This window comes from Bufo gargarizans, chromosome 4 (assembly GCF_014858855.1).
Source record: "Bufo gargarizans isolate SCDJY-AF-19 chromosome 4, ASM1485885v1, whole genome shotgun sequence".
Lineage (NCBI taxonomy): Eukaryota > Metazoa > Chordata > Amphibia > Anura > Bufonidae > Bufo > Bufo gargarizans.
The window spans coordinates 159,058,463-159,201,042 of record NC_058083.1 but is presented as its reverse complement, the minus strand read 5'-3'; the positions used below and the strand labels follow the sequence as shown (position 1 = coordinate 159,201,042).

General features: G+C 42.8%; 1 protein-coding gene across 1 annotated transcript; it reads right to left on the bottom strand.

The window, feature by feature from the left end:
* Positions 1–23,125: 23,125 nt before the first annotated feature.
* Positions 23,126–137,771, bottom strand: LOC122935287 (inner ear-specific collagen-like). The gene is made up of 3 exons (XM_044291051.1): positions 137,201–137,771; positions 26,424–26,984; positions 23,126–24,015 (listed from the first exon to the last, which is right to left on the bottom strand). The coding sequence occupies exons 1-3, from the start codon at positions 137,769–137,771 to the stop codon at positions 23,126–23,128; spliced, it is 2,022 nt and encodes a 673-aa protein (XP_044146986.1).
* Positions 137,772–142,580: the final 4,809 nt, after the last annotated feature.

The window sequence follows — 142,580 nt, the reverse complement described above, 5'->3', positions numbered from 1 at the left end:
GGTTCCAGTCCGTCAAAAATATATAACCTGTCCTATTTTTTTCACGGAAAACGGTTCGCGGACCCAGTCAAGTCAATGGGTCCGTGAAAAAACACGGAGGCACACAAGATTGTCATCCGCGTCCGTGTCTGTTTTTTTCCTATCATTAGCACGGCAAACTTGACTTAGACTTTTTTTTACTTTCCTTCATGTCTGGTGATCCTCCAAAAATAAAGGAAGACACACGGAAACAAAAACGGAAATGGATCACGGAACAACGGAACCCCGTTTTGCGGAACGGAACACAACAACGGTTGTGTGCATGAGGCCTAAGTTAGAAACAAACATTATTAGAAGTATTTTTAATGGTCCTTAATCATGGGACCATAAATGATATCATATAATGTCAGTAGGTGCCACATTCAAGGATTAATGCCCCAGTCCCCCCTGTATGCCATGCTGACATTGACAAATGGTAATTGGTGTAGGCCCAGATGTGACTTTAGCATCACCCCTGGCAGTTCCACTCTTCATTTATGAAGCATAGTACCAGTTGCCTCCTTCCACTAGACGCCATTCCTTCAGCTGACCTACCATACTTAGAACTGACCGTATTTCTTCACTTCACTCAGATGTAGACAAAGGCTGGGACAAGGATTATAATTCCTTATGACTGTGCCTTCCATTAAAGCATGTTAATGTATCTATTGAACCTAACTTCTATATTAGATCACTTAACAGCTCAGAAGGGCCATGCATCATGATTTATAAAACCTGTAATCCTCAAAATCAATAAATGACTGAGTCATAAAGCCAGAGTTCCATCTTTATTCAAAATTCAGAAAATATACAAAGGATTAGCAGTGCCAGAGTAAAAGTTCAAATAGAGTAAAATGTATCTAAAGTACACTGGATATTGTATGGCATTTTCCAAAAACAACAATATCACAAGAGTGCCAGTTCAGTTATCACCCGAGCTTCACCAGGGGACCTTCATGTTTTATTGCTATTGACTGGCGACTCTGTGGTAACCTAAATACCACTCCCTTCTCTATGAGAACAGATAGTTATCATTCCATAAAACAGTACCTTGGTTAAATCCTTTTTGATATTCACCATTCATATAATATTACATGGTTTTTCAATGATATCATTTAATCATAATTTAAAGCAGATAACATTTTAGTTTGCCTGTTCAAAAATAATGCTAACCACCATTTCCTTGGTTGGCAGGGGACGCAACAACTTTATGTGGTTTAATCTGCTAGCTGTACATCTCCAGTCTAATCCATCTTGTCAGTGCAGATACAAGCGTATTGTCAGCACCAGGGGCGTAACTACCATAGCGGCAGACTATGCGAGTCCTTTGGGACCCAGGACAAGGGGGGGGGGGGGCACAGTTGGAATCATCTCCTCTTCTACTGGGGGTGAAAACTTGGTCAGGACTCTACCCTCTAAAGAAACAACTTTTAGCAACTGAGGCAGTGGAAAAAATTACCCAAGAGTCGCTGGAAGAGGTTTAGGAGGAAACCCTTCTGTCCTGTGTGAGGGGCCTGGTTTGATCCTTGCTATGGGGCCTTTACTTCTCTATGTACGCCACTGGTCAGCACTAGTGATGGACGAACATCGGCCGGGACAATTCGTGAACGTGCGTTCGCGATCAAATATTCGTGAATCGCGCGTTCGCAGCAGACCCCATTGACTTTAATGGCAGACGAACCTGAAAAACATTCAGGTCATATTTGCAGCCACCAAATACTTACTAGAAGTGCACAAATAGTCCCACAACATGCAGGCCTCAATCAATATTTGGTGGAAGCAGGTATATCAATCCACTTAATCAGTATTTTGTGGAAGCAGGTGTATAGAACCCAATAATCATTATTTGGTGGAAGAAGGTATATCGCAATCCTCAATCTGTATTTTGTGGAAGCAGACATATCAAACCCCTTATTCAGTATTTTGTGGAAGCAGGTATATCGCACCCCTCAAACAGTATTTTGTGGAAGCAGGTATTTTAAACCCCTTAATCAATATTTGGTGGAAGCAGTTATATCGCACCCCTCAATCTGTATTTTGCAGAAGCAGGTACATAGAACCCCTTAATCAATATTTGGTGGAAGCAGGTATATCGCACCACTCAATCAGTATTTTGTAGAAGCAGGTATATCGCAGGTCTCAATCAATATTTGGTGGAAGCAGGTATATCGCACCCCTTAATCAGTATTTTGTGGAAGCAGGTATATCAAACCCCTTAATCTGTATTTTGTGGAAGCAGGTATATTGCACCCCTTAATCAGTTTTATTTCAGGCAACAGGTATATCACACCCGTTGCAAATAGTTGTTCCAATAGCGTTTGTAACTCTATATAGCTGCGGTAATGCAGCAGAACCGCACACAACTGTTGCACAATACAAATTGACTATATACGTTCTATGTTAGAAAGTATATTCTAGGTATATCACACACCTCAATAAATTTTTTGGGGGGGCAACAGGTATATCACACCCATTGCAATTAGTTGTTCCAATAGCGTTTGTCCCTCTATGTAGCTGCGGTATCGCAGCAGAACTTCACACAACTGCTGCACAACAAATGCACTATAATATACTTTCTATGTTAGAAAGTATATTATAAGTATATCACACCCCTTGGTATATCACACCTATCGATAGCACACCTATAACAGTCCTTAAAAGGACTTTTTTGGCCCTATTAGCTAGCGTTTGGTGTCCCTAACAGCCTATGCCTGCTCCACAAAGCAACCTCTCCCTACACTGGCAAAACACAGATTGTAAAATGGCTGCCATATCAGGTGGGGGTGTGTCCATGTGCTGAAACGTCTCAATTGGCTGTCCTGTCCCACCTGATGGTTTGTCGCAATGCAAAAGAATATGGCGCCGGCGGACATCACCATATGTTTGCATGTTTAGCGAATTGCGAACGCGCAAAGTTCGCCGCAAAACAACCGCCGGGCCAACCACAAGGCCATCTTTAGTCAGCATATGTCCAGGATGAGAAATTAACGATATGCTCCCAATGGTAGGTAAGTACTAGTTCTCCCTTCAGGACCCCTACACCTCTCATTTTAATACTTAATACTTAACTTGCATATACCATTACCAGAAGCCTGACTTGAATTACAGCCTGCTTTATAATACAGAGCTGCATTCGTAGTTCTGCTGGTTGCTATTAAAACCAGTTGATCAGCTTGTCAGTAGACACATTGGTAACATTACTTTAGATTCTATAATACAGTGGGTCAGTTAAATTTCTGAAGGTCAGAATATTGTGCCATGCCAGTGTAGAGTCTACATGGATTGTTGGGTGATTTCAGCTCTGAAGACTGCAGAACTCTCAATGCAGCTTTGCATTATAATAAAGGCTGTAAAGAAAATAATTGAATAATATGGTAAATGGATTGTCCCATCTTAACATTTATGCCATATCGATGTGATATGCCACATATTTCTGATAGGTGCAGATCCCACCTCAAAAGCCTGCTCCTATCTCAGGAATGCCTGGCACCCCTTTGCTAGAGCTTAGCAATTTTTGGAAGTCCCATAGTAGTGAATGGAGAAATATGCTCGTGCCCCCATTCTTGAATAGCAGATCTCAGAGGTAGTAGCCTCACCTATTGAAGATGGGACCACCCCTTTAATCAATATGTAATCTTTAAAATAATGTTTTCAATTATTATTCATTTACTGACATAAATACATTCTCCAAACATAAAGTTATAATGTATTCCTGCTCATTTCTTACCGATGTTTTAAATTCTTCATTAAGCATCATATAGTTTTAAAAGTGATTCACTTCCACATGCAGTAATACATTCTAAGCTTTCCAAAAGACAAATTCCTAAGGATGATATCCCACTTATTTATAGTTCTACTTCTAGCATCTATCCACGGCCGCTCATTTCATTTTTATGGCATATATTCCTCTGTGTTCATATAAAATTAGCACTTGCTGTATCATCTGCCTTCCTTGAAGGTTCTTATGCGAAATGCCATATGCAATAGCATTTTTTTTTCCCACAAACTCGGGTCATACATCATACATGATTCATTTTGTTTTATTAAGAATTTTTAATATAGTTCAAATAACGTAAGATGCATAATCCAAATATGGCAAATGGAAACCAGATGGAACGATGCTCACAGTAAGAAAATGCAGAGGCGAATGCGGCGACCCTTCCTCAAGCAGTTTTGAGATGCACTATTCATTCCAGTGGGAGCAGAAATAATCATTCTATTTCACATATCAAAATTGAAATACATTAGTCTCATATCAGAACCATGGATGAAACACTGCATGTTTCAGTATCAGTGCATTATGTTCCAGTAATTCCTGCCTTCAGCATATGTCTCCTCTCATTTTGTAGAGCATTGTCAATCATTTTTTTCCCTTTTCTTTCTAATAGATTTCTTTTCCTGTCCTATCAGAGTCTGAAAAAGTAATCAGCCTCCAAAAATGCAAGATACAATGTATTGTTTGCATTAAATAAAGAATATCGATTAAAGGAGCCCTGTGTACATTTGTTTTATATTAGATACAGAATTTCTGCATGATGTATTGCATGGTGGATCATTGGTAAGCACTGGGGTCTTAGTTAGAGTTACCTAGGTTAAAAAGACACAGGTCCATCAAGTTCAACTTTTTCAGATCAATTATATATTAGTTATGCAAATCTATTTACAACCTTCAACAACTATATTTATTTAAATAAGCCCCTTTTGAATGCCTCTTGGTGTTGGGCATTCTACATTTTGATTATCCGAACTGTAAAGAACCCTTTCCCGTATTTATGTCTAAAGCGACATCTGCATGGAGTATATACACTCACCTAAAGAATTATTAGGAACACCTGTTCTATTTCTCATTAATGCGATTATCTAGTCAACCAATCACATGGCAGTTGCTTCAATGCATGTAGGGTTGTGGTCCTGGTCAAGACAATCTCCTGAACTCCAAACTGAATGTCAGAATGGGAAACAAAGGTGATTTAAGCAATTTTGAGCGTGGCATGGTTGTTGGTGCCAGACAGGCCGGTCTGAGTATTTCGCAATCTGCTCAGTTACTGGGATTTTCACGCACAATCATTTCTAGGGTTTACAAAAAATGGTGTGAAAAGGGAAAAACATGCAGTATGCGGCAGTCCTGTGGGCGAAAATGCCTTGTTGATGCTAGAGGTCAGAGGAGAATGGGCCGACTGATTCAAGCTGATAGAAGAGCAATGTTGACTGAAATAACCACTCGCTACAACCGAGGTATGCAGCAAAGCATTTGTGAAGCCACAACACGCACAACCTTGAGGCGGATGGGCTACAATAGCAGAAGACCCCACCGGGTACCACTCATCTCCACTATAAATAGGAAAAAGAGGCTACAATTTGCATGAGCTCACCAAAATTGGTCTGTTGAAGACTGGAAAAATGTTGCCTGGTCTGATGAGTCTCGATTTCTGTTGAGACATTCAAATGGTAGAGTCCGAATTTGGCGTAAACAGAATGAGAACATGTATCCATCATGCCTTGTTACCACTGTGCAGGCTGGTGGTGGTGGTGTAATGGTGTGGGGGATGTTTTCTGGGCACACTTTAGGCCCCTTAGTGCCAATTGGCCATCGTTTAAATGCCATGGGCTACCTGAGCAGTTCTGAAGGCAAAAGGGCGTCCAACACCGTATTAGTATGGTGTTCCTAATAATTCTTTAGGTGAGTGTATGTTCTCCGTATGTTTGTGGGGGCTTCCACTCAGACTCCAGCCCGAAGCGTAGACTCGTAGGTCAGTCAGCTTCCTATGAAATTAGTCCTAGTGGGGTTGTATGCACTTAAAAGTGGGAAAGTTAAAGAGAACCTGTCACCCCAAAATGCAATGCAATACTTCCTCCCCATACTAATAGCTTTTCACAGGAAGCTGTCAAAGCAAAGTATATTTCCACAAAAATATATATCTGCTCTGCTTCTCCTGCTCCATAACTTTCAGATTGCATTGCATTTTGTGGTGACCAGTCTTTTTTAAGTTGTAAGCCCAATTAAGGACAGAAATTGATATGAGAGATTATGATTTCTGTACAGCTTTGTCGGATATATTATAAGCAGCATATAAAAGCAGATATAAAAGCAGCATTCAATTTAAAAAAAAATGCTAAACATCTGAATGCATGTTCTAAAGCAAACTAAGTACAAAGACGTCTCTTTTATGGTACTAGCTTTGTTAGGAATCCTTTCTTTTCAAATATATAGTTATTAGCAGTCACAATAAAAGCAGTGATGGTAAGAAAAAAGGGTTTGTATAAGCAGTAGTTAACAATCTACAATCAGCCTGTTACTGCAGGCTGTAGATGGCCTTTGAAATGCTGGTTTCAGATAGTGATTGTTAAAAGTAATAATCATTTTTCAATATTTTATATTCATTTTTCATAATGACATGAAATAGGTCAAAATGAATGAACTATTTGCTGCCTAAATGTATTTTAGACTATAGTTAGCGACTTCTTATTTCCATCAATATTCCGTATCTCATTTTAATATAGAAAATGATGGGGCTCTTATATTTGATTGGTTTATTTATTATTATTTAATAGTTGTTTATAAAAAAAATCTTTACAAATGGGCATTACTGTGCATAATAAGAGACTGGTTCTATATTGAATATTCCTTACAACAGCATAATGACTCACTGTAGCCTATATTCTTCTCAACAATAGAATATCACATTATCTTCAGTGATGGAAAGATCTAAAACCATACAACTGTATTAGCCTCACAATATATTCATTGGGTATGACAAACCCTTGAACTTCAGTCCTTTCTAAGATACAAAATGTTCTTTCATTTACATGAACAAATGAGCGTGGTGTTCAAGATCAATATTACAGTGGTGAGCATGCCGTGATAAGCCTTTGCCAGTATGTTCTCCAGAGATCAGGGTAACTCAGAAGTCAGGCTGAATCTAAGAACAGTTCAGTAGACTATCAATCTCCTACAGATGAAGACCTAGATGGATCACAAAATGAAACCTGTCCCATTGACTTTTCTCTTTTAGAAGTTACTTTTTTTTTTTCAAAACTCCCTGAATGCTTGAGAACAATCCCTGTCATTGTAAATGATGGACTTCTCATGTAATTACCAAGGTTATGGACTCAGAGACTTAATAGAAACGAGTATCAGTTTAAAAGCTAGCTGGAGTGGGTCCATGCCAGCTGAGAATTGAAAAGGAGCTTTTGTTTGAAACTAAAGATGTACCGCAGATGTGCTTTAACAGTATATAGGTTGTATATATGGATTTGTTAACATAACACTTTATAATATACAACTTACTTTAGTATTAGAATATTCAAAAAGGCTGAGAATTCTTTGGATCAAACATCTATGAAACATTCAAAATATGTGAGCCTATAATAATAAAAGAAAAATATCACAACATGAAGATACGTATAACAAAGTGGTTATATAGTTAACTTTACTAAATTTACTTGTTTTATGTGAATATTTGAGTTTATCAACATTCAGTTATCTGGCCATGAACACATATTAATGTATATGAAGTCCTTGCCCATAATGTATAGTACTGTGTGACTCCAATCCACTAATGAGTTTGACAAAATGTACCATAGTGCAGGATTGGAAGTATTAGGAATTGTATGATCATATAGTCTATTAGGGACTTAAGAGCTATTTACATAGAGTGTCAATCTAAGATGGGCAAAATCCTTAAAATTGCCTTCTTTTTATTAAAATATGTTTTTGCGATTAGCAATCATATTTCATATAAAGGGAACACTTATACGTACAACCTATTATTATCATTCACATTGGATAAATGGAAGAGTAAGAATTTGTGATGACAGAAAAGATCATTTAAACAAAGCTTTAAGGGAGTGTAGAACAACAAATTAATAGCAAAGTATCTTATATTGAAGGATTATATTGTAACTAGAAAATAGCACCTAACACTTGGAATTGCTACTAAGGGTATAATTCACATGAATGAGTGTCCTGTCCAGGGCTGGAGAACCTGCGATGTGTTCACATCCCCCCCCCCCCCCCCAGTCCTGCAACTAAGGTCTGAGTGCTCTTATTGTATTGTGTGCTCAGACTTGCTGGTCACGGATTGTGTTGCCAGAAATGACAATATTTTAGTTGCAGAGAGAACATTGTCCATTGCAATGCAAAACTATTGCTCACAAAATGCAAATCAGTCAACTGCCCACAAACTAGAAAATTAAATGTAAAATAAGCATTGAGCAGCATCAGTATGTCTTACCTTATGCCTTTGCTTTTTACCATGAATACCGTTCTTGAAAGGGACATTGAAATATCCATCATGGACTTTACCAAGAGGGATTCTATTTAATTGCTTCCATCATACTTATTTGAACCAATGGCATGCAGAGTTGAAGGCATCTACGGCCAATGATTGGGCAAATCTTTTACAGGTAATACAAATTAATATGCAAATATGCTCCTCCCTAGTCTACTATTCACAACTATGTCTTCTTCTAAAAAAGATACAGTTTACTAGATTTCTATACTAGGTTTCTATAGAGTCATTGTACACAAATATGGGTCTGAATGGTAACAACATTGTTTCTGTGAATATACATTTAAAACTCTAGAATATTAATAGAAAACTGTAATGACAGTAAGGCTGAAAAGAGACATAGATCTATCACATTCCAACTATACTGCTAATGTTAATCCAGAGGAAGGGAAACAAAAAACCCATGAAATAGTGGCCGACTCACCTATATAGAACATTATTTTCCTGACTGACAAAAACAGTAGTAAGAATAAATGAATGCATCAATGTCCCCATCTTCAGTAATCTAGCACACAAAATTTGATATTTCTTGAAAGAAAAACATATTTTAAACTCTTGAACGCTGCAAACGGTTCCATGAGAAACAGCAATAAAATGGCAGTTATTCTTAAAGGGGTTTTCCATTCATAGAAAGTGGAGCCGTCAGATAGAATGGAGCCGTCCGATAGAATGGAGCGGTCAGATAGAAAGAGCTTAGTTAGGGGAATGATTTTGTTTTCTTTCTTTGAGTGTCATAAAAACATTTTTATATGTACTTGTTTTCTAGTTTTATACTATGTTGGAATTGGTTACTGATCTTAACAACTACAACCCCAATTCCCAAAAAGTTGAGATGCTGTGTAAAAATGTAAATAAAATAAGAATACAATTATTTGCAAATCTCATAAAGCCATATTAGAACATGAAACACTTATCAGATATTCAAAGTGAGACATTTTACAATTTCATGAAAAAAATGAACTCATTTTGAAATTGTTGGCAGCATCGCGTCTCAAAAAAGGTGTTACAGGATTATGTCTACCATTGTTTAGCATCCCCTCTTGTTTTAGCAACAGTCTGTAAATGTCTAGGAAGTGAGGAGCCCAATTGCTGGAGTTTGAAAAGAGGTATGTTGTCCCATTCATGTAGGATCCTAGCTGCTCAACAATCCTGGGTTCTGCGGATCTTAATGATTTACGTGCCCAAATGCATTCCGCGTCGCAGAACATTCCTTAGACAACCATTAATAACCTGATTGATAGAACACCAAGGTGTATAAGTGTGTGTAGCAAGTGGCGCTCATACTCGATGCTTAATAAATCGGGATCTTTTCAATATTTTGTTTCCATATTTATCATTTGTATATCACTAACATGTCTATCGATCTTGTTATTTCCATAGTTCTATGACTTTTCCTTCTGGTGTTGCAATTTCACATGATCTTTGCCGTCAGCCAGATATGAAGGCATGCAGAATTAATATCTTACTGGAAGGGATTTACCTGTCATAAAACACAGAAATCCCTCAGCCATGACTCAAACATGCAATCACTACTGCAAACAAGACAAGTAATAGGTCATTGCAAAAATGAAGTCTCAAAATTTGCTGACATTTATGGTGAATGTTAGGCTAAAAGTAGCAATTCAGTGTCCCACAACAAACATAATCTTGGCACAACTTTTGGTCTGTCCCAGCAGTCAATCTGAGAATTGGGTCAAAAGGGAAATAACTGTAATATATCTGTGCAATGGCCTGACCCTTCACTTTTTTTCAAGGATCAGACCCCTGAATCAGCCTTAAGAAAGGCAGATGTATCAGCTTTCGATTTTTGTTACTCAGATGAACAAGCCTGATGGAAAATTTACAGATTGAATTCACAAGTTATCTGTTACAGCCAGCGGCAGCTGACACACTCCTCTGCATTACTGCTGGCGTCCAGTTGTAGGTAGATTTAAAGTTAATGAGGTCACTCCAACAGACACCTGATGTCTGCCACTGGAGGAAAACATGTTCCATGTTCAGTTCTTTGAATAGCTCCTTTACCCCCACTACAACCCAAAATATGCATGCCAGTTGGGTGCGAGAGACATAGCTAGACTTAACTCAGAGTAAAGACTTGATAAGTTGTCCATACAAATCCATGTATGTTGGCTATATCCACTAATTTCGGTGGGACGAGTGGACCAATTTTATGGGGACCTCCAACAGCAGATGTCAGGAGAGTTCTAAGGGTTTTCTGAGATTTTTATAAATAATTTTTAAATTGGATTTCCACTTTAAAAATCAAGTACTGAAGTTATTCAACAAAGTCTTGTGAATAACTAACTTCACCTCATCGGAGGCCGTACTTTTTAATCTCCATACAGTAGTAAAACAAAGTTTTCAGCGAACCAACCTCAGATGTAGCATCTTACCAAGCACAGCGGTTTACATAGTATAGCAGCTACAGTATGCTTGGTATCGCAGCTTAGCCCCATTCACTTCTATGGGGCTGAGCAGGGCCGGACTGGCCATAGGGCAGACCGGGCATTTGCCCGGTGGGCCGGGCCGCCTCAGGGGGGCCGCCTCAGGGCTCGAGTGGGTGTGCCGCGTGACTGCCGGCCGGGTATGGCCTAATCACACCCCCTGTCACTGTGACTGCCAGTGCTCCGCCTCCTGCCAGCCCACAGACACATAGAGATACTGACTGTGACTGCTCCGCCTCCTGTGCTCCGCCTCCTGTGCTCCGCCTCCGTGCTCTGCCTCCCATCTTCCGGCGGCCGGCAGCGTAACGTTGCTCACTCCGACGTCACGCGCCTGCTCTGCCTTCATTAATAAAGTGGGAGGAGCATGCGCGTGCGGCGTTACGTAGTGAGTGACGTCACGTCACGTTACGCTGCCGCCGGCCGCCTAGTTTGAACTTGAAGAGCGGGACTGGACTGGAGCCACCCACCAGCTGCCACCTGCCCACTGACTGTCCAAGGGCCTTGGACCAAGGTAGTAAGTTAGTGATGATAGTGATTGATGAATTATTAGATAGTAACTTATGTAAGTGAGCTATTGAGCTTGTAAATAAACTTGTGCAAAGTATATGAGTAGTTACTAACTACTCATATACTTTGCACAAGTTTATTTACAAGCTCAATAGCTCACTTACATAAGGAACGGCGGGTCTGTCTTACAATAGGGAGGGACACTGTTATGGGGGGGGGGAGATATCTGTGGATCATGTGGATGATGACACATATATATAGCACAAGATGCTTGCGCTGCCATATATGTGTGTCATCCACAGATCCCCACGGCCACCCATAACAGTGTCATCCACAGATGCCGCCATAACAGTGCCATGCAATCCACAGATATCCCCTTAACAGTCTATTAAGGGGATATCTGTGGATGACACTGTTATGGGGTGGGGTCTGTGGATGACGCACTGTTAATAACAGTGCATCATCCACAGATGCCCCCATAACTGTGTGTCATCCACTGATGCCCGTAACACTTGAGTGTCCCCCACAGATGCCCATAACAGTGCGTCATCCACTGATGCCCCCATAATAGTGTCATCCACAGATGCCCCATTAATAGTGTAATTCACAGATCCCCCATAACCGTGTGTCATCCACAGATGCCCCCATAACCGTGTGTCATCCACAGGTCCCCCATAACAGTGTGTCATCCACAGATCCCCCATAACTGTGTGTCATCCACAGATCCCCCATAGCTGTGTGTCATCCACAGATCCCCCATAACAGTGTGTCATCCACAGATCCCCCATAACAGTGTGTCATCCACAGATCCCCCATAACAGTGTGTCATCCACAGATCCCCCATAACAGTGTGTCATACTGTCATCCACAGATCCCCCATAACAGTGTGTCATCCACAGATCCCCCATAACAGTGCGTCATCCACAGATCCCCCATAACAGTGTGTCATCCACAGGTCCCCCATAACAGTGTGTCATCCACAGATCCCCCATAACAGTGTGTCATCCACAGGTCCCCCATAACAGTGTGTCATCCACAGGTCCCCCATAACAGTGTGTCATACTGTTATCCACAGATCCCCCATAATAGTGCGCCTGCGCACTGAGGAGAGACAGAAAGGAGGGCACATAATCAGTGGAAGCAAGCAGAGGACGGTACAGCAGACGACTGAATAGCTTCTTTTGTAAGTAAATTGTTTTATTATAAATGTAGTTTAATGTTTTTGTCTTTTATTATATTCTGGCTTTTGCTTGGTTATGTATGATGCGTTTTGATAATAAGTAAATGTAGTGGTGCTATAATGTGGACCCCAGGCCTCTCTGATGTCCTGCAGGCCGGGCTGGCGCTGTGGCAGCATACAGTCGGTCAGGCAGCAGAAAGGCTCTGGGGCTGTCATTGTGCTCTGGAACTTTTCCCTTCACAGCCACTGCTATCTCTCTCTCGTACAGCGCAGACTCTGCAAGAGGCTTTCCGTTTGCTCTCCGTCCTCTTAAAGGGATTCTGTCACCTCCCCTCAGCCAAAAAACGATTTAAAAGCAGCCATGCAGCACAGCTTACCTGGATTAAGCTGTGCTGTTTAATCTTGAAATCCGTCCAGCAGTTACTTTAAAAAACGACTTTGATCAATAAGGAAATGCGTCCTGAAGGTGCCCAGAGGGGCGTTTTTTTCTTCCTAGTGAGCCCAGTACCGCCCCTCTTTCAGTGCCCAGCCCGCCTTCCTTGTATTTTCTAACTGCCGCCCCCAGCCTGCCACAGCCTCTCCTGCCTCTCCTCCCCCTCCCTCACGCCGAACGAAGTCTCGCACAGGCGCAGTACCCACTGAGGGCTGCGCCTGTGCGATCATCAGGAGACTGAGGGCGGCAGCTTCATCTTCGTCACTGGGCATGCGCCGAGCCCAGTGACGTCCGATGCTCGCTCTTCCCTCAGTCAGCAGGGAAGAGCAAGCATCGGACGTCACTGGGCTCGGCGCATGCCCAGTGACGAAGATGAAGCTGCCGCCCTCAGTCTCCTGATGATCGCACAGGCGCAGCCCTCAGTGGGTACTGCGCCTGTGCGAGACTTCGTTCGGCGTGAGGGAGGGGGAGGAGAGGCAGGAGAGGCTGTGGCAGGCTGGGGGCGGCAGTTAGAAAATACAAGGAAGGCGGGCTGGGCACTGAAAGAGGGGCGGTACTGGGCTCACTAGGAAGAAAAAAACGCCCCTCTGGGCACCTTCAGGACGCATTTCCTTATTGATCAAAGTCGTTTTTTAAAGTAACTGCTGGACGGATTTCAAGATTAAACAGCACAGCTTAATCCAGGTAAGCTGTGCTGCATGGCTGCTTTTAAATCGTTTTTTGGCTGAGGGGAGGTGACAGAATCCCTTTAAAAGTCTATGGGAATCAAAACGGATCCATCTGGTTCCTGTTATGCAAGATGGAAAACAAAGTCCGTCTTGCATAAGGGGACCCAGACTGATCCGTTATGCTTTCTCATAAACTTCTATTAGGACAGAGCAAAACGGAATGTCTCTTAGGGTCCATTCACACGTCCATTGTTTCTTTCCTGATCTGTTCCGTTTTTTGCGGAACAGATCTGGACCAGTTGCGTACCCATTCATTTTCAATGGGTCCTGAAAAAAATCGGACAGCTCAATGTCTGATTTTTTTTCAGGACCCATTGAAAATGAATGGGTACAGAACTGGTCCAGATCTGTTCCGCAAAAAACGGAACAGATCAGGAAAGAAACAACGGACGTGTGAATGGACCCTTAAAGGTTTCCGTTTTGCATTCCATCTGGCCATTCCGTTATATTCCGTTTGAAACTGAACCTATAACGGAATGGCTTAACGCAGATGTAAACCCACCCTGTACGGAATAGGTGGTATTTGCCAGAGTTGCTGGAGAACTGTGAGTGCAATTTCGGGGGCACTGACCTGTACAGGGTGTGGAGGATGGGGAGGTTGAGATCCACTGAGGATATTATAAGACTTTTCTGTAGCTTCCTATATTGTTGCAAAGCTTGTGTGTTGGCTGAAGCCTTCCTATCTTACTGGTGGCTGGCCCTGCCCCTCAATTGTGCTTCCGGGTTTGGCTCCGCCCCTAGACTGCACGGGGGTGGGACCTGTTGGGGGTCATGTGATTGGGCTGCTCAGTCAAAAATGCCCGGGCCTATTTTTTGTCCTAGTCCGGCCCTGGGGCTGAGCATTGCCCACGTAACCAATTAATGTATCGTCACTGGGCTGGGAAAAGTCGGAGAAGGCTGTGAGTGCCTCTGCCTTCTCAAACAGCTGATTGAAGGGGGTTCCAGGTGTTGGACCCCCACCGATCAGATACTGATGACCTATCCAGAGGATAGGTCATCAGTATTAAAATACCAGAAAACTCTTTAAGGATTGGACATGTTGAATTTATCTGCTCAATCTTTTTGTTCTCAGAACTTTCTCCTCTCTTCCTACTGACATATTTAGCTAAGCCAGGCAGGAATGCGTACAGGGGGATCATGAGAGATAGCTGTTGACTATCTTATGAGTATGGCCAGCCTTAGTTTTCTGCCCTAGCCCTGTATCTAAACATCCTTGTTAAGAAGAAGTATACAATATGGACAAATGTATTGGGACATACTTCTTAATCATTGAAATCAGGGTATCATTCAGTCCCATTGCAACAGGAGTATAAAACCAGCATCTAGCCATGCAGTCTGTCTTTACAAACATTTGTGAAAAAATGGGTTGTTCTAAAGAGGTCACTGAGTTCAAGTTTGGTACTGTATTAGGATGCTACCATTGTAGTGCTCCTAGATATTCCAGCTTCAACTGTTAGCTGTCTTAGTCATGTAACGTTACGGGGGGGGGGGGGGGTCGAAAGGCTCTGCTGACACAATAACTGTGGACCTCCTCTGGTATTAACATCAGCACAAAAACTGTGGCCCAGTAGCTTCATGACCTCGGTGTCCATGGCGGGCAGATGCATGTAAGCCTTACATCAACAAGCAGAATGCCAAGTGTGCGGAAGGCCTTTTTCTGTTCCAGCATGGCTGTGATCCAGTGTACAAAGCAAGGTCCATAAAGGCATGGTTGGATGAGTTTGGTGTGGAAGAACCCGACTGACCTGCATGGGAGCCCTGAGCTCAACCTAAATGAACATCCTTAGGGTGAAGTAGAATGTAGATTGCAAGCCAGGCCCTTTCATCGAATACCAGTGTCTGACCTTTTCTGGATAATTGGGCGAAAATTGCCACAAGCCCACTCCAAAACCATATAGGAAACCTTACCAGAAGCTGGAAGTGGAAGCTGTTTACCTGCAAAGGGAAACCAACTGAATATTAATGCCTAATGAGTTAGAATTAGAATAGGATTTCATAAAAGCTCCTGTAGATGTAACGTGTAGGTGTCCCAATACTTTTGTCCATGTAGTATAGCATGCTGGCGCGCACACTTCAGGCACCAAGCACATGCCTTACTAGCCACCCCATAGCTATGCCCCTTGGGGTCAGGAGAGGTAGCTGAAGACTATGAAGCTTGTGCAACTGAAAGCTATCTAATGTATATGACTCGTTTTAGTTCTGCTACCTATTGTTTGTGGAGCATAACTGATGCTAATTTATCACACTACTTTAGATTGGAAATTGCACTCTTATGCCTGAAAAGCTATAATGATGCTTACATTTTATTTCTTAAATTGTACAAAACAAAAGTTTAATACATAAAGCATATAAAACATTTTTTGCTACCAATTCCTCTTTGTAATACAGACATGTCAGCAGAATGCCAGTTTTCGCCTGGAGCAACAAAAAACCTATTACCTATACATTTCTATGAAAGTTCTTTGCATTGCTATTTTTTATATGACGTGATGAGTGACGCATTCTCTAGTGAGATGCAGGTTTAACCCATATTCACAGAAGTGAACAGCCAAAGATCATGTTTATTGTGCTGCATGAAATGTTATCACAGTAAAGACAATTTATATGTATGCATTCTGTTATCCTTTCAGACCGGAGATTCTTGGGGTAAGAAACTCTCCTGAATGTAGAATTTCTTATTTCTTTGTAATAAACTGCTAACATAATAAAATTGGCAATCTTAATGATGAAATTTGGCTTTGTACATGGACAAAAATATCAAGAAACTGAACTGTGTAACCAGTTGTCGCCATTTACCTATTGTAAAATAATAAGAAAAGGCATTTACAAAGCAGCATGCTTCATAGCGAATCAAGAGATTGTTGATTGTGATGAAGAAATGAGCTATAATTTCAGAGCCACCTAGTTTATTGTAGTGATTCATTCACAGTAGGGCAATTTTATAGTTATTTGGCATGAACTGAATTAACAACCAATATATTTCTGCCAAACGATTTCATAATTTTGGAGGTTTTTAGTCTTCACAATATGAGCAATTTGGTCATGTAACCTTTGCTATTCTGTTGCCTTTCAAGAGTCAAAATATCATCAATGTTCAAATTGGGAAAGATTTAGGGGGTCATTTATTCTCCAGTAATATGCCTATATTAGGCATATTTCTGCCGCAAATTGTTGCCCAAATGTAGCCTCTTCATCGGATCCACTGCCAGATATAGAAGTTATTAAGACGGGCGTATTAAACGCTGGTCTTGATAAATGACCCCCTAAATGTGTATAATAACCCCCGGCCTATATGACAGCTGGGTCCAAGCTAAAACCTTGGAAATAACTTGCACATACAAAATACATTTCTCTATACTCGGTGCTAGAAATACAGATTTTATATAGCAGCACATATCCAGTGCTCTCATACTTAAAGGGAACCTGTCATGTGGATATTTGATTATAATCTAACTAATTATATACAATCATTAACTACTAAAAAGTGCCTTAGATGTATTCACTTACTGGTGTGACAGATGGTTACCTCATAATATACACACAAAGATGCCATATGCTAATGAGCTGATTTGAGTCCAGCGTGATGTCATTGAGTCCATTGTATATTTAATTCAGCGCTATAGCCACTCCCCTGCCCACCTGCTGCTGATTCATATGGAAACTGTCATTCAGCAGCAGGTGGGCGGGGAGAGTCAGGAGCTCATGAATATTCAGGACTCATCATTATCAGCTGGAGCTTTTCAATACAAGATGTTGGCAGATTGACTGGGTCAATTTAAAAAAGTGACCCAACGTTTTGCTAAGAGAATCAGTCACTTATTTATGTTTCCCTTAGTTAGGACACCATAAAACTGGTGACAGGTTCCCTTTAAAAGGTGTGTTCTATAGTTCCATAGAGAAAAGTCATAAAACACAACAAATGTAGGACTATAGATTTAATCAATTTGTATGTGTGGGCTATATTTTGGAACTATAAAAAAAAAAAAACTAAGTATTCGCCAAAGCATGTAGTCTGTATGTGCTTCTATAGGGTTGTAAACATAAATCAATTCATAGGCAGAATTTATGATACTACTGTATGTACATCCCATTCCATTTCTGAGATATGCGGTCAAAAAAACATTTGACTACAGGGTGGGTCAAAAAGAACAGAACCCTGTTCCTCTTGTGTGGTTTGTATTGGATAATACTTATTGGGCCTGATTCATCAAAATTGTCTTATGGTAAAACTGTCTTTGATGGCCATAGCAACCAATCAGAACTCATTTTACAGTATCTCTTGTAGCAAGTAAGTACATCATTCTTCCATTACCCTGTACAAACCACATAAGGGAAACAGGGTTCTGTCCTTCATGGCCCACCCTGTACGTAATTGGTATTAGTATTTGCAATTGTAGTTTAAATGAACACTCCAGAAAAAGCTGATACAGCATGTTATGCCTAGTGCCGGGCCTGAGGGTGTGGACATATGGTGTCAAGGTCTGGAAGCTGGTGTCCAGTGACTAAAACATTCTAGAAGGATGAAGTTACTGAAGTAAGCCCAGTCAAGCAACAGTCCTGTTGAGCACACAGATAAGCGGCAACAGTTGTAGTGTAAGACAGCACAGGAGAAAAGAGCTAGAATAAGGCAGGAATCCAGAAATGAAGAAGTGATAAGATCAGGCTGATATAAGAAGTCCAATGGTGGGGATAATCAGACAAACATGGGAAATAATTGAAAAGGGGCAAAGAGCAACAGGAGGAGCAACCAGCATCGCCAGTAGCTCAGTGAGAAGAGCTATTGGCTGGGACACAGCAGGGGTATACACAGATCTCACAGGACCCCATAGTGAAACTTAGTATGGCCCCCCACTCCACCAAGTATCCCAGGACACCAAATATTACCAGGCATCATGGAAATCAAATTGCAACACCCCAGATTTATGCTGAATTGACATTTTTTAATTCAGTGGAAGACATTTTAAATTAACAACTTGTAATAAAAAGTCTATTTTCCCCTCACCCACTTTACCTGACTTCTGTGTCTAAAAAAAAAGTAGAACAGACGCTTCATATATAAGGCTTTCATTCTGAACACCACAGTGGTCAATGCATTTACATCAGACAACTAGGATAAATATATTGCTAAATCTCCCCTCCAACTTTATGTCTGTGTCTTCCCTCTGTGTATTATAAAACGATCTGTCTGAATCCCCCACTTGGGGGGACTCCAGTGCATAAGAATGTATATTGACCGCAATGGAAGCTGTAAAAATCACTTAGCACTGTGCTCCCCCTAGTGGCAGCTGCATGAAGATGCAGTGTTCCCATGTTGGGAACAGGAGGAGTTCAGAGCTGGCCCCATCCTACCCCCCAGTTTCATACAGTCGCAAGGTCTGTCTTCATGGAAGGTACGCCTCTGAGCACGAGGACTCTCTTGGGTCATGCTCTGCCCTTTCTGGGGCAATAGGTATAACACAATGTGAGTTTTATTTGCTGTGTTCCTTTAACTTATGAACCGTGCCACAGTGATTCATAATTCTGTCTAATTAACTGTAATGGCCAATTTCTGTTCTTCATCACATCCTACGCTCAACCATTTTGGATCTCAGCGCAGCTCAGGTCCATTTAACTCCTTTACTAAACAAAAACACCATTTTATTTACACCCCTCCTCACCATCTGCCATGTTTATCAGCTAAATCTGGATTTAATAATGCAAAATATTAAAAGCCAGGAGCAAAAGTTACCAAAAGAAACAGAAAATGTTTGTGGCCTGGTTCATTTATAGACATTAGCTCTTGGATTTTTCTAATATTGGAAATTAATTCAGGAAACCATTTGGACAGCATCATATTGTGTACATGAGGTTGAATTTATCAAAGAAAACCTGCGTATAGAGGTTCTGCCAGAATTAGAAATGTTTAGTTGTACATAGCAGATAAACAAAGTGTGAGATCAGCATCAAAAACAACATTACAAAAAGATCAGGTATTGAAGGCTATGTACGCTCTACTCTAGACGTTCAGCACCTCTGTGAACATACCGTACATAATGTTATCAATTACTGCAGACTTGTATTACTGCACTTAAATGTTGTGCCATGTATTAAAATGCTTAAAAATAATGGGGGTCATTTACGAACAGATATACGCCGCTTTGATTGTGTATATTTGGCGCAGATTTTGTCGAACACCAGGTTGCGGCAGAATCTGCAACTTCTTTCCCACTCGCACAAGTTCTGGTGCGGGCAGGGGAGGGGACAGGCCGGCAGGCCAGTCTCATTCATCATTTTCTATGCCTGGTTTAGTTGTAGAAAATGGTCTAAATGTAAGACAGCAAGGAAGCTAGTTAATTAGATGAAGTGGCTCACTGCTGTTAGTGGGTGGTACGGTGCTACAAGCTAGAAATTGAGGACGCCCCACCTCAATGTAGCAAGCATAAACAAGAGTAAGAGAGCGAGCACTCACTCTATGGCAAATACTCAGATTTATTAATTAAAATGTCAAAAATGTTGCAATACAATAAAATAATTGATAAAATACAATACAATAAAACTTAAAACTTAAGCAAGGAAGCTATCTTAGATTTAGAATCGGCACTGGATGAGACAAAGTTATGTAGAGGCTGGTGCCTCTATAAAGCTTTGGCGATCCAGCGCAGGGGCTTAAGACCAGCGTCCAAAACGTTGCTCCAATGTCCTTTATCCATTCACCTATATTATATTGTGTACAACAGGGATGCCCAACCTGCGGCCCTCCAGCTGTTGAAAAACTACAGCTCCCAGCATGCCCAGACATCCTACAGCTATCAGCCTACAGCAGGGCATGGTGGGAGTTGTAGCTTTACAACAGCTAGAGAGCCACAGGTTGAGCATCCCTGGTGTACAAAATCAATATGCTATACATTATAATGCAAATACTGAAACCTCTCCAAAAGACCCTCTCTTTGAGAAGACCACCCTTTATCTAGACCAGAGTTATACAACGTATGTCACTGTCTTTGGTATGCATTGAAATGCTGCAGCCTCCTCAAACAGCTGATCAGTGGGAGTCCTGGATGTTGGACTCCCACGATCAGATACGGATGATCTATCCTGAGGATAATTGATCAGTATAAAACCCCTTTAAGTGTATTACCAGTTTTAATAGCCTAGTAACAGATTCATATTGTAAATTTTAAAAGGGTGCTCAAACTTAGGCCCCTTTCACACGGGCGAGTTTTCCGTGCGGGTGCGATGCGTGCGGTGAACGCATTGCACCCGCACTGAATCCTGACCCATTCATTTCTATGAGACTGTGCACACGAGCGGTGATTTTCACGCATCACTTGTGCGTTGCGTGAAAATCGCAGCATGCTCCTCTTTGTGCGTTTTTCACGTAACGCAGGCCCTATAGAAATGAATGGGGTTGCGTGAAAATCGCATGCATCCGCAAGCACGTGCGGATGCGGTGCGATTTTCACGCATGGGTTCTAGGTGACAGTCTATTCACTGTATTATTTTCCCTTATAACATGGTTATAAGGGAAAATAATAGCATTCTGAATACAGAATGCTTTGTATAATAGTGCTGGAGGGGTTAAAAATAATAAAAAAGTTAACTCACCTTCTCCTCTTGTTCGCGCAGATGCCGGTCTGTTCTTTAGCTGTGGGCTAAAGGACCTTTGATGACGTCAGATCACATGCTCCATCACCATGGTGATGGACCATGTGATTGGAGCATGTGATCTGACGTCACCTCAGGTCATTCAGTCCACAGCTAAAGAACAGAGTGGCATCTGCGCGAACAAGAGGAGAAGGTGAGTTAACTTTTTTATTATTTTTAACCCTTCCAGCACTATTATACAAAGCATTCTGTAGTCAGAATGCTATTATTTTCCCTTATAACCATGTTATAAGGGAAAATAATACAATCTTCAGAACATCAATCCCAAGCCCGAACTTCTGTGAAGAAGTTCGGGTCTGGGTACCAAACATGCGCGATTTTTCTCACGCAAGTGCAAAACGCATGACAATGTTTTGCACTCGCGCAGAAAAATCGCGCATTTTCCCGCAACGCACCCGCCTCTTATCCGGGCAAAAAACATGACGCCCGTGTGAAAGAGGCCTTAGGCATCGTGCAGATCACTGCAATAATTTTCCTTTCTTCTGCTCCCTTATAGGAGCAGAGGAACAGAAATAATGGAAGTGCTAGATTTGGCATATAAGGCTGAGTTCACACGAGCGTGACAGATTTGGTCCGGATGCGTTCAGGGTGCGTTCAGTTAAACTCGCACCATTTTGCAAGCAAGTTCAGTCAGTTTTGGCTGCAATTGCGTTTAGTTATTCAGTTTTTTCCGCGCGGATGCAATGCGTTTTGATGCGTTTTTCACGCGCGTGATAAAAAACTGAAAGTTTACAAACAACATCTCCTAGCAACCATCAGTGAAAAACGCATTGCATCCGCACTTGCTTGCAGATGCAATGCGTTATTAACGCAGCCCCATTCACTTCTATGGAGCCAGGGCTGCGTGAAAAACGCAGAATATAGAACATGCTGCAATTTTAAAGCATTGCAGAAGTGATGCATGAAAAAAAATGCTCATGTGCACAGCCCCATTGAAATGAATGGGTCAGGATTCAGTGCAGGTGCAATGCGTTCACCTACTGCATTGCACCCGCGCGGAAATCTCGCCCGTGTGAACGCAGCCTAACTGATACGAACGGAACCTAGCAGGTTCCACTGACTATAATGGGATCCATTTGGTTTCCGGCCAAGAAAACATTTTTAGCAGAGAAAAAAGTCCTGCATACAGGATTTCTTCTCCACTATTTCTGACAATTATAGAGCCTTCAGTGCAGATTTGAACATACCCTTAATAAAAAATTTGGCCCATGCCACATAATGCTGTAGCATAAAAAAATATTATATACTCAGCTCTTTCTCCTGCACATTTCTTCGAACCGTCAATCCAGTCCTCCTCCTGCTATTTGTTTACAGGCTGGTATATGGTACGTGACTGCTGCAGCCAATCACTTTTCTCAGCTATCTCATGCTGTATACCACAGAGGACAGTGATTGGCTACAGCGGTTGTGTGCTGTATACCTACACATCACCTATGCAATCAGTAAACAGACAGCGGGAAGAGGATCAGACCAGCGGCATAGAGAAAGACGCAGGAGAGAGAGGTAAGTATATCATTATTTTACAGCAATAGGTGGCATGAGACACATTTAAAATGAACTTGGACAGACCCTTTAATCATATAATGGTTGTGGTTTAACATTTTGAATATCAACACTGAACATAAATGCACTAAAAATTGCATAAACAAATGGATGAATTGGGATAGTTTGGGGGCGATTTCAAGCTCAGTAACCATGACTTGTGTGATGATGATAGGGTCAAACTAGTACATATGCAACTAACTGAGAAGTTATAAAATGACAGACTTGATAATGTTTTTCATCTTTTTACTGTTCAGAAGTGGTGAAATGTATTCCATTATTTAATAATTCAAATGTAAAATGCTGAAGCACGGCATTCAATCTCTTAAATTATAGCTCTAGTCTTCAAGAGAATACAGTATAAATCCTGTGAAGAGTGAGTCGGATTCATCAGAAATCAATTCATTTTGGGCACTAGTTAAAACCTGAAGCCAAATCTCATCATCTTCTCTAAGATGAAGCAGAACCGATCCAGAGGCTTGACAAACATTACGCTCATACTGCTTGACTTGTGTCTGTATAACAATTTTACCATTGTGAGCCAGGCCAATCATAAGAGATGAATGTGTTAAACTTATATGATATGTGAAAAAGTAAACACCTTCAATGTTGGCTACAAATACACCTGACTTTACACTGTATGGTTTATTCTCATTAATGAAAACATTGTCAAATCTTATTGGCTGTCCTGGTAAAAACACATTCCTATGTCCTCGGACACCAACAGAAAATGCAACGTTCTCGTGGTCAGACTGAGCTCCTTTCTGTCCTTTATCACCCTTCCTTCCTGGTATTCCTGCAGGTCCACGGTAGCCTGGTGTTCCAGCAGGTCCCAGCATTCCTCGATCACCATTTAGTCCAGCAGGGCCTCTAGGTCCCATAGCTCCTTTGGGTCCAACTTCCCCAGGAATTCCAGGTACACCACCTATACCTTTTGATCCGTTTTCTCCAGGGTCTCCTTTAGGTCCCTCATCACCTTTTATGCCTTTATTACCTGGTTCACCTTTGGTACCTTGCACAACTACTGCACCATCTTTACCCGGGACTCCTTGTTCTCCTCTTTCTCCTTTTTCACAAACAGCACAATTGGTTCCTGAATCACCTTTTGGTCCAATATCTCCTTTATCACCTTTAGTTCCTGTTTCTCCTTTAGAACCTGGCAGGCCTTTTTTTCCCTTAGCACCTTCCAATCCTTGAGGTCCTCTTTTACCAACTTTACCAGGTTCACCTATAAGATTTAACATTTTGTGTTTAACAGGCTCAGAACACTGCAAAGCTGTAATTCAATATATTTGTGTGATAGCTTACAATAGAGTGTGGAACAGCAATCTATAGCCCCCTTCTCACCAGTTATTGCAAAACTAAGACACCTGGCATGCCATAACAGCCATAGGCTGTCCTGATATGTGGGTAATTGTGGTTTTGCAAAAGCTGGAGAGCTACAAGATGGAGACCACTGGTCTTTTATATTATCAAGAACTTAATGGAATATTCTAGTAGTAAAAAATGTCATGTCATGTCACTTCAGATGCTGGCCATGTTAAAATAAATGAATTAGTATTAGAGATGAGAGAATAGATATTAAATAAATTATATATGTCATGAATTTCTCAAAATTCTTCTTTCAAATGAACCCTAAGTTTTGATGATTCACTTTGGAGGAATTACACAAAATGGTACCTGGCATTTTACATTTAAAATTCAGTATACCAGTGAGGGAAACAGGGCATGTATGAAGAAGATGGAGAATCACTTGACCCTGGACAGATTCCTGGCCAGAAGGTTTGCCCACAATGCAAAGGATTTTGGCTTGTCTACCAGGCTCTATGCTAGCCCTGAAGCATAGACTCCATTGTGAGCTTAGCCAATGATGTGATAGGACATGTCTGTCATATCCTTGTCTCATCAATTAGACACACCAGTCAGCAATTTTAAGGTCTTACAGGGACACTGTAGGGATTGTGATGAAGATGTATATAGTTAGATTAATACTAGGTAGAAAGTCAGGCTTTATCATTAAGAATGGAATAGGGGCAGTTATTGTAGTCTGTGTCTGTAGCCAGGGCTGGAGCTGTTGATAACTTCATTTGTTTCACTGCACAAAACGCATGAGCTTTAAAAGAGACAATACTTTTTTTTCTCTGCACAAGTCATCCTTTTTGTCCAAAAACCGGTTGCAAAGCTTCTACCGTTTATAAGTGGGAAAAATGCATATTTCCCAGCATCACCAGCAGCATATATTTTGTTGCATACATTGTGCAACTGAGCCTTTTTCTTTCCAAAAATCAGTTACAACTTTTTTTGCCGCAACCTGTATAGTTTGGTAGCACTCATGGGACATCTAATTAGGCCTGTACTTAAAAAAAGCAGTTGCGACTTTTCTACCATTAACAAGTGTGCAAAGAAATGTATTTTAGTACGTCAATAGAAGTGTAGCTTGGTTGCAATCAGGGGACATAACATTTTGCTCTTTGCGGTTTCCCAAAAATTTGTTGCAATTTTTCTACAGTTAATAAGTGCACAAATAATCATATTTTAGTGAGCAAATAGCAGTGTATAGTTTGGTCACACTCAAGGGACATCCTATCGCATCAGCGTTTTTTCTTAAATCTCAAAAACCTGTGGCATAAATCCAACAGTGCAGTGTGTTTTTAAACAGACTGTTTCTTAAAATCATCATATGAGTCCTAGGAGTATTATATTGGGCAGACTAGATGGGCCAAATGGTTCTTATCTGCCGACACATTCTATGAGTAGTGTTGAGCGAATCGAAGTATCCAAAGTGGACTTCAATCTGAATGTTAGGGAAATTTCTATTTCCCATGAAGCCAAATTTTCTCGTGCTTCATGGTAACAAATCAATTTTTTACTGAAACGGCAGTGAAAAAAAATCATGCTCGCCTCATCATAGCGCCCGCTACTTACAAAGAAATCCACTTTGTGACAAAGTAATTTGTAAAAAAGCTAATTTATTTGTGAAATTCAACGAAGCAGCCAAATTGATTTTTTGGTAAACGCTCATCTTTACCTAGGAGACATCAGATTGTCATACACCAATCTTCAGACTAGTTGGAACACTTTCGATTTGAGTAGAATCAATTCGGCAGACCCAAATCAAATTTTCTAATTGATTTGTTAGAATTGGACCCTAAACGAATTTCAAAAAATTCACTCATCTCAAATTTGTATTGAAGTATGGTTTTGTGATTGACACTGTTGTATTAGCTCACTTAAATTCCTTACATGTCTACAAACTGCATTGGATATTCCATGGATATTCCATGTATTCCTCATTATTGATACAGATATCAAGATAATACTGAATACACTTTGTCTACATACTATTAGACAAATTCCAATTTCCTACATTTGTAAAACTCAATCCTGTTACATCTGCATTGTATACCTAATTCTTCATCTAAAAGAGAGCCATACAGCTCAGTTTAAGGTTTCCAATGTTAATGTCTGGAATCTAATACATAGTACACCCTTGTAACTGTTTTCTAGGTAAGGTGTCCCCTGACATTTAACCTATAGCAAATTCCCATGTGATCAAATGACTCTGACATACTTCTTGTCTTATCTCTCATAGACTAATGAGACATGATACATGAGGCCATTAACAGGTAAAATTACCTCCATTCCCTGTGTCACCTTTATCTCCCTTTTGTCCAGGAATATTACAGAAGCACTGTTTCCCTTCTGTACCATTTTCCATCGGTATTTCCAAGAAAGATTCTAACTGTTCATCAAATGGATAGGCTTTGTTAGGCTCTAGTAATGGGATTAAGGTGCTATTGTCCCCGTTCTCTTTAGAAGCACTCCCAATTGTAGGAACAGGACCATTAGTGTTGGCCAGATTGAATACATCCAAAGTAATTGGTTGCTTGGGATCAATATTCGTTGTAGATAGTTCCTGTAGTTTATTATTGCTCTCCCCTCCATCTGTCGCTTCACTTAAAACAGGGGTCACTGTTGATGGTAAAGCACTCTGGGAATTTTCTTGAGTTCCACCATCTGTGACTGGATCAGTTTCAGAGTTTTGAAGGACTAGATCAAGAGGAATAGTATATGCTTGTTCGGTTTCAGTACCATTCAGAGACTCCATTGTAAAAATTGGGTTAGCTGTAAGGCTCAGTATGGCAAAGGTTGGGGTAGTCCATATCAGTACTTGTATTGCTACAAACATCAGCATGCCTAAGGAAGAGTTAAAGAAGAATTATTGAGATAAACATGTTCCTCTTCATGATCAGTGTATGTTTAATAGATGCAAAATATTCAATACAGATTTTAGTAAAATACTATTATACTACATTTTGTGAAAATACTATATAGTATTAAAGAAAAGAGAAAATGAATGCCTTTCATATATACGTAGAGTTTACATGTTTGGTGTAGAAAACCCGTTATCAACTATATTATTATGAGCTCTTGCTATTATAACCAACCAATTGCATTGGACTGTCCGGCTTATGAGTGCATTATGATCAATGGGTGAAATGGTTGGAGTTTCAAATGCTTCTAATACCCTATCAAAGTGCTCTAGCTACTATATAATAATCATAGTAAGTCTAGTAAGCAGTACATTTCAAAATTACAAGAAATACAATAAAAATATTCTACAACTATAATATTCTATTTATTATAATATTTATATCCCCCTCCTTCTAGCCAACATGCAGAACGGCTACAAAGAAAATTTTAACTGTGGTACAAAATATCAGTTCACAGGATACTTTATGTCAATACACAGCCCATTGATTTCTAGGTAAAACATTTAATAGAATGTAGACTCGTACTTGTGCTATGAGGAAAACCCTTTTTGCTATGGTTTCTATGTAGGTAGATTGCTTGGACATAGTTATACCGCTATGTTGAGTTCCCACATCAGCTCTCAGTACATATTACCACATAAGGGATGGTGTTTCTCACCAATTAGGACTTTCCTTTAAAGGGAACCTGTCACCAGGATTTGGGGTATAGAGCTGAGGACATGGGCTGCTAGATGGCCGCTAGCACATCCGCAATACCCAGTCCTCATAGCTCTGTGTGCTTTTATTGAGTAAAATGAACAAAGAGCAGTTGATGGCACCAGAAACTATACAGTTGATTGAGTCAGAGGCACCAGGTTGTCTACTGCGTAGAGGCCACGATGGATACTGCAGCTGAGATCCTATTCAAGTTAATGGGAGCTGAACGGCAGTATATTGGCACCGCACACCACAGGGTAGACAGAGTCTTCCATCTACTGTATAGTTTATGGTGGCTGCTAGGTGTCAATCTGGTATCAATGACTTCTCATGAAGATTATTAGTGATGAGCGGCAGGGACTATATTCGAATTCGCGATATTTCACAAATATTTTGTAGAATATTTGTCATATATTCGTGAATTTAGAGAATTTGAGATTATTTTATTAAATACAAAAAATCAGCAATGTTAAAATAGCGCAATGCGAATTTGTAACACAAAATACAGGTGTGGGTCACTTTGGCTACATTTTTCAATCTGGTATAAGTTTCCTGAGACTGGAGAAAATGGTTGGCACGGCAGAACATTAGAATAGATTTATATGCCGATAGAGTGCTCCAATATATTCGCGATTGCGCTAATCGGCATGATAAGAATATTTTACGTACAACTTCACATTTTAGCAGGTCTGACTACAGATTACTGATTGGTGCACTAAGTATTGTTGTGAACTTGAAATTGCTTCCTTCTCATTGGCCCACAAGCAAGAAGCAGAGAGGAATCATGTGTTCAGATGGGAAAAAATGCTGAATATTCAATATAACGAATACATAGCACTTTCTTCTAAATATTCGCAAATTCTCAAAGTGCCGATATTCTCAATAAAAATTCGCTATTTGAATATTCATGCACAACACTGAAGATTATAAATATCTAAGTACCTGGAATTTTCTTTTTTAAAGTTATGTAAAAAAAAAAATATTATCCTAAATAAACACATAGTAAATGCAAAAGAAGAAACTATACAATAAACTGGTTCCACATAGCTTGACAATATTTGAGGATCTACTTATTTATCATAAAGCTTATGAGCATTTATTTTATCATGTTATATAATTTCGAGCAGCAGACATTGTGGCTCCTGCTGGTTAGCATAATTCTGGGCAGGAGACAGAAAATACTGACCACAGCAGAAACGGCTAAGCTAAGAGTCTGACGTGATCGCCAATGCCACTTAGACTCCCTCCTGTAATATAGAATATCTAAAGGGAAGATGATATTAGTATAAAATGTTTTCAATTCTCAGTTTAGTAATCAATTTAATACACAACATAGAAGAGTCAAAACAGGTAGAAGTTAGTTTATATTTTTTTTATATATCTATATATATATATCTATATATATATATACACGGTATATATATACATTTATTCGATTATTTTACCTATCGTTTTACATTAATGTTCTGCAGACATTTTGCAGCCAATATTTAGCTCCCTCATAAATATCATTTGCCTTACCTGTAAGAAAGAAAATGTTTGAGCTTCTGAAACAACTCTCTCCTTACTAGAATTGCACATTGGATTGAGTGGTATTAAATAAAGGATGATGAACAAAGGCCATTTGTAGTCAGCGGTGAAATTCTTGCTCCTTTACTTGCCTCATACCAATAAGTATAATCACAATACTTAACAGGACTTCTGATGTACAGATCTATCGGCCCTAATGTAACCCATCTACTGTTCCCTGATCTGTAATTACAATTGATATTAGAGAACTATTAATACTCCTCCATTAGTAGAGAAAATGCTCTCTGTTACACTGAAAGGAAAGCATATAATTTTCCAGGAACTAGTACAAGTGATCTGCAAGCTATCAATTATAGAACCATATTAAATGACTATATATTTTGCTGACATTTTACATACTGAACAGAGTATCATTATGTTTAATGGGCAAATTATTCTTTTTCTTTTGGCAACTAAAAAAAATCCACTATATATATTTTATAGATTGTAGGATTTACTGGACTATAAGATGCACCCAGGTTTTAGACAACAAAAAATTCACAACTATTTTTTCATACTAGTTTCCAAAGAATAACATGTTACCTTGATTCTATAAGTCAGTATGATTATGGTGATACCAAATATGTATAAGGTTTTATGTTCTACTACTTTTGACCAATAAAAACACTTAAAAAATTATGTGTTTCTGTATCACCTCATTCAGAGCGTTATAACTTTTTATTTTTCAGTCAACTGAGCACACTTTTAATTCCTTCCTGCTATATTAGATAAGCAATTACTTTAGCCTTGGGTTTATTTTTCCTGATGAGTCGATTGACAAGAGAAAGAAATGTGTCACATTGGGAGCAAGCCTTAGGGACCAAATAGGGAAATGTCCGAGTATATAGGGGCAGGTTCTAGACGGGGTCTCCAATTTTTGGGCGGTTGCTCTGTGTAGGTAGGCAGGGCTCTGACAGAAACCTTTCCTCTTGATATTTTTAGGGTCTATTAGGGACAGTTCCTCCCTAGTCAAGCCAGACTGTTAATAGACAGACACCCAAACTCTGATAAAGTTACTGGACCCCACAAAATGTTTATGGCAGGATCTGGTATAACCATTCAGTTTATTATTTCTGGATTACTACATGGTTATTTATGCATGGTTGTACAAGGATTTTCATATATTTTTGGGTTTTGTGGTGTTTCTCTCCCCCACCTGTTCTTTCGTTTTTGATAAAAATCTGTTTTATTTATATGCTAATTACCTTCCTAACGTGCCCAAGGGGCTGGCTCTCCGGCCGTTTGCACCCAGCCGTGCCCCTTATCTCGTAACCCAGCGCCGCCAAGAGATAAGGGGGCGCGGCTGGGCACAAACGGCCAGAGGGACAGCCCCTTGGGCACATTTGGAAGGTAATTAGCATATAAATCAAACCGATTTTTATCAAAAATGAAAGGACAGGTAAAACTAGTTTATTTTTAATTAGATAATGGAGACTGAGAGGATAATAAGAACAGCTCTATATAGAAAATATTGCTGAGCGAATCCCTTTAAATCTTCCTTTATTTATATTTGACCTGTCAAATATGAACAAAAGGGAGGTTTAACATTTTTATGTAGTGTCAAGGGGAACATTCATTAAAGCTAGTATAGCATTATTGTGTAGTAAAAATTATGCATGCCATATTTGTGACAATATTTATGACAAGAAAAGGGCCAGAGCTTAGCTGGAGGGGCAGAGTTACATAGTTAATACCGTTGAAAAAAGACAAACGTCCATCAAGTTCAACCAAGGGATAGGTGGGGACGCGAATCCCAGAAGGAAGTGAGACTCAGATTTCTACACGTTTTCATAAGCATTTTTTACTTTTAAGAATTCCTCTAAACCCTTTTTGAAACTGTCCACTGTTCCTGCTGTGACCACGTCCTGAGGAAGTCTATTCCACAGATTCACAGTTCTTTCAGTAAAGAAGCTTTGACGCTTCTAGAGGCTGAACTTTTTCTTCTTCAGTCGAAGGCAGTGCCCCCTTGTCTTTTTTGCACATTTTACATGGAACAGCTTTTCACCGTATTTTTTGTACTGCCCATTTATATACTTGTATAGGTTAATCATGTCCCCCCCTTAGACGTCTTTTCTCAAGACTAAATAAATTCAATTCTTTTCTTCTTTCTTCCTAACTAAGACCCTCCATGCCCCTTATCATTTTAGTCTCTCACCTCTGTACTTTTTCCAGCTGCAGTGCATCCTTTCTATGTACTGGTGCCCAGAACTGGACTGCGTATTCCAGATGAAGCTGCACCAGAGCTTTGTAAAGTTGTAGTATTACATCCCTGCCCCGCGAGTCCATGACTTGTTTAATGCATGACAATATCTTGGTGGCCTTAGAAGCAGCTGATTGATATTGTATGCTGTAATTTAATCTACCATCCACAAAGACACCCAAATCTTTCTCTATAATTGACTCTACCAGTGTTACATCACCTACGACATATGAAGCACAGAGATTACTACCAAGATGCATAACTTTACATTTGTCCAGATTGAACCTCATTTGCCAAGTTGATGCCCAATCACTCAGAGTGTTCAAGTCAGCTTGTAGTTTGTGGACATCTTCCATAGACCGTACAGTTCTACACAGCTTAGTGTCATCTTCAAAAATAGATATGGTGCTATTAATCCCATCCTCAATATCATTAATAAATAAATTAAATAATAAAGGGCCCAGCACTGAACCTTGGGGTACACCACTTATAACCTGGGACCATTCTGAATAGGAATCTTTGACCACAACTCTCTGGACACGGTCCTTCAACCAGTTTGTTTTCAATCCAATTACAAACTATACAAACTATACTTTCCAAGTCAATGGACCTTACTTTACTTATTAAGAGTCTATGAGGGACAGTACTCACCTCCTCATAAAAACAAATCAGGTTAGTCTAATTTACTATAACTTGTGCCTGAAACTGGTGTAAGTTATAGCTCAAGTCTGTGCCAGGTAGACTTCAGTTTCTGGTGCATGGAGTGCAAAGGATACAACTAATTTATTAAGACGTACTGTATTTGCCTTTTAATTAATTAGGCTCCTCTTACTCCAATTCAGTGGGATCAAGACCGGCGTATGGGAATGCCACTCTTGATAAATCTCCCCATTGAGTAATAAAAAAGCTAGAATCTGAAATTCTGATGATGTTTAACACTTCTTATGGACAACTACTTCAGCATAGTGAAATCTGCACCAAAAAGCTGCACAAGACTCTGTAACATGCTGGAATTTACATTTTTAATCATTGCTAAGCCTTGTGCATGTGGGCATATTACTCCTTGGCCTCCATTCCACTGCATGGTGCTCCTGTTGTACCTTGGTATGTTTCTGCTTTCATACTGCAGCACATAAACATGACTTGCTGTATTGTATCTAGAAGAAAGCAACTTAACACATAAAATCAAATGGAGCCTGTACAAAAGACTTTCTTTAGAGAAAGGATGTACACATTTCAAGTTCACCCCATGCACAAATTGTTGTTGTGCTCCTAATAATCTACAAAACTGTTTGTCTTGTCCATATTGGTTGCTTCCTTATATTAACACAGCCGTCAGATATGAATAGACTCTATGTAAAAGTCTGTTTATGTAATGTTCTGTTATATGAGAACTACTTTAAAAATAAAAAAAGAATTTACTTGCCGATGCCCTCATTTATTCTGGTATCCGTTCTTAATTATAGTTTACCAAAGTCTTTGACTCAGGCTGAAAAAAGTTGATACATTGTACTAGCAGTCCTTAGAGACGGTAAATGTAACTACAAAGTAACTCTCCTGAACAAACACAGACTGCTAAGCACCGGAGGAGTGGTGTCAAGGGATCCCCGAAAACAGAGCATGTTATTGATTATAATATGTCACTGAGAGGTCTTTAAAAAGTGTTTGAAAAGAGTGCTAACTTCAGTGTCATAAGCACTTCTAGAGCCTGTGAGTTATTCAGCAATTTTAAAAGAATATTTCTTTCTGGATTGGTTAATAATATACTGTATAGACAGAAGCATGACTTGAAATTTGTCAGTCCCAATGCAAGTTCTGTGACATAACCACACGACTGTCACTTGCCATTTACTATGCAGTACTGGTGTTCCTCAGATCACATGGGGACTGTTCAGCACAAAAGTGCACCTATGTGTTTTTTTATCCCAGGAAAGGATTAAAAAAAATACTACTATCCTGTAAACATACATAGTATTGATATACTACAAAAATACATACTGCAGCTATGTACATATATATTGAACTGCTGTAAGATGCAAGTGTTCATTACAGACACATACAATGCATTTAGAATGTATTCAGACCCTTTCACTTTGTTCTCATTTTGTTATGTTGCGGTCTTGTGTTTAAATGAAAAAAAATGATGTTTTCTCCATCAATCTATACGCAATACTCCATAATGAGAATATGAAAACAGAATTTTAGAAGGAAAAATAAACATTTTATATTGACATAAGTATTGAGACTCATTACCTTGCTAATACCATCCCTACAGTGAAGCGAGGTGGTGGCAGCATCATGCTGTGGGGGTGTTTTTCAGTGGCTGGGGCAGATAGATTGGGCAGGGTTGAGGGAAAGCTGTATGAAGTAAAGTACAGAGATATTCCTAAAGAGTCTCTGTCAACATAATCAACCCTATTAAACCAAGTATACTGCCTAGTAGGGTTTATCATGCTAATTAAAATGATACCTTTCTTTTGTCTATATGTTAAACAGCTGCAAAGATATCTGAGCTTTTAATAATATGCAAAGGAGCACATTGAAGCATCCGGGGGCAGGGATAAATCCTTGGAACACTGCTTTTATAAAACCCCTATACTCTGCACATTCCCCCTCCCCTGGATTGACAGGGCTAGACAGCATGTGAGGGCAGGGCTGGGTCCTAGAGCTGTTTCTAGCATTAACATGTCATATACACAACTTACTATCGCCTTATCATAATAAAAAGACTGGATTCCTATGCTTATAGCGCTAATACATATGACTGGTTTATTCACAGGCACAATATATTATTATAACAAAACCAGTAACAGGTATTGGCTATGTAAGCATGGAAAAATGCTTTACTCAATATGAAAAGGCTGTAGTCTGGAGGTAAGTCTGGGAGACAATTGTAGATTTTTTTATTCAGATATTTTTTTTTCTCCCTCATTTAACCCATAATGAATTGCTATCATATTATATGGAGAATAGTGTTTTTATGTTTAGAAAGCTAATGCATATTACTGTTGTCATTATAATCATATTATGCATGTGAATAAAAATATGTATTAGCTTTCTAAACATAAAAAATCTATATTCTCAATATAGTAAGGCTATAGCCTTTTATTAAGGGTTAAGTTAAGGAGAACAAAATCTGGAAGTCTCTCATAGGACTTGAACCTAGGATTTCTACATACAAGACTGACAGCTTATAGCCAGCTAATGTTTTTATATACTTACAAAGCTAATACATATTAGCAATGTTATTCATATATTGTGCCCATAAATAAACTAGTCATATGTATTAGCTTTCTAATTCTAGAAAACCACTCTTCTCAATATGGTAAGTAGTGTTAATGATATGTAAATGCTAGACACAGCTGTAGAACACAGATATGCCCTTAGCTTGCTGATGTCTAGCCATGTCAATCAAGGGGACGAGGAGTGTGCAGAGCACAGAGGTGTAACAAAAGCTCCAATCGAACATCTCTGGAGAAACTTGAAAATGGCTGTCCATGGAAAAACCCCATCCAACCTGACCCAGCTTGAGAGGATCTGTAAAAATTTTTTATAGAAAATCCCCATATTCAGCTGTGCAAGCCTTGTTGCATCATACTCAAGATGACTGGGGGCTATAATTGCTGCTAAAGGTGCTTCAACCAAGTACTGAGTAAAGGGTCTGAATACTTATGTCAATGCAATATTTGAGTTTATTCTTTTCAAAAGCATAACAAAGATTTCTAATATTCTGTTGTCAATGTGTCATTATGAGGTACTGAGTGCAGAATGATGGTATTGAGTGCATTTACAGTGCTGCCCATAATTATTCATACCCCCGGCAAATTTTGACTTAAAGTTACTTTTATTCAACCAGCAAGTAATTTTTTGACGGGAAATGACATACGTGTCTCCCAAAAGATAATACGACGATGTACAAAAGGCATTATTGTGGGGAAAAAAAGCCTCTTTTATTTACATCTCAGCAAAAAATGTCCAGTCCAAAATTATTCATACCAATGATCAATAGAAAAGCCTTTATTGACTATTGCAGCAATCAAACGCTTCCTATAATTGCAGACCAGCTTTTTGCATGTCTCCACAGGTATTTTTCCCCATTCAATTTTAGCAATGAGCTCCAAATCTTTAAGGTTGAAGAGTCTTCTTGCCATCACCCTGATCTTTAGCTCCCTACACAGATTCTCAATTGGATTCAAGTCTGGACTCTGGCTGGGCCACTCCAAAACGTTAATGTTGTCTGCTAACCATTTCTTCACCACTTTTGCTGTGTGTTTTGGGTCATTGTCATGCTGAAATGTCCACAAGGCCAAGTTTCTCTGCAGACTGCCTCATGTATTGCTCTTTTTTCATGGTGCCGTTTACTGTGATTAGGTTCCCTGGTCCATTAGCTGAAAAACACCCCTAAAGCATTAAGTTCCCACCACCATGTTTGACAGTGGGGATGGTGTTCTTTGGGTTGAAGGCGTCTCCTTTTTTACGCCAAATGAAGGAAACATCATTGTGACCAAACAATTCAATTTTTGTTTCATGTAACCATAACACAGAAGACCAGAAGTCTTCTTCTTTGTCCACATGAGCTTTTGCAAAGGCTTTTGTGTGCTTTATCTGGAGAAGTGGCGTCCTCCTTGGTCTGCATTGTGCAGTGTCCGTTGGATTGTCTGCCTTGAGACATTGCCACCATCAGAGCCCAGATTCACCAGGAAGGCCTTGGTGGTGATCCTTTGATTCTTTTTCACCTCTCTAATTATCCTCCTGGCCAGCACAGGTGTCACTTTTGGCTTCCGACCACGTCCTCTGAGATTTTCCACAGTGCGGAACATCTTGTATTTTTTGCTCAAATGTAAATAAAAGCTGAGAAATGTTATTTTTTTCCATAATACCTCTTGTACATCGTCATATTATCTTTTGGGAGACACCTATGTCATTTCACGTCAAAAAATTACTTGCTGGTTGAATAAAAGTAACTTTAAGTTATGAATAATTATGGGCAGCACTGTATATATTATTTTTTATTTTACCACATCACAAACATGCTTGGCAGTAAATAAATCTAAGGGAAGAATAGTTGAATATATACTGGAACACCTTCCCAATTAAAATATACCTTTTAATAATATTCTATTAAAATCTGGCCTACAGCCAAACTACACACACAAGGAAGGTCGACAAACAATGTCCTATAATGGCAAAAAAATTGCTACAGTTACACCTATATATAAAGGTAAGAATACACGACTGGTGAGCAATCCTGGGGATTTTGGTTACCCCCTCACAAGATACTCTAAGTGTAGGGCACAGCTGAGGACCAAGAAAAATCGTTAAGGAAACCAATATATTGTAGTTCACTGATGACCTTGTTGCATAGGTTCACATGATACACATTCTGTGATTGTTCACGGTTAGCTGAAATACTAAATATGTATATCGTGAATATTCACATATTGTTGAACCACAACCAAGGTTACTTGGTTACTCACGATTTGCTGAAATACCAGGACAGATGGAATCAGAAGGTTACTTGGTTACTCACGATTTGCTGAAATACCAGGACAGATGGAATCAGATGGTTAGCTCAGTCGTCAGTGGGTGTAGTGCTCCATAACTAGGTGGAGATCTAGTGCTGGTGGAAGACGCGTTAGGATGATTATTTGGCACTAGTGATGATTATGGTAGTCTGTAGGTCGCAATAGCATTAATACAGCTCACAACTGTGATATCCAATAGTAGGAGAGATAATCCTATCCTATGAACGTCCCTTCATGACCCTACATAGACTCAGCCCAGGGACACCCCTTAAGGGTAGAGGTTCCCTGTCCTCGTGCCTAAACTGGCTCTCCCTCTATCTCCCTATCCTAATTGACCAAAAACTAGGCATATTAGACACACTAGAAAAACAAATACAAAAATACAAATCCCAACGCTACGTTTCCCCAGTCCATATAGTTTCCGACTGGTTCCTCAGGGGAAGTGGAGACCAATACTCCATCTGCAATATCTCATGATAGAGATTTTCAAATTTGGCGTCTCTCAATCAAGACCCTCCAGGAATAGAACCCCAGATGTAGGCAATAAATGACCGGTGTCCCCAAGTCCTGTTCAAAAACAGCTCCTTATAAAGTGTCCACCCCCAAATAGTCCCTCCCCTCTTAGATAATTAGGTTCCCAAAATAGATGAACATTGATGTTCAAAGTACCCTCTCCTGGATTGTTTAACATCCCCCCTAGACATGGTGATAACACATTTCATGAAAAACATATTGTATAGTCTAAACTACCTCACAGTTGATAATCCATTACACTTTATAAGGCGCTGTTTTTAGTTATGGAGCACTACACTCACTGACGACTGAGCTAACCATCTGATTCCATCTGTCCTGGTATTTCAGCAAATCGTGAGTAGCCAAGTAACCTTGGTTGTGGTTCAACAATATGTGAATATTCACAATATACATATTTAGTATTTCAGCTAACCGTGAACAATCACAGAATGTGTATCATGTGAACCTATGCAACAAGGTCATCAGTGAACTACAATATATTGGTTTCCTTAACGATTTTTCTTGGTCCTCAGCTGTGCCCTACACTTAGAGTATCTTGTGTGGGGGTAACCAAAATCCCCAGGATTGCTCACCAGTCGTGTATTCTTACCTTTTATATATAGGTGTAACTGTAGTCCTTTTTTTGCCATTATAGGACATGGTTTGTCGACCTTCCTTGTGTGTGTAGTCCGGCTGTAGGCCAGATTTCAATAGAATATTATTAAAAGGTATATTTTAATTGGGAAGGTGTTCCAGTATATATTTTTTATTTTAGCACAAGGCTGCAAAAGAACAAAATGTAAAAAAAGTGAAAGGGTCTGAAGACTTTCAGAATGCACTGTATATACACAACACATACATACACAATGAACACACATACATACATTAAACACAAACATTTTACACACACATTACACATAAAACATAGTAGACTTTTTAGTGATTCAGAGGTGCTAACACTATAGAGTACTTAGTGTAAACTTAGACTAGACAGTTTCAAACTGCACCAACTTTAGGACAGTGGCTAAAGCTGGATGATATATTTGATGCACCTATAGACTGTCTAGTCTAAAATTACATCATCTATTTGTTGGCTTAGCATACACCAACAAATGCAGCAGGTTTTTCGCACATTTTAGGGACATGATGCATTTTAAAGCTTTGCCACTTGCCTGGAAACCACACCTCTTTTATTATGTTATACCGCCTTTCAGATGAGGTATAAAAAGTGTCTATTATGGCTGTTTATTTGCTGCAAATTGCACCAGAATTCACATTTTCAATAGTAAATTTCCTGTATGTCGCACTATTCTTATGTCGCACTATTCTTTCCTGATACAACTTTACCAAAATGCAGAGCTTTTGCATGTTCTTAACAGCAGCTGCAGCAGGAGTCACTAAGCCACTAGAGAATGGCAGCACTCTAAGGTCTTTTTTTTTTTTTTCATTACTACAGGGCCATTATTGTATATGGGCACACTCTGTACTGATAAGGCAAATGGTAACACCAATTTAGCAGAGCCTCTCTATAGAGGTTCTAGTAAATTGTATACTTAACCACTTGCCATCTGGGCCATTTGCCCCCTTCCTGACCAGGCCTAATTTTGCAAAACTGACATATCTCACTTTATGTGGTAATAACTTTGGAACGCCTTTACTTATCCAAGTCATTCAGAGACTGTTTTCTCGTGACACATTGTACTTCATGATAGTCATAAATTTGAGTCAATATATGTCACCTTTATTTATGAAAAAATCCCAAATTTACCCAAAATTTAGAAAAATTTGCAATTTTCTAAATTTCTATTTCTCTGCTTTTAAAACAGAAAGTGATACCTCATAAAATATTTATTACTTAGCATACCCCATATGTCTAATTTATGTTGGCATCATTTTGGAAATGTCATTTTATTTTTTTAGGACTTTAGAAGGCTTAGAAATTTAGAAGCAATTCTTCAAATTTTTAAGAAAATTGCCAAAACCCACTTTTTAAGGTCTGAAGTCACTTTGTGGGGCTTACATAGTAGTTACCCCCATAAATGACCCCATTGTAGAAACTACACCCCTCATGTTACTTAAAACCGATTTTACAAACTTTGTTAACCCTTTAGGCGTTCCATAAGAATTAAAGGAAAATGGAGATCAAATTTTTTAATTTCACTTTTTGGGCAGATTTTCCATTTTAATCCAATCTTTTCTTTAACACATCGATGGTTAACAGCCAAACAAAACTCAATATTTATTACCCAGATTCTGCGGTTTACAGAAACACCCCACATGTGGTCATAAACTGCTGTATGGGCACACGGCAGGGCGCAGAAGAAAAGGAACTCCACATGGTTTTTAGATGCCATGTCCCATTTGAAGCCCCCTGATGCACCCTTACAGTAGAAACTCCCAAGAAGTTATCCCATTTTGGAAACTAGGGGATAAGGTGCCAGTTTAATTGCTACTATTTTTGGGTACATATGATTTTTTGATCATTCATTATAACACTTTATGGGGCAAGGTGACCAAAAAAATGGGTTGTTTTAGCACAGTTTCTATTTATTTATTTTTACAGCATTCACCTGAGGGGTTCAGTCAAGTGACATTTTTATAGAGCAGATTGTTACGGACGTGGCGATACCTAATATGTATACTTTTTCTTATTTATTAAAGTTTTACACAATAATAGCATTTTTGAAACAAAAAAATTATGTTTTAATCTGTCCATGTTCCGAGAGCTATATTTTTTTTATTTTTTGAGAGATTTTCTTATGTAGGGGCTCATTTTTTGCGGGATGAGGTGACTGTTTTATTGGTACCATTTAGTGGGACATACGCTTTTTTGATCACTTGGTGTTGCACTTTTTGTGATGTAAAGTGACAAAAATTGCTTGTTTTGACACAGTTTTTTTATTTATTTTTACGGTGTTCACCCGAGGGGTTAGGTCATGTGATATTTTTATAGAGCTGGTTTTTACGGATGCAGCAATACCAAATATGTCTATTTTATTTTATTTGTTTCACTTTAACACAATAATAGCATTTTTAAAACCATAAAAATGATATTTTAGTGTCTCCATGTTCTAAGAGCTATAGTTTTTTTATTTTTTTGAGAGATTTTCTTATGTAGGGGCTCATTTTTTGCGGGATGAGGTGACGGTTTTATTGGTACCATTTAGTGGGACATACGCATTTTTGATCACTTGATTCTAGCACTGCCCCCACAGGCTTGTACAGTAGGCACTAGGCATGATGGGTGCATCACTTCATCTGCCTCTCTTCTTACTCTGATGCGCCCATCACGCTGGAACAAAGTAAATCTGGACTCATCAGACCACATGACCTTCTTCCATTGCTCCAGAGTCCAATCTTTATGCTCCCTAGCAAATTGAAGCCTTTTGTTCTGATTTGCCTCACTCATTAGTAGTTTTCTTACGACTACACAGCTGTTTAGTACCAATCCCTTGAGTTCCCTTTACATTGTGCGTGTGGAAATGCTCTTACTTTAACTATTACACATAGACCAGAGTTTTACTGCTGTTTTTCTTTGATTTGATTTCACCAAACGTTTAAGTTATTGCCGGTCACGATAATTTTTTTCCCGCCACATTACTTCCTCGAATACGATGGGTCCCCACTATCCTTCCAGTTTTTAATAATGCGTTGGACAGTTATTAACCCACTTTTAGTAGTTTCTGCAATCTCTTTAGATGTTTTCTCTGCTTGATGCATGCCAATGATTTGACCCTTCTCAAACAGACTAACATCTTTTCCACAACCACGAGATGTGTCTTTCGACATGGTTGTTTAAGAAATGAGAAGCAACTCATTGCCCAAGTTGGGGTTAAATTACTTATTGCCAGCAGAAAGATAATCGCCTATGCAGTAATTTTCCAATAGGAGGCTCATAACTATTTGCATAGTTAAATCCAGGTGGCGACTTTTTTTTGGGACAGGCAGTGTATGTTGATGGTCATACTAGTTGCACGAGCAAGAAAAACTATTTTTAATCTGCCTCTCGATGTCAAGTGCCCACCGGGTGTTCCTTGACTGTGCAGCATCCTGGGCTCTCTGGGTAGACACTGGAGCCATCACCCAAGGGCACAGGTTAGGGATTGGGGAGCATTGACTGCAGAGAGCCCAGGACACTGCACACTTAGGTAACAACTAGCAGACACTTGAGAGAGCAGTCCAAAATAGAATAACACTTCTTTTCTCGGCTGTGCAATCATAGTATGACCATCAAAACCGCTGAGAATCCCCTTGTAACAGACAGCTATCATTAACACACAATGCACAAGCATCATTTGTGCAACATTTTTAGCTGCATGTTGTACATATATATTCATATTCGCTTCAAATGACTACAGATTTTTATAAATGTGGTCCAGATTGATCTAAATTTATACAGTTACTTCACTATGGAGATAACATCAGGGAATCATATTTAATATAAAAAGCAATATCTATATCTTGTATGACCAAGTGAGATGTTCATGTCTGTCCCCAGGGAGATAAGGAAAGGCTTTATGCTATTAGATTCCTATCTGATTAAATTTACATTCACACGACCGTAAATTTCTCATCCGCAAAACACGGATACCGGCCATGTGTATATCGCATTTGGACGCAAGCAGGGACGTAACTATAATTCATAGGGTCCCATGGCAAAATAAGATCGGGCCCCCACCGCCTAGTATCAGAGAATTAAAACAGTAGCATAAGGTATGTATATTACAGAAAACCCACATTATAGCAAAAAGCCACCATATTGTTATTCCCCACAAAAAGGTATAATGTACCTGATTGCCGCCCCCCCCCCCCCCACCCCCTCAACTTATGGGCCCCATGGCAAGTTCTATGTCTGCTATGGCTATATTTACACCTAGGAACGTAAGTTGCCATTCAACATATAGGCTCAAGCATGATTTCTTCCAAAGAAGCTGAGACAGCAAGATAGATAGATAGATAAATAGATAGATGGAATCCATCACATTTCTATGTTTAAAAAAAATCATTATGATATACATTTATAAAGCTTTAGTGCAAATATCAGTGTTTGCTACCACAAGAGGGCACCATTGAGTCATGCAGTATTTTATCCCTGCCACCACATCATAAAACGTCAGCCTCCCTGCAAGCACTTTGTAACATTCAGGTTTATACAATGTGCATTAATAGACTGAGTGGAGCTTAAATTAACGAGCAATGACTTACAAATTAAGATGCAAAATTATGCTATTAAATTTAGAAAATAATTTGATGATTGCAGATAATTAAAACCATTAAAATTAGCACTGCTATAATAAAAATCATACCTGCAGAAAAGATCAGGAGATATAAAATTTAACCGATTTTCTAACAATATCCAATTGCTTAATGATGTATTCAGAATACAAATGATGAATGATCCTAATTACAAAGCCTTGCATCTGCCGTATGCTGCTGCTCAGGGTGTAATTATTGAGCCTATTTAGAATCACAAGGGTTATAGTTTTCTGGACAGGACTTCAAAGAATAGAGGCAACAAAGTGCTAACATTGCACCTCTTCTTCGATAATGGCTTGTCTCATAGGCTGGATTAACAAGATTGAATAGAATTTAAAAAAAACATACTTAATGACAGTGTGAAAATGGCACAGATATATCAAAAGACAGAGTAACCAAGATGACATTAGCTATGAGCAGCCAAGAGCATGCTACACTGAAACATTTCATTTGCACTACATTCTTATATATTTATTTCTTGTCATATTGGCGACAGACTTTTTGTAAATTTATAACTACAGGTGGTAATGCTGGAAAAGTAAATGTAACTATTGACTGGAAAGTTTATCCTGCAAAATATTATAATAGATTTATATAGAGAATTAGAGAAGTAGCTCCTTATCTGCTCTTAATCCTCTTACTTTTCCACCATTCTCCCCGGGAAGGGGATAGGGGGATGTATACACACACACACAGTGGATATAAAAAGTTTACACACCCCTGTTAAAATATCATGTTTCTGTTACGTAAAAAAATGAGACAAAGATAAATCATTTCTGAACTTTTTCCACCTTTAATGTGACCTATAAATTGTACCACTCAATTGAAAAACAAACTGAAATCTTTTAGGTAGAGGAAAGAAAAAATCTAAAAAGAAAATAATATGGTTGTATAAGTGTGCACACCCTTAACCTCTTCAGGAGACATTACGTACCGGTACGGCATGTTGTCGTGGTAGTTAGGGACACATGACGTACCGGTATGTCATGTATAGTTCCAATCACCGCCGCCCGGCGGGCAGTAATCGGAACCCGGTGCCTGCTCAAATCATTGAGCAGGCACCTTGGCTAATTGCGCGGGGGGGAGTTCCGTGACCCCCCCCATGTCAGCGATCGCCGCAAACCTGCGGTTGCGGTGGCTTGTGGTGGTGCCATCGGGTCCCCATGCGGCTGTAGGCGGGACCCGATGGCATGGTAGGCAGAGCGATGCCTAAGAAAGGCGATACCTTCCGGTGACAAACCTGTGAGATCCAGCCCCCTGGATCTCACAGGCCGGAAGCTGTCTGAGTAATACTCACTGTATTACTCATACAGCCATTGCATTATAATACAGAAGTATTGGAATGCATTGTAAAGGGATTAGACCCCAAAAAGTAGAAGTCCCAAAGTGGGACAAAAAATAAAGTGAAAAAAAGTTGAAAAAATAATGTTTCAAGTAAAGAAAACAAAAACGTAATTTTCCACAAATAAAGTTAAAAAAAATTGGTAAAAAATAGGGGGGGGGGGGGAGTATACATATTAGGTATCGCCACGTCCGTATCGACCTGCTCTATAAACATATCACATGACATAACCCCTCAGATGAACACCGTAAAAAAAAAAAAAAAACTGTGCTAAATATACAATTTTTTTATTATAATACATTTAAGTTTAGAACAGATACATATTTACCCCCCTCCCCATTTCCCTTATTTGCTGCAACGAAAGGGAAAAAAAATGTCTTCCCCTTTCTCTCATCTTATCCCGCAAAAATCATACCCTACCCAAGATAATCGCCAAAACACAGAAAAAATTATGGCTCTCAGACTATGGAAACACTAAAACATGATTTTTTTTTTGCTTCAAAAATGAAATCATTGTGTAAAACTTACATAAATAAAAAAAGTTACATATTAGGTATTGCAGCGTCCGTAATAACTTGCTCTATAAAAATATCACATGACCTAACCCCTCAGGTGAATACCGTAAAAAAATTAAAATAAAAACGGTGTAAAAAAAGCAATTTTTTGTCACCTTACATCACAAAAGTGTAATAGCAAGTGATCAAAAAGTCAAACGCACCCCAAAATAGTGCCAATAAAACCGTCATCTCATCCTGCAAAAATCAAACCCTACCCAAGGTAATTGCACAAAAACTGAAAAAATAATGGCTCTCAGACTATGGAAACACTAAAACATGATTTTTTTTCCTTCAAAAATGAAATCATTGTGTAAAACTTACATAAATAAAAAAAGTATACATATTAGGTATCGCAGTATCCATAATAACTTGCTCTATAAAAACATCACATGATCTAACCCCTCAGGTGAATACCGTAAAAAAATAAAAATAAAAATTGTGTAAAAAAAGCCATTTTTTGTCACCTTACATCACAAAAAGTGTAATAGCAAGCGATCAAAAAGTCACACACACACCAAAATAGTGCCAATAAAACCTCATCCCTCAAAAATTAAACCCCACCCAAGGTAATCGCCCAAAAACTAAAAAAATTATGGCTCTCAGACTATGGAAACACTAAAAAATGATTTTTTTTTGTTTCAAAAAATAAATCATTGTGTAAAATGTACATATAAAAAAAAAAGTATAGATATTGGGTATCGCCGTGTCCATGACAACCTGGTCTATAAGAATACCACATGATCTAACCTGTCAGATGAATGTTGTAAATAACAAAAAATTGTAAAAAAAAGTGTAATATAGAGCATCCAAAGATCATATGTACCCTAAACTAGTACCAACAAAACTTCCACCCTATCCTGTAGTTTCTAAAATGGGGTCACTTTTTGGGAGTTTCTACTCTAGGGGTGCATAAGGGGGCTTCAAATGGGACATGGTGTAAAAAAAAAACAGTCTAGCAAAACCTGTCTTCCAAAAACCGTATGGCATTCCTTTCCTTCTACCCCCTGCCGTTTGACCGTACAGCGGTTACGACCACATATGGGGTGTTTCTGTAAACTACAGAATCAGAGCCATAAATATTGAGTTTGGTTTGGCTGTTAACCCTTGCTTTGTAACTGGAGAAAAATTATTAAAATAGAAAATCTGCCAAAAAAAGTGAAATTTTGAAATTGTATCTCTATTTTCCATTAATTCTTGTGGAACACCTAAAGGGTTAACAAAGTTTGTAAAATCAGTTTTGAATACCTTGAAAGGTGTAGTTTCTAGAATGGGGTCATTTTTGCCTTGTAACATCCCCAAAAAAAAATATATAATTCCCAAAATGATCCAAACATGAAGTAGACATATGGGGAATGTAAATTAATAACTATTTTGGAGGTATTACTATGTATTATAGAAGTAGAGAAATTGAAACTTGGAAATTTGCTATTTTTAAAAAAAAAAAGGTAAATTTGGTATTTTTTTATTAAAAAAAATATTTTTTTTACTTCATTTTACCAGTGTCATGAAGTACAACATGTGACAAGAAAACAATCTCAGAATGGCCTGGATAAGTCAAAGCGTTTTAAAGTTATCACCACTTAAAATGACACTGGTCAGATTTGCAAAAAATGGCCTGGTCCTTAAGGTGAAATAAGGCTGTGTCCTAAATGGGTTAAACTAATACTTTGTTGAAGCACCTTTTGATTTTATTACAGCACTCAGTCTTTTGGGGTTTGAGTCTATCAGCATGGCAGATTTTGACTTGGCAAGATTTGCCCACTCTTCACTGGTGTTCCATGGTATATCTAATGCCTTGGAAATTGTTTTGTAGCCTTCTTCTGACTGATACCTTTTAACAATGAGATCCCTCTGATGCTTTGGAAGCTCTCTGTGGCCCATGGCTTTTGCTGTCGGATGCGACTAAGAAAATTTCAGGAAAGACCAACTAGAGCAGCTGAACTTTATTTGGGGTTAATCAGAGGCACTTTAAATGATGGCAGGTGTATGCTGACTCCTATTTAACATGATTTTGAATGTGATTGCTTAATTCTGAACACAGTTACATCCCCAGTTATAAAAGGATGCGCACACTTTTACAACCACATCATTTTAGTTTTAGTTTTCTTCCCTCCACCTAAAAGATTTCAGTTTGTTTTCCAATTCTGTGGTACAGTTTATAGGTCACATTAAAGGTGGAAGAAATTCTGAAATGATTTATCTTTGTCTCATTTTTTTATAGGAGGAAGGTTTTAAATCGAAACGCGCGTCGGGTTGTGCAGTCTTCCTGTGGACTTGTTACTCTTTACACACGGTATGTGACCTTGCCTTTTCAGACCGCATGTTTGATGTAATTTGTTGCGGCCCTTTGCCTTTCTGAACCAATATTGGTTATGTTTTCTTTACTAATCTTTACAGCTTGCACATGCACTTTACTGTTTGCTGTACTTGGCTGAAGGAATATACATATATTCAAAAGATCCACATTGGAGAGTTGCTGCTGTCTCTTTGTTTGCTTATATTATACAGCATGCACTTGCACTTTACATTTGATGCTATTACTTGCACTCCCATCAATAGTGGATACTCTTTTCAATATATGTTTTACATAGTAGGTTCTCTACCTATAGGCGCCTACATTTTTTGGTCACTTACCTTAGTAACTGTTGTATCTGATAGATTCTCCTAGGACTGTACTGCACTTTTTGAATTTGTCTGTTATCTCTTTGTATATGCTTTTAACTATATATTCAATAAAATTATATTTTTAGCTTGGTAGTTCTCAGTGTCCTTTTATAGGTTCTCTATTGGGTTGAGATCTGGTGACTGTAGGGGCCATTTTAGTACAGTGAACTCATTGTCATGTTCAAGAAACCAATTTGAAATGATTCAAGCTTTGTGACATGGTGCATTATCCTGCTGGAAGTAGCCATCAGAGGATGGGTACATGGTGGTCATGAAGGGATGGACATGGTCAGAAACAATGCTCAGGTAGCCCATGGCATTTAAATGATGGCCAATTGGCACCAAGGGGCCTAAAATGTGACCAGAAAACATCCCCCACACCATTACACCACCACCACCAGCCTGCACAGTGGTAACAAGGCATGATGGATACATGTTCTCATTCTGTCTATGCCAAATTTGGACTCTACCATTTGTATGTCTCAACAGAAATCTTGACTCATCAGACCAGGCAACATTTTTCCAGTCTTCAACAGTCGAATTTTGGTGAGCTTGTGCAAATTGTAGTCTCTGTTTCCTATTTGTAGTGGAGATGAGTGGTACCCGGTGGGGTCTTCTGCTGTTGTAGCCCACCTTTCTTTCCCATTCTGACATTCAGTTTGGAGTTCAGGAGATTGTATTGACCAGGACCACAACCCTACATGCATTGAAGCAACTGCCATGTGATTGGTTGACAAGATAGATAGATAATCGCATTAATGAGAAATACAAACCGGATTCCCCAAAAGTTGGGACACTAAACAAATTGTGAATAAAAACTAAATGCAATGATGTGGAGATGGCAAATGTCAATATTTTATTTGTAATAGAACGTAGATGACAGATCAAACATTTAATCCGAGTAAATGTATCATTTTAATGGAAAAATACGTTGATTTAAATTTTCACGGTGTCAACAAATCCCCAAAAAGTCGGGAAAAGTAGCAATAAGAGGTTGGAAAAAGTATTTTTGAGCATAACGAAGAGCTGGAAGACCAATTAACACTAATTAGGTCAATTGGCAACATGATTGGGTATAAAAAGAGCTTCTCAGAGTGGCAGTGTCTCTCAGAAGCCAAGATGGGTAGAGGATCACCAATTCCCACCATTACCCAGCGAAAAATTGCAAAGACTTTGCATCTATCATCATCAACTGTGCATAACATCATCCGAAGATTTAGAGAATCTGGAACAATCTCTGTGCGTAAGGGTCAAGGCCGTAAAACCATACTGGATGCCCGTGTTCTCCGGGCCCTTAAACGACACTGCACCACAAACAGGAATGCTACTGTAAAGGAAATCACAGAATGGGCTCACGAATACTTTCAGAAACCATTGTCAGTGAACACAATCCACCGTGCCAGCCGCCGTTGCCAGCTGAAACTCTACAGTGCAAAGAAGAAGCCATTTCTAAGCAAGATCCACAAGCTCAGGCGTTTTCACTGGGCCAGGGATCATTTAAAATGGAGTGTGGCAAAATGGAAGACTGTTCTGTGGTCAGACGAGTCACGATTCAAAGTTCTTTTTGGAAATCTGGGACGCCATGTCATCCGGACCAAAGAGGACAAGGACAACCCAAGTTGTTATCAACGCTCAGTTCAGAAGCCTGCATCTCTGATGGTATGGGGTTGCATGAGTGCGTGTGGCATGGGCAGCTTGCATGTCTGGAAAGGCACCATCAATGCAGAAAAATATATTCAGGTTCTAGAACAACATATGCTCCCATCCAGACGTCATCTCTTTCAGGGAAGACCCTGCATTTTTCAACAAGATAATGCCAGACCACATTCTGCATCAATCACAACATCATGGCTGCGTAGGAGAAGGATCCGGGTACTGAAATGGCCAGTCTGCAGTCCAGATCTTTCACCTATAGAGAACATTTGGCGCATCATAAAGAGGAAGGTGCAACAAAGAAGGCCCAAGACGATTGAACAGTTAGAGGCCTGTATTAGACAAGAATGGGAGAGCATTCCTATTTCTAAACTTGAGAAACTGGTCTCCTCGGTCCCCAGACGTCTGTTGAGTGTTATAAGAAGAAGGGGAGATGCCACACAGTGGTGAAAATGGCCTTGTCCCAACTTTTGTGGGATTTGTTGACACCATGAAATTCTGATTCAACATATTTTTCCCTCAAAATGGTACATTTTCTCAGTTTAAACTTTTGTTCTGTGATTTATGTTCTATTCTGAATAAAATATTAGAAGTTGGCACCTCCACATCATTGCATTCAGTTTTTATTCACGATTTGTATAGTGTCCCAACTTTTTGGGAATCCGGTTTGTAGAACAGGTGTTCCTAATAATTCTTTAGGTGAGTGTATATATATATATATAATATATATATATATATATATATATATATATATTATACTGCATTTTATATGTATCTTGTGATATATTTATATCCTGTTGATTTACACTGTGTTTACATGGCACTGTGACGGCTGAGGTCATGTGACAGGGCATGGGGTGTACAAACAGCAGTAGAGGTGGAAAAAGGGAGGTATAATAAGGCTAAGTACAGTGGAAAATAAAGATGCAGTAGTAATGTGGGCAAACTAGTGTGGCAGGGGGAGAAAGGAGAGACACTAGCGATAGCTCTGAACTGGTATGTAAAAGTAGTATTGTCGGGAATCCTGTTCTGGAATAAGGCTTACCTGAATAAAGGAAAAGTGTGTATCTGCACGGTGGCGTCCCACGTGGAGGAAGCTAAACTGGGGAAGAGATGGCTGCAGTCGGGAACCTCAGGGAGAAAAGGATGCTGAGAGCCCGTATATCCGGTCGGGGTGGGGGTGGCGCATGTGCAATGAGAATGCGGGGTGGCAGAGGCCATTTTGACAATGGGCACAAGAGGAATTGGGCAGGCGCAGGCGCAGTAGCTATGGATGGCAGAGGTGGCCATCAGAAAAGACTTTCTAAGGCTACTTTCACACTAGCGTTCGATTGGATGCGTTCTGAACGGATCCGCTCATATTAATGCAGACGGTGGCTCCGTTCAGAACGGATCCGTCTGCATTATAACTTAGAAAAATGTTCTAAGTGTGAAAGTAGCCTCAGCGGATCCGTTCAGACTTTACATTGAAAGTCAATGGGGGACGGATCCGCTTGAAGATTGAGCCATATGGTGTCATCTTCAAGCGGATCCGTCCCCATTGACTTCCATTATAAGTCAGAACGGATCCGCTCGCCTCCGCACGGCCAGGCGTAACGCAAACGGAGCTCACGAGCGGACACCTGAACGCAGGTGTGAAAGAAGCCTAACCAATTAAGCATATCTTATAAAATGTAGAAAATGGTGCAGAATTTCAGCAAAGGCTATATTAGTAAGTACCTTATTATAATCTCACAAACACATTGGTAAACAGTAACCACAAAGTGGCCAACCCCTTTAATATGAATTGTGCCTGGTACTAGTCTGTTGCTCTTGAGTTCCGCACACTAGCAGCAAACTAGTAACAGGCTGTACATAACTGTTCATATTGATATTGGGGTACCTGGTCATACAATTTGCCCCAATATCAATATGAATGTTTCAGTCTAGTACTAGCCTGTTGCCTCTCAGTGCCCCAATATCAATTTGAATGGTCCCTGGTACTAGTCTGCTGCTTCTGTGTGCTGCACATGAGCAGCAGACTAGTACCAGACTGTACATAAACATTCATATTGATATTGGGGAAAACAATGTAACCTAATATCAATAAGAATAGTTCAGCCTGGTGCTAGTCTGTTGGGTAAATATTGTGTTTAGCCAAACAATAAATGTCTTTGATTAGGGTTCTCAGACACAACTTTGCTTGAGACCCCAGAAATACCAAACATGACCCCTCCTCCAACATGATATAGAGGCACCAGAGAAAAAGTGATGCCAGAACGAATCCCAAACTTTCATATGGAAGCACCTGCATGATTTGTAAAACTGATTGTCTTCCTGGGCCAGACAGAAAAATGAAGGATGCAGATTTTTTTTGTGCAGCTATTTCTGGCTATTGATGTTGGTCCAAAAAAATGCCCCTACTTCTGTTCTGCTAAAACAACTGGCCAGACAAAATGTATATATGTGAACCTTATCTAATGTATAAAGAACTACTTGATTTACTATCTAATGACTCTAATAATTGATTTTGAGCTCCCAGTGAATAAGGACTCTCTGTGAAGGCTGACTAAGCTTGCAGGGGGAGACCAGAAGGATCTTCAAGGCTCAAGCTAAACAGTGAGGAATTTAGGGGCACATTTATTAAGACTGGCATTTTAGACGCTGGAATTAATAAGCCCTATACCGGGCGGTGGATCCTCTGACGTTATGAAGAGGCGCCAGCCCCTACATAACTTCCCCAGGATTCTCCACCATTTCCAAATGTAAGCCAGCTTCCTAGCTGACCTGTCCCCTTTCCCGCCCACGCCACAACAACTTTTTAAGACCTGGCGTGAGCAGGGAAAAGTCGGACCTTTGCAAAGCAATCTGCACCAGAAATACTTCTGTCACGAATATAGGGGAGAGGAGGGACACCAGAAAGACAACATAAGGGGAGAGGACAAGCAACTAGGCCTCAATGCTAGGGAGAAGGGAAAGGTCACCTCCAAGGAAACCCCTAGAACAGGCCCTGACTCCTGTCAGTATGTATGGACCCCGAAGGTGGGAAAGTACATATGCTGGAACCTAAACACTATAGGAGCCCTGATAAGCCCTAGAGGTAGTGAAAGGGAAAGAGACTATCGGTTCCTTCCCAGATGAATAACCCAGCGTCTCCCTGAGGCCTAGTAAAGACAAGCACAAAGGAACAACCAAATACAAACGCGACACTTAACTTAACAGTAGTGATGGATGAGCAGGAAAATCAGAGACGACCTCACACCAGCTCTGCCAAACCCAAAAGAAGCTATCTACCGCATAGTCAGTAGGGTGGGGTAAGACTATAAAGGGTGGAAGTGATGACTACTGAGCAACAGCTGAGACAAGGTAAGTGGTCATTAACCCTATCAATACTGAATCAAGAGAAATCAAGGAGGCTCAGCCAATCTCCTTGATCTCCAGACATTAGTCACCTGAGGGACCATGACAATTTCTGTTTGATAAATAACCCTAATAGACTTAACAAAGAATTTGGCCAATTTACTTGATGCTCTTTGTGCATGGAGATTTTATGAGAAACACGAGATACATTATAAATGTACAATCAATCGATGCAAAATAAAGGTTATTTGCTCCACATATTAAAATGGATGAAATTAGCTATTAAATAGTTTTCTACTACATCCTACGAAAAAACTGCACTATGGGGGTAATTTATTAAACAGAAATTAGCTTATATTAGGTGCATTTCTGGGCGTAATCTGCAACTTTTCCCTGCTCACGCAAGGCCTAAAAAGTGGCGGGGAAGGGGCCAGGCCGGCAGCCCATCTCATTCATCATTTTCTCTGCCTGTTTTAGGCATAGAAAATGCTCTAAATGAAAGACAGCAAGGAAGCTGTCTTGTGTTTAGAAGCGGCGGTGGATAAGCCTAAGTTATGTGCGAGGCCAGCTCTCTTCATAAATTCAGCGGATCCACCTCCAGGGCAGGGCCTTATTAAACTGACGTCTAAGACACCAGTCTTTATAAATGTGACCCCATGTATGGAACAAACAGAACGAGAACAGCAGGATACTTACTGATAATTAATGACGGTTACCCCAGTAAAGTATAAAGCTTCGAATTTGCCAAAATGTCAAAGTCTTCTTCTTTAGTAGAAAAAAAAGATCCAAGGTACAATGTCACCTCAGTATTTTATACAGAATATATTGTAGTGAATAAAGGTTAAGACATTTATCCATAGGATTATCTGATCGCTAGGACCTCCATAAATTACTAGAAAAGGTCCCTGATCCTTCTCACTGACCACCCACAGCGAGGAGAAGTTTGAGTGGCACGTGTATGGGACTGATGGAGTAGCTGAGTACAAATCTCGGCTATCTTCATCAGCTCCATACAGCCCACAGCAATCAGGCATTTAGCACCTATATCTTGTAACAGAAAGAGAGGGAAAATCAGGGATATTACCATAAAGCCTTTCACTACCCTAGACCAACAGGAGTGCTATTATTAAAGGAGTTGTGCACTCATAAAACTATATAGACATAATTATGTTATCACAAAATATTTCACCTACTAATAATAAATTGTTTTCAGTTTGGACTCCAGCTCACCTTTCTGACCCCTAGTTTCTTTTACCAATCATATGACTTCTTCAATTTGTAGCCCCACCCCCTTAGAGTGTTAGCGAAGTGCTTGTTAGTTTGAGGGTAGGTGCAGGGTACTGTCAGTGGAAGGGATGTCTTGCCACAGCATTGAGGTCCCACCCCTTAGGCGGTGTATGTCAGAGCTTGGAGAAAGTGCTTTATAATTTCAGCAACACAAATTCCCGGAGTTCACTGCTGCACTGCCATCAGCATGCCTTGAATGATTCTGTCTCAGTCACTTCAGACATGTTCTTAGCAGTCACAACTCTCAGTGAAATCTGTGTGCAGTCACATAACTGGGAGTCGGAAAGGGAAGTTGGACCCAAACAGGAACCACTCTATTATTAGTAAGTGAACTGGTTAATGGAAACATAATTATGTTTACATAGTTTTATATGATTGTATGAGTCACTCCTTTAACCACTTCTCTATCCTAGACCAACTGGTTTGTTGCACTTTACTACCAATGAGTAAAATGTATTATTTTGAATCTAAGATCTACAGTGACAAGAAAATGTGAACCCTTTAGAATTCTCTGGAATTCTGCATTTATTACTAATAAAATGTGTTCTGATTGCTACCTAAAAACAATTATAGGAAAACACAATGTAACTAATCTAATAACACAAAACAGTTTCACCAGTCATGTCTTTTATTGAGCAGGTTAATTAAATGTCCACCATGCAGTAAGAAAAAGAAAGATTTGAATTTAATAACGTGTAAATCCCCTTTTAGTGTAGCAATTTAGGGCTAACATATTCTGTGGCACTTTAAAGAAATTGTCATTATCCACTGTCCCCATTGGGACTCACAATCTAAATTCCCTATTAGGGTGTCTTTGGAGTGTGGGAGGAAACCAGAGTTCCCAGAGGAATCCCACACAAACATTGTTTTTTTTATTCAAACATAGGACCCCAGTGCATCATCCAATGTCTCTTCAGCTTGAGGTCAGAGACTGCTGCCCATACATTCTCTAGTAAAATATTTAGATATCCCTTAGAATTCAAACATGAGATAGGTTTCAATGTGTTTTTAGGGCAACAGCGGCTTATCAATATGAGATTAGTGGAGGTCCAACTGTGCACTAGTGTTGAGCGTGAATATTAGAATTACAAATATTTATTGCGAATATCGCAAATTTGAGAATTCAAGAATATTTTGAATATAGTCCTATTTTTTTATTTTTTCGAATATTTGTCTTTTTTTTACTAAAAAAATTATCAATGTAATGATCATGTAATATGCAAATATTACACGATCAATACAGGCGTGGGTCAAAAAGGAATATATAGCACTATAGAATATAGCGCTATATATTTGTTTTTTAGAATATTCGTCATTTTTTTCCATCTGAAGTTATGATACCTCCCTGCTTAAGTTTCTTGACAAGCAACTTAAGCAGGGAGGAATCATAACTTCAGATGGAAAAAAATGACGAATATTCTAAAAAACAAATATACAGCCAGGTCCATAAATATTAGGACATCGACACAATTCTAACATTTTTGGCTCTATACACCACCACAATGGATTTGAAATTAAACAAACAAGATGTGCTCTAACTGCAGACTGTCAGCTTTAATTTGAGGGTATTTACATACAAATCAGGTGAACGGTGTAGGAATTACAACAGTTTGCATATGTGCCTCCCACTTGTTAAGGGATCAAAAGTAATGGGAGAGAATAATAATCATAAATCAAATTTTACTTTTTAATACTTGGGTGCAAATCCTTTGCAGTCAATTACAGCCTGAAGTCTGGAATGAATAGACATCACCAGACGATGGGTTTCATCCCTGGTGGTGCTCTGCCAGGTCTCTACTGCCACTGCCTTTAGTTCCTACTTGTTCTATCTATGAGGCATTTTCCCTTCAGTTTGGTCTTCAGCAAGTGAAATGCATGCTCGATCGGATTGAGGTCAGGTGATTGACTTGGCCATTGCATAATATTCCACTTCTTTCCCTTAAAAAACTCTTTGGTTGCTTTTGCAGTATGCTTTGGGTCATTGTCCATCTGCACTGTGAAGCGCTGTCCAATGAGTTCTGAAGCATTTTGCTGAATATGAGCGGATAATATTGCCTGAAACACTTCAGAATTCATCCTGCTGCTTTTGTCAGCAGTCATATCATCAATAAATACAAGAGAACCAGTTCCATTGGCAGCCATACATGCCCACGCCATGACACTACCACCACCATGCTTCACTGATAAGGTGGTATGCTTAGGATCAAGAGCAGTTCCTTTCCTTCTCCATACTCTTCTCTTCCCATCACTCTGGTACAAGTTTATCTTGGTCTCATCTGTCCATAGGATGTTGTTCCAGAACTGTGAAGGCTTTTTTAGATGTTGTTTGGCAAACTCTAATCTGGCCTTCCTGTTTTTGAGGCTCACCAATGGTTTACATCTTGTGGTGATCCCTCTGTATTCACTCTGGTGATGTCTTCTCTTGATTGTTGACTTTGACACACATACACCTACCTCCTGGAGAGTGTTCTTGATCTGGCCAACTGTTGTGAAGGGTGTTTTCTTCAACAGGGAAAGAATTATTTCGTTCATCCACCGCAGTTGTTTTCCGTGCTCTTCCGATGTTGCTGAGCTCACCAGTGCGTTCCTTCTTTTTAAGAATGTTCCAAACAGTTGTTTTGGCCAATCCTAATGTTTTTACTATCTCTTTGATGTTTTTTTTTTTTTTCCAGCCTAATGATGGCTTGCTTCACTGATAGTGACAGCTCTTTGGATCTCATCTTGAGAGTTGACAGCAACAGATTCCAAATGCAAATAGCACACTTGAAATGAACTCTGGACCTTTTATCTGCTTATTGCATTTGGGATAATGAGAGAATAACACTCACCTGGCCATGGAACAGCTGAGAAGCCAATAGTCCCATTACTTTTGGCTCTTTAACAAGTGGGAGGCACATATGCAAACTGTTGTAATTCCTACACCGTTCACCTGATTTGAATGTAAATACCCTCAAATTAAAGCTGACAGATTGCAGTTAAAGCACATCTTGTTTGTTTCATTTCAAATTAATTGTGGTGGTGTATAGAGACAGAAATGTTAGAATTGTGTTGATGTCCCAATATTTATGGACCTGACTGTATAGCACTATATTCTATAGTGCTATATATTCCTTTTTGACCCACGCCTGTATTGATTGCGTAATATTCGCATATTACGCGATCATTACATTGCCGATTTTTATAGTAAAATAATGTAGAATATAACGAATATTCGAATTCGCGAATATTCGCTGAATATTCTACAAAATATTCGCAAAAAATCACGAATTCGAATATACCCCTACCGCTCATCACTGCTCTGCACCACCACCAATCAGCTGTTTGAAGGGGCTATGGTGTTTGTGCATTAACTGAAACCTCTTAAACATCTACCTGCATGCCGTCTTCTTAGTAGTAATACTGAATATTGCAGCTTTGTTCCATTCAAGTGAATGCAATAACCTGCACTGTTGCTAGTAAGTGGTTGGCATGCAGGTAGACAGACCCATATGAACACTAAAAAGGGCAACAGTGTGCGACTGCGCATGAGTCCCTAATTTCCCTCCAATAGCATTAAATCTCTGGCACTGCCAAAGGATGCACCTAATTTTTGATGAAGCACAGGCTATTTCCCTTTGATATAAGACACAAGTGGCACCATTTGTACTATTCCTGAATGTGTATGTACAGGATGATGCTACCATATACGTAGGATACCCCCAGGGATATCTTTGAAGACAGCAGAATCGTCCTTATCAGGTCCTTGTTCCGCTCCCTAGGTAGGGAAAGTGCAGGGACAGTTTAGGCTATGAATAGTTACACAACAATCTTTTATGTTTTTATTGTCATATCCCCATCTATCAGTGGTCATTGTTAGCCCTTGGTGCCAATCCACAGTAGTTGGATAGTATTTTTTTCTCTTCTCATAGCTCTACTCAGGGAGAGCTTTGAAGACAGCATGATCACACTTGTCAGAGTGGCTATTGTGCCCACTAGGTAGGGCTACTGTAGGGATATATTAGGGAGAGAGAGCTCTAAAGGTGTATTGCCATTTCAGTTTGGGTGCATATCCCTAGGATACGCCCCCAATGTCTGATAGGTGCAGGTCCCACCTCTGGGAACCACACCCATACTTACAATGGAGCATGAAAAGGGCCGGAAGGTGTACCGTGCATACGCGACCACCATCCATTCATTCCTATGGGAGTGCTAAAAATAGCGGAGCACTGACTTGGCTATTTCCATCAGCCCCATAGAATGGAGCAGTGGCCGTGCTTCCCATTCATTTCAATGGGACTTCCAAAAATAACAGAGCATGCCTGTCACGGATGTACTGAGATATACGGACGTCCCCACAACAGTGGGTGACAGAAGATCTGTGAGACTGGCAACACATGCTTTGATCTGACAGGTTTCCTTGTGGATTAATAGGCGTCTGTGTTGCTATTGTGGTCATTTAACTTTCCTTATTTATAGTTGCTTCTCCCACAATGCTCTGCGGTTTATAGCTTCAGTGGTATCTGTGGTCTGCTGGTGTTTGGTTCTCAGCTGAGTTCCTGTTGCTGCCATAACTACTGGAAAGTTAAGTGTTTGCGTTCCCTTTTGCATTTTGTTTTGGCTTATCTGTGTGTTTTTTTTCCCCTGCCATTTGTTATAGGCCTGAGGGAGACTCCTGTTCGTCCTTCCTTTCTGGAGGAACAGGTAGTCTCAGTCCTGTCACTATCACCAGGGTCTTATAGGGTGAGTTAGGACTCTAGGTACTCCTGCGTATGATCTCACCTACCTTTGGGATCTGTTCATACTGATAGCCAGTCAGGACTGTGACTAGGGATTTGACTAGAAGGTGTCCTCCTTTCTTCCCTAGCTTTCAGGTCTTGTTCCTTGTTCCCTCTCCTTCTTCGTCCAGTGTGGTGTCTCCCTCCCACACATGGACATAACAATGCAGCTCAGCTATTTTCGGTGCTCCCATAAGAATAAATTGAGAGTGGCTGTACATGTGTGATGTGCCCTCTGACACATTGCAGGCTCTATTCTAAGTAAAGGTGTGGGACCCAGAGGTGGCACAAGCACCTATACTAGCAATATTCCCCCAATATTCCCCCAATGTCCAAATCAAATCATAATCAGTGATTTTGCTACTTTTTGAAGACATAAATCTGGAGAGCAAGGTTTCATAAATTTCCCTTTATGTCTATTCAAGGGATTAGGGGTTCTGTATCAGAAAGGTAAAGCTCCAAATGCTATAAAGAAATATTAATGGGGTTGTACAGTCTGTGTATATTGATGACCTATCCTCAGGATAGGTCATCAATATCTGATCGATGTGAGTCTGACACCTGGTTCCCGCTGGATCAGCTATTAGAAGACAAGGTTGCACTCAATGCAAGCTATGCTTCTTCTTTATTACACTATGCATCGCCTCCCTTGCTGTGGCAGCGTAGTATAATTACAAGTACTCACTTCATTCAAGTGAATAGAGCAAGTACTTATAGTTACACACAGCTTCTGAGACAATGGGCATTGTAATGAAGAGGAAACAGTGATCGCATGGAGCGCAGCCTCCTCTTCAAAAAGCTGATGGGCGGAGGTCCTGGGTGTCAGACCCCCGCAGATCCGATGTTGATGACTTATCCTGAGGATAGGTCATCAGTACAAACAGGCTATCCCTTTAAAGGGAACCTGTCACTAGAAAAATGCAACATAACCTACAAGCATCATGTTATAGAGCAGGAGATGTAGAGAGGATTGATATATAGTTTTGTGGGAAAAGATTCTGTAAAACTTGTAGGTTATCCATTTAAACTCCTCCTCATTCTGAGCTTTGAAGTCAAGGAGACGTCCTATCAGTGATTGACAGCTATCTCTGTATACACAGTCATGGAGGGAAGGCTGTCAGTCACTGATAGGACTTTCTTCTTGACTTCAAAGCCCAGAATGAGCAGGAATCTAAATGAATAGAATCTAAGTTTTACTCAACTCCTCCTGCTCTTTAACATGCTACTTACAGCTCAAACACCATGTTCAATGTGACAGGTGCCCTTTAAGAAATTAATCAGCACAGAATTTTGAATGGAATTTATGGGGGGACATTTACATTTAACAAGAATTTATTTTATTTTATTATTTTAATTTTTTTGCAAATATATTGAAGCCTCTCTGCCTCTAAGTGTCATACAACTGACCAGCTTTCTAAGCAACAGAAAATTAACCAATTACAATAGAATTCCGTACCAGTTGCCTCACTCACATGTAATGTGAGAACTGTGTCTGCAGTACCGAAATAATTTCATTACCCCAGCTTCAGCATGAATGAATGACCTATATAACTAAATGGACATGAAAAGTAATGTGTCATTAATCTATCTAATAACCGTCGACCCATTCCATCACTCTCGCCTCTATTTGTTGTGGCAGGCGCTGGATAATCAGAATATTGGAATGACTTCAAACACTGGAGAATATTGGCACCAGCCGTACTCACTACTGCCAACCTCCTCATTATGATCTAAACATTTGCATTAACATTAGGAAGTTCCACGAAGGCAATTTGTGTATCTATTGTTGCAGCAAAACAGCATGGATTCGGAATAATTAGCGCTTGCCATACTTACCAAATTTGTTTACTGCTTGGACATACTGAAAACAGTAGGATCAGAGGCGTACTGTAGGATTCATAGATGTTGTGTTCTTGTTTGTTATTTTTATCTAGTCCGGAAAAAGGTTTCCGCAGTGATTAAAAACATTCATCTAAAAATGTTCCACAACTTAAGAACATAGACTAATAACCAGAGAAATTCCCTCTTCCAAAACTGTCCGTTTACCCAATTAAAATGAGAGTGGTATAAGAAATGATTGCCTTATATGAGTCAGTCATATAATGGAGGAATTATGGCTAAAAAACAAGTTCTCTCATCTAGGTTTATAGGGTAATGCCACGATATCATTACGGAGGAACTCGCAGAAGCAGATCTCATTTGATGCCCATGAAGCCTATTCATCTTAGTTAATTTGCAAATTGCAATTTTTAAGTAATAAAAATGACAGATGCACTTGTCAGAAAATAAATGACAGCGCTTTTCATTTTATTTTGATGTTTTATTATAACCCTATGTTGTCTTTATTTCCAGGCAATCTATTTCTATTTCCAAACTACCAGAAATAACTAGAAGCAAATTAAATAGTTTTTTGTCACCACTGTGCCACAAACAAATTTTGCTTGGGGCTACTCCCAAGGGCGTTACCAAAGTGGCCCCCAAGTGACCACCCATACGCCTTTTTACAGCGGTCACTAAGGGGCCTTAGGTTGGGCTGTTGTTTTTTTTTGATAGGGGCACGGCTCTCACATGAGAAACACGCTCCTGCTCTAACAGCTGAGACTGGCAGGGGTGCCGATCTGGACTGTTTACCGCTTTACATGCCGCTTGCAATGGCACCCGCCGCATGTAAAGCACTGACAGAGGGAGCGACCTCCCTCTGTCTCCCATCTGCACTGCAATCGCGGGGTGCCAATGTGTGCAAGGGTCTCACATAGTCCCCAAGCCAGCCTTGAGTATTTTCCAGCTAGCTGTTCCTTTCTGGCGCAGCCTGCTGGTCAATGTCAATATAGCACTGACATTAAAATGCAATGCACTATAGCAATAGTGTATTGCATTTTAAAATCAATCAAAATTTTCTCTTAAAATCCCCTTGTGAGACTATTAAGAGGTAAAAAAAAAACGAAAAAAAAAAACACATTTGTTAAATTAAAAAAAACTCCAGTAAAAAACCACGCTTTTTTTCCCATTAAAAATACGGCTTTTCAATAAAAAAAAGTTTGGTATCGCTGTGTCTGTAATGACCTGCACTACATAAATGTCATGTAAATTATCCCCTATGGTGTACGCCGTGAAAAAAAAAATATAAAAAAGACAGAATTGCTAATTTATTCTTAGTTGGCCACAGAAAAAACTTTATAACCAGTGATCAAAAAGTTTCATTTACTCCTAAAAGATGCCAATGAGAACTACAAGTCATCCCGCAAAAATCAAGCCCTCACACAACTCCATAGAAAGAAAAATAAACAAGTTATGGGTCTTGGGAAGCAGCAATGCAAAAAAAAAATTATTCCGTTAAAAAAAGGGGGAGTTTTATTGCACAAAAGTAGTAAAACATTTTAAAAAATAGATATGTATTTGATATATGTATTTTGCTATAACTCTTGGAAGGCAAAAACGTTAGGTCAGTAAGGCCCAAAACATGCTGGTCACTGAGGGGTTAAACCCTTTACAGGATCCAGCCAGAGTATGTGCACTACCACTCCTCATCCTCACCTTCCCTTCCAGGTGGCTGCATATGTCACCTTGATACATGACCACAGCAGTTGATCAATGACAGGAGTGATTACATCAATGTGGCTGACATGTAGTCAGTAAATGGCTGTCAGTCAAGTGTCAGTTTTACAAAACTGTTAGAGCTCACAGAAACAGTGCCACAAAGCTCTACAGGTTGTGTCAGGTATTGCAACTGCAGTATGAGATGCAGGCCATGGATGATCCTTTAATCATGGATGTTTGTTTAATGATTATATAATGAATTCTGCAACTGTCCAATACAAGTTTCAGTCTTTACGAATTCTGCTTGCAATCTGTGAATGGAAATATTATTGTTTACATCCAGAAATTCAAGATCATGTAATGTGTCCCTCTCAGAGGTGTAACTAACAAGGAGCAGATGCCCCAGGACTAGTGATGAGCGAGCATTCTCGGCCGAACACCCGAATACTTTGGTGCTCGATCATCACTAGCCGGGAGTACTCACTGCAGTGGTGTCCCCTGTGGAAAGTTTGACAATCCTGGGGTGAGAAAAACTCTCATTGGTATGTCCTCAGAAAAATATATAGCACGCGTCATCTCAATTGTAAATATTCATGTAAGCTTGAGCCCCTGTTAAGTCAATGTTTGAACTTGGCTGTGAATGTATGAAGAAAAAAAAACGGGAAAAAAAATGAAATATGTAAAGAACAAATTTCAGTTATAAAAAGGTTATGGCCATTTCAGCTTCACTGTGCCAGAGGGGACAGAATTAATTGCTTTATTACGGGCAGTATTAGTGATTTTTCAATTTTGCATAATAGTACAACAAAATAATTTTGCACATAAATATAGCAGAGAAACAGCATACATCATATAGTTTATTGTTACCGTGACGATTAAGGATAAAATAAACTTTTAGTTGGGAGCAGTCAGTGAAATAACACATGATTTTGCACACAAGATAGATATTCCAATTACATGAGGTGACCACCCACTATTATTACTATCATTCAGAAAGCGTATTCATGTTATTACCACATAAAGTGACACATGTCAGATTTGCAAAAAAATGGCCTGGGCAGGAAGGGGTTAATTTAATTCTTATCATAACAATAGTGGAACAAAACAGCCAATAAATACTCATATATAAATAAATACTGATTGCACAAAATGCTAGAACACAAAATAACAGTGCTGTATGCCATGCAGATGAACGGTGCTGTAGGGAAATGAGAAAGGATCAGAACCTGATGATCCGAAACGCGTAGATGTACATGTTGGATTTTATTCTGCACCCATGAAATAAAGATTATCATGTATTACTTCTGCCATCTTGGAAGCTGGATAATTTTTCTCCTGCTGTTTTCCTCCACGCCTGGTTCCTGGCGTTTTTCCGGGTCTTCCATTGGTGGTGAATCAGGTGAGCTCCGCCACATTCTACTGTGCTTTCCTATAGAATAGGGCTGGTATGGGACTGAGTTGCAAAACCAGACAGCCCACAGATTTAATGATGCTGTGTTTTTGGGGAGTTATGTGCCATCGTATTCCAATAACTGTGAATTATTTTTGTTTCTAATGGTTTACATTCTATATAAAGGGGTCATCCAAGATAATTAAAAATCTATGACAACCCCTAAAATGTCTCAAATGAAAAACATGATATACTCATCAGTTTCTCCAGCACTATTCTCTGCAGCATTGGCCCAGACTGCATCACTGCCGCAGCTGTAGACCATGCCAGCAGCAGTCATGTCCCATATCCAAGAACATCCAGCCTTTCAGGCAAAAAGGGAGATGCCTCCTCCCCATCTCCAAAATTTCACACATTTCCAATGTTGCAGATCTGGTCTTAGGGTAAAGGGTAAAATCTATGGTCATACTTGGGGAACCATGGCATAACCCAATGTAGAACATTTGGATTTTGCTGCAAATTTTGGGGGCTTGTCCTCAGCCAATATCTTCCACTATTTTATCTTTTGTGGTTTTTAGTGAAGGCGTTAAGGGTCTATGGAAGGGAGTGTGCCCTGTACCTAGTGTCCAGTGGTTTACTCACCTAGTCAGGCTCCAGCGCTGTCTGCTGCTCCAATCCTTGGTCCACACCAGACAACCAAGAATAGGTGTGGGATTAACCTTTTGTTTTCCAGTAAATGTAATTTAATATGCATGTTTAAGAAGTGTGCCACAAATTTCTTAACCTGAAATCTCACATTGCTTGTGCAGTGTACCTGATGATGCCAATTCCCACAGGAAGGCACTAACTCTGTGTCGACACAGTTGAGCTCTGCGCCTGCAAGACATTTTAAATAGTGTCTCAATGATGTCAGGACCAGTAAAAGGTGGAGATAAGGCACCAAAGGGAGGAGTAGGGCTTAATTCAGATGAAAGTGGGCACCATTAGTGATGGGGACCTCTCATTGGGATACTGTGTATGTTAACTATAAGGCACCAGGGAAGTTTAATTCATGAATTTGCAGTGACAGACTCCCTTTAATTACATCCTTCCAATTTTATAAAATATCTTGGGAATAGAAATACATATGTGAGAACCCTGCAGATGATATATTACATCTGGGACATCACGTTGTATACTCTCAACATTCTTATACAGTACTTTCCTAATTTCTTAGTAGTGTTTTGCAGCCTGTTTACTATGAAAAACTGAGTAACTAAATGTTACTCATGAAATGATACCCAGGAAAAATCCCTGATAATTTCCCCCCTTTCATCATCCTCTAAATCAGCAGCCCCCAAACACTGGCCCATGGACCTGTATGGAGGCATGGACCATCTGGTACTGGTCTGCAGGGAGCACAGTTGTTGAGCGGCGGGGACAGGAGCTATTGGTTCCTGTGCCCTGCTGTTTAGCCTCATAGGCTGAAGACCGCTAGGCAGTGCTAACGTGCAGGAGGTCTCAATTGCATCATTGCAACCTCCTGCACTGGGTCACAGGTGGCGTGATGATGTCATCACGCCACCAGAGACCAGGCACAGACCGCCTGTGCCGTAATGAAGGCGGCCAGGTCAGCAGCAGGCTGGAAGAATAATGTGCACAGGCAGAAGGAACTAGGTATTTTTGGGGGTTTACGGACACTATTGGGGTACTATAGCTGAAGAGGCACTACTAGGGGGGCTATATTTAAAGAGACCACAGGGGGTTGCACTATATTTAAAGAAGCCATCAACTGGGTGGCATTTTATGTAAAAAGGCCACTACTGGAAAGTAGTTTCTGTAAAGAAGCCACAACTGGGTGGCATTATATGTAAAGAGGGCACTTCTGGGTGGGCAGTATAAGTTAAAAAGCCACTATGGGGGCATTATATGTAAATAGGGCACTGCTGGGGGCTTTATATGTACATAGGGAAACCCATTAAAATGAATTGGTCCACATCCTATCCGCAAAAAGAACACGGATCTGCCAAAGTCTAATCTTCACAACACATGTTTATGGATGTGTATCATGGCAAAGGAGATTGGCACAGTCTTGTGGGTACGTCCAGACAGGCGAGCAGCAGCAGGGTGAGAATGCCAAAAGCGCACACAGACAGCCCACAAATTCTGCAGCAGCTCTGACATATCAGGGTAATTTTTTAGGAACCACTGCACCACCAAATTCAGCACATGCTCCAGGCAAGGGATGTGCGTCAAACCGGCTAAGCCCTGCTACAAGATTTCGCCCGTTATCGCACACCACCATGCCGGGTTTGAGGCTCAGTTGCATCAACCACTCATCGGTCTGTTGTTCCATGCCCGTCCACAGCTCCTGCGCGGTGTGGGTTTTTTCCCCTAAACAGATGAGTTTAGGGGAAACTGCTGTCATTTCCCCCTGGCTGTGCTGAAGTTGGTGGTGCAGGTGTTATGCTGACCGGATGAGGAGGCAGTAGAGGAGGAAGCGGAGGAGGAGGAGGAAACAGGAGGCAATGAGAAACGTCCTGCAATCTTCGGTGGCGGAAGGACATGCGCTAAACTGCTATCCGCCTCAGGCCCAGCTGCGACTGCATTTATCCAGTGTGCAGTTAGGGAGATATAACGTTCCTGCCCATGCTTACTGGTCCACGTATTGGTGGTTATGTGGACTTTGCCACAGATGGCGTTTCACAGTGCACACCTAAGTAATGGCGGCCTGATTTAGAAGGCTAAAACTAGGAACAGGCACAACGTTCCCGATAATTGCCTAGTCGTCAGAACGATATGAGCTGCATTCACAAGCAGCAATCATCTTCTGTGTATAGGAACAAGCAATCACTACAGCGATCTCCCATACCCTTACATTGTCATTGTTTCTGGGCAGCAGATCCCTGTTAAAACAGCACAATGTACTGCGCAGAAACACTGTTGGACAAAAGCATGATCACACAATGAATAAGCATTTGCTCATTCATTGGGGGATTGCTGGCACCTTTTACACAGGCTATTTATCTGGGAAAAACGTTTCTACAAATACTTATCCAGTGGCATACCTTCAGTGGAGGCAGACTACACAGCTTCTACAGCGTCCGGGGAGAGGGGGTCCGACGCTGAACTCCTTTTCCTTTCCCAACAAGAATGACATCTGTATACACCCCTGCACTTATCCCCAATAATTGGCTAGATTGTCGGTCCCTGTAAAAAGCAGCCTGTTTACTGCCAGATATAGAAAAGTCCAGAATCCCTTTCTTTAGGAAATACAGTCCATGTTTAAAGGGGTTGTCCAAGCATTAATATTGATAGCCCATTGTCAGGATAGATCATCAATATTTAATTGGTGGGGGCCGATCAGCTGCTTGGAAAGGAGGTGCTGCTCCGTGTGAGCACCCCTTCCTCTTATTCTTGATCTGGGAAGTGCATTGTAATACAAGTACATGCTTCGTTCAAGAGAATGGAACAAATACTTGTAATTACACTACGCCACCTCTCCACAAGAGACGATTGTGTAAAGACCAGAGAGCAGAACTCACATGGAACGCTACCTCATCATACGCCTCTATCCCTCATTATTTTCTCAAGTATTTGCACTGGACCTGATTACTATTTGGTGCTCATAAATTTGTTCATGCAGGTAACTTTTTTGTGGTAATTTTGGTGTAAAACATTGCAATATAAATTATGCACACTATATATACAATTTAACTTTATTACAATACGATTTAAGAGTCCCTCCTCTTCAAGTTGGAAGGAATGTATTCCCTGTGTTCAATAACTGTGTATCATGACTATGAAAGCTGGCTATCCCTTGAAAAGGCTAACTGCCAAACGGCAGTGGTGGTGGTCTGACTTGGTGCGGGATGGCTTACTTTTGGTCTGTATGATTAACTGCTTCTTATTTATTTACACTATTTAGCTATTATGTGTATTGTTGGTATATTGGGCAGTCTTGTTTACAGCTCCACTGTTAGGGCTCGTTCACACGACTGTGTGAGGCCCGTGCCCGTATTGCGGACCGCATTTGCGGATCCGCAATACACGGGCCCCCTTCCGTGGCCATCTAGTAAAACATTTTGTTACGTTCAATATTTTTATTTAAAACATATTAGTTTGCAAAATTCTTTGCAGATCTGCAACCACCCATAGTGTATTTGGCTTTTTCTCAAATTTGGAAACTGAGAGGAAAATGTGTAAAATAAACTGTATTTAAATCACATTTCCATCTAAATGAAAATGCAAACATTTAGTCTTATTAGTTGTATCTTGGTGTGTGTATATATATATACACAATTAATTATAGCTTCTAAGCACTATACATGGGCCGAATACATTAAGGATGGAGTTTCATATTCCGGCCTTAATCTGAAGTACACTGGAATAACATGCAGCAAATTTATTAAAGGGATTATCCGGGTGTATAATATTCATGACCTGTCCTAAGGATAGGTCACCAATATCAGATGGGCGGGGGTACGACACCCAGCACCCACACTAATCAGCTGTTTGAGGAGACCTCAGCACTCCCGTGAGTGCCACGGCAGCCTTACAGCTCACCAAGCACAGTGCCATTGATTGGATAGCGGTTCTGCCTGATATTGCAGCTCAGCCCCATTGAGTTCAATGGGATTGCAGCTGCACCTAGGTCATGTGACTGATAAACATGATGTCACTGACTGGCCTAAGAAGAGGCCTTGGCACTCACCAGAGCACCTCTGCCTTTTCAACCAGCTAATTGACAGGGATGGCCGGTGTCAGACCCCCACTGATTTGACGTTGATGACCTATCCTGAGTATAGGCCCTCAATATCTACATCTCGGACAACTGCTTTAATAGGCACACACCTCTTAATAAATTTAGTGTATCTGTGGGGTGTCCATGCACCAGCAAAGCAAATCAAGAAGATGCCAGCTTTCACCATGATACACACCAATTTCTTTCTCATAACGTCTAACTAGTGATGGGAAATTGCAAAACGGCACAAAATCACTCGTTTGTGCAAAATGTGGCATGTGTGAAAATTTGAAGCTTTTTGTACACCAAAAAAACTGGTGTACTTGTGTTAATAAATTCCACCTAAATGTGTACAGAAGAAAAAAAAAATCCTTACTTGTTCTGCAACAAAATCTAATACCCATTCATTCACTTTTGTTTTATAAAGTCTTCAAGAAAAACAGCAAGCATTTCCTGGAGAAAAAGAAAAGAAAATAAGAAATATCACCCCTGAAGCCATGCACCACACATTAGTGGAGTTGAGCTTACTGTCAAATCATTAAGTGGTTAACAATTTCTACAACATTCCTGACATTTGTCAGAAGCTTTAAAATAGCGTTTCCGAATTGTCCTTTGAAAGATGCCAGTTCCTGCTCACGTTTTAATTTCTCAAGTCTTGCGTGTGTCAACAGCTTCCATTGTGCTACGCGCGACCTTGATATTAGAAGGTGTCAGCTTCTTTCTAAAACCTTTCCATGGGAAATAGTGCAGCTCATATAGATGAAGGCGATCACAATGGATTGGTTGCAAAGGTTAAGGTCAGAGAGAATAGCTGAAAACATCAACTGAAAATATAGATTAATCTCACATGTCCCTACCTTCCTGCTGGAGTGACCTGTAAATCACTTTGAAGATAACTCACAGCCACATTGCTTTATACAGATAAATGAAACTATGTTTATATATAGAGAGAGAGAGAGAGAGAATTGAACTTTTCCACATTTTTTCACGTTACACCCACAGACCAGACCAATACAAATTGGGCAAAGAAAAAGTATCCAGATCACTACTGCTCCTTGGGACCCACATAGGTGCACAGAAAGATTTGGGGGAAAGTCACAGTGTAGGATGAAAAAGGAATATGGAGTCGTGAAGAAATGGAAGATTAGCAGCTCTACCTAGATCCCAGAAAATGGACTGGTGCACACCTGCTTTACCCCCCAATACCGCAAGTAAAAATAATAAATAATTAAATACTAGAACGAGGGGCACTCAATAACTGGCAGTACATGGACCACTATATAAGCCAATGGCAAGGATCCTTTTATTCTTTAAAACTAAATAATATCAAATCAATAAAACTGGATAATATCAAATCAATAAAACACATCAAAAGTTAAAACCATAAAACTCCAGACAGGTTTTTGCTATTGTCTGATTGCAAATGAGCATAGGCCCTATGCCTAGGTGTTAAATTTGTTGTTGGGGGAGGAGCTTTTGTAGGAGTGTGTATATATAGCAACATAGTATTAGCTTGCCTAATTATAGCTTGCATCATTCTCAAAGTGCAGCATTTCTAAGTGCCCTAGAGATATTCAGGAGGTAATTTGGAGATGGATACAATATAAAAAAGTAAGATTAAAATATTTCCCCTCTTTAAAATGGCAGACCTGGTTCTGTGCAGGAATTGTTGTGCTTTTATTTCATGTTCCACTCTTCAGAGGTTTGGATGCTGTCTGCAGGAAATCAAATTTTTGAAATCTGAGATTTGTAAATTAACTGTTAAACTCAGGATGGGAATGTTGCAATGCCACTGCCACAGAGGCCCCCTAGAAATGGAAGATGGGTTACTGCAGGTTCTGGTAGACTTAGGCCCCTTTCACACGGGCAAGTTTTCCGCGTGGGTGCAATGCGTGAGGTGAACGCATTGCACCCGCACTGAATCCGGACCCATTCAATTCTATGGGGCTGTGCACATGAGCGGTGATTTTCATGCATCACTTGTGCGTTGCGTGAAAATAGCAGCATGCTCTATATTGTGCGTTTTTCATGCAACGCAGGCCCAATAGAAGTGAATGGGGTTGCATGAAAATTGCAAGCATCCGCAAGCATGGCTTCTAGGTGACGATCGGGATGTGGACCCGATCATTATTATTTTCCCCTATAACATGGTTATAAAGGAAAATAATAGCATTCTTAATACAGAATGCTAAGTAAATTAGGGATGGAGGGGTTAAAAAAGAAATAATAATTAGCCCTTTCATGACCAAGGGTCATTGATGCCCCAGTGTCCAGGTAAAAATTTACAAATCTGACATGTGTCACTTTATGTGGTAATAGCTTTGGAAAACTTTTACTTATCCACGCCATTCTGAGATTGTTTTCTCGTGACACATTGTACTTCATGATAGTCATATATTTGAGTCAATATATTTCACCTTTATTTATGAAAAAATCCAAAATTTACCAAATATTTGGAAAAATTCACAATTTTCCAAATTTCAGTTTCTCTGCTTCTAAAACAGAAAGTCATACCTAATAAAATATTTATTACTTAACATTCCCCATATGTCTACTTTATGTTGGCATCATTTTGGAAATGTCATTTTATTTTTTTAGGACGTTAGAAGGCTTAGAAGTTTAGAAGCAAAGAAAATTTCCAAAACCCACTTTTTAAGGACCAGTTAAGGTCTGAAGTCACTTTGTGGGGCTTACATAGTGGAAACCCCCATAAATGACCCCATTGTAGAAACTACACCCCTCAAGTTACTCAAAACTGATTTTACAAACTTTGTTAACCCTTTAGGCGTTCCACAAGAATTAAAGGAAAATGGAGATGAAATTTCTAAATTTCACTTTTTGGGCAGATTTTCCATTTTATAAAAAAATTTTCTTTAACACATTGAGAGTTAACAGCCAAACAAAACTCAATATTATTACCCTGATTCCACGGTTTACAGAAACACCCCACACGTGGTTGTAAACTGCTGTACGGGCACACGGCAGGGTGCAGAAGGAAAGGAATGCCATACGGTTTTTGGAAGGTAGATTGTGCTGGATTGGTTTTCTGAACGCCATATGTTTTTTATTTTTCTGACGATCGTCTTGAGCAGGGGCTCGTTTTTTGCAGAAAGTGTTGAGGTTTTTATTGGTACCATTTTGGGTACATAGGATCTTTTGATCATTCATTATTACACTTTATGGGGCAAGGTGACCCAAAAATTGGCTGTTTTGGAACAGTTTTCATTTATTTATTTTTACAGCGTTCATCTGAGGAGTTAGGTCATGTGATAGTTTTATAGAGAAGATCGTTATGGACGTGGCAATACCTAATATGTATACTTTTTCTTATTTATTTAAGTTTTACACAATAATAGCATTTCTGAAACCCAAAAAAATGATGTTTTAGTGTCTCTATAGTCTGAGAGCCATAGCTTTTTTATTTTTTGGGCGATTGTCTTAAATAGGGTATCATTTTTTGCGGGACGAGGTGACGGTTTGATTGGTACTATTTTGGGGGTCATAAGCCTTTTTGATTGCTTGCTGTTGCACTTTTGTGATGTAAGGTGACAAAAATAGCTTTTTTGGCACTGTTTTTTTAATTTTATTTTTATGGTGTTTATCGGACGGGGTCTATCATGTGATATATTTATAGAGACGGTCGTTACGGATGCGGTGACACCTAATATGTGTATTTTATTTTATTTTTTCATTTTTTATAGGAAAAGGCAATGTCTTTTTTTATTTACATTTTTATTTATTTATTTATTTTTACTTTTATTATTTTCACTTTTTTTATCAGTTCCCTCTTGGATCTTGAAGATCCAGTGGGGCTGATAGTTGTACTATACTTTGCAATGCTCTTGCATTGCAAAGCATAATACTTCCAGATTGCCTGTAGGTGGCAGCACTGGACGCCTTTGCCATGGCAACCGGACGCTTTTGCAAAGCGTCCGGTTGCCATGGCAACCATCGGGTGCTGCAATCACAGCGCTGCAGCCCTGATGGTGGAGAAAGGGAGCTCCCTCCCTCTGTTAACCCCATGGATGCCCCAATCGCGGCATCTATGGGGTTACAGGAGAGTGTCGGCATAGAGCTGACACTCTCTGCTGATGGCGACGGCTCAGTAATGGAGCCGCCGCCATCACACACAGAATGGGGAATCGGGGGCAGCGCTGGAAGGGGGGTCGGGGGGGTACTGACTACAATGGGGCAGGAGGGGCGGCTAGAAAATTAATGCATGGGGCGGGGAGAGGGCGGATCGTATTCCATCAGGGCAGGAGAAGAATGCAGGAGAGGGGCACAGATCGGCGGGGCACAGATCGGGGGGTCACAGAGGGGCACCAAGGGCTTGGAGCGGCACAGATCGGGGGGCATGAGGAACACGATCGGCTTTCAGGCTCTGATCTGCAGAGCGCAGATCAGAGCCTGAAACCGGCATTTTAACACTGCCGCGATCCGATTGGTTAGTCTGCACAGACTAACCAATCGGATCGATTGCCGGCAAGGGGCCACTCTGATTGGTCCCTTGCCGGCATTACTGCACTGTATGCTGTCCGTGACAGCATACAGGGCAGGGGCAGAAGCTTTAATCCAAGTGCTTTGCAGCGCTTTGATTAAAGAGCTGCCAGAACGTATATATACGTGGTAGCTGCACAGGGTATGTGCAGCTATCACGTATATATACAGATTGCGGTCAGGAAGGGGTTAAACTCACCTCATCCACTTGTTCGCGCTGTCTGGCTCATCTTCTTTCTTCTTCTTTGATTACCTGGGAGGACCTTTGGTGACGTCACTGCGCTCGTAACATGGTCCATCACATGGTCCATCACCATGGTGATGGACCATGTGATGAGTGCAGTGACATCAGCAAAGGTCCTTTTCCTCCCTGGATATCAAAGAAGAAGAAAGAAGACGAGCTGGGCAGCGTGAACAAGTGGATGAGGTAAGTTTAATATTTGTTTTTTAACCCCTCCATCCCTAATTTACATTGTGTATTAAAAATGCCATTATTTTCCTTTATAACCATGTTATAAGGGAAAATAATAAAATCTACACAACACCAATCCCAAACCCAAACTTCTGTGAAGAAGTCTGGGTTCAGGTCTTGGTACCAAACATGCCGATTTTTCTCACTCACGTGCAAAACGCATTAAAACGCTTTGCACTTGCGCTGAAAAATTGTGCATTTTCCTGCGGCGCACCCGCATCCTAGCCGGCCCTCACACGCGACACCCATGTGAAAGAGGCCTTAGAATTGTTGATAGAAGACACGTCCCACAGTTTGTGGCACTTTCAGAGTGCAATAGCAACACGGAGGATGGCTCTGGCACAGTAGGGTAGGAACAATCATCTCCTATGCCTAAAGTATGCAAGACTGTAGCCAAAGACAAAAGGATATGGCGATGACTGATAGTAAGCAGCTTTTGGTGGGCGATTCTATCATAAGAGGTGAGAAGTTTGAGGAAAATGGTTTTGTGAGATGGCTCCCTGGTGCTACCGCTAGCAGGGACAGACGACGTATCCTTAATATTGTTAAGGAAGCAAAGCAGGAAAGGGAGGTGGATGTTATTGTCCATCTTGGGACAAATGATCTGGCTTGCAATAAGGTTTCAAAGGTGAAGGAAGCTTTTCACATATTTCATAATGATATATGGGAGGTAGCATCGACTGTTTCATTCTCTGCAGTTTTGCCTGTGCATAACCTTCAGCATGACAGGCAGATGCCCATTAAGGAATTCAATGTATGGCTTAGTGAATGGTGTCTGAACCAAGGGTTTGGCTTTGTGTCTCATGTTAGCTCTAGTTGGAATGGAAAAGGACTGTACAAGAAAGATGGTTTGCATCTTTCTCTCAAGGGAACGAATGTCCTCAGTGAACAGTTCACAGTATTTGCTAAGGAGCATTTAAACTAGGAAAGGGGGGCAAAAGAGTGATAATCCAGCAGTCCGACAGCCCCCCGGAACAATGCCAGATGTCAGTAGCACATAGGTTAAGAAATGACAAGCTCAGAGTCTTGTCTACAAATGCTCACAGTTTAGGGAATAAGATCAATGAACTTGAGTCTATAATGGCATCTGAGAATATAGATTTAGTGGCTGTTACTGAGACATGGTTCAATGAGAGTAATGACTAGAATTTAACAATACCAGGGTTCTCTCTATATAGGAAAGACAGTGAAGGCAAGAAAGGAGGAGGGGTGGCCCTGTATGTGAAAGATAGCATAAAATCTAATCTAATACAAGTTAGCTAGACCAATTTAGAGTCAGTTTGGGTTACATTGCAGCTTGATAATCATAAGGTAACTTGTGTAGGTGTGATATATAGACCACCTGGCCAAGTCAAAGAATTAGATGATCTACTAATTGAGGAAATAGCTAAAATGACATTGAAAGGGGAAGTTATCATTATAGGAGACTTTAATCTTCCTGATGTAAACTGGAAAACCAAAATAGCTAGTTCTGCCAGGAGTACAGATATTCTAAATTCCCTACTGGCATTATCTCTACAGCAAGTAGTTGAGGAGCCAACCCGGAAGAAGGCCATTTTAGATTTAGTATTCACAAATGGGAATTTGGTATCTGATATTACTGTAGGGGAAAGCTTGGAATCTAGTGATCACCAGTCAGTGTGGTTTACTATAAGTACAGTGACTGAGTCACACCACACAAAAAGCTCCCTGGACTTTGTGTGGCTGTCATGGCCCATAACAGGTAGGAACTAGTGTTAGGGACCACTCAGAGGCGACCTGACGTGGTGAGTGGCTTATTATGCTTTGGCCAAAATGTACACCAATGCCTTATTCAACATCCAGCATAAAGGCAGGGCAGAGTGCTGGTTGCAGAGTGCCATTGCATTTTGTGTTTTTGCATTTGTATGTGTATTTCGCCATAGCAATCTGCACCTGCATAGGGTTGTGCGGGCTGAATTCCCCATATTTTTTTCGATGTACAAATGATACTGACTTACAAAGCTATGGGTAAACGCTCGTTTGATGACGTTTATATAAAGCATGTTTAAAAACACATTACGCCATCATTAGGGATGAGCGAACTCGAACTGTATAGTTCGGGTTCGTACCGAATTTTGGGGTGTCCGTGACACGGACCCGAACCCGGACATTTTCGTAAAAGTCCGGGTTCGGGTTCGGTGTTCGTCGCTTTCTTCGCGCTTTTGTGACGCTTTCTTGGCGCTTTTTGAAAGGCTGCAAAGCAGCCAATCAACAAGCGTCATACTACTTGCCCCAAGAGGCCATCACAGCCATGCCTACTATTGGCATGGCTGTGATTGGCCAGAGCACCATGTGACCCAGCCTCTATTTAAGCTGGAGTCACATAGCGCCGCCCGTCACTCTGCTCTGATTAGCGTAGGGAGAGGTTGCGGCTGCGACAGTAGGGCGAGATTAGGCAGATTAACTCCTCCAAAGGACTTGATTAACTGATCGATCTGCAGCTGTGGATCATTGAGCTGCTGATCCTCAATTGCTCACTGTTTTTAGGCTGCACAGACCGTTTGTCAGTCTCATTTTTCTGGGGTGATCGGCGGCCATTTTGTGTCTTGTGGTGCGCCAGCACAAGCTGCGACCAAGTGCATTTAACCCTCAATGGTGTGGTTGTTTTTTGGCTAAAGCCTACATCAGGGTGAAGCTGTCACACCAAGTGCATTTAACCAGCAATAGTCTGTTCATTTTTTGGCCATATACAAAATCAGGGGCAAGCTGCGCCTGTCACCAAGTGCATTTAACCCTCAATGGTGTGGTTGTTTTTTGGCTAAAGCCTACATCAGGGTGAAGCTGTCACACCAAGTGCATTTAACCAGCAATAGTCTGTTCATTTTTTGGCCATATACAAAATCAGGGGCAAGCTGCGCCTGTCACCAAGTGCATTTAACCCTCAATGGTGTGGTTGTTTTTTGGCTAAAGCCTACATCAGGGTGAAGCTGTCACACCAAGTGCATTTAACCAGCAATAGTCTGTTCATTTTTTGGCCATATACAAAATCAGGGGCAAGCTGCGCCTGTCACCAAGTGCATTTAACCCTCAATGGTGTGGTTGTTTTTTGGCTAAAGCCTACATCAGGGTGAAGCTGTCACACCAAGTGCATTTAACCAGCAATAGTCTGTTCATTTTTTGGCCATATCCCAGTCTAATTCTGTCACTAAATCCATACCGGTCACCCAGCGCCTAAATACTAGGCCTCAAATTTATATCCAGCTAAATCTGTCCCTAGTGCTGTAGCTGGGCGAGTTATTTAGTGTCCGTTCAAGCACATTTCTTGTTCTGGGTTGAAATACAATTCCCAATTTAGCAATTTCATAATTTAGTGGTTCCTGCTATATCAGAGCTATTTGAAATCTATCCCAAAAAGGGTATATAATATTGAAGGTGCACATTGGGTCATTCAGAATAACTTCACACACACCCGCTACTGTGTATTTCCAAGTCTAATTCTGTCACTAAACCCATACCTGTCACCCAGCGCCTAAATACTAGGCCTCAAATTTAAATCCCTCTAAATCTCTCGTTACCCACCGCTGTACTGTTGTTGCTGGGCAAGATATTTAGTGTCCGTCAAAGCACATTTTTTGTTCTGGGTTGAAGTACAATTCCCAATTTAGCAATTTCATAATTTAGTGGTTTCTGCTATATCAGAGCTATTTGAAATCTATCCCTAAAAGGGTATATAATATTGAAGGTGCACATAGGGTCATTCAGAATAACTTCACACACACGCTTCTGTGCATTTCCAAGTCTAATTCTGTCACTAAATCCATACCGGTGACCCAGCGCCTAAATACTAGGCCTCAAATTTAAATCCCTCTAAATCTCTCGTTACCCACCGCTGTACTGTTGTTGCTGGGCAAGATATTTAGTGTCCGTCAAAGCACATTTTTTGTTCTGGGTTGAAGTACAATTCCCAATTTAGCAATTTCATAATTTAGTGGTTTCTGCTATATCAGAGCTATTTGAAATCTATCCCTAAAAGGGTATATAATATTGAAGGTGCACATAGGGTCATTCAGAATAACTTCACACACACGCTTCTGTGCATTTCCAAGTCTAATTCTGTCACTAAATCCATACCGGTGACCCAGCGCCTAAATACTAGGCCTCAAATTTAAATCCCTCTAAATCTCTCGTTACCCACCGCTGTACTGTTGTTGCTGGGCAAGATATTTAGTGTCCGTCAAAGCACATTTTTTGTTCTGGGTTGAAGTACAATTCCCAATTTAGCAATTTCATAATTTAGTGGTTCCTGCTATATCAGAGCTATTTGAAATCTATCCCAAAAAGGGTATATAATATTGAAGGTGCACATTGGGTCATTCAGAATAACTTCACACACACCCGCTACTGTGTATTTCCAAGTCTAATTCTGTCACTAAACCCATACCTGTCACCCAGCGCCTAAATACTAGGCCTCAAATTTAAATCCCTCTAAATCTCTCGTTACCCACCGCTGTACTGTTGTTGCTGGGCAAGATATTTAGTGTCCGTCAAAGCACATTTTTTGTTCTGGGTTGAAGTACAATTCCCAATTTAGCAATTTCATAATTTAGTGGTTTCTGCTATATCAGAGCTATTTGAAATCTATCCCTAAAAGGGTATATAATATTGAAGGTGCACATAGGGTCATTCAGAATAACTTCACACACACGCTTCTGTGCATTTCCAAGTCTAATTCTGTCACTAAATCCATACCGGTCACCCAGCGCCTAAATACTAGGCCTCAAATTTATATCCCGCTGAATTTGAATACAATACATTGGGCCAAATAATATATTTGTTGTTGTGGTGAACCATAACAATGAGAAAAACATCTAGTAAGGGACGCGGACGTGGACATGGTCGTGGTGGTGTTAGTGGACCCTCTGGTGCTGGGAGAGGACGTGGCCGTTCTGCCACATCCACACGTCCTAGTGTACCAACTACCTCAGGTCCCAGTAGCCGCCAGAATTTACAGCGATATATGGTGGGGCCCAATGCCGTTCTAAGGATGGTAAGGCCTGAGCAGGTACAGGCATTAGTCAATTGGGTGGCCGACAGTGGATCCAGCACGTTCACATTATCTCCCACCCAGTCTTCTGCAGAAAGCGCACAGATGGCGCCTGAAAACCAACCCCATCAGTCTGTCACATCACCCCCATGCATACCAGGGAAACTGTCTCAGCCTCAAGTTATGCAGCAGTCTCTTATGCTGTTTGAAGACTCCGCTGGCAGGGTTTCCCAAGGGCATCCACCTAGCCCTTCCCCAGCGGTGAAAGACATAGAATGCACTGACGCACAACCACTTATGTTTCCTGATGATGAGGACATGGGAATACCACCTCAGCATGTCTCTGATGATGACGAAACACAGGTGCCAACTGCTGCGTCTTTCTGCAGTGTGCAGACTGAACAGGAGGTCAGGGATCAAGACTGGGTGGAAGACGATGCAGGGGACGATGAGGTCCTAGACCCCACATGGAATGAAGGTCGTGCCACTGACTTTCACAGTTCGGAGGAAGAGGCAGTGGTGAGACCGAGCCAACAGCGTAGCAAAAGAGGGAGCAGTGGGCAAAAGCAGAACACCCGCCGCCAAGAGACTCCGCCTGCTACTGACCGCCGCCATCTGGGACCGAGCACCCCAAAGGCAGCTTCAAGGAGTTCCCTGGCATGGCACTTCTTCAAACAATGTGCTGACGACAAGACCCGAGTGGTTTGCACGCTGTGCCATCAGAGCCTGAAGCGAGGCATTAACGTTCTGAACCTGAGCACAACCTGCATGACCAGGCACCTGCATGCAAAGCATGAACTGCAGTGGAGTAAACACCTTAAAACCAAGGAAGTCACTCAGGCTCCCCCTGCTACCTCTTCTGCTGCTGCCGCCTCGGCCTATTCTGCTGCTGCCGCCTCGGCCTCTTCCTCCGCCTCTGGAGGAACGTTGGCACCTGCCGCCCAGCAAACAGGGGATGTACCACCAACACCACCACCACCACCTCCGTCACCAAGCGTCTCAACCATGTCACACGCCAGCGTTCAGCTCTCCATCTCACAAACATTTGATAGAAAGCGTAAATTCCCACCTAGCCACCCTCGATCCCTGGCCCTGAATGCCAGCATTTCTAAACTACTGGCCTATGAAATGCTGTCATTTAGGCTGGTGGACACAGACAGCTTCAAACAGCTCATGTCGCTTGCTGTCCCACAGTATGTTGTTCCCAGCCGGCACTACTTCTCCAAGAGAGCCGTGCCTTCCCTGCACAACCAAGTATCCGATAAAATCAAGTGTGCACTGCGCAACGCCATCTGTAGCAAGGTCCACCTAACCACAGATACGTGGACCAGTAAGCACGGCCAGGGACGCTATATCTCCCTAACTGCACACTGGGTAAATGTAGTGGCAGCTGGGCCCCAGGCGGAGAGCTGTTTGGCGCACGTCCTGCCGCCGCCAAGGATCGCAGGGCAACATTCTTTGCCTCCTGTTGCCACCTCCTCCTTCTCGGCTTCCTCCTCCTCTTCTTCCACCTGCTCATCCAGTCAGCCACACACCTTCACCACCAACTTCAGCACAGCCCGGGGTAAACGTCAGCAGGCCATTCTGAAACTCATATGTTTGGGGGACAGGCCCCACACCGCACAGGAGTTGTGGCGGGGTATTGAACAACAGACCGACGAGTGGTTGCTGCCGGTGAGCCTCAAGCCCGGCCTGGTGGTGTGTGATAATGGGCGAAATCTCGTTGCAGCTCTGGGACTAGCCAATTTGACGCACATCCCTTGCTTGGCGCATGTGCTGAATTTGGTGGTGCAGAAGTTCATTCACAACTACCCCGACATGTCAGAGCTGCTGCATAAAGTGCGGGCCGTCTGTTCGCGCTTCCGGCGTTCACATCCTGCCGCTGCTCGCCTGTCTGCGCTACAGCGTAACTTCGGCCTTCCCGCTCACCGCCTCATATGCGACGTGCCCACCAGGTGGAACTCCACCTTGCACATGCTGGACAGACTGTGCGAGCAGCAGCAGGCCATAGTGGAGTTTCAGCTGCAGCACGCACGGGTCAGTCGCACTACAGAACAGCACCACTTCACCACCAATGACTGGGCCTCCATGCGAGACCTGTGTGCCCTGTTGCGCTGTTTCGAGTACTCCACCAACATGGCCAGTGGCGATGACACCGTTATCAGCGTTACAATACCACTTCTATGTCTCCTTGAGAAAACACTTAGGGCGATGATGGAACAGGAGGTGGCCCAGGAGGAGGAGGAGGAGGATGAGGAAGAGGGGTCATTTTTAGCACTTTCAGGCCAGTCTCTTCGAAGTGACTCAGAGGGAGGTTTTTTGCAACAGCAGAGGCCAGGTACAAATGTGGCCAGCCAGGGCCCACTACTGGAGGACGAGGAGGACGAGGATGAGGAGGAGGTGGAGGAGGATGAGGATGAAGCATGGTCACAGCGGGGTGGCACCCAACGCAGCTCGGGTCCATCACTGGTGCGTGGCTGGGGGGAAAGGCAGGACGATGACGATACGCCTCCCACAGAGGACAGCTTGTCCTTACCCCTGGGCAGCCTGGCACACATGAGCGACTACATGCTGCAGTGCCTGCGCAACGACAGCAGAGTTGCCCACATTTTAACCTGTGCGGACTACTGGGTTGCCACCCTGCTGGATCCACGCTACAAAGACAATGTGCCCACCTTACTTCCTGCACTGGAGCGTGATAGGAAGATGCGCGAGTACAAGCGCACGTTGGTAGACGCGCTACTGAGAGCATTCCCAAATGTCACAGGGGAACAAGTGGAAGCCCAAGGCCAAGGCAGAGGAGGAGCAAGAGGTCGCCAAGGCAGCTGTGTCACGGCCAGCTCCTCTGAGGGCAGGGTTAGCATGGCAGAGATGTGGAAAACTTTTGTCAACACGCCACAGCTAACTGCACCACCACCTGATACGCAACGTGTTAGCAGGAGGCAACATTTCACTAACATGGTGGAACAGTACGTGTGCACACCCCTCCACGTACTGACTGATGGTTCGGCCCCATTCAACTTCTGGGTCTCTAAATTGTCCACGTGGCCAGAGCTAGCCTTTTATGCCTTGGAGGTGCTGGCCTGCCCGGCAGCCAGCGTTTTGTCTGAACGTGTATTCAGCACGGCAGGGGGCGTCATTACAGACAAACGCAGCCGCCTGTCTACAGCCAATGTGGACAAGCTGACGTTCATAAAAATGAACCAGGCATGGATCCCACAGGACCTGTCCGTCCCTTGTCCAGATTAGACATTAACTACCTCCCCATAACCATATATTATTGGACTCCAGGGCACTTCCTCATTCAATCCTATTTTTATTTTCATTTTACCATTATATTGCGATGCTACCCAAAGTTGAATGAACCTCTCCTCTGCCTGTGTGCTAGGCCTAAATATATGCCAATGGACTGTTGCAGTGGTGGCTGACATGAAGCCTGATTCTCTGCTATGACATGCAGACTAATTCTCTGCTGACATGAAGCCAGATTGTCTGTTACGGGACCTCTCTCCTCTGCCTGGGTGCTGGGCCTAAATTTATGACAATGGACTGTTGCAGTGGTGGCTGACGTGAAGCCTGATTCTCTGCTATGACATGCAGACTGATTCTCTGCTGACATGAAGCCAGATCGTCTGTTACGGGACCTCTCTGCTCTGCCTGTGTGCTAGGCCTAAATATATGCCAATGGACTGTTGCAGTGGTGGCTGACGTGAAGCCTCATTCTCTGCTATGACATGCAGACTAATTCTCTGCTGACATGAAGACAGATTCTCTGTTACGGGACCTCTCTCCTCTGCCTGGGTGCCGGGGCCTAAATATCTGAGAATGGACTGTTCCAGTGGTGGGTGACGGGAAGCCAGATTCTCTGCTATGGAACCTCTCTCCAATTGATTTTGGTTAATTTTTATTTATTTAATTTTTATTTTAATTAATTTCCCTATCCACATTTGTTTGCAGGGGATTTACCTACATGTTGCTGCCTTTTGCAGCCCTCTAGCCCTTTCCTGGGCTGTTTTACAGCCGTTTTAGTGCCGAAAAGTTCGGGTCCCCATTGACTTCAATGGGGTTCGGGTTCGGGACGAAGTTCGGATCGGGTTCGGATCCCGAACCCGAACATTTCCGGGATGTTCGGCCGAACTTCTCGAACCCGAACATCCAGGTGTTCGCTCAACTCTAGCCATCATATGTGTTATCCTTTTTCATATTCCAAAGTTTCCAAAAATCATTCCTTATCAGGGGCAGATGATGTCTCAACACACGGTGTTATGGGATAAAAAAAAATGTAGCTTGGAGGACTAAGCGTACAAAAATAATGCCTTGACAGGGTTGGAATTCCTGTCTATACAACACGCACTATTGTTGTCAGAAGAAAAAGTGGCTGGTTGTGAACAAGCCTAAAAACATTATCCCCTTTAATTGGGAGCAGCAGCAGTGCAGTGTGGATGTGGAAAGGGTACTGATATAGTGGTATGCAGCTGTAATAGTGGCAGCAGCAGGAGTAGTATACAGTAGGATGGAACATACAAGGTAGTAGTGGCAATAGTAGTAGTAGTATTAGTCATAGTGGCTTTAGATGCTTTGCATTAATGGTGGTGGCAGTAGGGGATTAACAGTGAGGAGCAGAGGCAGCTGAGGCAGAAAGGCAGTAGGCGTCTTATGGAAGATGATAGTCAGTAGGTTGCAGCAGGGGTATGATGGAGGCGGCGGCAGCAGCCATACAGAACGTGATGGTTGTAAAGTGGCATAACTAGCATGATACAGGCTGCAGTAGCAGCCGTATAGAACATGATGGTAGTTAGGGCGATAGTGTAATGACCGGCAACACGCACAGGGAGGAAAACAGGGAAAGCCCTGCCCAAGGGAGAGGGAAAGGTGGTGACCCCTAACTCACCTTGCAGCTGGCACCTGACTGCCCTGACGTCCCTAGACGGGTTCCTCACCCGTGCGGCGATCACGTGCCTAAACCCTGGCTTTCCCTGAAATGAGCCCTAGATAATGAACGGGCCGGTGGGATCGCTAGTCCTCACCACTGCACTAAGAGGGAAACACCAGGGAGAGGACAGACAAACACAGACAAACACAAACACCCAGGTGGACGGCAACAATTGTCCACAAAGGTCCAACAGGGATCCGGAGGGTAGCGTTCTAAGGCAACACTCAGATGTCCAGGCAGGAAGCTCTATATCTGGCAACCAGAGAAGTGTGAGAGGGGAATATAAGGAGGATTGGGAGTGCTGGACAAGGAACAGCTGAGAGAAGGAGCTACGGATCCCTGAGTGAGCCAAAAGGGTTTGTAAAGCAAACCCAGAAAGCTACAATAAGGAAACTTCCCTATCTGACATAGAGCGTGCAGCCAACCGCTGCGATCTCCTGACCCCGGGTACAACGGAGTCAGGCGTGGCTCTTGACACCCTCGTGACAGTACCCCCCTCTCTACGAGGGGCCTCCGGACACTCAGGACCAGGTCTCTCAGGATGAGAGGCATGAAAAATCTGAACTAGCCTGTCGGCGTTTACCTCAGACGTAGGAACCCACATTCTTTCCTCGGGACCGTAACCTCTCCAGTGCACCAGATATTGGAGAGAGCGGCGGACCCGACGAGAATCAATAATTTTGGATATCTGAAATTCCAAACTACCATCCACGACAACAGGAGGGGGTGGCAGCGGTGACGGTTCTAGAGGTGGAACATATTTTTTGAGTAACGACTTATGAAAGACATTATGGATTTTAAAAGTCTGAGGTAACTCCAGGCGAAAAGCCACGGGGTTGATGATGGCTACAATTTTGTAAGGACCAATAAACCTAGGACCCAGTTTCCAAGAGGGAACCTTCAACTTGATATTCCTAGTAGACAACCACACATAGTCATTCACTCCTAGGTCCGGACCTGGCGACCGTCTCTTATCAGCCATGCATTTGTATTTACCTCCCATATTTTTCAAGTTAGCTTGCACCTTCTGCCATACTGATGAAAGAGATGACTGAAAACCGTTCCTCTTCGGGAACCCCAGAAGACCCCCCCTCTTTGAAAGTACAGAATTGGGGATGAAAACCATATGCACCAAGAAATGGTGACTTGCCAGTGGATTCCTGACGGCGATTATTTATGGCAAACTCAGCTAACGGTAAATATGACGACCACAACTCTTGGTTTTCAGACACAAAACATCTTAGATATGTCTCCAGGTTTTGGTTGGTACGCTCAGTCTGTCCATTCGACTGAGGATGGAAAGCTGAGGAAAAGGACAAGTGAACCCCCAAACGGGAACAAAAAGCTTTCCAAAATTTAGAAATAAACTGGGTTCCCCGATCCGAAACAACATCGGAGGGGACCCCGTGAAGCTTCACGATCTCACTGACGAATACCTGAGCAAGAGTTTTAGCATTAGGTAGTGCGGGTAACGCAATAAAGTGTGCCATTTTGCTAAACCTGTCCACTACTACCAAAATCACTGTTTTACCCGCAGACAAAGGTAAGTCAGTGATAAAATCCATAGACAGATGTGTCCATGGTCTATTGGGAATGACGAGTGGTAATAGAGACCCTGCAGGACGTGTATGTGAAACTTTTGCGCGCGCACAGGTAGAACAAGAAGACACAAAATCCAATACATCCTGACGCAACCTTGGCCACCAAAAACGACGAGACAATAGCTCTAAGGTTGCTTTACTACCCGGGTGCCCAGCAAGTGCCGAATTATGATGTTCCTTTAATAATTCGAGACGTAGGTTCAACGGTACAAACAATTTCTCTGAGGGGCAAGAGACCGGGGCGTCCCCCTGGGCCTCTAACACCTTCCCCTCCAAAGCAGAGTGTACCGCAGAGACAACCACTCCTCTTTGTAGAATGGGTACCGGATCACTCACATTACCCCCTCCAGGGAAACAACGAGATAGTGCATCAGCCTTGGTATTTTTTACCCCAGGACGATAGGTAATCACAAAGTTAAACCTGGTAAAAAATAGCGACCACCTAGCCTGTCTAGGGGTGAGACGCTTAGCTGATTCGAGGTACAGCAGATTTTTGTGGTCCGTAAACACAGTGACGGGGTGGACTGCCCCCTCTAAAAAGTGACGCCACTCCTCAAACGCAAGTTTAATAGCTAACAGTTCCCTATTGCCAATATCGTAGTTCTGTTCTGCTGCAGATAGTTTTTTAGAAAAGAAAGCACAAGGACGCCATTTGCCAGGAGACGGACCCTGAGACAGTACAGCCCCCACTCCCACCTCTGATGCATCGACTTCAACAATAAAAGGCTGAGAGACATCAGGTTGGACTAGTACAGGTGCTGAGGTAAACCTCTCTTTTAGAGAGGAAAAAGCAACTTTAGCGGCGTCAGACCATTTAGAAAAATCAGTCCCCTTCCTAGTCATGTCAGTAAGGGGTTTTACGATCACCGAATAATTTTTAATGAATTTCCTATAGAAATTTGCGAAGCCCAAGAACCGTTGTAGTGCTTTGAGGTTCTCAGGAAGATCCCAATCCAAAATTGCCTGGACCTTCCTAGGATCCATACGGAAACCTGACGCAGATAAATAATAACCTAGGAATTGTATCTCCTGAACGGCAAAAACACATTTTTCAATTTTAGCATATAATTCATTCGTCCGTAGGACCTGTAGTACTTGTCTGACATGCTCCTCATGTGTTCTCAGATCAGACGAATAAATTAAGATATCATCTAGGTATATTACCACAAACCTGCCGATTAGATGACTAAAAATGTCATTAACGAAATGTTGAAAGACGGCAGGAGCATTGGTCAGGCCGAAAGGCATAACTAGATTTTCATAATGCCCCTCAGGGGTGTTAAAAGCTGTTTTCCACTCATCCCCCTCTTTAATACGAATCAGATTGTAGGCCCCCCTAAGATCGAGTTTGGAGAACCACCTAGCACCCGCAATCTGGTTAAACAGGTCAGGGATGAGAGGAAGAGGGTATGGGTCTCGGATGGTTATCCGATTTAATTCACGAAAATCTAGGCAAGGACACAGGCCCCCATCTTTCTTTTTAACAAAGAAAAACCCTGCAGCCACGGGTGAAGAAGAGGGTCTTATGTGTCCCTTAGCCAAACTCTCGGAGATATAATCCTTCATGGCTTGTCTCTCTGGACCTGAAAGATTATATAACCTGGTCTTGGGTAATTTTGCGCCGGGAATAAGGTTAACCGGGCAATCATAAGGACGATGAGGTGGTAACTTCTGACAACCCTTTTCAGAAAAAACGTCCTCAAAGTCCGAAACAAATGTAGGTAGGGTAGCTATGGAGGCGACTAAGCAATTGCTATTTAAGCAATTTTCTCTGCACGGCTCACTCCACTCCAATATCTCCCTGGCCTGCCAATCCACCACTGGATTGTGCGCTACCAACCAGGGAAGACCCAGCACTACAGGAGCGGGAAGCCCCTCCAGAACAAAACATGAGAGCATCTCGTTATGGTGGTCCCCTACCCGAAGGTGTAAATTATGAACGATGTGGGTGAGGTTTCTCTGAGACAGAGGAGCAGAATCTATAGCAAATATGGGAATAGGTCTCTGTAGTGTACAGAGAGACAAACCCATAGTGCGGGCAAAATGGGCATCTATCAAATTTACCCCTGCTCCACTGTCTAGAAAGAAAGAAATAGTCTCTGTCTTATCACCAAAAACAATAACCGCTGGCAACACAAATTGCGATGTACGTATGGAGGAAACGTATACCCCCCGGCTGACATCCTCCACACAGCCTGGGGTTAGTAGTTTTCCGACGGTTTTTTGTTTCTGAGGAAAGAAGGACAGACATTAATGAAATGACCCCTCTCCCCACAAAAAAAACAACCCCCACGCCTACGGCGAACCTCAGGGGGACGGACCTGACGAGTAGTTCCTCCTAGCTGCATAGGCTCGTCTAAGTCCGTACAGACTAACTGCTGCTTGGGAGGGGTTACCAATGGCTCCGGTTTTTTCAATCTGTCCCTAAGGCGTCTATCTATACGGATAGAAAGGGACATAACTGCATCAAGGGAAAAGGGGGTCTCATACAATGCAAGCGCATCCTTAACCCTTTCGGATAACCCAGAGCAGAACTGACTCCTGAGAGCCGGGTCGTTCCATTGGGTATCCGTAGCCCACCTACGGAAGTCAGAGCAATACTCCTCTACCGGCCGCTCTCCTTGTAGGAGTCTCCGTAATTTTGATTCAGCCAGTGCGACTCGGTCAGGGTCGTCATATATGAGACCCAAGGCCCCGAAAAACTCATCCACTGACCGAAGAGCCTGGAAATCAGTAGGTAAAGAGAACGCCCAGGACTGCGGGTCCCCCTGCAGCAGGGAAATAACAACACCCACCCGCTGTTCTTCATTACCAGAGGAGTAGGGGGGCAGTTTAAAGTATAGTTTACAGGCCTCACGAAAAGTCAAAAACTTGTCCCTTCCCCCAGAAAATCTGTCAGGGAGAGGGACCTTGGGTTCCGCAACAACCTGGTTACCAGTAGCAACCGCTGGGCTTGCGATCTGTTGTAATTGCTGCTGTTGCTGGAGGACCGACGCCTTCAATCCTGCCACCTCCAAAGACAGGCCATGAAATTGTTCGGACAGAGCAGCAATTGGATCCATACTGGATTCTAAGTAGATAAAAAAAAAATAATTATTTTTTTTTTTATTTTTTTTTACCTACACAAAAATAAGGGCCAGATATAATGTAATGACCGGCAACACGCACAGGGAGGAAAACAGGGAAAGCCCTGCCCAAGGGAGAGGGAAAGGTGGTGACCCCTAACTCACCTTGCAGCTGGCACCTGACTGCCCTAACGTCCCTAGACGGGTTCCTCACCCGTGCGGCGATCACGTGCCTAAACCCTGGCTTTCCCTGAAATGAGCCCTAGATAATGAACGGGCCGGTGGGATCGCTAGTCCTCACCACTGCACTAAGAGGGAAACACCAGGGAGAGGACAGACAAACACAGACAAACACAAACACCCAGGTGGACGGCAACAATTGTCCACAAAGGTCCAACAGGGATCCGGAGGGTAGCGTTCTAAGGCAACACTCAGAGAACGCAGCAACACAGCTCCAGTGGGTCAGAATAGATGTCCAGGCAGGAAGCTCTATATCTGGCAACCAGAGAAGTGTGAGAGGGGAATATAAGAAGGATTGGGAGTGCTGGACAAGGAACAGCTGAGAGAAGGAGCTACGGATCCCTGAGTGAGCCAAAAGGGTTTGTAAAGCAAACCCAGAAAGCTACAATAAGGAAACTTCCCTATCTGACATAGAGCGTGCAGCCAACCGCTGCGATCTCCTGACCCCGGGTACAACGGAGTCAGGCGTGGCTCTTGACACCCTCGTGACAGATAGACAGCAACAGTAGCAGAAAGGACACTCCCCTTGAGCTGCCAGCTTGATATGAATCTAGCAGAGCAATGAATGGGGAGATCTCTGGATCCAGGAGAAGTACAGGGCTGGTTATAATTTTGTTAGAAAGAGATTGTAATGTCCTATATGATGTCTGATTTTCATTTTTTACATTAGTCATGGGATAACCCCTTTAATACACACAGGTAGATTGCTGCCCTACCCTGTGTCCTGTAGTCATATACTGTATATGCTGTTTTAATAAAGTTTTACAATCCTTAAAAGAAAAAGAAAATTGCAACTGTGTGGGAACTGAATATGAGTCAATGGATGATTGAGGCTTGGTGCTCAGGTAGATTGGGTATTGCTGCAGTAATCACGTATATATGCAGCTTAACCCCTTCCCAACTGCCCACTTGATATATACAGATAGCACGTGTATAAACGGTCAGACAGCTCTTTAATCCCAGCGCTGTACAGAGTTGGAATTAAAGCTCCTGCTCCTGCAATCTAGCTGGAGCAGGTCAGGTCCTGACTGTCAGACATAGCGGGGACCCTGAGGAGAAGAGGAGGAGCGGTTTATTTCTGGAGAGTTGTCATGACCTGTTAGCAAGCAGCATCAGTGGGACACTCTAGGGCAGGTTTGTCAGTGCCCAGGGAAGATGAGTGCAAAGTCTGAAGATACAGTTGTGTTCAAAATTATTCAACCCCCAGTTTGACATTGATTTTGATCATTTCAGTCATCTTGTTTACAATTAAATCAAAGAGGCACTTGTAAGTCAGACAAATATAACATAACATTTATAATGAAATAACCACACATGTCTTTTATGTGCTCACATCATTATCAGTTTTATTCAACCCCCAAGTGACATTCAATCTTAGTACTTAGTACAACATCCTTTTCCAGTTATAGCAGCTTTTAAATGTGAAGCATAGCTTGACATAAGTGTCTTGCAGCGATCTACGGGTATCTTCGCACATTCTTCATGGGCAAAAGCCTCCAGTTCAGTCACATTCTTAGGCTTGCGCGCTGCAACTGCTTTCTTTAAGTGCCTCCAGAGGTTCTCAATCGGATTTAAGTCTGTTGACTGCGATGGCCACTTCAAAATGTTCCAGCCTTTAATCTGCAACCATGCTCTAATGGACTTGGAGGTATGCTTGGGATCATTGTCCTGTTGAAAGGTCCAACGTCTCCCAAGCCTCAGGTTTGTGACGGACTGCATCACATTTTCATCCAATATCTCCTGGTACTGAAGAGAATTCATGGTACCTTGCACACGCTGAAGCTTCCCTGTACCTGTAGAAGTAAAACAGCCCCAAAGCATGATTGACCCCCTGCCATGCTTCACAGTAGGCAAGGTGTTCTTTTCTTCATAGGCCTTGTTCTTCCTCCTCCAAACATAGCATTGATCCATGGGCCCAAACTGTTCTAATTTTGTTTCATCAGTCCACAGAACACTATCCCAAAACTTTTGTGGTTTGTCCACATGACTTTTGGCATACTGCAGTCGACTCTTCTTATTCTTTGGAGACAGCAAGGGGGTGCGCCTGGGAGTTCTGGCATAGAGGCCTTCATTACGCAGTGTGCGCCTTATTGTCTGAGCTGAAACTTCAGTACCCACATCTGACAAATCTTTTTTCAGTTCCTCAGCAGTCACACGGGGACTTTTCTCCACTTTGCGCTTCAGGTAGCGCACAGCAGTCGAAGTCAGCATCTTCTTTCTGCCACGACCAGGTAGCGTTTCAACAGTGCCCTTTGCTTTGAATTTGCGAATGATGCTTCCTATGGTGTCTCTTGGTATGTTTAACATCTTTGCAATCTTCTTATAGCCATTGCCCTTCCTGTGAAGAGAAATCACCTCTTCTCTTGTCTTCCTGGACCATTCTCTTGACTTCACCATGTTTGTAAACACACCAGTAAATGTCTAGAAGGAGCTGAGTATCACAGTCCTTTTAAATCTGCCTAATTGGTGCTTATTATGCTTGATTGCTGCTCCTTGACATCCACAGGTGTTTTCAATACCTGATCGAAAACACTTGAATGAACCTCTGTTCTTAAGAGTGGTAGTCTTTAAGGGGTTGAATAATTGTGTCAATGAAGAAATCACAAAAAAAACATTTAATACTGTATTACAAAAACAATTGATGTCATTTTAGTTGCATTTGGTTCTTTAAAAAGTCCTTGTAAGATTTAATTCTGAACACAATTACAAATGTACACTAAATTCCCTAAAACCCTTTACAGCATTGGGGGTTGAATAATTTTGAACACAGCTGTAAATTACAGTTTAAGAGACTGTGGAGGAGATTTATCATCTCTCTTGTGCCAGAAAAGTGGCTTTAAAAAGTCCGAAGCTAAAAGTCCGAAGCTGTGTGATTGTCACAAGTGCCTCTTTTTACGCCCCCCCCTCGCCACTTATCCAAAAGGTCGTGGAATAGGTGGAAAAGGGGCATGGCCAACAGCCAAGACAAATGTATCTTCATTTGCTCCAGTTTTATGGCGCAAATAAAGCCCGAAGTCTACAGCACCTTAGAGCTTCCGTACATTTCTGTTTAGGTGCACAAACTGCTGGAGGATGCACCTAATTTATGATGGGGCCTGCGCCTTAGCATAAATTAGGCGCATCCTCCACTAGTGCAGGAGATTTTAAGGCCAGCACAGAAAGTGCCAGCCATGATTAAGCTCCCCCTGTATGTTTACCAAGCATGTGCCCTCAACAAGAGACTGTTATAACCAGTGAGTTTGTCACCACATGTGAGTCTGTAACCATCAAGCCAAGCTTACTGCACCACGTGAGTTCAGTAAAACCTCTGTTCTTGAGTGGGAAGCCACATACACCACACACAGGACAAAAAGATCCTTGGTAAAAATCTGACCGCTTTACATAAAGCCATATCAGGAATGTCTTTAGATACCACAAAATTATCAGTTCTTTTTACATAATTTATATTTTACATGCACATGGAATTTTTAACGATTGCTGCAAAAGAATTCCAGGTACTTGTCACTGTTACTACCATCAGAAAGAGGTGAACAGTCATGTAATATGTGAATTCATTCTGCTGTTTCCCAGGATTTTGTCATATCACAATGTACATAAAATACTGTATAGAGCTCTTGACTTGAAAACTGAAGTTGGCCGTTGTGTATTAAAGATATACAATATGTTGAATCTGCAACTTTAACAGGCTAGCTGGTCTTTGCTGTCTCGCTGACTCTCAGTCTGGAATTTTTTTCCAAACCACCTAAAAACCTGTTTCAGCTTTCCTCTAAATATGGTCTCCACGGGATCAAATAATAATATTCACATTCAATAGTTAAAGTACATTTATGCTGATGAAAAATTGATATGTTTCATTGATTAGCTGTTTGTGCATTTTTTACACTAGGCAGGACATCAATATAAGTTTTCTTCAACTGGTCAAACTTCTTACCAATCTATTAAGTAGAGAAACAGAATTATTGATTCAGTATGCTTGGGAATAATAGAGCTAATTTTAGATTCACTAAAGGCCTCTTTACATGGCCAGGTTGTATGGATATATAATCAGTACCACTGAGTTTTCCTTCTCACAGTTTTAATGAAAGTAAAAAACATCATTATGCTAGGATCCAACACATGTCATATTAATGCTCTCTGTTTCAAGAAATAAAAATAACATTACCTGGAAACGGACAGGACACTTACATGGTGCCCTTTTTTCATCTCTTCCACTGCAGATCCACTGATTCCTGGACACCTCTATGATCATCCAAGGTGGCTACATGGCTTCTCAAACTACCAGGTGCACACTGTGAACCATTAGTCCAAGACACTGCCTGCTTATTCAGTCCTGCCCCCAGATTGGCCTGCACTGATGATGTGACCTGCACTGGCCAATTTGAGGACAATAGGAAGTGTCTTGGACTACAGTATGCATCAGGAAGTGGCAATTGAAGAGTCTGGAAACAGATCTTTAGCTGAAAAGAAGGGCATCATGTAAGTGTTGTGTTCATTCCCTTCATACTATAAAAAGCCCCAAAACAAAGCCACATTTGGCGACTCTACAAAAAACGAACAAGGCGTGGTGGACGTAAACATTCGAAAAAAAACTCATTCCATGACCACCAGACTTTACAAGGAATAGGTGCTCCTGTTTCACCTGACAAATCATTGGACGTTATTAATTTAACGGATACTGTATTTACAGATGATGAAATTAAGGTCTTGTCATTAGGCTTGAATTTTGCTCTTTTCAATGATTTTGACTTGTTTAGTACTATATTGGATATTAACAAATTTATCAGGAATTTAACATTGAGAAGACATTTTTCTGATATGACACATGTACAGAGCACCGCTCCTTCTGAGCCCACTATTGAGAATGAATTCACTAATTTATCTTTTTATGAGCAGGTCTCTCTAGTTAACTTGATAGATTTACAAACATCGAGTGTATGCCCCCAGGGAAATATAAAAAAACATATTTAAAACCAGCAATCCAAAGTACTATCCAGTACAGTCACGAACACGTAGTATGGATGGGATATTTTACAGGAAACCCTGGAAAGGGAGCTTACATCTATTTATGTGGGCAATAGGAATTGGTCTAGTAAATATAAACATCAGAACTTTTATGTAAATCGACAGAATGCTCTTAAACATTTAAGCAAATTTTCCAACTTAATTATTAAAATGGCAGATAAGGGAGGCTCAGTGGTGGTCATGGAGAAAGATGTTTATGGTCAGCAAATGTGTGACATGTTGTCGGACGACTCCACCTCTAGAAAACTTGATGCTAACCCCTTACCAATATAAAAAATATATATATGTCCATTATAGACAAAGGTAAAGACAGGGGTTTCCTCAGTAGTGAGGAGTATGGCTTCCTGTGTGTGGAGTCGCTGGTAACACCAACCATACATGCGCTGCCAAAGATTCACAAAAATTTTAATCCACCTCCTCTTCATCCCATTGTCACTGGCATTGGGTCCCTGATGGAAGGACTGGGGGAGTGGTTCGATTCAAAAAATGGTGTAAAAAAATGGTGTAAAGAATATTCCTGGCTCACTTTGGATGTGGTCTTGCTCTATTCCTCCATTCCACATCGGGTGGCCATCTGGGCCCTTGAGTATCATCTCCATATATACACCACTTATACACCTAACTTTGTGGATTATGTCTCTGAAGTCTCCATTTTTCTTTTGACTCACAACAATTTTTTGACAGCAACTTTTTCCTGCAAATGAAGGGTGTATCTATGGGGGCTAAATACTCACCCTCCCTTTCAAACATTGTGATGGCGTATTGGCAGGAGCGCTGCATTTTCTCTGCTGAAAACCCCTTCGTTGGGGGTGTGGCTTGGTATGGCAGATACATCAATGATTTGCTCCTCGCTTGGTGTGCCGATGTACCCGCCTTACCTGATATTGTGGAATATGTTAATAACGACCCCTACAATCTCAGATTTACACATTCTACAGATTCTCATATCATCTCTTACCTTGATCTCAGTTTAACTGGCATATATGGTTCAAATATCTGTACGCAAACATTTTGCAAAGAAACATCAGGAAACACCATACTTAATGCCTCCAGTCATCACCCTTTGCATACCATCAAGGCCATTCCGGTTGGTGAGTTGCACGCCGGAATTGCAGCACCGATGCTGCGTTTCTTATAGAGTGTACGACCATCCAGAATCGCCTCAAAATTAGGAGATATTCTTCCTGGATGTTGCGGAGAGCGTACAATATTGCTAGTGGTAAGGAAAGAGAGGCTTTGTTATTTAAAATTAAAGGTAACATCAAACAGGACGCTTACAATAGCTATGACAAAAAAATAACAAACGAAAAAGATACAAAATTGAAAGATGAAATCAAAGGTAAAGAAACTGACTTACCTACATTATTTTTGACATATAGTCGTCAGTTTTCAGAAATTCAGCGGGCAATTAAAAGATGCCTTCCAATATTGTATGACGACAGTATTTTGTCTGACATCTTGAAACATGGTTGTTGTATAGTGTCCAGGAGACCTAAGGTATTGGCTAATATCTTGTCTCCTTCATTTTTTTTTCTTTTGGCTCAAGTTTATTGGTTTCACCAAATGTGGTGGTAACCCGTGTAAAACTTGTAAATTTGCAGTACAGACTACTAAGTTTGAAAATTCCTCACATACAGATATTTTCTCTTTTTAAAATGACATCAATTGTAACACATGCGGTGATATCTATGTTATTAGATGCACCGCATGTGATCTAATGTATGTGGGAACCGCGAGTCGTCACTTCAAAACAAGATTCCGTGAACATCTCAACTATATAGCAAACCCGCGAGCTACTAATATATCTAATGTAGCTAATCATTTTATTGTGTCACATAATCGCAATATTGATAGTTTATGTACATTTGCCATCAAGAAGGTCATGTCCCCTGCAAGAGGTGGTGATATTAAACATAAAATCCTTAATACCAGAATCCCATATGGATTAAATCTCAAAAGAGAGTTAATGAACTTTTATTGATGCTGTGGAATATATCTATATTTATATAGTAGTTGTTTGTCTGGGTGATTAGATAAAATATGCATGAGAGATTTCCCTCATGCTTTCCCCCCGCGTGCGGTTTTTCCCTCGTTTTCATGTTTGGCAAGTTATCTCATTGAATTACATACACATTGTGCGGTTTATATAATTTCCAGTCTGATGTTATGTTACATAGCCTGGCTGTCATCTTATTATCTAATACATGTTTAATGTTGTTTTCTTCGTGTATGTTCTCCAATTTAGATTTTAATTGCACTGGAGATTATTATGTGATAGTGATTTTATATACATATATATGTAACGTGGTGACTGTGGCTTCGGACGCTTTTGGTTTTTCACCTTCTTTCACTGGTGTGTGTTTCCTCCCTTTTGCTCCCCCCCTTCCTTTTTCCCCTTCCCTACGCACCTGATTGGGGTGGATCTCCATAAAGGTACTCAAACTCAGTCATTAGATCATGAGTAGGAACCATATGGTTCGAAACATGTCGATCTGACGGGAGGTACCAGGAGGTTTTGTTCACTGCACCTTCATTGTTGCGAGTGTCATGGAACAAAGACGAAGCAATCTTTTATACCTACTACGTGCTGGAATTTTTTCTTTGAAGGTGTTCAATCCCAAGTTCATGTGGAATTTTGTGTTCTTAAAATGGAGGATCACTTCAAGGAGCTATTCACCTATTCTTCAAAGAAAGCATTGCTCATATGATTCACAGGGGCACCAACTGACACAACTTTGGTTAATAATATATACTGTGACAACTTGGGGTCATTTAGCTCTCGAGGATCGCCATCTTCTCACCTTAGACAGTTGGCACACCTCAAGAAGCCACTCCAACACGGATTTGGGGGCAAACTGGCCTCCACCAGCTTAATTGTCACATTTACAGGCATCAAAACATAACCCGTAAACATAAATCCTAGGCCATCTTGCCACTAACTGCACCGTAGTTTTCCCTCTCTATCAGGATCTGGGTCTACCACCCAGCTTCCCAAAACACAACTCAGTGCTTACCCCACACAGGGTTAGATGGTTACGGTTCCCACAGGCCTTGGCACAGCCTGCTCCTTCCCCAGAGGGGTAGCCCTGATTGAGGAGCCCAGCCACCTTTACCTGAGCTCCTCAGCTGGCTGCTAATTACCTTTCATTAACAGCCTGGCTAATGCACACAGAGGAAAGACACAATTTTCCAAGCCTTTCTTGTTCTCACCCAGCTTCCTCTGGATGAGATACACTATTTTAATGGCCCTCATATCGCCCTCTGGTAGCTGCACTGCCACAGTACCAAAAGTACCCTAGGGTCCATGCACACGGCAATGCCTAAGGCTTTAAGTCTTGTAATGTCTTTCCTATGAAATTTCAGTGTTAGCTATACGACAGAGAGTTTGATGCATGATATTTTTGAGATAAGAAAGGAAAACCACTTTAGGCCCATATTCACACTGTATAGTAGTACATTCATGAATTACATGATATATTCATTTCAGTAGAGAAATAATTTTGTCTACATTTATTATTGTGCAATTTTCATAAAACATATCTGTTCTTTTATTGGATACAGGGGCATTGACGCCCCCTAAAACACCATGACACAGGATGCAGATGCGATCTCTATATTCATTATACTAACACCACAATACGTATATTCTTAAATATATACCTTTTGGGATAAGTGAGCTCTTCTCTGTATGGTTTCCTCTATTCATTGTAAAAAGTCAAAGTGTAGCATAGTAACATAGTATATAAGGCCGAAAAAAGACATTTGTCCATCCAGTTCGGCCTGTTATCCTGCAAGTTGATCCAGAGAGGAAGGCAAAAAAAACTTTGAGGTAGAAGCCAATTTTCCCCACTTAAGGGGATAAAAATTCCTTCCCTCCAATCAGGCAATCAGATAACTCCCTGGATCAACGACCCCTCTCTAGAAGCTATAGCCTGTAATATTATTACACTCCAGAAATACATCCAGGCCCCTCTTGAACTCTTTTAGTGAACTCACCATCACCACCTCCTCAGGCAGAGAGTTCCATAGTCTCACTGCTCTTACAGTAAAGAATCCTTTTCTATGTTTCTGTACAAACCTTCTTTCCTCCAGACACAGAGGATGTCCCGATATTACAGTTACAGTCCTGGGAATTATTATAGATGATGGGAGAGATCTCTGTACGGACCTCTAATATAGTTATACATAGTAATTAGATCTCCCCTCAGTCGTCTTTTTTCTAAAGTGAATAACCCTAATGTTAATAATCTTTCAGGGCACTGTAGTCCCCCCATTTCAGTTATTACTTTAGTTGCCCTCCTCTGTACCCTCTACAGCTCTGCTATGTCTGCCTTGTTCACAGGAGCCCAGAACTGTACACAGTACTCCATGTCTGGTCTGAATAGTGATTTGTAAAAAGTGGTAGGACTATGTTCTCATCACGGGCATCTATGCCCCTTTCGATGCAACCCAATATCTTATTGGCCTTGGCAGCAGCTGCCTAACACTGTTTTTTACAGCTTAGTTTTCTGTTCACTGAAATTCCTAGGTCCTTTCCACTTGCATTATTTCTTCCCATATGCATAACCTTACATTTGTCAGTGTTAAACCTCATCTGACACTTATCTGCCCAAGCCTCCAATCTATCCAGATCCATCTGTAGCAGTATACGGTTACACAGTTTAGTGTCATCTGCAAAAATTTATATTTTACTGTGCAAGCCTTCTACAAGAACATTACTAAATATATTGAAGAGAATAGGGCCCAATAATGACCCCTGAGGTACTCCACCAGTGACCCAATCTGAGTGTGTACCATTAATAACCACCCTCTGTTTTCTGTTACTGAGCCAGTTACTTACCCACATACAGACATTTTCTCCCATTCCAAGCATTCTCATTTTATATACTAATCTTTTATGAGGTACAGTCTCAAAAGCTTTGGAGAAGTCCAGATATACGACATCCATTGATTCGACGCTGTCAAGTCTAGAACTTTCCTCCTCATAGAAAATTATTAAAATAGTTTGACATGACCGATCCCTTTACGAAGCCATGCTGATATGGCGTTATTTGTTTATTTTCCTTGAGGTACTCCAAGATAGCATCTCTTAGAAAACCTTCAAACAGTTTACCCATGACAGATGTTAAACTTACTGGCCTATAGTTTCTGGACTCTGTTTTTTGACCCTTTTTGAATATTCACACTAGATTTGCTATGCGCCAATCCTGTGGAACACTCCCTATCAGTATAGAGTCCTTAAATATCAGAAATAAGGGTCTGGCTATGACATTACTTAATTCTCTTAGGATATGGGGGTGTATGCCATCTGGTCCTGGCGATTTGTCTATTTTAATCTTCGCCGCTGTACTTCTTCCTGGGTCAGACAGGGCATTTTTAATGGGGAATTAACTTTTACATTCTGCATTTCATCTGACAGTTTATTTTCCTCAGTGAATACAGTGGAGACAAAAATATTTGATAGCTTTGCTTTCTCCTCATTGCTCTCTGCCCCCTTCATCACTTTGTAGAGGTCCGAAACCTTCAGATTTATACTTTGTACCATTTATATAATTGAAAAACATTTTAGGGTTAGTTTTGCTCTCTTTGACAATAAATCTCTCGGTCTCTAGTTTGGCTGCTTTTTATTTGTTTTTTACATATTCTATTTTTTTCCTTATAGTTTTTCAGTGCTACCTCAACCCTCCTGTTTTAGTGATTAAAATGCTTTCTTTTTGTCATTTATTGCTTTCTTTACAGTTTTATGTATCCACATAGTTTTTTTCTTGTTCCTTAACCTTTTTTTCCCATATGGTATGTACCTCTCATAATGTCACGGCCTATGGTGTACGCTGTGACATTGTTGCCACACTTGCAGTTGCCTGCGGCAATGTGTTGCTGTGAGAGCATGCGGTGGCAGTGTCTCAGCCTTCTGGGTGATTGCCGTGACATGGTTGCCACGCATGCTGTTGCCGGTGGTTATGTGTTTGGTATGCTTGTGTGTGTGAACCGTCACTGGTGTTTTCATTTCTCCTCGTCCATTTCTCAGTGGTTCAGGTGCTTGTGTTGTGTGCTGGATGCATTCCTGTGGTGTACTGGCTGTGTGCTGGTTGGGGATGCATGCTGGCAGCGACCTGGTATGAATTCTGTCTGAGGTGGACGCAGCGTTCAGTGCAGTTTCTCTGGGCTGTTTGGTGGCTGGCTGCCTGGTTTCTAGGTGGTTCCGGGGGCTAGCAGCAGTCTTTTAGAGACTTGCTTGCACTGACGCTGATCCTGTTACTTTCCCCTTACCCTTCCCCCCCGCCCTGTTGTTTTTTGGGTGTTCTGTTTAGTTCCCCTTTTTTGTTACCCTGGTTCCTATGTGTTGCTCCAGGGGCTGGCGGCAGTCTTAGAGAGACATCCTTGCTCTGACGCTGAATCTTACTTCCTCCTGTCCATGTCTCAGTGGTTTTGTCACTTGTGTTGTGTGCTGGCTGCATTCCTGTGGTGTACTGGCGGTGTGCTGGTTGGGAATGCTTGCAGCAACCTTGTGTGAACTGGGTCTGAGGTAGACTCAGTGTTCAGTGCGGTCTCTCTGAGCTGTATGGTGGCTGGCTGCCTGGTTTCTAGGTGGTTCTGGGGGCTAGCAGCAGTCTTTTAGAGACTTGCTTGCACTGACGCTGATCCTGTTGTTTTTTGGGTGTTCTGTTTAGTTCCCCTTTTTTGTTGTTGGGGGGGCTTTGAGAGGTGGGAGTGTCACGGCCTATGGTGTACGCTGTGACACTGTTGCCACACTTGCGGTTGCTCACGGCAATGTGTTGCTGTGAGAGCATGCGGTGGCAGTGTCTCAGCCTTCTGGGTGATTGCCGTGACATGGTTGTAACGCATGCTGTTGCCGGTGGTTATGTGTTTGGTATGCTTGTGTGTGCACTTCCCTTTTAAGTTGTAGCCTTCCTCTGTCTGGTGCTGTAAGGGTTAACTCCCTGACTGGGTGTGGTCACTTGGCTTATCTTCTGTGGTTTCCTGGCTGGAGTGAGTTGTACTTCAGCTGTGGTTGGTGCTGGAGCTCTGTTCCAGTCCAGGGTGTTCCATCTGTTTAGTGAGGGCCACCCTTGTGGTCATCAATGTCATCCTGGTGTCTCCTTCCCTTCCTGTCCCTATTTGTATGGAGTGGGTTATGTTCAGGGTGTTTGTATGTCTAGTTTGGTGTTTCATGTCTGGTGGTGTTTAGTGTCATGTTTGATAGACCTTTCCCTGTCTCATGTTTTTTGTAGCTATGGATGTCCTGAGTTCCTGTGTTATTTGTGGTGTGTGCTGTGTCCTTTAATGTTGGTGTGGACAGCAGCACTCGTGCACGGGTTCCAGACAGTGTGTCCGTGGCAGGTAAGTGTGTTATTGGTTTCGCTTACCTGCCATCTCCTTAAGCTGTATGTGTTCCCCTCTCCTTGCAGCCTGGCCTCAGATAGAGACTCCTGTTCCTCCATGACTGGGAGGAACAGGTCGTCTCTTCCCTGCTCCTTGGTGAGGGATTACCAGGGCGACTTAGGGTCTCTAGGAATCCTGAGTATGAGTCGTCCTACCATCGGGGTCCGCTCATACGGTGAGGAGTCAGGGAGAGGATTATGGACGCTGTAGGAGGTGACCTGCTCTCTTATTGCTCTTTTTGGCCAGGCTGATCCCCTTTTACCCTTTGACACCGCAAGGTGTGGGGTTTCCCCCACTCCCCATCGTGACACATAATTAGATTTTAGGATGCTTTTAAAAATATTCAATTTTGTGGCTGTATTTTTATTTTTGAGGACTTTTTCCCAGTTAGTTAGGCCTATGGCCTCTCTTAGTTGGCTAAATTTAGCTTTTTTGAAGTTTGGTATTTTTGTTCCTCCCTGAAGAAGCACTCTTTTGAATGATAATTTGAAGGTTATTACTTTATGGTCACTATTTCCCAGGTGTCCCCCGATCTGCACTTCTGTCAGGTCTATTGGTTAATACTAAGTCCAGTATGGCCTTTCCTCTAGTCGGGTCCTGAACCAGTTGGGAAATTGTTTTTGGTTATTGCCAAGAACCTGTCTATATCTGGGTAGTTGAAATCCCTAATAATAACCACCTCCTTATGATTTGCCGCCTCGTCTATCTCATTTAGTAGCAGATTTTCTGTGGACTCTGGTATATTAGGTGGTTTATAATAAACTCCTATTAGTAATTTATTATTGTTTTTTTCCTCCATGTATTTCTACCCACAGTGACTCCACATGTTCATGTCTCTCACCTATATCTTTTCGGAGTTTGGGAGACCCCTCCCCCTCTCCGGTTTTGGCAATCCTTTCTAAACAGACTGTAACCCTGTACATTAACCGCCCAGTCATAGCTATCATAAATAAAATTTGTTTTATTAAACATGCATATTGTATTTTCTTTAAATCTTTTTTTATTACCATATTGAGGGGTATGATACACTCTTACAAGCAATTGTACATTTTAGAGGGAAAAGCGTTATTTCTCCAACTGCAATCTAGATAAATGCACAGTGGGTATATAAATTAAAGGGCATCCCACTTCAGCCTTAAAATAATATAAATCAGACATCCCAACAGAGTGTCCACTTTATGTGTTCCCATTCTTCATCCTAAAATGTTAGGCAATACAATTTGTTAGTCACGGTGGTGGTAGAATTAAGGTATAGGACGTAATTGGACTGACAGTATGGTATGGGTTTTTTATTTCTTTGCTACTAGAAAGAAAATGCTAAATCTAGCAGCCAAGCTTTATCGCACAGAGCCTAGTGTAAAATCTACCATATTGTGTTACCCTATAAGGCGGACTTTTTCTCCCCCAAAGGAGAAAAATGTCAGTGTGCCTTATGGGATGATTACTATTGAGAGCTTACATTATGGAAGCACTCATTAGTACAGTAGGACTGGGGAACGGTGAATGCAGCGCTCCTTGTTCTGGCTCTCTACTCACCGCTTCCTGGCATTTGTCTGACAGGCACACAATGTGATGACGTCAGTGCTCTCTGTGACCTCAAGCTGTGTGATGTCAGGTCACAGCACAGTGCAGCAGGAAGAGTGCTGGGCTTCAACAGCATGGTCAGTGTCTGAAACAGGAGAGGCGAGTTGATTTATTTTTTTGTCGGATCTGATGTCTCATTAACATTGGGGGTCTGAGCTGGGTCTGGTTGGGAGTCTTATTAACATTGGAAATCTGCTCTAAGGTCTGTTTGAGTGTCTTATTAACATTGGGAGTCTCAGCTAAGTTTTGATTGGGGGTCCTATTAACACTGGGGGTTTGAGCTGAGGTCTGATTAGCAATGCTCGGTCTGATATGAGGTTTAACCCCTTAAGGACATAGGACGTACCGGTACGCCCTATTTCCCGAGTCCTTAAGGACACAGGACGTACCAGTACGTCCTGACTTAAAATCGGCATTCCGGCGCCGCGGGGGTTAATCGGAACGGGGCGCCGGCTGAAATCATTCAGCCGGCATCCCGTAACAATGCAGGGGGGGGTCATTTGACCCCCCGTATCGGTGATCGCAGAAAACAGCAGGTCAATTCAGACCTGAGGTTTTCTGCGTTTCCGGTCCATTTGGGTGTCCTGTGACCCGATGAACCGGAAAAAGACTGCGATCAGTGGCGTAATTATACACCACTAATCGCAGTCCGAGGATTTGAGGAGGCGGTGCTGGCCCTGGTGCTGAACACTGCTGTCCATGGTGCTGATTGGTGAAGGGGAGAGAGGCGCGAGATTCAAACTTCCTGCGCTCCTCTCTCCCCTCCTCTTCCTGTCCAGCACCCTGACCGTGCAGCATCGTCCAGCACCAGCTCCTGTGTCCCCCTAATCGGCATCCATCACCCTCCTGCACCCATCGCCACCCAGGTAGGTTAGGGTCAGTGAGGGAGAGGCACCGTTAGGCAGGGAAAGAAGGGAAAAGTTAGTTAGGAAAAAAAAAAAAAAGTACTTTATTCCAAACTTCCATCTATCCATCTAACACTAACCCAGAACCCCCCCCCCCCCCGTCCCCGTCCCCCCCGTCCCGTTTCCAAGAGGGAACCTTCAATTTGATTTTACTAGTAGATAACCACACATAGTCATTCACTCCTAGGTCCGGACCTGGCGACCGTCTCTTATCAGCCATGCATTTGTATTTACCTCCCATATTTTTCAAGTTAGCTTGCACCTTCTGCCATACCAATGAAAAAGATGACGAAAACCGTTCCTCTTCGGGAACCCCAGAAGACCCCCCCTCTTTGAAAGTACAGAATTGGGGATGAAAACCATATGCACCAAGAAATGGTGACTTGCCAGTGGATTCCTGACGGCGATTATTTATGGCAAACTCAGCTAACGGTAAATATGACGACCACAACTCTTGGTTTTCAGACACAAAACATCTTAGATATGTCTCCAGGTTTTGGTTGGTACGCTCAGTCTGTCCATTCGACTGAGGATGGAAAGCTGAGGAAAAGGACAAGTGAACCCCCAAACGGGAACAAAAAGCTTTCCAAAATTTAGCAATAAACTGGGTTCCCCGATCCGAAACAACATCGGAGGGGACCCCGTGAAGCTTCACGATCTCACTGACGAATACCTGAGCAAGAGTTTTAGCATTAGGTAGTGCGGGTAACGCAATGAAGTGTGCCATTTTGCTAAACCTGTCCACTACTACCAAAATAACTGTTTTACCCGCAGACAAAGGTAAGTCAGTGATAAAATCCATAGGCAGATGTGTCCATGGTCTATTTGGAATGACGAGTGGTAATAGAGACCCTGCAGGACGTGTATGTGAAACTTTTGCGCACGCACAGGTAGAACAAGAAGACACAAAATCCAATACATCCTGACGCAACCTTGGCCACCAAAAACGACGAGACAATAGCTCTAAGGTTGCTTTACTACCCGGGTGCCCAGCAAGTGCCGAATTATGATGTTCCTTTAATAATTCGAGACGTAGGTTCAACGGTACAAACAATTTCTCTGAGGGGCAAGAGACCTGGGCGTCCCCCTGGGCCTCTAACACCTTCCCCTCCAAAGCAGAGTGTACCGCAGAGACAACCACTCCTCTTTGAAGAATGGGTACCGGATCACTCACATTACCCCCTCCAGGGAAACAACGAGATAGTGCATCAGCCTTGGTATTCTTTACCCCAGGACGATAGGTAATCACAAAGTTAAACCTGGTAAAAAATAGCGACCACCTAGCCTGTCTAGGGGTGAGACGCTTAGCTGATTCGAGGTACAGCAGATTTTTGTGGTCCGTAAACACAGTGACGGGGTGGACTGCCCCCTCTAAAAAGTGACGCCACTCCTCAAACGCAAGTTTAATAGCTAACAGTTCCCTATTGCCAATATCGTAGTTCTGTTTTGCTGCAGATAGTTTTTTAGAAAAGAAAGCACAAGGACGCCATTTGCCAGGAGACGGACCCTGAGACAGTACAGCCCCCACTCCCACCTCTGATGCATCGACTTCAACAATAAAAGGCTGAGAGACATCAGGTTGGACTAGCACAGGTGCTGAGGTAAATCTCTCTTTTAGAGAGGAAAAAGCAACTTTAGCGGCGTCAGACCATTTAGAAAAATTAGTCCCCTTCCTAGTCATGTCAGTAAGGGGTTTTACGATCACCGAATAATTTTTAATGAATTTCCTATAGAAATTTGCGAAGCCCAAGAACCGTTGTAGTGCTTTGAGGTTCTCAGGAAGATCCCAATCCAAAATTGCCTGGACCTTCCTAGGATCCATACGGAAACCTGATGCAGATAAATAATAACCTAGGAATTGTATCTCCTGAACGGCAAAAACACATTTTTCAATTTTAGCATATAATTCATTCGTCCGTAGGACCTGTAGTACTTGTCTGACATGCTCCTCATGTGTTCTCAGATCAGACTAATAAATTAAGATATCATCTAGGTATATTACCACAAACCTGCCGATTAGATGACTAAAAATGTCATTAACGAAATGTTGAAAGACGGGAGCATTGGTCAGGCCGAAAGGCATAACTAGATTTTCATAATGCCCCTCAGGGGTGTTAAAAGCTGTTTTCCACTCATCCCCCTCTTTAATACGAATCAGGCCCCCCTAAGATCGAGTTTGGAGAACCACCTAGCACCCGCAATCTGGTTAAACAGGTCAGGAATGAGAGGAAGAGGGTATGGGTCTCGGATGGTTATCCGATTTAATTCACGAAAATCTAGGCAAGGACGCAGGCCCCCATCTTTCTTTTTAACAAAGAAAAACCCTGCAGCCACGGGTGAAGAAGAGGGTCTTATGTGTCCCTTAGCCAAACTCTCGGAGATATAATCCTTCATGGCTTGTCTCTCTGGACCTGAAAGATTATATAACCTGGTCTTGGGTAATTTTGCGCCGGGAATAAGGTTAACCGGGCAATCATAAGGACGATGAGGTGGTAACTTCTGACAACCCTTTTCAGAAAAAACGTCCTCAAAGTCCGAAACAAATGTAAGTAGGGTAGCTATGGAGGCGACTAAGCAATTGCTATTTAAGCAATTTTCTCTGCACGGCTCACTCCACTCCAATATCTCCCTGGCCTGCCAATCCACCACTGGATTGTGCGCTACCAACCAGGGAAGACCCAGCACTACCGGAGCGGGAAGCCCCTCCAGAACAAAACATGATCCCCTACCCGAAGGTGTAAATTATGAACAATGTGGGTGAGATTTCTCTGAGACAGAGGAGCAGAATCAATAGCAAATATGGGAATAGGTCTCTGTAGTGTACAGAGAGACAAACTCATAGTGCGGGCAAAATGGGCATCTATCAAATTTACCCCTGCTCCACTGTCTAGAAAGAAAGAAATAGTCTCTGTCTTATTACCAAAAACAATAACCGCTGGCAACACAAATTGCGATGTACGTATGGAGGAAACGTATACCCCCCGGCTGACATCCTCCACACAGCCTGGGGTTAGTAGTTTTCCGACGTTTTTTTGTTTCTGAGGAAAGAAGGACAGACATTAATGAAATGACCCCTCTCCCCACAAAAGAAAACAAACCCCACGCCTACGGCGAACCTCAGGAGGACGGACCTGACGAGTAGTTCCTCCTAGCTGCATAGGCTCGTCTAAGTCCGTACAGACTAACTGCTGCTTGTGAGGGGTTACCAATGGCTCCGGTTTTTTCAACCTGTCCCTAAGGCGTCTATCTATACGGATAGAAAGGGACATAACTGCATCAAGGGAAAAGGGGGTCTCATACAATGCAAGCGCATCCTTAACCCTTTCGGATAACCCAGAGCAGAACTGACTCCTGAGAGCCGGGTCGTTCCATTGGGTATCGGTAGCCCACCTACGGAAGTCAGAGCAATACTCCTCTACCGGCCGCTCTTCTTGTAGGAGTCTCCGTAATTTTGATTCAGCCAGTGCGACTCGGTCAGGGTCGTCATATATGAGACCCAAGGCCCCGAAAAACTCATCCACTGACCGAAGCGCCTGAGAATCAGTAGGTAAAGAGAACGCCCAGGACTGCGGGTCCCCCTGCAGCAGGGAAATAACAACACCCACCTGCTGTTCTTCATTACCAGAGGAGTAAGGACGCAGTTTAAAGTACAATTTACAGGCCTCACGGAAAGTCAAAAACTTGTCCCTTCCCCCAGAAAATCTGTCAGGGAGAGGGACCTTGGGTTCCGCAACAACCTGGTTACCAGTAGCAACCGCTGGGCTTGCGGTCTGTTGTAATTGCTGCTGTTGCTGGAGGACTGACGCCTTCAATCCTGCCACCTCCAAAGACAGGCCATGAAATTGTTCGGACAGAGCAGCAATTGGATCCATACTGGATTCTAAGTAGGTAAAAATGTATTATTTTTTTTTACCTACACAAAAATAAGGGCCAGATATAATGTAATGACCGGCAACACGCACAGGGAGGAAAAAGGGAAAGTCCTGCCCAAGGGAGAGGGAAAGGTGGTGACCCCTAACTCTCCTTGCGGCTGGCACCTGACTGCCCTGACATCCCTAGATGGGTTCCTTACCCGTGCGGCGATCACGTGCCTAAACCCTGGCTTTCCCTGAAATGAACCCTAGATAATGAACGGGCCGGTGGGATCGCTAGTCCTCACCACTGCACTAAGAGGGAAACACCAGGGAGAGGACAGACAAACACAGACAAACACAAACACCCAGGTGGACGACAACAACTGTCCACAAAGGTCCAACAGGGATCCGGAGGGTAGCGTTCTAAAGCAACAATCAGAGAACGCAGCAACACAGCTCCAGTGGGTCAGAATAGATGTCCAGGCAGGAAGCTCTATATCTGGCAACCAGAGAAGTGTGAGAGGGGAATATAAGGAGGATTGGGAGTGCTGGACAAGGAACAGCTGAGAGAAGGAGCTACGGATCCCTGAGTGAGCCAAAATGGTTTGCAAAGCAAACACAGAAAGCTACAATAAGGAAACATCCCTATCTTACATAGAGCGTGCAGCCAACCGCTGCGACCTCCTGACCATGGGTACAACGGAGTCAGGCGTGGCTCTTGACACCCTCGTGACAGATTGCCTCCGACTCCGAGAGCCCCAGTGAGGATGAGGATGACCCCACATTCCTTTTATCATCCGCATCCTCATCATCATCATCGGATGACGATGAGCCACCAAGGCGGCGGAGACGCCGCCAGGCGGAGCCAGGGGATCCTGTGGCCCACCCTAGTACGAGCCGCCCTGGGGTTCGTACTGGTTTCCCGGCCCACCAAATAAGTCCACCGGAGACCCCTGCCGATGAACTTAGCTGGTGTCCCCCAGTGGACTTTGAGCCTGAGATTACGAATTTCGCTGGCAATCCTGGAATCCAGATTCCCACAGTGGGGTTTACTGAAATAGACTATTTTAGTTTTTTTTTCAGTAACCCACTGGTGAATTTGATGGTGGAGCAGACGAATCTGTACGCCCAACAGTTCGTCGCTCAAAACCCAGGCTCATTTTTGGCTAGACCCGGTGGCTGGACGCCGGTCCGTGCAGCCGAAATGAGGACATTTTGCCTCGTGCTGCATATGGGTCTAGTCCAAAAACCCAGTGTCAGGCAATACTGGAGTGGGGACATCCTGTACCAGACCCCACTGTACAGTATGGTCATGACACGTCCCCGGTTTGAGGCCATCCGGAAATGTCTGCATTATTCTGATAATGCAGCATGTCCACCCCGAGGTGATCCTGCCTATGACTGGCTGTATAAGATACGGCCGGTCATCGATCACTTTGGCGCCACATTTCAGCAGGCCTACGTACCTGGAAGGGAGGTCGCGGTTGATGAGTCTCTCGTTGCGTTCAAGGGGAGACTCAGTTTCCGCCAATATATTCCCACAAAGCGGGCGAGGTATGGCGTGAAGCTATACAAAATTTGTGAGAGTACCTCAGGGTACACTTACAAATTTCGTGTGTACGAAGGGCGAGATTCCCGTATTCAACCCCCAGAATGTCCCCCCACTCTGGGTGTTAGCGGGAAACTCGTGTGGGACCTTATGTACCCACTGCTGGATAAGGGTTACCACTTGTACGTGGATAACTTTTATACCAGCATTCCCTTGTTCAGGTCCCTTGCCGCCAGATCCACGTTCGATTGTGGGACCGTGCGGAAAAATCAACGCGGCATCCCTGCCTACCCCCTCCAGGTACCTATCCCCAGGGGTGAGACCCGTGCCCTTACCAGTGGAAACCTGTTGCTGGTCAGGTATAAGGACAAGAGGGATGTCCTTATGCTGTCCACAATCCACGGTAAGGCCTCATGCACACGGACGTTTTTTTTCACGGTCCGCAAAACGGGGTTCCGTTGGTCCGTGATCCGTGACCGTTTTTCCGTCCGTGGGTCTTCCTTGATTTTTGGAGGATCCACGGACATGAAAAAAAAGTCATTTTGGTGTCCGCCTGGCCGTGCGGAGCCAAACGGATCCGTCCTGAATTACAATGCAAGTCAATGGGGACGGATCCGTTTGATGTTGACACAATATGGTGCCATTTCAAACGGATCCGTCCCCATTGACTTTCAATGTAAAGTCTGGAGTTCTGTTATACCATCGGATTGGAGTTTTCTCCAATCCGATGGTATATTTTAACTTGTAGCGTCCCCATCACCATGGGAACGCCTCTATGTTAGAATATACTGTCGGATATGAGCTACATCGTGAAACTCATTTCCGACAGTATATTCTAACACAGAGGCGTTCCCATGGTGATGGAGACGCTTCAGGTTAGAATATACAAAAAAACTGTGTACATGACTGTCCCCTGCTGCCTGGCAGGTGCTGCCAGGCAGCAGGGGGCAGACCCCCCCCCCCTGTTTTTAACTCATTGGTGGCCAGTGGGCCCCCCCTCCCCTGTTGTTAACTCGTTGGTGGCCAGTGTGCGCACCCCCCTCCCTCCCTCCCTCTATTGTAATAATAGCATTGGGGCCAGTGTGCGCGCCCCCCCAACCCCCCCCTCCCTCCCTCCCTCTATTGTAATAATAGCATTGGGGCCAGTGTGCGCGCCCCCCCAACCCCCCCCTCCCTCCCTCTATTGTAATAATAGCATTGGGGCCAGTGTGCGCCAACCCCCCCCCCCCCGATCATCGGTGGCAGCGGAGTAGAAGATTCATACTTACCTGGCTGCTGGCTGCTGCGATCTCTGTGTCCGGTCGGGAGCTCCTCCTACTGGTAAGTGACAGGTCTGTGCGGCGCATTGCTGTCACTTACCAGTAGGAGGAGCTCCCGGCCGGACGCAGACATCGCAGCAGCCAGCAGCCAGGTAAGTATGAAAATCTTCTACTCTGCTGCCACCGATGATCGGGGGGGGGGGGGGTGCGCACACTGGCCCCAATGCTATTATTACAATAGAGGGAGGGAGGGGGGGGGTTGGGGGGGTGCGCACACTGGCCCCAATGTATTAAAACAATAGAGGGAGGGAGGGGGGGGTTGGGGGGGGCGCGCACACTGGCCCCAATGTATTAAAACAATAGAGGGAGGGAGGGGGGTGCGCACACTGGCCACCAACGAGTTAACAACAGGGGAGGGGGGGGGCCGCACAATGATATTCAAACTGGGGAGGGGGGGGGGGTCTGCCCCCTGCTGCCTGGCAGCCCTGATCTCTTACAGTGGGATATGATAGTACAATTAACCCCTTCAGGTGCCGCACCTGATGGGGTTAATTGTACTATCATATCCCCCTGTAAGAGATCGGGTGCTGCCAGGCAGCAGGGGGCAGTCTTGTACACAGTTTGTAGTGTATTCTAACTAGAAGCGTCCCATCACCATGGGAACGCCTCTGTGTTAGAATATACTGTCGGATCTGAGTTTTCACGAAGTGAAAACTCAGCTCTGAAAAAGCTTTTATGCAGACGGATCTTCGGATCCGTCTGTATGAAACTAAAACCTACGGCCACGGATCACGGACACGGATGCCAATCTTGTGTGCATCCGTGTTCTTTCACGGACCCATTGACTTGAATGGGCCCGTGAACCGTTGGCCGTGAAAAAAATAGGACAGGTCATATTTTTTTCACGGCCAGGAAACACGGCTCACGGATGCGGCTGCCAAACGGTGCATTTTCCGATTTTTCCACGGACCCATTGAAAGTCAATGGGTCCGTGAAAAAAAACGGAAAACGGCACAACGGCCACGGATGCACACAACGGTCGTGTGCATGAGGCCTAACAGCACCACCCCAGTCTCTGTGCGAAGTACCACGGCAACGGTCCTCAAGCCCGATTGTATCGTCGACTACAATCGGTATATGGGAGGAGTTGATCTCTCTGATCAAGTCCTCACACCATATAACGCCATGCGCAAAACCCGGGCATGGTACAAAAAAGTTGCGGTCTACTTGGTGCAGGTTGCCATGTACAACTCTTTTGTACTATACCGAAGCGCTGGCAGCACAGGGACATTCCTCCAATTCTATGAGGCAGTCCTCAAGGACCTGATCTTTTCGGACCGGGAAAGAGCAGGCCGGAGTACCTCGGGAACTGGAGGCGCCCGGATCGTCCCTGGCCAACACTTTCCAGGTGTGGTCCCCCATACTGGAAAGAAGGGACGAACCCAAAAAAAAGTGCAGAGTGTGTCACAAGAGGGGGATACGGAAGGACACCACTACTCAATGTGACACGTGCCCCGATCATCCGGGCCTCTGCGTTATCGATTGCTTCAGGGAGTATCACACTTCCATGGAATACTAAATTTGTATAATCCCCAACAGTCCACTAGAGAACATAAAACACTATGGCTCTCAGACTTTGGAGACACAGAAACAATTTTTCTTTCCCCCAAAAAATATTAGTTTTAGTGCAGGCATCCTCAAACTGCGGCCCTCCAAATGTTGTAAAACTATAACTCCCAGCATGCCCAGACAACCTACAGCCATCAGCAGGGCATGGTGGGAATTGTAGTTTTACAACATCTGGAGGGCCACAGTTTTAGGATGCCTGCTTAGTGTCTCCAAAGTCTGAGAGCCATACATATTGGGCATCGTCGCGTGCGTAAAAGTCGTCGCTATAAAAATAACCTTTGACCAAATGCCTCGGATGAACGGTGTTAAAAATATAAAATAAAAACTTTGCCAAAACACCCATTTTTGGGCAAAATTTCAATTTGAATCCATTTTGCCGGTAATAAAGCAAGGGTTAACAGCCAAACAAAACTAAATGTTTATTGCCCCGATTCTGTAGTTTGCAGAATATGTGTGATCGTGAATGGCTATATAGCCGCACGGCAGGGCATAGAATGAAGGGAACTCCATACGGTTTCTGGAAGGCAGATTTTGATGGACAGTTTTTTTTTTGACACCATGTCCCATTAGAAGCCCCCCTGATGTAGCCTAGACTAGAAACTCCAAAAAAGTGACCCCATCTAAGAAACTACACCCCTCAAGGTATTCAAAAGTTACTTTACAAACTATGTTAACCCTTTAGGTGTTCCACAAAACTAAATAGCGAATGTAGAAACAATTTTAGAATTTTTTTTTTTGTTACATTGCCTCAAAAAAGAGTAATATAGAGCAACCAAAAATCAAATTTACCCCCAAAATAGTCCCAAAACAACAATCACCTTATCCTGTAGTTTCCTAGATGGGGTCACTTTTATGGAGTTTCTACTCTAGGGGTGCATCAGGGGGCTTGAAAGGGTACATGGTGTAAATAAACCAGTCCAGCAAAATCTGCCTTCCAAAAACCATATGACGTTCCCCTTCTTCTATGTCCTGCCGTTTAGCCAAACAGTAGTTTACGACCACATATGGGGTGTTTTTGCAAACTACAGAATCAGGGCAACCCATTTTGAGTGTTGTTTGGCAGTTAACCCTTGTTTTACTCCTGGAAAAAATTGATTATATTGGAAAATTTTCAAAAAAATAGAAATTTCAAAATTGTTTCTCCATCTGCCATTAACTCTTGTGGAACACCTAAAGGGTTAACAAAGTTTGTAAACCCAGTTTTGAATACCTTGCGGGGTGTACTTTCTTAGATGGAGTAACTTTTTTGAAATTTCTATTCTAGGGTGCAACAGGGGGCTTCAAATGGGACATGGTATAAACAAAACCAGTCCTGCAAAATCTGCCTTCCAAAACCCATATGGTGTTCCCCTCCTTCTATGTGCTACCGTTCGGCCAAACAGTAGTTTACGACCACATATGGGGTGTTTTTGCAAACTACAGAATCAGGGCAACCCATTTTGAGTGTTGTTTGGCAGTTAACCCTTGTTTTACTCCTGGAAAAAATTGATTATATTGGAAAATGTTCCAAAAAATAGAAATTTCAAAATTGTTTCTCCATCTGCCATTAACTCTTGTGGAACACCTAAAGGGTTAACAAAGTTTGTAAACCCAGTTTTGAATACCTTGAGGGGTGTACTTTCTTAGATGGAGTCACTTTTTTGAAATTTCTATTCTAGGGTGCAACAGGGGGCTTCAAATGGGACATGGTATAAACAAAACCAGTCCTGCAAAATCTGCCTTCCAAAACCCATATGGTGTTCCCCTCCTTCTATGTGCAACCGTTCGGCCAAACAGTAGTTTACGACCACATATGGAGTGTTTCTGCAAACTACAGTATCAGGGCAACCCATTTTGAGTGTTGTTTGGCAGTTAACCCTTGTTTTACTCCTGGAAAAAATTGATTATATTGGAAAATTTTCCAAAAAATAGAAATTTCAAAATTGTTTCTCCATCTGCCATTAACTCTTGTGGGAGACCTAAAGGGTTAATAAAGTTTGAAAAAACAGTTTTGAATACCTTGAGGTCATTTTTGGGAGGTTTCTATTATCTAAGCCTCACAATATGACTTCAAACCTGAACTGGTCCATAAAAAGTGGGATTTTGAAGATTTCAGAAAAATTTCAAAATTTGCTTCTAAACTTCTAAGCCTTGTAACATCCCCAAAAAATAAAATATAATTCCCAAAATGCTACAAACATGAAGTAGACATATGGGGAATGTAAAGTCATCACAACTTTTGGGGGTATTACTATGTATTACAGAAGTAGAGAAACTGAAACTTTGAAATTTGCTAATTTTTCCAAATTTTTGGTAAAAATTGTATTTTTTTATGCAAAAAAATTAACTTTTTTGACCCAATTTTAGCAGTGTCATGGAGTACAATATGTGACGAAAAAACAATCTCAGAACGGCCTGGGTAAGTCAAAGCGTTTTAAAGTTATGAGCACTTAAAGTGACACTGGTCAGATTTGCAAAAAATGGCCTGGTCCTTAAGGTGAAAACGAGCCTGGTCCTTAAGGGGTTAATGAAAAATATTTTTTCTTATTTTCCTTCTCTAAAACATAGGTGCGTCTTATGGACAATTGCAACTTAAAGGGGTTGTCTCACTTCAGCAAATTACATTTATCATAAAGTTAATACAATGCATTCACTAATGTATTCTGATTGTCCATATTGCCTTCTTTGCTGGCTTGATTCATGTTTCCATCTCATTATACACTTCATGTTTCCGTTTCATCCTATGTGCACTCCTGCAGTCCCGGCCACCAGAGAGGCCACAGCTTTTTCCTATAGTGTGCAAGCACAGCCACCGCTGATGGATTGCAGAGTGGTCATAACTAGAGAGGAGTGAATCGAAGTTGATAAAGTGGAATTCGATCCGAATCCGAAATTCCAGACACTTCATGGTAACAAATCAAATTTTTTCCTAAAATGGCTGCTGCACATGTTAGGACATGCAGCAAAGAACTCTGGGAACAAGGGATCACCCACAATGCCATGCATGTAGCCAATCAACAGCCAGCCAGCCCTGTGATGTCACAGCCCTACAAATAACCTTGTTCATCTTAGATTCAGCCATTTTCCAGTGTACTTGGTGCAGGGAGAGATGTTAGCAGGCGCTAGGGAAAGTGCTAGGAAAGACTTTAAAACTTTTATTTTCCTGAATAGAAGTTCAGGGAAAGATCATTAGTGTAGGGAAAGGAGGAGGAGGAATTATTCCGTATTTATTCCGTATCGTATTACTAGGAAATATTTCTACGTCTTATTAGCCCTTGTGCTGTGCAATTATATGTTCTAAAGCCTTTTTTGGAGTGTATAAGTGGAAACAAAAAAGGGCTTATTTGCCGTTAAGTGGTGCAGTTATATGTTCTAAAGTCTTTTTTGGCGTGTATTAGTGCAAAAAAAAGACTTATTAGCCGTTGGGTGGTGAAGTGAGAAAATTACAGCCTTTTTTGGGGTGTATTAGCGGAATTTTTTTTTATTATTTGCCATTCAGCGGTGTCTTTTTGGGGTGTATTTGTCACGGACGTTCCTATGACAGGTGGCAGGAGATCTGGCAACAAGTGGTTTGATCTGACATGTTTTCCGTTTGGATCAAATGACGTCTGTGTTGTTTATGGTGCTTGCCACACCTTCTTTCCCCAGGTGTGGCTATTATGGTCATTTAACCTTTTCTATTGTTGTTTCTCCCACTATACTATGCAGTTTATAGCTCCAGTTTGAGTTGTGGATAGCTGGTGTGTAGATCTCGGCTGAGTTTCTGGTGCTGCCATAGCCACTTGAAGTTAAGTGTTTTCTTTCCCTTTTGTATTTTGTTTGAGTTATTTTGTGTGTTGCATTTCCCTGTCATTTGTATTAAGGCATGAGGGAGACTCCTATTCGTCCTTACTTTAGAGGAACAGGTTGTCTCAGTCCTGACATTAGTAGTGGGGTCCTATAGGGTGAGTTAGGACATTAGGTATTCCTGTGTATGAACTCACTTATCTCTGGGGTCTGTTCATACTGGTAGTTAGTCAGGACTTTGATTAGGGTTTTACTAGGAGGTGTCCATCTCTTTTACCTAGTTTCCAGGCCTTATTCCCTCACCACTTTCCATTCTATGTTCGGTGTGGTGTTTCCCTCCCACATCTGAACATGACAGTATTTGTGGAAAAAAATGCTTTAAATCCTTTTTTGGGGAGTATTAGTGGTGTAAGGGATCGCTCTCTCATGGGGGGTCGCAATCACAGACTTCTCCTCTGACAACGGGGTTCAAGTCCAAATGGTGCTTTATTTTGGCACTTCAGCACCCGCACAAAACAAAGACATAAACAAAATAAACACCTGCCCGTCCAGGCCCTAGCTAATACAGAGGCCGTCTCTACCTCACCTTTAGAGTGCAGTTCACACAGGACTACAGCTTCCCTCAGACATGAGATCTAGCAGCCTCCTGGCTTTTACACAGCCTCATGGCCCCCAGCCCTCCTTGCTGGAACCACACAGAGCCGCTGCTGACTTCCTTCTCCAAGTTCCCCCTTGGACTTCTACACTGAGGGCTGGTTTTTTTTCCCCAGTGATTACACCCAGCAGGCCTCACCTGTGGTGGAATAGGGATGTGGACTGAACTATCCACCTCCCCTACACCTCTATCTTGTATGAGCCCTGTCACTGCCTCACGTACCCCCCTCCTCTGTTCAAACCTGTGGGGGTGAACTAGGATGCTCGTGACAAGGCATCCAGATTACTTACAGTTTTCCCTTTGTTCTCTGCTCTCCTTGTTTCTTTATTTTATCAAAACATTTCTTTACTCTCGGGGTTTTGGTCTTGGCTTCTGGAACTCCTTTCTGAAGATGTTTTTAAACAAACGATAGGCTCTCCCTTTGGATTCTCTGGCTCCTGCACATGCCCTTTTTTGTACGGCTGCAACTCTTGACTGACCGGTTCACATAGTTGTTCCCTGGCTCCTGCACATGCTTGGCTGGGGGCGGACACATCAGCGATGGTGGGGATAAAGTATTGCAGCTTCGTCTTCTGTGCCGGAGGAGGCGGAGCTGCCTGAAGTGAGTGACTGAGTCACGGAGCCCTCCTCTCTTCCAACGCGACACTGATGGGGACGGGACCAACCTGGTAAGTGAAGTGCTGCTGCTGCAGATCTGTAATTTGCTATTACTGTGGCGAAATCGCAATCGCAATGTTGGTGATGGGCCCTTTTGACGCGGCTCGGAAAACAATCTTCCAGGGCAAACAATCTTCCCAGAGTTGGGGACCGCTGGTTTAAATTATGTTTAACACATTTTAAAATAATTTTTGATAATGTTATATTTAATTTTACATGTCAACATCTATAATTAAACAAAAAACATAAAATCATGCAGTTTCCGCACTAGCCACTAAGCCTAATAATAGGCGCCCCTTCTTGGTCTGTACAGATCACTTTACTGCAGTTATCTGCTTATCTGTCTTTCCCAGAGCATGCCTAGAAAACTCTCTCATAGAAGTCAATGGGGTACACTCCAGTCCATTGTGTCTATGGTCCATGTGACTTCTGTAAAACCATTTTCGTAATGCTTTCTAAATGGTGTTAAGATCAGCTCAACCAAAGCCTTCTCCAAAAGAAAATCTTTTGTTTCAGGGTTCTTGTACAGAGCAGAGTGCTTGGTTGGGTAGGTGAGAGGCCTATGACGTAGGTATAAAGGGTATCATTTCTCTGTTTCCATTAGGAGAAGACTATTTGGCGAATATCCTTAGTCATGTTGCAAGACCTGTTAAAGGGTCAGACATCGACTATAGGGTAGCTACATCCATTGGGTGGCACTACAGCTTTCTTCTTCTTGAAAAGTATAGCATTTGTCCATGTTTTTTAATGTGGATCCCCCCAGAGCCTAGCTGATTGGGGTCTGCTTGAACTGTCCAGAATCCTACTTCCTCCACTATCAACTGTTATTGCTAGAGAAACATCCCTGGCAAGTACACATTGTACTTACTATAATTAGGGGATTCCTAGTTAAGGGACATACCCAATTACCTCCATATGCACTTATAGGAGATAGGAAAAAAGTATTTCTATTTACTAAGATTAAAAATAGTTAAAGATCCTCTGTCAGCATCATCAACCCCAATGAACCAGGCATTTTGGCCTGTCTTCTTGCATCTGTGCTCTGATGCTTTGGTGGCAATGGATCTTCTGAATAATCATTCATTCTCCTGGGAATGCATGATTTTGATAATGTGCTGTGGTTTATAATATATCTATGCAGTCATTGTGGAGTCTCTGCAGAGGGGAGAGCTCTGCGAGGTGGAAAGAATAATTACCATTCCATCTTGCCGACAGGTGCACTCCTCCACTTTGCCTGAAGTTGCCGACCCTTCCAATGGCACTATGCCATTAAAAATTAAAAGAGTTTTCAGAGACTTTAATATTGATGACCTATCCTACGATCGGTGGGGTCTGATGCCCAGGACCCATGCCAATTAGCTGTTTGAGAAGGCACTGGTGTTCCTGTTGCCCTCACTGTGTTTGCCAAGCACAGTGGTGTACATTGTATAGCGGCTGTGCTTGGTATTGCAGCTCAGCCCTATTCTCTTCTATGGGGCTGAGCTGCACCAAGGCCTTGTGACTGATGAACATGACATCACTAGTCCTAGGAAAATCTGAGAGAAGGCCTGAAATTCACAGGAGCACCAGTCGCTTCTCAAACAGCTGATCAGCAGGGGTCCCGGGTATCAGACCCCAACTGATCAGATACTGATGACCTATCCAGAGAATAGGTCATCAGTATTAAAATCTCATAAAACCCCTTTACATACAAAATATTGGCCTTCTGTAGCAGTCAGCACAGAGAGATGCAACTTCTATATAGATAGGGAAGCCAGTTTCAGTTTCTGCTGGTGTGAGGGGGTCTTATCCGCTAGTATAATAGCAGAATTGGGATGACAGTGCCATCTTACTCATATATAACCAACATGTTCCACAGCATTTTACAGACATTATCATCACTCTGTGTCTCCAATGGGGCTCACAATCAAAATTCCCTATCAGTATGTTTTTGAGGTGTGGAAGGAAACCAGAGTATCTGGAGGAAACCCAAATATGTGGAGAACATACAAGTTACATGTAGATGTCCTTGGTGGGATTTGAGCCTAGGATCCCAGTGCTACAAGGGCGCAGTGAGAAAGTCAAGCAAGTCTATTTGTTGTGCTAAAATGTCAAATAAAGGAGGACGTTAAGAGCCAGGGCAAAAAGTAGACTACATGGAGTGACTTTACAAATTATAGCCATAAAACAAACCCATCTATGGAAAAAAAAAATAATAATACAGCTTGGCGACGTCCTTCTCCCCTAGTCAGAGTGGCGCTGTAGAGTTGCTCCAGAGACTTCCAAGCCGAGTTGTGATTTCTAGTAGCTGTGCAGCTCTTACAAGAGCTAGTAGTGATATAGCTATTCCCTACAATACAAGACGAGGCTGCAAGTTGAGGGTAAGAAGATCAGCCTTTATTGGTGCCACATTTGGCCTTATATACAAGTCCCCATGCAAAGGGACCTCCCCTCTGGACCTGATGGAGAACTGGGTGACAAACACACAGATCAATGGAAATAACCACACAATCCGGGACATTCCCACACAATGCCTCCCATCTGCCTGGGAGATAATTAGGTCAGATACTGTATGTAATCCATTCATCTCCAGACAGTAAAACCACATTGTTTATAAAGACTCCTATAAAGGACACACAATGCCTCCACTCTGCCTGGAAAATAATTAGGTCAGATACTGTATGTAACCCAATCATCTCCAGACAGTAAAACCACACTTTTTATAAAGCAATAAAAAGTACCCCGAAATCCACACTATCCCCACAAATGTGACATCCCCTGATAGCCCTGATCTGGGTAACCAACATATCCAAAAATCACCCAGATCAGAGAAGGGGTTAAAGAATTTACTGGAGGACTTGTTTCTGACCGACCGCACACGAGGCTCCTGCCCAAAATAGTTTCATAGAATCAGGCTGTGCGGTCGGTCTCCTTTCGACAGTCGAAATGTGTTTTAATACTTAACAGTTCGCAACTTTTTTTTGTCCATAAATCTCGTTCGGGGATTCAACATAATTAAACGAAATATCGCAACAGACAAACAGAGGGCTTCTGTTACACAGCTATAAGTAGTTTTTTTATTTTAAAAAATTGGTGCTGGTATCAGTTTAAAGGGAAGTTCCACTTTAAGATTGTACCATGGTTGATTTACAAGACTACAGTTGTTACTAATTGTTTGAGAATTAGTACTGCGTACTACTTTTATACTGTTTAATAATCGATACAGCTTTGTGATTCATGTGCTATTTGGGCAGCATTGTCCTTCACCTAAGTTGTATTTCAAATTTTATTTAAATATTAAGTGCACCTGTCTACTCTAATTTTATAGTAGAACTAGAGAACAAAAAGAATTTCCTATATGATATGGTTATTAATTTTATATATCATGAGCTAGTCATGAAGGTATCATCTTTGTTAGCTGCCTTCGCTTTCTCCATGATAAGAGGGAGCAGATGGCAAATTATCTGTCTGAGTCACCAAGGGCAATCTTTACTTTTGTAATATCAAAGCAGATTTGAAGTGAGCATGCAGATCCTCTACAGCCAATTAAGATCTGATTTTTTAGAAGGGGTTTAAAAGGTTTATTTGTTCCTACATTTGTTTTTAAGTTCATGATGTCAGGAAGGAGTTGGAATCAAATAAAACTTTCTATCCGTGGATGTAATGATGATACAAGTAAGTTATTGCAATACTAGAGTGAAAGAATATGTTTATTAGAGAAAACTGTACAATTTAAAGAAGTCTCTTGTATCCTGTTGGGCCACCTATAGCCTGTATACAAGATGAGATACAGTTGGGCATGGGGGGTATACATGCTCCATATTGTATCCTGTGGGTCATTTGCCCATAGATGTTGCAGTAGGATCTGCAAATCCTGCACACTGATAGGTTGCCAAAGCTGGGGTCCCTCTCAAAGTCTTTGAATTGGGTAAAATGTCTTCAAGTGCATTGTAAAGGCATGTCTAGCAGTCAACAATCTCTCACCAAGAGGTATACAACCAAAAAGTACTTTCTGAAAGCCTTTTTAAAAGGTTGCGAGGGAAGCACTTTTATGCCCTGACAAGGAATTTGCAGAATTATTTTAAGGAAAATACAACACAATTGAAGCTCCAAAGTGTAGGGGCTTCACTGATATTCCAAGGTTCAACACCAAAGGGCCCACTGAGAAATCTGCTCCACCTGTGAGGGTGCAAGCAGTCTTACCAGACCAAACAAGCTACTGGGATTAGCATGGAGGGTCTATCCACTTCAGACAGGTGTAAGTCGGAGTGAAGGTTGTCCGGTGGGGGTGGCTTCTGTACAGGTGATGTAAAGCTGTACCCTATCTAACCCTAATAGAAGGTGAAGGGGGCTGTTTCCATTATGCCTATCTATAAAGAGCACCCGCCCCAAAAAGTGGGACCCCGTCCGGATACCTGTCCCTATCCAGGACCTGATCCCTAGTGCTAGAAAATAACAAATGTTGCCAGTTACAGTTCCTTAAGACCTCCCGACGTGGCACGTTTCTGTCCGTGTCGACTCTCCAGGGGAAAAAAAAGACGGTGCAAAAAATAAAATAGAAGACCGCAGGAAGAAAAACCTGCAGCAATAACTGGTACAAGACTCAGTGCACTATAGGAATGTGTGTAAAAACTTATTGTCTGACAAAGAGACCTATATATATCCTTGATAGGGACCCCACGGATGCATATAAACGGGAATTGAGAGCTATCCTTGATGACGCCAAGGCCTCTCAAATCATCACATCTAAGAGGTAGGCTTTCCTCTACCCTGCGCATCCCTGCAGATCAACCTTCTACTGTCTCCCTAAAATCCACAAAGGGGTGTCCCCCCTAAAAGCGAGACCAATTGTCTCGGGTGTAGGTAATCTAAATAAAAATTTGGGGATATATATTGACCGTGTTTTGGCCCCCTTTGTAACCGCATTGCCATCCCATATTAGGGACACTACAGACCTTAAACATCTGGAGGGTCTGGTACTGGAGGAGACTTGCCTCCTATCAAGTGTTGATGTGGAGGCTTTGTATTCATCCATACCTCACAAGCTTGGTTTGACAGCTGTTGAACATTTCCTCAGGTCCCGTGGTTGTCAATATCGCGCCTACAGCCAATTTATCCTCCGTATCCTTGAATTTACCCTGACCAGAAATTTCTTCTCGTTTGACAACAAAATTTACCACCAGCTCAGGGGTACTGCAATGGGGAGTCCTTGTGCCCTATCATATGCAAATCTATTCCTGGGCTGGTGGGAGGAGACTCTGGTATTCAGGGATGAGGAGTCAGATCATATATCCAAAATTGGTCTGTGGGCGCGATATATTGATGATATCTTTATTTTATGGAATGGTGACACAACCGGGTTTGAGTCCTTTGTGTCTCATCTCAATCGGAATTACATTGGGATGCATTTCACTTGTGAGTCGCACCCTGTCAGTCTACCATTTCTGGATATCAGGATCACCAAAAATACCAGGGGTGAATTAGACACTTCCATCTACAGGAAACCAAACTCCACCAATTCCCTCCTGAGATGGGAGATTAGTCATCCCCTCCCACTCAGGAGGGGGATTCCAAGGGGACAATATCCCCGGTTGAGGCAGTTGAGGCGGAATTGTTCTAATAAGCAAGAATTTGTCACCCAGGCAGCTGACCTGAGGACGAGGTTTCAGCAAAGGGGATACCCTGACCACGTCCTCGGATCTGCATTTAAGGCAGCTTTTTCCCGACTGAGATCTTCCCTCCTGACCCCTAATCAAACTTGTAGCCATATGTCAAGGTGTTAGGAATTGTTACTAATTTCGATAGGGGATCCAAATAGGTGAAACAAATTGTCCAACGTCATTGGGAGATCCTTAAAATGGACCCTGACTTAGACGAGGTATTGGGGGAACACCCTCAGATCACCTATAGATGAGGACGTAATTTGCATGACAAGCTTGTGCAGAGCCATCTTTGCTCCAACGTGATGCAATCCACCTGGTTGTGGTCTAGCATTGTGGGGAGCCACAAATGCGGCAATTGTGTGGCGTGCAAACACATACAAACAACCAAATATTTCATTAGTTCAGTTACAGGCAAACAGTACTCCATCTCACAATTCATTAATTGCAAGTCAAGGGGAGTGATTTACCGCAACCAGTGTGAATGTGGGATGGAGTACATTGGTAAAGCTATATGTGAGTTCAGAAGGAGGGTAGGCGAACACCTGGGTGACATCTCACACAAAAGAAATACCCGGTGTCAAAACATGTACATACAGTCCATAATGGTAAAGCCCAAATGATGTTTATGGGTATTGATTTAGTCAAACCCCCATTTAGGGGAGGGGACTGGAACAAGTGTCTTCTCCAGCGCGAATCGCGTTGGGTATTCTCCCTCAAGACATCTGCCACCTTGGGCCTCAATGAGAAACTTGATTATGGCTGTTTCATTTGAATATATCTGTGTTACACTCTCAATGTTTTATTAATGGGGTTGTGGAACAGTAGTTATCTAATTCCTCTGCACCCAATTTAGGTGGTGCATCTTATTATGCATTCAGATCTCTCTTCGGGGAGCCTTGTTCCTAGTTGTCCTGCAAGAAATGCCAATGTAGTTATGCTGCGACTCTATTTGCAGCGTTACCAATATTTAACCCTGTATTTACCCCTTTAGTGACCCCTACTGCCCTGCCCCCAGTACCCCTGCTGCAGAATCCTTGCAGCATTAACCTCTCAGACCCTGTGTGCCGCCCCAGCTTTCCCTTGCTGGGCTGATCCTGTTCACTATCCTGCAGCAAACCCTGCATTAACCCTTGCAGGACCACTACCCTGTAGGGACAGTGAGTAGATAGGTTGGGTGGGTTGATATACGTATGTGTGTATGTAAGTGTAATGTATAGATAGTGTGTGGGGTGGAATTGGGAATTGAATTGTGTAGTGTAGTTAGGTTTGTATTGTGTTTATTGTAGTGATATTGCTGTACTGTGGTGTGTGTGTGTCTATATGTATTGTAAGAAGGAACAAGGAGCCGTCATTGACGGAAGATACATGTCACCGAGGTTCCTGGCCTCGGTGAGGTAAGAACTGGATTTTTTTCTGAAGTGTCAGGTCTGTAGTGCAGTCTGACACTTCAACTGTTAGAATGACTGTAAAGCCAATCTGGGCCGGTTCTTATTGGGAGCAGCCAAAGAGCAGGGTGGGTGGCTGTTCCCCACGGTTCCAGGCTGGGTTTTAGCTGGAATATAAAAACCCAGCCTGCATGTTCAGATGGTGTGCATTACCCTCCATGACAGAGATGCTGAGGAGTCTGTGGTTTGAGACACTGAGGCATCTATTTGTGAGAGCCATAGGATGGGGAAACAGGCCACTAAAGCCTGCTCGGGCTGTGGGTGAAAATCATCTGCTGACCAGGTGATATCTTTTTGCACTGTGAACTTTGTGTGGTGTGAACAGGCACCAAAACTGAACACTTACTTTTGGCTTGTTTTCTTGGTATGTGTGAATAAACACTGAACTTTCATTTACAACCTTGTTTTTGCCTCTGTACTGCGTCCGCTTACCCTGCCTACCAGAGCGAATCCCCACATTTGGTGTTGGATGCGGGCAAACGCAGTGAGGCAGGCCTGAAGGCTGAAAAGTTTTTGTTTTTCCTGGCACAAGTTTATGTCCTATATCAAGCCGGCAAAGTTGCAACCCGTATCCCCTGTCGTGAAGGCCCTCGTAGAGGCTAACTTGCAGCAGCGGGAGGCTATTAAGCAGCAGCAGGAAACTAACCAGCTACTATTGCAGCATGTGATGGCGTTGCAAGCTGCAGGAGCATCCCACAACATCCACAATGCCCGGAAAGCTGTCTGCGCGACAATCCCAAAGATGACCCATTCTGATGACGTCGAGACCTATCTAGCGGTATTCGAAAAGGTGGCTGTGAGAGAAAAGTTACCCCGAGACCAGTGGGATGAGGTCGTCGCTCCGTTCCTGGCGTCTGGACCCCAGCAAGTTTTCTTTAATCTCCCTGATGATCAAGCAGCCGACTACCTGACCGTAAAAGGTGAGATCCTGGCGAGTCTGGGGGTGAATGTGTTGGTCCGGGCCCAGTGGCTGCATCAGTGGGAATTCAACCCAGCTGAACCTGCTAGACCACAGTACTATGAACTGATACACCGTTTGCAAAAATGGCTGCAGCCTGACGTTTTGACTCCCACAGCTATGCTGGACCGTCTGCTGGCGGATGTGTTCTAGAGGGCTTTGCGTACCCTCTCCAGCACTGGATCGGCCAGGTGTCTCCGGGTAATGCCCTGGAGATGGTTGACCTGGTCGAGCGCTACGAGGCCGCCAGAAATCTACAGGGGGGTTCTTTTGAGAGGGGGCCAGTCAAACCCCGGAAAACTCCACCCCAGACCCGGCGACCGGTGCCAGCTAGACCCGCCCGGGATGTACCCCCTGCAGACCCAAACCCGGTAGTCTGCTGGCGTTGTCAGGAGCCTGGACACATAAGGGCTGACTGTCCCCATCGGGGGCAACCCATGGTCACCAACTATGGCTACCGCCACTCATTATATGCGCCAGAAGGTTGTGTGCCACAGGAACCTCAGAGACTATGGACAATAGCCACCTGTGCCAGGTGGAAGTGGGCGGCACTCTGGTGGTGGCACTGCTGGATTCAGGGAGCCTGGTGTCCCTGGTAAGAGCTGCCCTGGTGCGGCCTGCTGAGTATACTGGCCAAAAGGTCGGAGTAGTCTGTATCTATTGGGACTTAAAGGACTATCCCACCGAATTGGTCTGTCTAAAAACGGTGGCCGGCAGGTGGACTCATGAGGTGGCCGTCGCCACAGGGCTACCTTATGAATTAATCATTGGGAGAGACTTCCCTGTGTTCCCGGCACTCTGTCTGGATACGAAAGTCACCAATACACATGAGACAGATGTAACCCTAGCAGAGTGGCTCGGCTCAGGGGGGAGACAAGAACCCTGGGAACCTGAGTCTGAGGGGCCAGCAGTAGGGGTGACCGCCACTTTGGTGGAGGAAAGGGAGACAACCACGCTAAGTGTGATGGTAGGAGACATGGAGGACTTGCCGCTGGGTCCGGAGTTGGCAGACCTCAATGTCTCCGGAGATAATTTTGGTACAGCCCAGCACCAGGACCCGACTCTGTCTCGAGCCTGGGAAAATGTAGTAGTGGTTGAGGGTGAGCCGCAACAACCGGGGGTCGAGTCTATGTTCCCCCGTTTTGTGCTTCAACAGGAGATGCTGTATCGAGTAAATCAACTACGAGGTGAGCATATTGAACAGCTGGTAGTGCCCAAGGCGTATCGCAAGCTCGTGTTGGATTTAGCCGACCAACATGTTCTTGGGGGACACCTGGGCCAGCAGAAAACGCAAGACCGGATTCTACAGAGGTTCTACTGGCCCAGTGTGTTCAGATAGGTAGAAGAGTATTGTAAGACTTGCCCAACCTGCCAGATAACCAGCCCCAAGCCACACTTCCGCAGTCCCCTGGTCCCTCTCCCAATTATTGAGGTTCCATTCGAGCGGATCGCTATGGATCTCATAGGCCCAGTACCAAAGTCAGCTGGAGGGCACCAGCACATACTGGTCATCCTCGACTATGCCACGCGGTACCCGGAGGCGGTGCCACTGCGTCATACATCAGCAAAACTCATAGCTAAGGAGTTAATGGAAGTGTTTTCTAGAGTGGGTCTGCCTAAGGAGGTTCTAACTGACCAAGGGACCCCATTTATGTCCAAAGTCATGAGGGAACTCTGTAAGTTGCTCCACATAAATGTTCAAAAGAGCGGTGTCTAAGGATGAGAGGGACTGGGACCTTCTTCTGCCCTATCTCATGTTCGCAGTGCGAGAGGTGCCCCAGGCCTCTACTGGGTTCTCGCCCTTCGAACTGCTATACGACAGACACCCTCGTGGTTTGTTGGATGTCGCCAAAGAGGCGTGGGAACAACAAACCACACCGCACAAAAGTGTTGTTGAGTACGTCACCCACATTCAGGGACGGATGGAAACAGTGTTACCTCTGGTTAGGGAGCATATGGAGGCAGCGCAGCGAGCCCAGAGTAGGGTCTATAATCGGCATGCTCGGGTCAGAAACTTTTACCCGGGTGAGCGTGTGTTGGTCTGGTACCGACGGTAGACAGTAAGTTCCTAGCTAGGTGGCAGGGGCCCTACCAGATACTTGAAAGAATTGGAGATTACAAAGTACACCAGCCAGGGAGGGGGAAGCTGCAGCAGGTGTACCATGTGAATCTGCTCAAGCCATGGAAGGAAAGGGAAACCTGTACAGAAGATAGCCTGCGGCCAGGGTTTCTAGGGGAAGCGGTTTCGGCCCCTCGGTCTGAAGCAGGTAAAGCAGCTGCCACTGTGAAAATTGCTGACAGCCTCTCCTCTAAACAGGCTCAAGAAGCCAGGGAGTTCATTAGTCGCAACAACGATGTGTTCACAGACCTCCCTGGACGCACGTCCGTAATCCAGTATGACATTATCACTGAGCCTCAGGCGAAAGTCCGGTTAAAACCGTACCGGCTCGGCGACAAGCTATCACGGAGGAAGTGCAGCTAATACTCCAGCTGGGTGTCATCAAGGAGTCAAAAAGTGAGCGGGCCAGTCTGATAGTATTAATACCCAAGCCAGACGGGACGTTGCGGTTCTGTAATGACTTCCGCAAACTTAATGAGGTGTCCAAGTTTAACGCGTTTCCCATGCCCCGAGTGGATGAGCTTATTGAAAAGTTGGGCCAAGCCCGGTATTTTTCTGTGTTGGACCTCGCCAAAGGGTACTGGCAGGCACCCTTAACAGAGCCAAAGAAAAAACGGCTTTTGTCAAGCCCGAGGGGCTGTATCAGTACAAGGTATTACCCTTTGGTCTACATGGCGCTCCCGCCACGTTTCAAAGACTAATGGATATTGTACTCCGTCCACATCATCGATACGCTTCGGCGTACCTGGACGATATCGTTGTCCATAGCACCGACTGGGAAAGTCACTTACCTAAAGTTCAGGCTGTAGTGGACTCCCTTAGGAAGGCTGGCTTAACCGCTAACCCAAAAAAGTGCTCGATAGGGTTAGAAGAGACCAAGTACCTGGGGTATGTCATTGGGCGTGGAATGATCAAACCTCAGGTGAACAAAATTGAGGCAATTAGGAATTGGCCCCGACCTGTCACTACTCGGCAAGTAAAATCGTTCCTGGGTATGGTGGGGTACTATAGGAGGTTTGTCCCTAATTTTGCTACAGTCGCCGCACCATTGACAGGCCTTTTGAAGGGATGCAAGTCAGTGACGGTCCACTGGAATGAGCAGGCGGAAAAGGCTTTCTCCGCTTTGAAGTCGGCCCTGTGTGGGTCCCCGGTTTTGGTGATGCCCGACTTTAAAAGGGAGTTTATAGTGCAGACCGATGCCTCCGAGGTAGGTCTCTGTGCTGTACTGTCTCAGGAAGTCAACGGGGAGGAGCATCCCGTTGTCTTCCTCAGCCGGAAGCTCACCCCAGCCGAGACTAGGTACAGTATAGTGGAGAGAGAGTGCCTGGCCATCAAGTGGGCACTCGAGTCTCTCCGCTACTATCTTTTGGGGAGAAGGTTCCGTCTGGTGACCGACCACTCCCCTCTGAAATGGATGAGCCAGGCCAAAGAGAGGAATGCTCGGGTCACCAGGTGGTTCTTATCTTTGCAAAAATTTTTGTTTTCCGTGGAACACAGGGCAGGCAGGTAACAAGGAAATGCGGATGCCCTGTCCCACTTACACTATATGGCAAGTGTTCACCCCCTCAGGGTTGAACAAAGGGGGGAGGTATGTAAGAAGGAACAAGGAGCTGTCATTGACGGAAGATACGTGTCACCGAGGTTCCTGGCCTGGTAAGAACCAGATTTTTTTCTGAAGTGTCAGGTCTGTAGTGCAGTCTGACACTTCAACTGTTAGAATGACTGTAAAGCCAATCCGGGCAAGTTCTTATTGGGAGCAGCCAAAGAGCAGGGTGGGTGGCTGTTCCCCACGGTTCCAGGCTGGGTTTTAGCTGGAATATAAAAACCCAGCCAGCACGTTCAGATGGTGTGGATTATCCTCCATGACAGAGGAGCTGAGGAGTCTGTGGTTTGAGACACTGAGGCATCTATTTGTGAGAGACATAGGCTGGAGAAACAGGCCACTAAAACCTGCTGCGGACTGTGGGTGAAAATCATCTGCTGACTAGGTGAAGTCTTTTTGCACTGTGAACTTTGTGTGGTGTGAACAGGCACCAAAACTGAACACTTACTTTTGGCTTGTTTTCTTTCTATGTGTGAATAAACACTGAACTTTGATTTACAACCTTGTTTTTGCCTCTGTACTGCGTCCGCTTACCCTGCCTACCAGAGCGAATCCCCACAGTATACTGTATATATTTATAACCATTGATCTATAAATATACAGTATATCAGGCATCCTCAAACTGCGGCCCTCCAGCTGTTTTAAAACTACAACTCCCACAATGCCCTGCTGTAGGCTGATACCTGTAGGCTGTTCGGGCATGCTGGGAGTTGTAGTTTTGCAACAGCTGGAGGGCCGCAGTTTGAGGATGCCTGCTGTATATAGATATAGCATATAATTAGACTGTATAATTGTATTGTGTAATAAATATTTCTTTATTCACAACATACAGTGTATAGTGTTTTTAGTGACCGCCGTAGTATAGTAGTAGTAAGTCGCACATAGTTCAGTGTAATGTATAGGCAACAGAGGTAGCTGGTTAGTTAGACAATTAATTAATAAGAGAGTTATTTCTATTTTAGGTATAAATAGGCAGAGTCATCAATAGACGACTTGCGCCTATTTATGAATATTAATTATTAAGATTACCCTAAATTTCAATGATTAATATTTCCCTTAACAATGTCACAGAAAGCCACACACTATGGACACTAGATTAGGCCCACATTAGTTAAATTTTCCCTAAAGAAACAGTTTTCGGATGGTGTACTGTATATGTCACAGAAAGCCACACACTATGGACACTAGATTAGGCCCAGATTACTCACACTACAGAGACAGAGGATGAGGGCTGGCCCCTGATTATTAAAATTTACGCTAAAGAAACAGTTTTCGGATGGCGTACTGTATATGTTACGGATATGTATTAAACACACACTATAGACCATAATTGTGGCACTGATTATTTGAATTTACGCAAAAAGACAGTCTGCAGATGATGTACAGTACAGTGCCTTGCAAAAGTATTCACCCCCCTTGACTTTTTTTGTATTTTGGTACATTACAGCCTTAACTTCTATGTTTTGTTAATCTGAATTTTATGTGATGGATCAGAACACAATGGTCTAAGTTGGTGAAGTGAAATAAGAAAAATATATACTGATATACAGATTGTTCAGAAATGGAAAAAAATTGGCACGTGCGTATGTATTCACCCCCTTTGTTAGGAAGCCATAAAAAGCTCTGGTGCAACCAATTACCTTCAGAAGTCACATAATTAGTGAAATGATGTCCACCTGTGTGCAATCTAAGTGTCACATGATCTGTCATTACATATACACACCTTTTTTGAAAGGCCCCAGGGGCTGCAACACCTAAGCAAGAGGCATCACTAATCAAACACTGCCATGGAGACCAATGAACTCTCCAAACAAGTAAGGGACAATGTTGTTGAGAAGTACAAATCAGGGTTAGGTTATAAAAAAAAATATCCAAATCTTTGATAATCCCCAGGAGCACCATCAAATCTATCATAACCAAATGGAAAGAACATGGCACAACAGCAAACCTGCCAAGAGACGGCCGCCCACCAAAACTCACAGACTGGGCAAGGAGGGCATTAATCAGAGAGGCAGCACAGAGACCTAAGGTAACCCTGGAGGAGCTGCAGAGTTCCACAGCAGAGACTGGAGTATCTGTACATAGGACGAAAACAAGCTGTACGCTCCGTAGAGTTGGGCTTTATGGCAGAATGGCCAGAAGAAAGCCTTTACTTTCAGCTAAAAAAAAAGGCATGTTGTGAGTTTGCGAAAAGGCATACGGGAGATTACCAAAATGTATGGAGGAAGGTGTTCTGGTCCGATGAGAGTAAAATTGAACTTTTCGGCCATAAAAAAACCCTCTATGTCCAGGGGTGGACTGAGCGGTCGGGCACCAAGGGCCCGGCCGGGAAGGGGGGCAGCGGCAGGTCACAGGGAGATGCACGCTTCCATTGTGGAAGCGTTCATATCCATAGTCATCTGTATTGCCATCCTCAGGACACCGATACAGATGGCTGTGCTGTGGGGCAGGGGAGGGAGAGGCGTCTCCCTTCCCTGTTCCTCTGATAAGCTGCGAGCCCTGTGTGGGCAGCCTATCAGAGGCCGAAGCAGGTGGTGCAATGACGTAATCGCGCCGCCTGAGCCGTACAGTGCGGGACACAGGCCGGAATACGCCTGCATCGCAGCGGAGGTAAGTAAAAATGTTTTTTTATACTGGACTATCTGTTACTGGCACATTGGGGGGAAGGAGAGAGGCACTTGTTACTGGCACGTGGGGGACTACAGAGAGGCACTTGTTACTGGCACATGGGGCGGAGGTACTTATTACTGGCACATGGGGGGGCACTTGATACTGGCACATGTGGGGGAAGAGAGGCACTAGTTACTGGAATATGGGGGGGGAGAGAGAGACACTTGTTACTGGCACATGGGGGGCACTTATTACTGGTACATGGGGGGAAGAAAGGCACTTGTTACTGGCATATGAGTGGGGAGGGTGAGAGAGGCACTTGTTACTGGCATATGGGGGGGAGAGGCACTTGTTACTGGCATATGGGGGAGAGGCACTTGTTAGTGGCATATGGTGGGGGAGAGAGGCACTTGTTATTGGCACATGGCGGGGAGAGGCACTTGTTACTGGCATATGGGGGGGAGAGGCACTTGTGACTGGAACATGGGGGGAAAGAACTTGCATATGGGGGAGAGAGGCACTTGTTAGTGGCACATGGGGGAAGAGAGGCACTTGTTAGTGGCACATGGGGGGAGAGGCACTTGTTAGTGGCATATGGTGGGGGAGAGAGGCACTTGTTATTGGCACATGGGGGGAAGAGGCACTTGTTACTGCCACATGGGGGGGAGAGACACTTGTTACTGGCATATGGGGGGGAGAGGCACTTGTTACTGGCACATGATTGGGGGGCATCTATGGGGAGCACTTGTTACTGGCACATTATTATGGGGCACTATGGGGGCTTCTACTGAGGCCACAAAGAAGGGGTATTTTATATGGGGTGCTCTATGTGGTATTAGTATTATCAGGGGTATTATCTGTTTCTGCAGTATAGTATTGGGGAGCACAGCGGCACAGTATTGGGGGTAGTAGGATGATTTGTCCAGAAGATGGGAGGATGATGGAAAAGTGGTGGTCTGGTCTGAAAGACGAGGACAGAGAACATCTACATCAAAGGAGACGTCACTGGATGTAAGATGTATGGGGTGCTGTATTTCTGTAGTGATGGGATCATGGGCGTAATGATCATGGTGCGACTGCGACCGGGGGGTGGAGGCGGGAAATGGGCAAGGCTGGAGGCAGGACATAAGCATGGCTAAAGGCGGAACATGGGTGGGGCCTGGAAGGGGCCCTTGATCTTTTTTGCCAGGGGGCCCTGAGGGTTCTCAGACCGCCCTGGCTATGTCTGGCGCAAACCCAGCACATCACATCACCCAAAGAACACCATCCCAACAGTGAAACATGGTGGTGGCAGCATCATGCTGTGGGGATGTTTTTCAGCAGCCGGGACTGAGAAACTGGTCAGAGTTGAGGGAAAGATGGATGGTGCTAAATACAGGGATATTCTTGAGAAAAACCTGCACAACCCTGTGCGTGATTTGAGGCTAGGACGGAGATTCACCTTCCAGCAGGACAATGACCCCAAACACACTTCTAAAGCAACACTTGAGTGGTTTAAGAGGAAACATGTAAATGTGTTGGAATGGCCGAGTCACAGTCCAGATCTCAATCCAATAGAAAATCTGTGGTCAGACTTAAAGATTGCTGTTCACAAGCGCAAACATCCAATCTGAAGGAGCTGGAGCAGTTCTGCAAGGAGGAATGGGCAAAAATCCCAGTGGTAAGATGTGGCAGGCTCAAAGAGACTTATCCAAAGCGACTTAGAGCTGTGATCGTCGCTAAAGGTGGCTCTAAAAAGTATTGACTTTAGGGGGGTGAATAGTTATGCACATTGACTTTTTCTGTTATTTTGTCCTATTTGTTGTTTTCTTCACAATAAAATAAATAAAAACATCTTCAAAGTTGTGGGCATGTTCTGTAAATTAAATGATGGAAATCCTTAAACAATCCATGTTAATTCCAGGTTGTGAGGCACCAAAATACAAAAAAAAAAGTCGGGGGGGGGGGGGCTGAATACTTTTGCAAGGCACTGTATATGCCACTAATAGGTATTAAAGAAAAATATCTTGCTGCTGTCAAACACACACACACACAGTAGTCCTTAAAAGGACTTTGGGGTCTTTGAAAAGCTTTCTTAGAATAATAACTGTGAATTTCACTCCCTACACTGTCTTTCCCTTCCTACACTCTGCTCTCCCTGACTATGACTGATCCGAGCACATGTATTCTATTTAGCACCCGATGACGCGTTCTGGCCAGCCAATCACTGTAATGCCAGCAGCCAACATGGCTACTGGTATTACAGTGATGGCAGTACTTACCTGCACGTTTATTGGCTGTTTAGCAGCCGCTAAACGTGCGGGCAGGAGACTCGAGCATGGCGCTCAAGCACATGCGGTACTCGGCCGAGTACCAGCATGTGCCGAGCATAGCGAGTATTCGGCCGAGCATGCTCGCTCATCACTAATAATCTGTGTTAGGCTGGTTTCACATGGGTGTCATGGATTTAGGCCGGATAAGATGCGGGTGCATCACGGGAAAATGCGCAATTTGTCCGCGCGAGTGCAAAACATTTTAATGTGTTTTGCACGTGCGTGAGAAAAATCGGCATGTTTGGTACCCAAACCCAAACTTTTTCAACAAAAGTTCGGGTTTGGGTTAGGTGTTGTGTAGATTTTATTATTTTCCCTTATAACATGGTTCCTGAAAGAAGAGAAGCCGGGCTGCGCAAACAAGTGGATAAAGGTGAGTGAATTTTAATATTTTTTTTAACCCCTTCAGCCCTATTTTACTAAGCATTCTGTATTAAGAATACTATTATTTTCCCTTATAACCATGTTATAAGGGAAAATAATAATGGTCAGGTCCCCATCCCGATCGTCTCCTAGAGACCATGCGTGAAAATCGCACCGCATCCGCATTTGCTTGCGGATGCATGCGATTTTCACCCAGCCCCATTCACTTCTATGGGGCCTGCGTTGAGTGAAAAACGCACAAAATAGAGCATGCTGCGATTTTCACGCAACGCACAAGTGATGCGTGAAAATCACCGCTCATGTGCACAGCCCCATAGAAATGAATGGGTCCGGATTCAGTGCGGGTGCAATACGTTCACCTCACGCATCACACCCGTGCGGAAATCTCGCCCGTGTGAAAGGGGCTTTACAGTTCAAATATTGTTTGATGGTGTAATTCTTGCCATTCACAGTAGATATCACATTTTGACACACTGACATGTATTGTATTACAAGAGATACATCTGTTACTACCACATTTGTAGCTCCCTTTATAGGCGAGCCACATGGGTGGAGTTGCTGATCGTTCCTGGAAAAAACTGGGGCTGATTTTTTGTCCTTTGGTTGTGGCTCTGCGGGCCACACATTTAACCCCCTCATTGACTATACCTTTCCACTCCTGGTCAAATTTTAATACAAGGAGATGTCGCTGTATGATATTACAAATCTCTGTGTATTCCTTAATATAACCTGTCACAAAAGTTGCTGGCTTACCTTTTTTTTTATCTTTTTTTGTCATTTTCCTATTCAAAACTGCCCTATTTCTTTCTGTCTAAAAAGAGAGCCCATTTTTTGGCCTCCTTTATAGACCGTGTAGCATAATTTCTCGCAAGCAATATGCTATCGATATTATCTGCTTCCCTCATAAATGCAGTACTATCCAAACAGTTGCGTCTTGTATATATATATATTCAATTAGTCTGCACAGTCTAACCAATCGGATCGCGGCAGTGAAAAAGTGCCTGTTTCATTCTCTTCGCCCCCATCCATATCCATGTATCCTGCCCCTGATGCGGTCCACCCCCTCCCCGCTCCATATATTCATCCTGCCCCATCTGTGCCCCCTCAATGCTGGCCATACCCCCCCCCCCCCCCCCCTTTCCAGCGCTGCCCCCGATGTGTTTTTTTTTTTTTGAATAGGCTTTATTTTTAATTTTCCAGACGAAAATTAAGAGTAACAACACACATCAGACTCGCAGGTCTCAGGACTAGTGCCATCAGAGTTGCATAGACAGTACATTATTAAAGTGTTACAGGAGTCTACTTCATGACAGCGAAGAATATCAGACAGTGGCGTAGGGATCGCCATAGCAACCATAGCAGTGGCTATGGGGCCCTACGCCACTGGGGGCCCGCCCGTCCGGACCGCATCATTTTTTTTTTTTTTTTTTTTTTTTTTTTTATACATCACAGCACTCACAGGCAGCCAGGGGGCCGACCGCCCGCCCAGTGTAGTGGGCGGGGCGCGGGCGGTCCAACATGAGGTAGGCCGGCGGATGCGGTGGAGGGGGCCGGAACGGGGGCGTAGCGGAGGCAGTGCAGGAAAGGAATGAATTTCCCCGCCCCCTCCACCACCTGAGTCCGCCTCCTGAGTCCTCCCACCCAGTCCCTCTAGTTAGTAGGAGGCGGACTCAGGCGGTGGAGGGGGCGGGGAAATTCATTCCTTTCCTGCACTGCGGTCTGCGGGCGGCGCTGGTGCCAGCCTGGCTCCGCCTCCGCTACGCCCCCGTTCCGGCCCCCTCCACCGCATCCGCCGGCCTACCTCATGTTGGACCGCCCGCGCCCCGCCCACTACACTGGGCGCTTAGTGGCCCCCACTCCTCAGCAATGCCATGATCTCACCTAGTAATGACACAGTGTGAGCCCTACAGCTGTCCTCCGCCCGTCCCCGGCATTGTCATCACCGTGCACACACCATTTCCCGCCTACTAACTTGAATTGTAAAGCTCCTATCACAAAGCAGCTCGACTTCCGGCAGACGTCACATGACAGGAATGACGTAACGTGAAACTGCTCTATTAGATTCCTATGGTTCACACTCCTGCTGAGATATGAGGTGTGTATGTACAAGCAAGACTGTGCAGACTGCAGTGATCAGCATGCATGACTCCATCTATCTATCTATCATATATCTAATCTACAACCCCCTCCGCTCATATTTAGTATTTTGTTAAAATTCATGTTTTATTAAATGGGGGGGGGTGTTACCTGTCCTGCTGTGGGGAGGAGGGACTGGGAGTGGGACTATGGAGGGAGACTGGTCCCGCCTAAAACCTACTACTGCTGTCACTGGATGGCACAGAGGGGTGATGGCACCTACTTCTCCAGGCTGCCTGTGAGGACCAGACATCAGCTGTCTACAGGAAAGGTAAGTGTCTGTCTGTAGAAATAGTGTCTGTCTGTAGAAATAGGTGTATAACTACTTGTAAGTTCATGTGTATGTAATGTGTGTGTGTGTATATATATATATATATATATATATATACACAGTATATATGTCCATATATGTGGTGAGTGCGTATGTGAGTCTGTCCATGTATGTGGTGAGTGCCTGTATGAGTGCGTCCATGTATGTAGTGAGTGCCTGTATGAGTGCGTCCATGTATGTAGTGAGTGCCTGTATGAGTGCGTCCATGTATGTAGTGAGTGCCTGTATTAGAGCGTCCATGTATGTGGTGAGTGTATGAGTGCCTCCATGTATGTGGTGAGTGCCTGTATACGTGCGTCCATGTATGTAGTGAGTTCCTGTATGAGTGCGTCCATTTATGTGGTGAGTGCGTGTATGAGTGCGTCCATGTATGTAGTGAGTGTATAACTGCATCCATGTATGTGGTGAGTGCCTGTATGAGTGAGTCCATGTATGTTGTGAGTGCCTGTATGAGGGCGTCCATGTATGTGGTGAGTGCCTTTATGAGTGCGTCCATGTATGTGGTGAGTGCCTGTATGAGTGTGTCCATGTATGTGGTGAATGCGTGTATGAGTGCGTCCATGTATATGGTGAGTGCCTGTATGAGTGCGTCCATGTATATGGTGAGTACGTGTATGAGTGCGTCCATGTACGTGGTGAATGCGTGTATGAGTGCATCCATGTATGTGGTGAGTGTATGAGTGCATCCATGTATGTGGTGAGTGCCTGTATGAGTGCGTCCATGTATGTGGCGAGTGTGTGTATGAGTGCGTCCATTAAGTTTGGGAGGGGCCCAGTACAAAAATTTGCTGTGGGGCCCAGTCAGTTCTAGCTACGCCCCAGATATCAGAGTACATCACCCCACATTATACTGTTTTGCATCCGAAGCTCCAGAGTTATGACCACTTTCACACTCACAATCACACCCACCACAGCACTGCAGCTTCCCCCCCAGGGAAGGACAGATTTGTCGGCCGAACCACTCATATGCATCACCACCTATGTAAGAGTACGGAGGAGACTCATCCTTATCACATAAGACTGCACTCCTCTGTTCATATTAATAATAATAAGCCCACTGCACTCCACTTTCTTCTTTCCTGTAGGTAATATATTCACTCATGCTATTTCAGGTGCTGGCCTCGCTTGTAGCCAGAGTCCCCAAATTTTCTCAAATTTTTCTGCATTGCCTCTCGCCAGAAATGTTAATACATCGGCAAAACCGCATCTATAATTTGGATCCACTTTTGTACCGGCGGGACCGCCGGAGGTTTCCAATTCAGTAAAATGACCTTCCTGGCGTAGAACATCAAGAGTCTATACAGTATCCTAGCATGCTTAGTCTGGAACAGATCATTCACTAGTCCCAATAAGCTATTCTCTGGGGAGCATACTGCTGGTAACCCTAATTTCTCATTAAGAAATTTGTGAATTCCTGACCAAAACTGTGCTATCACTGGGCAACTCCATAGCATGTGAATCAAGGTTCCCCTTTCTGCGCCACATCTAGAGCATTGAGGAGTATCCAATTTACGCATACAATGTAACCTTACTGGAGTCAGGTATGTGCGATGCAGCCATTTAGCCTGTATTAATTGGTCCCTTGCACTGATTACCGAGTGCCTCCAAGTGTGCACTAGTTCTTTCTCATGCTTATCCTCCAATTGTGGAATATCCACCTTCCATCTAGCCAAAGATTTAGACAAGGGGGATGAGGCCTGCGACATCAGTTCCACATAGAAGGAAGATACTGGTTTACACAACTCTCTCAATCTAGCAACCTTTTCAATGGAATTATATTCTAACTTAATGAGATCCTTACCAAATTGTTTAGTACATGCATGTCTAAGTTGGAAATATCTAAACAAACTAGATTTGGGGATCTGAAATTCTTCCCTGAAGTCTCTAAATATCTTGAAGCCTCCCTCTACGTATAATTGGGTAACGTACTTCACCCCATGTCGCGGCCAGAACTCAAACTCCTGCAGCTTATACAATTCCTGTAGTCCCTGATTACGCCACAACAGCGTCACCGGGGACAACTTCTCTCTGTCTTCCCTATTCTTGTTCACCTGTACTGTTTTTCTCCAAATGGTCAATACCGCCAACATATTAGAAGTAAGACATCTAACCGGATATTTACCCTCCCTATATATAAAGTTTGTTAAAGCTTCATAGGATCCCAACAATGCAGCCTCCAGAACAGTCGCTGGATTATTGGCGTCTGCCCTGATCCACCAACTGGCATATGTCCGCTGCACTGCCTGGTAGTACTTGTACATATCAGGGAGAGCCAAACCACCCCTGACATAACATGCTTTCAGCGTATTTCTAGCAATTCTGGGCTGTGTATTGGGCCATAGGAAAGGAGTCAGTAATTTATCAATCGCCTCAAAATGGGATTTCTTTAAAAGCTCCGGCGCCGCCCTATACATATATAGTAATTTTGGTAACAAGGCCATTTTGAAGATATTTATCCGCCCCACCAGGGAAAGAGGAAGGGCTACCCAAGCCCTCAATTTTTGCATAATATATTCCATAGTCGGAAGCAGATTGAGAGAGGTGAACTGTTTAGGCTCTTTATGCACTATGACTCCCAAATATTTGAACTTATCAACCACTAAGAGTTTTGACCTTGCCGATACTCTCATATTCTCGGTTTCATCCACTAAATACAACACGGATTTGTCCCAATTAATTTTAAGTCCTGAATACCACCAGTATTCATCTACCACTTCTAAAAGTGTATCTAGTGATTTCTCCGTATCTCCCAAATATACCAACATATCATCGGCGTAAAGCGATAATTTCTCTGTGATGCCCGCAATATTCCAGCCCTCTATCCCTGGGCTGCTATTTATCAAAATAGATATTGGTTCCATCACCAGAGCGAAGAGTAACGGCGACAGTGGGCACCCCTGTCTGGTCCCCCTGCGTAAATGAAAGGGCCTGGATAACGTCCAGTTCACACGCACTCTCGCCAAAGGATCCGCATACAACAGATGCAGCCATTTCAAGAAGTTCTTTGGGAACCCAAACTTTGCTAATACTGCCCATAGAAATTGCCACTCAACAGAATCAAATGCTTTTTCATTGTCTAAAGACGCTATCGCCCTATCTCCGACATTGTCATGTTGAACTTGCAGGTTGGTATAAAGTCTCCTGAGATTTATATCAGTTGACTTCCCAGGCATAAAACCTGACTGGTCTGGGCCCACCAAGGATAAAATAATCCCTGACAGACGTGATGCCAGGACCTTCGCCAATATATTAGCGTCTAGAGGGAAATAGGGCGATAGGAGCTACACTGTTCTGCTGGTTTCCCAGGCTTATGGATTACTACTATGATAGCTTCAGAGAACGATGGAGGTAACTTTGAGACTTCCAGGGAGTAGGTAAACAATTTAATCAATCTCTCACTAAGCTTCTCCGCATATAACTTGTACCGTTCTGCAGGAAACCCATCTGGGCCCGGGGTTTTATGTGGTGCCATGGAGCCTATGGCAGCCTGAATTTCTAAGGGTGTAATTGGAGAATACAGCATTCCCTTATCTGTCCTAGATAGTTGTGGAAACTTCAGCCTACCCAAATAACCCTGTATCTCTTCCGGAGTGTACGCAAGAGTGGAAGAATATAAATTGGTGTAATATCTAGCAAATTGACCACAAATCTCCTCAGGTCTATGGACCTCGGTCCCTGAGTCCCTTATCATTGCCACCACAGTCTGCGGATTCTCAGCCTTGGCCAAATATGCTAATGCCTTCCCGTTCTTATCTCCATCAGAGAATACTATCTGGTTTTGTGCAAGAAGTCTCTTCTGCATGTACTCCGTAAGATGTAGCTTATACTCCCTTTGAATGGCTAGCCATTCCTCTCTACATTCCCTAGAGGGATCACTAATGAAAGCCTCCTCCGCCTCTGCCAGTCTGCCTTCTATTCCAGCCCGGGTGATTTGCAACTGCATCCTGTGCGTAGCTATAGCTGCTATATACGCTCCCCTTAGAACTGCCTTACAGGCCTCCCATTCTGTTATCGGGTCAGTGGATCCCTCATTAGATTTCCAGTATTCCTCTAGCTCAGTGCTGCAGGACGACTCTACCGGGATCACCTGCAGCCAAACCGGATTCAATCTCCATACCCTCTCTAGTTTCCCTATGGCATGATCCGAGATACCTCGTGGCAGATACGTCACCCCCCGGACCAAGGGTAGAGCATCCTGACTCCCAAAAGCCAAGTCAATGCGTGACATACTATCCCCTGAAGCTGCCTGACAGGAGAATTGCTTAAGGGATGGGTTCCTCCATCTCTAAATTTCTATCAGATTGTGTGCCTGCGCCCAGTGTACCAGAGCTGCATTGTGTCTATGTGGAGGTCTCAATCTATCAAGTTGGTTATCTAATACTGCATTAAAATCCCCTAGTATTACAAATGGGGCCAGGGGCAGTAATGCAATCTTCACCATGAGCTCATCCAATAAGGCTCTGGCAAATGGTGGAGGCACATACAATCCCACCACTATCTGAGGTTCACCTCTGACAACTCCATGCAAGATAATAAATCTACCATTCATATCTGCCTGGACTTCAGCTGCCACGGTAAGGTTTTAATGATCAGGATTGAAACCCCCCTTGCATTGTTGGTATACATCGCATGGTATGCCCATCCCACCCATGGTCGTCGAAGAGACAGAATTTTCCGATCTTTAAGATGCGTTTCCTGCAAGATAAGAATGTCAGGAGCATGCACATTGACATAATTAAACACCAGTGATCGTTTGATTTTACAATTAAGACCCCTCACATTCCAAGAAATTATTTTAATCATAGCCATACTCTCCGTTCGGTGCTATATAATTCTTGACCAACATCTGCAGCGCTGCGGTAGCACACACAGATCCATTCACACCTGTCTAAAGATCCCTTCCCCGATGTGGTTTGATGGCGGTGCCTCCATTCCTGAGCCGCCGCCATCAGCAGTGAGTTTCAGCTGTATGCTGACACTCTGCTGTAACCCCTTAGATGCCACGGCAGCGGCATCCATGGGGTTAATAGAGGGAGGGGGCTCCCTCTCTCAACCATCGGGGCAATCGGACGCTTTGCAAAGGCGTCCGGTGTTGCCATCTACATGGAAATCTTCAAGATCCAAGAGGGACTTGATAAAAAAAAAAAAAAAATGTAAAAATAATAAAAGTCAAAATAAATAAATATGTAAATTTTTAAAAAATTGCCTTTTCCAAAAAATAAATAAATACACATATTAGGTATCACCGTATCCATAACGACCTTCTCTATAAATATATCAGATGATATAAATATATCTATAAAATATAAACAGTGTAAAAAAAATGCCATTTTTGTCACCTTACATCACAAAAAGTGCAACACCAAGCGATCAAAAAGGCGTATGCCCCCCAAAATAGTACCAATCAAACCGTCACCTCATCCCGCAAAAAATGATACCCTATTTAAGACAATCGCCCCAAAAATAAAAAAAAAGCTATGGCTCTCAGACTATGGAGACACTAAAACATCATTTTTTTTGTTTCAGAAATGCTATTATTGTGTAAAACTTAAATAAGAAAAAGTATACAAATTAGGTATTGCCACGTACATAACGTCTTGCTCTATAAAACTGTCACATGACCTAACCCCTCAGGTGAACAGTAAAAATAAATAAATAAAAACAGTTTCAAAGTGTAATAATGAATGATCAAAAAATCCTATTTACCCAAAAATGGTACCAATAAAAACCTAAACTCTTTCTGCAAAAAACGAGCCCCTGCACAAGACGATCGGCAGAAAATTAAAAAAACATATGGCATTCAGAAAATGGACACACAAAAACATAATTTCTTTTTCAAAATTGCTTTATTATGTAAAACTGAAACAAAGAAAGTAGACATATTTAATATTATTGTGTCCGTAGAAAGCTGCTCTATAAAAATAGCACATGATCTACCCTGTCAGATGAATCTTGTAAAAAATTAAAAATAACAAAACTGTGCCAAAACACCAATGTTTTGGTTACCTTGCCTCACAAAAAACTTAATATAGAGCAATTAAAAATCATATGTACCCCAAAATAGCACCAATAAAACTGGTACCTTATCCCCTAGTTTCCAAAATGGGGTCACTTTTTGGGAGTTTCTACTGTAGGGTGCATCGGGGGGCTTAAAATGGGACATGGCAAAATCTGCCTTCCAAAAACCATTTGGCGCTCCTTTCCTTCTGTGCCCCGCCGTGCGCCCTTACATCGGTTTATGACCACATGTGGGGTGTTTCTGTAAACCGCAGAATCAGGGTAGCAAATATTGAGTTTTGTTTGGCTGTTAACCCTTAATATGTTAAAGATTTTTTTTTTATATATATAAAATGGAAAATCTGCCCAAAAAGTGAAATTTTGAAATTTCATCTCCATTTTCCTTTAATTCTTGTGGAACATCTAAAGGGTTAACAAAGTTTGTAAAATCAATTTTGAGTAACTTGAGGGGTGTAGTTTCTACAATGGGGTCATTTATGGGGTATCCACTATGTAAGCCCCACAAAGTGACTGAACTGGTCCTTAAAAAGTGGGTTTTGGAAATGTTCTTTAAAATGTTAAGAATTGCTTCTAAACTTCTAAGGCCTCTTTCACACGGGCGTTATATTTTTGGCCCGGATAAGAGGCGGGTGCGTTGCGGGAACACGTGCGATTTTTCCGCGCGAGTGCAAAACATTGTCATGCGTTTTGCACTCGCGTGAGAAAAATCACGCATGTTTGGTACCCAAACCTGAAATTCTTCACAGAAGTTCAGGCTTGGGATCATTATTCTGTAGATTGTATTATTTTCCCTTATAACATGGTTATAAGGGAAAATAATAGCATTCTGAATACAGAATGCTTAGTAGGTGATCAATTAAGGGTTAAAAAAATAAATAAAA

Excerpts from the sequence above, each read along its gene's own strand:
- LOC122935287 (XM_044291051.1), bottom strand. The coding sequence starts at position 137,771 with ATGTTGGCGGTATTGACCATTTGGAGAAAAACAGTACAGGTGAACAAG. Across the intron at positions 26,985-137,200 it reads GACTCCAGTAAGGTTACATT|GCATGCTGATGTTTGTAGCA; the intron begins GTATGCGTAAAT and ends ACTCTTCCTTAG. Across the intron at positions 24,016-26,423 it reads AGGTGACACAGGGAATGGAG|GTGAACCTGGTAAAGTTGGT; the intron begins GTAATTTTACCT and ends TAAATCTTATAG.